Consider the following 144,179-nt stretch of genomic DNA (forward strand, 5'->3'; position numbering starts at 1 on the left):
CTTAAGAAAGTTCCATCTCTACTACATGTCCAAGCTTTCAGCATTTAAAAAACTTCCCCCCAGAAGTACAATTATTGCCATTTTACACATGAAGGAACTGAAGCTCAGGGAGATTTTAGCATTTGTCAAGACTGCCACCTACTAAGTGCCAGAGTGGGATTTGGCTTTTTTTTTTTTTTTTAAGATAGCCTTTTACTTTATTTATTTGTCTTCACTGGGTCTTAGTTGTAGCATCTTCCATCTTTGCTGTGGCATGCAGGATCTTTAGTTGTGGCATGAGAACTCTTCATCGCAGCGTGTGAGATCTAGTTCCCTGACCAGGCGGGGATTGAACCTGGACCCCTGTGTTAAGAGTGCAGAATCTTAGCCACTGGACCATTAGGCAAATCCTCTTGGCTGGTTTTAAAGTTTATTCTTTTATTTTTTCCTCTCCTGAAGGGTGGGTGGTGGTGGTTAGGAGGTGACTGTGGATCCAGATCTGGCCCTGGCTACCCCGCTTCTGGAAGCACTCACCGGCCACTGCTGCAGGGTGTGCGTGACCTGTGTCACACAGCCGTGGGGGCACTCTCACGCTTCAATCTGTGTCAGTGCAGTCCCCTCCAGCTGTGTAAGTTGGGTGCTGAGGCTGTTGTCAGGTGTTGGACAAGATGTTGGACGCAGAGAATTGGGCAAGGTGAAATCATTGCCCTTCAGGACCTTATGACTAAGTCTAACAACTCCAGCTTCATGTATAGGGCCTCCCTTCATCCTAAAGAACTCTCCAGGTCCCTTTCCCACAGAGATGTAGGCTATACCAGGGCATTCTTATAAGCACAGCAATTTTCAGCAAAAATCTATTCAGTTCAGTTCATTCTAGACTTTTGAGAGTCTATATTAAAGCAAGTGGCAAGGCCTAATGGTATATCTGGTATAGGCAGAAATTCCTTTTATCTTTACTTTTAAAAATTATTTAATTGGAGAATAATTGATTTACAATATTGTGTTGGTTTCTGCCATACATCAACGTGAATTAGCCATACATATACATATGTCCCCCTCCCTCCTGAACTCCCCCCCCACCTTCTTTTTATCTTTATATATATTTTACTTATAAGCATTACCAGGGCATTCTAAAGTATCATGTACCCAGTGCTTTCCAGAAGATCATATCCCTCAAGCAAGTTATCCATGGGTACAACTCAATAGCTTTCTTCTGTTCACTTCTCTGAGCCTCTGTTTCCTAATCTGTAAAATGGAGCCATGAAACTTTCCACATCTAGTTGTCACAGTTGGATGAAACAAAATATGTCAAGTTCTTGGCAAACAGTAGTTGCCCAATGCGTAATGAATGTCTGATCTAATATTCTAATTTTCCTCATTTGGCACTTTGGTAGCATGTGAAAGCCATGTTTGTTTGCTTTCTTCTTTGCTCGCAAAGGAGAAAAGGAAAGATATAGCCATTTGAATGCAGAGTTCCAAAGAATAGCAAGGAGAGATAAGAAAGCCTTCCTCAGTGATCAGTGCAAAGAAATAGAGGAAAACAGTAGAATGGGAAAGACTAGAGATCTCTTCAAGAAAATTAGAGATACCAAGGGAACATTTCATGCAAAGATGAGAAAAATAAAGGACAGAAATGGTATGGACCTAACAGAAGCAGAAGATATTAAGAAGAGGTGGCAAGAATACACAGAAGAACTACATAAAAAAGGTCTTCATGACCCAGATAACCATGATGATATGATCACTCACTTAGAGCCAGACATCCTGGAATGTAAAGTCAAGTGGTCCTTAGGAAGCATCGCTATGAACAAAACTAGTGGAGGTGATGGAATTCCAGTTACGCTATTTCAAATCCTAAAAGATGATGCTGTGAAAGTGCTGCACTCAATATGCCAGCAAATTTTGAAAACTCAGCAGTGGCCACAGGACTGGAAAAGGTCAGTTTTCATTGCAATCCCAAAGAAAGGCAATGCCAGAGAATGCTCAAATTACCACACAATTGCACTCATCTCATATGCTAGCAAAGTAATGCTCAAAATCCTCCAAGCCAGGCTTCAACAGTATGGGAATTCTGAACTTCCAGATGTTCAAGCTGGATTTAGAAAACATAGAGGAACCTGGTGGGCTGCCGTCTATGGGGCTGCACAGGGTCGGACACGACTGAAGCTATTTAGCAGCAGCAGCAAAGGAACCAGAGATCAAATTGCCAACCTCTGTTGGATAATCGAAAAAACATGAGAGTTCCAGAAAAAACATCTACTTCTGCTTTATTGACTATGCCAAAGCCTTTGACTGTGTGGATCACAATAAATTGTGGAAAATTCTTAAAGAGATGGGAATACCAGGTCACCTGACCTGCCTCCTGAGAAATCTGTATGCAGGTCAGGAAGCAACAGTTAGAACTGGACATGGAACAACAGACTGGTTCCAAATAGGGGAAGGAGTATGTCAAGGCTGTATATTGTCACCCTGCTTATTTAACTTATATGCAGAGTACATCATGTGAAATGCCAGACTGGATGAAGCACAAGCTAGAATCAAGATTGTCAGGAGAAATATCAATAACCTTAGATAGGTAGATGACACCAACCTTATGGCAGAAAGCAAAGAAGAACTAAAGAGTCTCTTGATGAAAGTGAAAGAGGAGAGTGAAAAAGTTGACTTAAAGCTCAACATTCAGAAAACTAAGACTATGGCATCTAGTCCCATCACTTCATGGCAAATAGATGGGGGAACAATGGAAACAGTGAGAGACTTTATTTTTGGGGGCTCCAAAATCACTGCAGATGGTGACTGCAGCTGTGAAATTAAAAGACTCTTGCTCCTTGGGAGAAAAGCTATGACCAACCTAGATAGCATGTTAAAAAGCAGAGACATTACTTTACCAACAAAGGTCTGTCTAGTCAAAGCTATGGTTTTTCCAGGAGTCATGTATGGATATGAGAGTTGGATTATAAAGAAAGCTGAGCACTGAAGAATTGATGCTTTTGAACTGTGGTGTTGGAGAAGACTCTTGAGAGTCCCTTGGACTGCAAGGAGATCCAACCAATCCGTCCTATAGAAAATCAGTCCTGAATATTCATTGGAAGGACTGATGCTGAAGCTGAAACTCCAATACTTTGGCCAACTGATGCGAAGAACCGACTCATTGGTAAAGACCCTGATGCTAGAAAAGATTGAAGGCGGGAGGAGAAAGGGACGAGAGAGAATGAGATGGTTGGATGGCATCACCGACGTGATGGACATTAGTTTGAGTAGGCTTCAGGAGTTGGTGATGGACAGGGAAGCCTGGTGTGCTGCAGTCCATGGAGTCACGAAGAGTTAGACGTGATTGAGTGACTGAACGGAACTGAACTTGCCCTAAAAGGCAGCCTGCAAGTCTCGAATGTTAGAGGAGTAGTTGGTCTGCCTCAAGAGGCATTTCTCTGGGCAACTCAAGGATTATAAGAACTAGAGCATGTTAGAATAGAAGGCCCTCATTTATGTTAGTGGATCTAAGTTATTTGGCTCTTCAGGTTTAATTCATAAGACTTTACAAGATGCCCCATAATATACAGTGTATTAAAGGGGATACTCAGAGACTTTCAGGGGCTTACCTCATGGCTTGGTGGTAAAGAATCTGCCTGCAAATGCATGAGATGTGGGTTTGATCCCTTGGTTGAGAAGATCCCTTAGAGAAGGAAGTGGCAACCCACACCAGTCTTCTTTCCTGGGAAATCCCATAGACAGAGGGGCCTGGTGGGCTACAGTCCATGGAGTCACAGAGTCAGACAGGACTTAGTGATGAAACAACAACAGAAGTCTTCGATTTATTTTTTCCCTTGACCTAACTCCTTCATCCTGTCTCCCATACACAGAGATTTGAAAATCAGGATCCAGGTCCTTCAGCATTAATAATAGTACTAGGAATACTTCTTTCTCCGAAGTCCTAGATTTCCCTCAATGAACTCATGCCACCTGTGTGTGCAATGTGACTGTAAATGTGTATTATGCAGGGGGTGCAAATTGGGGGAGGGGGAGAACTATGGGAATGAGTGGAAAGTTTTGCTTGATTTTGCTACCAGAGGAAACAAAGAAGAAGTTACCTATTTCCGGAATCCTTTGTCCCAGTGAAGTTGCTCAGTTGTGTCCGACTCTTTGCAACCCCATGGACTGTAGCCTACCGGGCTCCTCAGAAGTCCCTCCTAAAACCTGGTATCCACTACTCTGCAGAAACATCCCTGGAGACAGTGTAACGCTGTCTAGTTTTGTACTAGAGAAAATATTAGACTTGTTCGGAAAACCTCACTTGAAATTCTGCTTCTGCTGCTTAGTATTAAGATAATTCATTGTTAATACTTTTATTTTTTCTTATAGTGTGGAAATTCTAGAATAGTGACTAGAGGAAAGATTGACTTATTCATCCAAAAAAGATGTATTCAGGTCTCTTATGTGACAGGCATTTTTGGAAGTTGACAACATCTAGCATGTTTTTTACTATATGGAATTGCAGAGTTTGCAAAAACACTGTTTGATCAGCAATATAGAAAAGAAATCTTTGAATATTCATCATCAGTTTTATAAGATTAGAAGAGGATTTTAAGAAATTGGGCTTTTGCCACCTCAGAAGAGAAAAACCTGGTTTTCTCAGATCACTTGGAGCTGCTTATGAGCAAGCATCCTAGCCAGAAACCAAGTCCAAGTTCAAAGTGTCTACAATAGCTGCGCCGGCCTCAATTCTGACAGTGCCTCCACCACTGCACTCGGGCTGGGGAGAAACACGTGTCTGGGTAAAAAGGGAGATAAAGGGAACATCTGTTCTCACAATATGGGCTTGTTATCATAGCTCCTTTAAGTACCGAAGTGCTGGCTCCAAGAGCATATTTTCTCCAGCACAGAAACTCCGCAAGGCCTGGTCAATTTTCCGAGGGCTCAGGGACAGGTTGTAAATGAGATTGTAGTTGTGAATGAGGCGTCTGGCTTGTTCCTTCTCTAGGACTCCTATGATTAGGTCAGGTGAGTGAGAGGTTTTTAAAAGAAAATGGAGAAAACACAAAAGAGGAAAATGAATTAATTTGAATGACTTCTGAGCAAAAATTAAATGCTAATAGTTTGAAACTTTAAGCTTAAAAAAAAAATTACATCCTAAAAAGATATTTACAGTCCTGACCATGTGTCATAGATGCTGAGAGGAATTTGACAGTGATCTGGGGGAGAGGGGATGGGGTCCAATAAAATCCATAGGTAGACTCTAAAACAATTTTAGCTTGTTCTTTGTAGCCATAAAACTTTAAAAGACCAATATTTGAAAATGGTGGGGTGCCTGCTACAAACAATTCCTAATTGTTCTGGTTTTATGTTTATCTTATTGAAATATCCGAACACATTCCTAAACATGCAGGATTTAAATAGCTCACTTTTATGCATTTCTGGAAATGTATTTACTGTAACTCCCTCCAGCTTGCTGTATGATTACAGGTAAATCATCTAACTTCTTGTGGCTTAGAGTCTAAATCTGTGGAATAGAGATGGTGGTACTTATCATCACAGGATACACTCTAGTACCCACATATTATGTGTAGCAATGCTGATGTGCTTTTCATGCTAAGGGTAAGCAGATTTTGATAGTTGCAGAGAGGAGTGTAAGTGTAGAAACGATAACAGCAAAAATCAATAACTCATTGATAAGCCTTGATTTGTGAGTTTATAAATGTCAGATACTGTGCCTGGGGATAGAGAGGATATTGAGAAGGGGTTTGTTACCTTAGGAAGATCCCCAACCAGTCAGGATGATAAGAGAAGCAGAAAATTAACTAGAGTGCAACAACAACAATATTGATTGATACTCATATACAGCATTCAGCAATTTTCTGGCATCCCTACAAAGAACTTAACCAATATTGACTCACTTAATCCTCACAACAACTCATTTTGCAAAGAGAGGGAAACTGAGGCATGGAGATGAGAATTCTCTTGCCCAAGGTTGTGATTACTCCTTGCATTTAATCATCACACTGTATTATAGAATGAAGGGAAAGAGATTGTTTCAAGCAGGGCTCAGATCATTTTCTAAATATTTCCCATGAATTGTGAACATCTACACTACAGGTATCAAGCTTTTTAAATACCTTTTATAGGGGTAAAGGATATATCCCTTGCATATTGTTCTTCTAGTCTCCTGTATTTGCATAGGTTGTCATAATGATTGTGAATTTTTTTCTCAAAGAATCCAGAGGGAGTGGTCCCCTGGCCATTTTGTAGAAAGTCATGGCTAATCAGTTAGTGTTGGGCTCTAGTGACACCTGTCATCTCTGTTTAAGCTCTGTTTTTGTTCAAACGTGCAACGATAGTTAAGTGTAATGTTCTCCTCTGAACTACGTTCTAATGAGTGTTCCTAACAGTGGACTACAGACAGCTGGGGTCCTAATGTGATTTATTGCATCCAGTTTTATTCGATCCTATCCGGTCCCTTCCCATCCCATCCCATCCTATTCCATATCATCCTACCCCATCTCACCCCATCCCATCCCATCCTATTCCATACCATCCTACCCCATCTCACCCCATCCCACCCTGTCCAGTTTGCTATTTCTTTTCAGGTTTATTTGTGGTCTCTTTCTCCTATTAGAATGTTGGTCCTTTCCTCTGCAGAAATATCTTTCTTTGAGTTGGTCAGTTGCATCTTTGCAGTTTTCTGGATGGGGTGGCTGCTCTTGACCTGGTCTAGATTGGACCCCTCGAGACATTTCCTCATACCCTACCTCTGGAAATATAAGTCCTGAGCTTTGGAGTATGTCTGACTGAGAAAGATACTTTAACTTTTTGAGCCTCAGTTTCCTTGACTCTAAAATAGGAATAATTAAATTGGATGAAAATGAATAAAATAATAAGTGCTTATCACAGTGTTAGGACTATAAAGTACTCATTAGTGTAGATACTATGATAGGATGGTTATAATAGTTATATCGTCAACATTATTTAAAACACATGGGAATATATTTTAACTAGAAGAAATTATTTGTGTATAATTTATATTTTAATTAAAAATTAGAATTAATGTTAAGAAATACGTATAAGAATCACCAATGGTGGTATTGGGGGGCCTTTTCTTCTATCTTCTAAGCTTTACCATTAGTAGAAGATTTGTAGTATTAGACAAAAGTCCATTGGCTGAAATTTATTTCTGTCTGATTTGCTGTCATTAGGGAATGCCCAAAACAATTGTATAAAATAACCTTTACAATCCATCTTAGTGTTGTTAAAGCCTGTCCCTATCCTACCAGAACCAAAATGAAAGTAGTAAGAACCTCTTTACTATCCACTTCATTTTACAGTTTGTAAAGAACTTTAAAATCTCCCTGGATACTTTCTCAAATCTGGGAGGTACGTTTTATTTTTATCAGTTTTACTATTTTACAGATGAGGAAACAGACTTGGTGAATAAAAGTGACAGCAGTTCGCGAAGTCTGAACTTGAATCTGGTTAAAAACACACAAAGAAACAAACTAACAAAGCAACAAGCAAAATCTCATGCTGTTTCCACTAGGTCATGGGAGTCTGATATAGTGGGAAGTTCAGTAGAACTGGGGTTAGAATTTTGCCTCAACTTCTCACTGGCTGATATTTTATCACTTTGAGTTTGGCTTTCTTCTCTCTAAATAAGAACATTAATCCTTTCAGCAAGTGGTTGATGTGAGGAATTAGTGATGCCATGTATACAAAGTCCAGACCCATGCAGAGAATATCCTTGAGGGCTTTCTTTGCACTCTGCCTCTTTGAACTCTAAAATATTTTCTATTTAGCCTTCAGTTCACTGGGAAAATTCCAAATCCACCAGTCACTCAGACATTTATCCCAACCACCCATCTTTCTGTAGAAAGCACGACCAGCTATTCATAGTCATTCCTTATTCTTTCTCCTCCAGGATATTTTCTTGACAACCCCCATTAAAGAATAAGCACAGAGTAGGTTCCCAGAAATGCTAATTTAATGATGGATGTTCTGCCTTCACCCTGGATAAAGAACACCCTGCCCTACATATTTCCTTGCACATAATAAAGATCACTGATTCATCATTGGGCAGAGTAGGGATGATCTACTCAGTGTCTAGAGGAAGGCTGTGGTGGTCTTCTAAATACTGTGGCTAATAAACCAAGAAGATGACCTCAGTTAATCCTCTTTCCTCATTAAAGATAGTTGTAGATGTTTCCAGATCTGGCTGACACATTCCTTGGCTATTGAAGAACTAATGAATTTCATAGAAACAGAGAAAACAGGCATAAATAGTGAAAAGGCCATGAGAAAGTCATTTTAAATCTGCCAGAATCTGCCCCAAAGTCAACAAAAGTGCGTTTTTTCCCCCAGAACAGTTCAGAAGTATGAGAAAGGTCCCAGTCTTAGGGGAGTCTCTTAGCAACTAAGTTTATGATCTGTCATCCATCATCAAAACTCAGCATTTGTTTCTTTAGAAGCATCTTTTCTCTCAGCTTGAGTTTTGGTTTTGTTTTTAACCCCATTACCACTCTTGCAGTTTTGATATGTATACCTAGACTGATGATTATTTCAGTAACCTTTTTTCAGATACTTTTTTCCGGTATCTTCCCTAAATGATCCATTTCAGCTTTCACGGTGATCTCCTCTAGTTGAAACTTGGTGTATGCTGGGTAGAGAATTACGCTCATCCCAGTCCACAGGATTCACAACTTGGTATCAGCTTCACCATCTGGTTCAACATGAGCTTCAGTCCTGTCTGTCTTACTCTCTTCCCCATCATATTCATTCTCACCTTCTAACCTTTGCAGAAGATGGTTTCAAAGTCTTCTGTACCTCTCCTTCCAAGTTCAGCTCAAGTTCTTCTAGTGAGCCCTCTCTGAGTACCTGCCCACATTACACAGTGTGCTTTTTAAAAAAAAATCTCTTCTGTCTTTTCTTTGAATTCTTTAACTCTAGTTTTTGTCTTCAATTATAATTCTTTACTATAATCTGTCTTTAAAAGTTTTGTTTTATTGGCATTGAACTATTGCCAGCCTTTAGGTAAACCTTTACCTAAAATTTCCTTGATGAGACCATGTCTCATGCTTTCTGGTTTTCCTCTTGCTCTAGCCTCTAGCACAGTGCCAGGCTTATAACAGAAGTTTAATAAATGAGTTTCTAATTCAGCTAGATGAATTTTTCATCTAAAATTTTCATTTCCCCCTCTCTTTGGTATAGTTATTAGAAGTCCTTGGGTATTGTAGGATATTTATATTTTATGTGGTCTAGAATTCAAAGCAAGATAAAACAAAAACATTACAGAGAATGAAAAGGTATTAGTACTGTTATATGATCACTTCTAGAAAGTACTAATGTGCACATTAACTCTTTTTGAGATGTAATTGATATTAATATATCACATTGCATAAGTTTAAGGTGGACAATGTGATGATTGATACACATGTATATTATAAAATGTTTATTAAAACAAGGTTAGTTAGCAGTCCTTTACCTGCCATAATTACCATTCTCTTGTTGTTGTTATGGTGAGTCCATTAAAGCTCTACTCTAACCGTAGCTTTCAAGTACACAACACAATATCGTTAATGAGAGTCACCATGATGTATGTTAAATCCTTGAAATTTATCTTCTGGCTGAAAGTTTGTACCCTTTGACCAACATTTCTCTGTTTTTCCTGGCAATCACCATTGGTGGTATGGAACTACGTGTTCCATATTTTTAGACTCCACGTATAATGCTAACTCTTCATGAACACAGTATGTAATTAAGTACAATTCCAGTGCATATGTTTTTGTATATGCTCCCTCTTTTCCATTCCATGGGTCTCTGACCTAGTTCTGAATTTCATTCTCTCTCACTTAGACATTGCAATAACATCCTTTACTCTTTTTATGCTTTAAATTTCTCCTTCATTCTGCACATAGCCTTGAGGACCTTTATGAAATACAACTTCACCATATCAATCCCTGCTTAGAAACTCAACATGCTACTCACTATCTTTGAATTAAATCCAAATTCCTTGGTCTGTTATCTAACACCTTCCTAGATCTGATCCCATTCTATAGTTTCACCTTTTTCATTTAATAGTCTTCTTAATGGCACTTCTATTCTATTCAAACCAAATTCCTTGTATTGAGCTTCATACATAATGCTTTGCTTGGCTAACTCGCACCCGTGCCAGAAAGCGCCCTCCATTTCATTCCTTTGTATATAAACAGTACTTGATCTTTAATGAGCAATTTCAAACTAATATAACCTTTCCTGATCACCTCACTATGAAGGAAATCTCCTTTCTCTGAATGCCCACATAGCACCACCCTCTAATGGCATTTATTACCTTCTATTTTGGGTTTAGTTATTTATGAACATTCACTCATTTATTTGTTCCTTCAAAAAAAGGTCGAACAGAACTGTGCAATGTGCCAGGATAAAAAAGGAATGTAGTCTACTGGGTGGATAGTAGGAAGTCCCAAATAGAAAGATACAATATAGAAGTATGATAATGGGTGTTAAAGAACACTGAGAGGCCGATAAAGGTTGGCCCAGATCTGTCTGGGGAAATCATGAACGTCTCAGAGGAGTAGAGCTTGAGTTCCAACCTAAAAGATGTTTAGACACTAATTAGCCAGGTGGACAAGGTGAGGAGCTGGCAGGGGGTTGGGTAGTTACAGAGGCAGATAGCTCAGGTGGAGGGCGTAGGTTTAGAAAAGGCATAGCCACAGGCAAAAGCAAGGCACGTTTGAGGAAGGCAAATTAATCATTATAATGGGGAATACAAACTCCTGTTAAAGAGTTTAGAGGTCAGCCTGTTAGCAGGCACGCTGAAGATTTCAATTAGGGGAGTTACATGATTGGATTGTGGGTTAGACTCAGAGAAACTGTCAGCAACCTGGTAGGGGATTCATGTCTGATTCATCTTTTTTTTCCTAGTTGTGCTCAGCACAGTGCCAGGCACATGGTTTATGTACAAATTATATTTATTAAGAAGTGAAAGAAAGGGAGGTGTCCACTTACAGACTACAACACAAATAGAAAGGTATATGATTGCTTCTATGTCCTGGCTATTGTAAATAGTACTGCAATGAATACTGGGGTGCAGGTATCCTTTCAAATTATGGTTTTCTTTGGTATATGACTAGCAGAGGGATTGTAGGAACATATGGTAGCTCTACTTTTAGTTTTTTAAGGAACCTCCATACTGCTCTCCATAATGGCCAGTTTGCATTCCCGTCAGCTGTGTTGGGAGTTCCTTTTAATCCATACCGTCTCCAGCATTTATTATTTGTAGATTTTTTTGACAATGATGGCCATCCATTGTAGTTTTGGCTTACATATCTCTAATAATTAGTGATGCTGAGAATCTTTCCATGTGTTTTTTTGTCAATGTGTATGTCTTCTTTGGAGAAATGTCTGTTTAGATCTTCCAGTCATTTTTTGATTGGGTTGTTTTATTTCATATTGAGTTGCATTTGCTGTTTGTATATTCAGGAGATTAATGCCTTGTTAGTTGCTTTGTTTGCAAGTATTTTCTCCCATTCTGAGGGTTGTCTCGAATGGATAAAGAAAATGTAGTACATATATACAATGGGATATTATTCAACCATAAAAAGAAATGATGCCATTTGCAGTGATATGGATCAACCTATAGATTTCTATACAGCCAGAAGTAAGTCAGAAAGTGAAAGACAAATACTGTATAATATTGCTTATATGTGGAATCTAGAAAAATAATACAGATGAACTTATTTACAAAGCAAAAGTAGAGTTGCAGATATAGAAAACAAATTTATGACTACCAAGGGGAGAAGAAGGGGTGGGATAAATTGGGAGATTGGGATTAACGTACATGAAAGTGTGAAAGTGTTAGTTGCTCAGTTGTTTTTGTGACCCCGTGAACTGTAGGCTCTCTTTCAGTGGAATCCTCCAGGCAAGAATACTGGAGTGGGTAGCCATTCCCTTCTCCAGGGTGTCTTCCTAACCCAGGGATCGAACCCAGGTTTTCTACATTGCAGGCAGATTCTTTACAGTCTGAGCCACCAGGGAAGCCCTTGACATAAATATACAAGTATATATAAAATAGGTAACGAAAATCTGCTGTATAACGCAGGAAACTGTATTCAGTGTTCTGTGGTGACCTAAATGGGAAAGGAATCTAACAAAGAATGGATATATGTATGTGTTTAACTGATTTACTTTGCTATACAGCAAAAACTAATACAATGTTGTAAAGCAACTATACTCCAACAAAAATTAATAAAAAAAAAATGTGTGGATCCCAGTGTAAAATGAAAAAAAAAAAAAAAAGAAAGGTGTATGAGCTGTAAGCTGCACACTTCACCTGTATTACTCAGATCACACAGATAGAGGGCATTTTCTAGCTTCCTGAACCTGTCGATCCATGTCTCACATTCTTCAGCTGTGTTTTTCATCACAGGACTGACAGAAGGCTGTGAAACTGGCCTGATCTTCAAGGCATTCAGGAAATCTTTGGGGGCTGAAGTCTCAGCAGGTGGGTTTTCTGGTTTCAAATCTTTTTCTGGAGTTTTCTAACAAAACAACACAAACATCTCACTGGTAATGCATTCACCACCCAGAGATCCCCCAGCTTCTTGGCTAATGACAAGGCTACACAACTAGCAATATTTATTGTAGGTCTGTCTTGTAAATCTGGAGGATGGATTTCAGGTTCTCAGTGCTATAGGACCATATCTGCCAAGTCTTACTGGACACAGACTACTATGTTGCGTATTTTCTTTTTTCTCTAAAGGAAGGGTGAAATTGTGACTTTTATTCAGCTTGCATTTCTAGTTACACAGAGGTTTTGTAACTAGCTTTTTCATGATGTTCTACTCTGTTTTATACTATTGGGATGCATAGACAATGCTTTTAATTTCTTGGTGGGAAAACGTTTGAATCCTTGAGTGTGAGATTCTTGACAAAAAGTGATTTAAACAATAATGTGATGTGACTTGGATGTGTGGGTTCACTGTAATGAATCAAGGTGCCTCTAGTTTTGCCTGTCCTGTTCATTTAACAAAGGAAGCTGAGGCCCAGCATGGGGAACAGACTTACTGAGATTGTACAGTTAATGGTAGACAGAAAACTAGATCAAGGGTATAGAGATTATGTCAGGCTCATCTTTGTATCCTAAACTCATGTCCAGTACAGAATAGAGATGTTTTTAGAATAAATAGACAAATGAGTTTCGGTAGATCCATGAAAGACATTCTATCACCTGCCATGTAAAGAGAGTGGGCATTTATTGTTTGACCTGCCCAACCCCACTTTTCCAGGAATTACCCTTCCTGTTGAACCATATGGTTGTAGAGAGAAACATCATGTGTGTAAGCACATAGTGCAGGACTGGACATCTAATGCAAAATGGCCAATAAATACAATATCCAGTGATTTTGGGACCACTTGTGAGAGTTTAAGGCAGAGATAGGAAAACGGAGACTATTTTGGGTGAGAGGTGAGAAGAAAGAGAGAAGGGATATGAAACATGTCAGAGAAGAGTGAGCATATGAGAAGTCGTGATGATATTCAAAGTTCAAGTCTCTGATTTTAATTTTTTATTTTTCTATTGTTGGATATAATTATATATATATTATTATATATATGATTGTTTATATATTAAATAATTATAAATTATTTTATATACACAATTTGTTTTGTAAATAATGATATATGTAAAATATGCTCCTCTATCCATCTAATAAATTAGTTGGTTGAGTTGGTTATGTTGGTTGCAATCCAAATATTCTTAACTAATTTGTCACAGAATTAGGCTTCCCACTTTGTATTCCATCTTTGCTTCTCCCAACTTTCAAATACCTGAATTTCTCCGTCCTTGTCTCAAACTTCTCACATATAAGCTGTGGAGATCCCACTGCTCTAAAGAATAGTAATTTCAATAAGAGGCCAAGTTAACAACAAGCATGAATTCAGTAGATCCATGTAGATTCATGCTGGGGAATATGGAGAATCATCTTGTTTGAAATAATATAATGCTTTACAAAATTGTATCCATATGGATGACAAGTGACCAGTACATTTTAAGAGATTAATATATAAGAGTTCTACTTTTATAAAAACAATTTTGAGAGAAGATGAAAGTTTTTATAAAGTAAATACTGTAGGGATTCTTATACTTTTTGGAGCTTTGGACTATTTTAGAAATCCAATGAAAACTTCAGATAATCTACTCAGATAAATGCACATTTGCATAGGATTTGTATGATTTTAGAAAATTCAAAGAGGTCCTGAAATATGTAAATAATTACATATTTCAGATATTTCCACACTCTCTTTGACCACTAAAGACAGGGAATGGGGGAATGTGTATGGGTCTGAAATTACAGGCTCAACCTAGTAGGTAAGTAAGTAACTGACTGCTGCTGCTGCTGCTGCTGCAAAGTCTCTCCAGTCGTGTCCGACTCTGTAACACACCCTATATTGTTTTGGTCCCACTGTGTCAGGACGAAGTCCGAGTTCCTTTCTTGGCCCTTGAAATCATTTAAGTTCTTATTCTTGCTTCTCTTTTGATGTATGCATCTTTTTCTCCAGCCACATAAAACTGGGGAAAAAAAAATAAAGCTGCCTGATGCTCTTATGCCTTTCACATGCTGTTTCCTCTGCTGTAAAAGTCCGTCTTGCCATCTATGCCTCAAGGCGTTAGGCTCTTACTCTTCCTTCAAGGCCCAACTCATATTTCACTCCTTGTGTGAGGCCTTCCTTGACAGCCTCAGGCTAGGAGAGGGGCAATTCTTTGTAGCCCTTTTATCCATCATAACACTTATTACGTTATGCCGGAGAAGGCAATGGCAAGCCACTCCAGTACTCTTGCCTAGAAAATCCCATGGATGGAGGGGCCTGGTAGGCTGCAGTCCATGGCATCACTAAGGGTCGGACACGACTGAGCAACTTCACTTTCACTTTTCACTTTCACACATTGGAGAAGGAAATGGCAACCCCCTCCAGTGTTCTTGCCTGGAGAATCCCAGGGACGGGGGAGCCTGGTGGGCCTCCGTCTATGGGGTCACACAGAGTCGGACACGACTGAAGTGACTTAGCAGCAGCAACACTTATTATGGGATAGTGTCTGTTAGAGTATCTCTCCCCTCCCCCAGAGATCTGGAGGCTGGGCCTGTGAGTTAGTCATTTATGTATCTACAAGTTTTGGTTAGTGACTGTCACACAGTAGGTTCTCAGGATATGTTTACTGAATGAATAAGTGAATGCGTAAATGAACAGTTTTCTCTGGGACAATCAGGAAGCTGCTTTATCAAACCTCTGCTTCAGTTTCCCTTTCTAAAAAGTGAGACAACAAATGCTGCTTATATAGGAATGTGAGAAGAATTGATTATTGCAGAGATGCAGTAAAATCTTCAAACGAGGCAAGAAAAAGAGCAAACTATATATTTTTTATAATCTTACACACAACAGACTTAACACTCAAGGAGAAAAGCATTTGCTGTTGTTTCTTGCATGGCAGAGGCATGCCAAAATGGATACTATTTTCTAAAATATTTCAAAGTGTGAAGTGTATGAAGAGGCCTCCCGTCATTTGAAGATGAATTATGTTCTAATCCAGGCATTTAAAAAAACAACAACAACAGAGAAACTCAGGCTGTTTTTCAATTTTGTCTGCATCTTCTGGCTAAGTGCTGAGAATATTAAAAAGAATTTTAACTGCTTGCCAGATTTTCTTTTTTTAAATCAAAGAGCCCATTACATTTTAAAATGTGATGTTTGGGGAAAAGGTCACCCTGCTTCGGGAAGCTGGGTTTAAGATGTTAAAATAGGCCTCACAACAACCTTTTATCTTGATGGCGGTTGGTGACTGGTCACAGGCTTTGGAAGGACACCCATTCACATGCTACAGGTTCAATGTTTGGGGGCCAATGGTAAGTTGGTCACTGAGGGGTGATGAGAAGTTTCTGCAAGCACACAAGCTCAGACAGAAACCAACCACACTCCTGGAGTTCTTCTGTCTCCCTTCTCTGCTTGAGTAGAGTCTCAAGTCAGAGATAGTCTGATATTGAAGTACTGGATGGAAATCAAAAATTCAGAAGGGAAGGCCTAATCCAGCATCAGAGAATAGAAGGCAGAGGATTGGTGAAGCCCATCCCCAAGTTCTATACTAGGCTGCATACCATTTGTTCAGCTTTTCCTTGAGATATCTCAGGAACTTCAGGATGCCCTGGAGTAGCAGAAATTTCCTTTCCATTCTTTCCTGGACAAGAAAGAAAAAATAATTTTAACTTGGTCTCTTCTTTTTAACATATACACATATACACCCAGGCAAAGAAAATGCTGAGACTCTGCTATGTGGTTGGCATTGTATGGGGTGATGGGGATACACTGGTGGATAAGAAGGATCTAATTCATGCCCTGATGAAGCTCACAAAGGGGCTAAATAATCACTCAAGATTATTATTTAATTACAAACTACCATAGACACAACAAAAGAAAATGTGAAAATAAATTTCTTTTGGGATAGGGGTAGGAGTGGTGGAGGATCAGAGAAGGCTTCTTGGAGGAAGTGACACTTAAACTGGGGACCTGGGGGTGAATAGGAGTTTCCAGGCAAAAGTGATGGTGGTATTGCAACAAAAAGAATAAAGTGCTTAGGAATAAATTTACCTAAAGAAACAAAAGACCTATATATAGAAAACTATAAAACACTGATGAAAGAAGTCAAAGATGACACAAATAGATGGAGAAATATACCATGTTCATGGATTGGAAGAATCAATATAGTGAAAATGAGTATACTACCCAAAACAATCTATAGATTCAATGCACTCCCTATCAAGCTATCAACGGTATTTTTCACAGAATTAGAGCAAATAATTTCACAATTTTTATGGAGACACAAAAAACCTCAAATAGCCAAAGCAATCTTGGGAAAGAAGAAAAGAACTAGAAGAATCAACCTGCCTGATTTCAAACTATACTACAAAGCTACAGTCATCCAGAGAGTATGGTACTGGCACAAAGACAGAAATACAGATCAGTGGGACAAAATGGAAAGCCCAGAGATGAATCCACAGACCTATGTACACCTTATCTTTGACAAAGGAGGGAAAAATATACAATGGAGAAAAGACAATCTCTTTAACAAGTGGTGCTGGGAAAACTGGTCAACCATCTGTAAAAGAATGAAACTAGAACACTTTCTAACACCATACACAAAAATAAACTCAAAATGGATCAAATATCTAAATGTAAGACCAGAAACTGTAAAACTCATAGAGGAAAACATAGGCAGAACACTCTCTGATATAAATCACAGCAAGATCCTCTATGACCCACCTCCCAGAATAATGGAAATAAAAGCGAAAACAAACAAATGGAACCTAATTAAACTTAAAACCTTTTGCACAATGAAGGAAACTGTAAGCAAGGTGAAAAGACAGCCTTCAGAATGGGAGAAAATAATAGCAAACAAAACAACTGATGAATTATTAATCTCCAAAATTTACAAGCAGCTCATGCACCTCAATACCAGAAAAATAAATGACCCAATCAAAAAATGGGCCAAAGAACTAAACAGACATTTCTCCAAAGGAGACATACAGATCGCTAATAAACACATGAAAAGATGCTCAACATCACTCATTATCAGAGAAATGCAATTTGAGAAATGCAAATGCATTTGCAAATGCATTATTTGAGAAATGCAAATCAAAACCACAATGAGGTATGTCTCACACTGATCAGAATGGCTGCCGTCAAAATGTCTACAAACAATAAATGCTGGAGAGGGTGTGGAGAAAAGGGAACCCTCTTACACTATTGGTGGGAATGCAAACTAGTACAGCCACTATGGAGAACAGTGTGGATATTCCTTAAAAGCTGGAAATAGAACTGCCATATGACTCAGCAAACCCACCGTTGGGCATATACACTGAGGAAACCAGAATTGAAAGAGACACGTGTACCCCAATATTCATTGCAGCACTGTTTACAATAGCTAGGACATGGAAGCAACCTAGATGTCCATCGGCAGACAAATGGATAAGAAAGCTGTGGCACATATACACAATGGAATATTAAAAAGAACACATTTGAGTCAGATCTAATGAGTTGGATGAAACTGGAGCCTATTATACAGAGTGAAGTAAGTCAGAAAGAAAAATATCAACACAGTATATTAACGCATTTATATGGAATTTAGAAAGATGGTAACAATGACCTTATGTGCAAGACAGCAAAAGAGACACATATATAAAGAACAGACTTTTGGACTCTGTGGGAAAAGGCGAGGGTGGGATGATTTGAGAGAATAGCATTGAAATATGTATATTACTATATGTGAAACAGATGACCAGTCCAAGTTTGATGCTTGAAACAGGGCATTCAAAGCTGGTGCACTGGGACAACCCAGAGGGATGGGATGGGGAGGGAGGAGGGAGGGGGGGTTTGGGATGAGGGACACATGTATACCCGTGGCTGATTTCATGTCAATGTATGGCAAAAACCACCACAATATTGTAAAGCAGTTAGCCTCCAATTAAAATATATTAATTAAAGAAAATTAAAAACAAACAAACATAAAAAACCATGGTGGGCATGTACATAGAGCAGAGAGTTCCAGATAAACAGAGATATAAGCCTGTTGAACTTCCCTGAATGAAGAGGGCTTTTCCAGTTTGGGGAGTGGCAAGGGGCCTTTTCCTGTGGTCTTGCCTCTTAGAGAATGAAGCACTTCCATCTCCCTTTGCATTCAAGTTCACACTTGAAGGATTGGGTAAAACCTTTGTCTTCCCCTTTCTTGTTCCTTTCTATTTCAGAGGTCCTATATGGGAAGAGTATGGCATCCCTACCCCAGGGGATTTTACGGCTCATGTACTACTTGCTCTGGCTGCTGCCTTTATGAATAGAAGAAATTTCCTTAGGAAGCAGGAAAAAGACATAAAGACCTTCAGTTTAAGTCCACTAAGGCTTATTGTTGGCATCATTCATTCATCACTCAACATCTGTCATCAGACTTGGCAACTTATTTACTGTACAAATTCATATGACAGCTACACAGCACAGATTTCTGGGAGCCTCAGCTTTAATATTTAATGCATAATTCAAATATGCCATTGTGTGCATGCTTAGTCACTTCAGTTGTACCCGACTCTTTGCAACTCTATGGACTATAGCTCACCAGGCTTCTCCCTCCATGGGGCTCTCCAGTTACGAATACTGGAGTTGGTTGCCTCAATCTTCCCAATCCCAAGGGATCAAACCCACGTCTCCTGTGGCTCCTGCATTGCAGGTGGATTCCTTACTGCTGAGCCACCAGGGAAGCCCCAAATATGCCATTAACAAATACATATTGTTTCTGAGTTGGCTGTTGCTATTTTCAATAAAATGATTCAATCAATGAATTTTTAAAAAAGGTAGAAATCGACAGTATAACATAATGGTGGGGAAATAGAGGCTCTGAAGCCATATTCCTTGGGTTTGAGTCCTGGCTTGACTCTTTTCTCTGTTAGCTGCATGATCTAGGGCAAGGAACTTGTCCTCTTTGTGTCTGTTTCCACTTCTGTAAAATGGGGATATGCCATCTATAGGTTAATGTGAAGATTAAATGGATTAGAAAATGTAAAGCAAATACTTGGAGCATAGCAAGTACTCAATAAACATTAACTAGAAGCTATCTATTGGAGAAGGCAATGGCAAGCCACTCTAGTACTATTGCCTAGAAAATCCCATGGATGGAGGAGCCTGGTGGGCTGCAGTCCGTGGGGTCGCTAAGGGTCGGACACGACTGAGCGACTTCACTTTCACTCTTCACTTTCACACATTGGAGAAGGAAATGGCAACCCACTCCAGTGTTCTTGCCTGGAGAATCCCAGGGATGGGGAGCCTGGTGGGCTTCCATCTATGGGGTCACACAGAGTCGGACACGACTGAAGTGACTTAGCAGCAGCAGCAGCAGACGCTATCTATGTAAGGATGCTTATAAAATAAACATATTGGATTAAAAAACCTTTAGTTAGACTCATAACATTGCACTTACAAATCATTATGAATCTTCTCCCACAGTTTCTTGATGGAGAGGGCAATGTGATTTCATAACCTCTGAAGGCCCAGAACCCAGCATTAGAATAAGTACTCAATGCATGTAAAATGGATGATCATGTGCCCTTAATTTGAAGTTTGGAAAATAAAGCCACCGATTGTATATTTCTGTGACTCCCATTCCTTTTCAGGCCCTATAGGAGGAAGGATTTTTCTCTATCCTTCCATATCTAACCCAGATGCTATAGATGAACTTTGGTGTCAGGTATGAATGCTATTAATATAATCCAGATGTTTCCCTTTACCAGCTGCAAGCTTTCAGATCCTAATCTTGTCAGTTGTGAAAAGGGAATGATGATTGCATTTTGAAATTATGATTTGTGTAGGTAATTAAAAATTACCTACATAAAAATGCTTAACACAGGGAAGATGCCCAATGCAAAGTGGTATTGTTTGTCATTGTGTTACTATAATGTGATCTTAAGCAATCTAGTTTCTCCCGGAAAGAGAACTTTACATTATGTGCCAGGAATTTTTCACATGCATTATTCTTTTTAATATAAGATCTAGAACCTAGAGTTTGTCCCAGTCCAGTTTCTCCATTGTTGGCATTTCTAAAAGTCCCATAAGGAGAAAATGCAGGCTCGCCTCCTTGGTTTCTTTTAAGCTTTCCTTTCTCCTTCCTAATGCCTATAAGCATATTTTAAAAGGTAATGGTTTTCACATGTGGAAATTGAGAAATCCAAGGTAGGGATGGTTCTTTTTCTTTCTAACACAGCAGGAAGGACAAATAATAACCATCTGTCTAGTCTGCCTTGAAGATTTGCATTGGAGGAAACAGGCCAAGCTGGCTTCTAGAGATCTACAGGTATTGCAAGGGCCAGGTTTTACAGGGCTTCCAGTGGATTCTGAGAGTTACACAGCCAGCCCTACCATTTCTCCCCACACCCCCCACTAATAACTTGAAATCAGTCGTCTTCAGCACTGGCGCTAAAATGCTCCCACCTGGAGAGCTTTAAAAATTACCAGTGCCTAGGTGTCACACCTGGAGAAGGCAATGGCAAGCCACTCCAGTACTCTTGCCTAGAAAATCCCATGGACAGAGGATCCTGGTAGGCTGCAGTCCATGGGGTCGCTACAAGTCGGACACGACTGAGAGACTTCACTTTCACTTTTCACTTTCACGCATTGGAGAAGGAAATGGCAACCCACTCCAGTGTTCTTGCCTGGAGAATCCCAGGGATGGCAGAGCCTCCTGGGCTGCCATCTATGGGGTCGCACGGAGTTGGACATGACTGAAGTGACTTAGCAGCAGCAGCAGCAGCAGGTGTCACACCAGACCAATTATATCAGAATTTCTAGGGGGTAAGAACCCAGTCTGGGACTTCTAAAAAATTCCCAGGTAAACCTAAAATAAAGTCATAGATAAAAACTGATTTAAAAAATTAAATAATATCATTTGCAGCAATGTGAACAGACCCAGAGATTATCATACTAAGTGAAGTAAGTAAAAAAGAGAAAGACAAATATATGTGGAATCTAAAAAAAGTGATACAAATGAATTTATAAAACAGAAAGTGATACAAATGAACTTTTATAAAACAGAACTTATAAAACTTATAAAAACTCACAGACATAGAAAATAAATTTAAGGTTATCAAAGGAGAAAGGGTGGGGAGGAATAAATTGGTTATTTGAGATTGGTAGATAAACAGTAAGGACCTGCTGTGTAACACATGGAACTATATTGAATACCTTGTAATAGCTTAGAGTGTAAAGGCATCTGAAAAGCTGTAGTGGTGGTTCAGTTGCTAAGATGTGTCTGACTCTTTGTGACTCCATGGACTGTAGCCTGCCAGGCTCCTCTCTTTATGGGATTTCCCAGGCAAGAATACGGAAGTGAGTTGCCGTTTCTTTCTTGAGGGGATCTTCCCAACCCAGGGATCAAACCCATGTCTTCTGCATTGCAGGTGGATTCTTTACCACTGAGCTACTATGGAAGCCCCGTATGTGTGTGCGTGCACATGTATGAAATTAAAAGATGCTTGCTCCTTGTAAGGAAAGCTATGGCAAACCTAGACAGTGTATTCAAAAGCAAAGGCATCACTTTGCTGACAAAGGTCCATCTAGTCAAAGCTATGGTTTTTCCAGTAGTCATGTATGGATATGAGAGTTGGCCATAAAGAAGGTTGAGTGTCGAAGAATTGATGCTTTTAAATTGTGGTACTGGAGACGACTCTTGAGAGTCCCTTGGACTGCAAGAAGATCAAACTAGTCAATCCTAAAGGAAATCAACCCTGAATATTCATTAGAAGGACTGATGCTGAAGCTGAAGCTCCAATACTTTAGTCATCTGATGTGAAGAGCTGACTCACTGGATGCTGGGAAAGACTGAAGGTAAAAGGAGAAGAGGGACGCAGAAGATGAGATGGTTGGATGGTGTCACCAACTCAATGGACATGAATTTGAACAAACTCAGGGAGATAGTGAAGGACAGAGAAGCCTTGTGTTCTGCAGTCCATGGGTCTCTCAAAGAGTCAGACACAACTAAGCAACTGAACAACAACCTGCTATAGTTTCTTGGGTAGTAAAATTCTTTCCTTGGCAGGACCTCGCAAAAGAGAGTGCTATGGAGGGATGATAAGCCTAGCTCCCAGAGATATTTTGCTGTTACAGGAGTGCCCAGTGCAGCTGGACACCAACATTTAGAGCCCTAAGATGATGCCCATACCAGATAAAGGAAGCAGAGAGCCAGAGAGCATATTCTTGACCTGACACTTTAAGTGAAAGTCGCTCAGTTGTGTCTGATTCTTTGCAACACCATGGACTTAGTCCATGGAATTCTCCAGGCCAGAATACTGGAGTGGGTAGCTTTTCCCTTTTCCAGGGGATCTTCCCAACCCAGGGATTGAACCCAGGTCTCCCATATTGCAGGCAGATTCTTTACCAGCTGAGTCACAGGGAAGCCGAATGGCTAGATAAAACCATTATAGCTCTTGCTGCTGCCAGAGTTCTCAGTTACATAAACCAAAAATCTGGCTTTTCTGTTCCTTCAATATAAGCAGTTATAACTAGGAATGACTATGGATTTTTTTACCCTTAATAAAAGCGAGGTTAAACTCAGCCATTTTTCTATGTTATCTTGAGTGATGGGCCATTGATAAATGTTGGGGGGATCAGTGAGCCTCCGAGGCCACCATCATTCCCTTCTAATTTCCTCCCATCTGCAGTCATGCGATAGCCCTGTTCCTTGCTTCCTGCTTCCCCTCTTCTTCTGTCTCACTTCACCGGCTCCATTGTGAAGAGATTCAAAGTTGGATCGTACTTCTTTTTTTTTTTTTTTTTTATCTAAAAAAGAATTTTATTAAAAAAGCACAAATGCAAAGAAATGAACAGAGGAAAATCCATGCGTCGAACCTGGACTGGTCACTTATGATAATATACATGCTACAATTCCATTCTCTCCAATCATTCCACCTTCACCCTCTCCCACAAAGTCCCAAAGACTGTTCTATATGCCTATGTCTCTTTTGCAGTCTCTTATACAGAGTTCAGGTTACCATTTTTCTAAATTCGATATATATGCGTTAATATACGGTATTGATGTTCTTCTTTCTGGCTTACTTCACTCTGTATAATTGGCTCCAATTTCATCCACCTCATTAAAACTGATTCAAATGCATTCTTTTTGATGGCTGAGAAATACTCCATTGTGTATATGTACCAAAGCTTTCTTATCCATTCATCTGCAGATGGACATCTAGGTTGCTTCCATGTCCTGGCTATTATAAACAGTGCTGCAATGAACATTGGAGTACATGTGTCTCTTTCAATTCTGGTTTCCTCGGTGTGTATGCCCAGGAGTGCGATCGCTGGATCATATGGCAGTTCTATTTCCAGTTTTCTGAGGAATCTCCACACTGTTCTCCATAGTGGCTGTACTAGTTTGCATTCCCACCAACAGTGTAAGAGGGTTCCCTTCTCTCCACACCCTCTCCAGCACTTATTGCATGTAGACTTTTGGATAGCAGCCATTCTGACTGGTGTGAAATGGTATCTCATTGTGGTTTTGATTTGCATTTCTCTGATGATGAGGGATGTTGAGCATTTTTTCATGTGTTTATTAGCCATCTTTATGTCTTCTTTGGAGAAATGTCTGTTTAGTTCTTTGGCCCATTTTTTGATTGGGTCACTTAGTTTTCTGGAATTAAGCTGCAGGAGCTGCTTGTATAATTTGGAGATTAATCCTTTATCAGTTGCTTCATTTGCTATTATTGTCTCCCATTCTGAAGGTTGTCTTCTCACCTTGCTTAGAGTTTCCTTTGCTGTGCAGAAGCTTTTGATTTTAATTAGGTCCCATTTGTTTATTTTTGCTTTTATTTCCAATATTCTGGAAGGTGGGTCTTGGAGGATCCTGCTGTGATTTATGTCGGAGAGTGTTTTGCCTACGTTCTCCTCTAGGAGTTTTATAGTTTCTGGTCTTACATTTAGATCTTTAATCCATTTTGAGTTTATTTTGGTGTATGGTGTTAGGAAGTGTTCTAGTTTCATTCTTTTACAAGTGGCTGACCAGTTTTCCCAGCACCACTTGTTAAAGAGACTGTCTTTTCTCCATTTTATATTCTTGCCTCCTTTGTCGAAGATAAGGTGTCCATAGGAGCGTGGGTTTATCTCTGGGCTTTCTATTTTGTTCCATTGATCTATATTTCTGTCTTTATGCCAGTACCATACTGTCTTGATGACTGTGGCTTTGTAATAGAGCCTGAAGTCCGGCAGGTTAATTCCCCCAGTTCCATTCTTCTTCTTCAAGATTGCTTTGGCTATTCGAGGTTTTTTGTATTTCCATACAAATTGTGAGATTATTTGTTCTAGTTCTGTGAAAAATATTGTTGGTAGCTTGATAGGGATTGCATTGAATGTATAAATTACTTTGGGTAGTATACTCATTTTTACAATATTTATTCTTCCAATCCACGAACACGGTATATTTCTCCATCTATTCATGTCCTCTTTGATTACTTTCACTAGTGTTTTATAGTTTTCTATGTACAAGTCTTTTGTTTCCTTAGGTAGATATATTCCTAAGTATTTAATTGTTTTCATTGCAACAGTGAATGGAATAGTTTCCTTAATTTCTCTTTCTAGTTTCTCATTATTAGTGTATAGGAATGCAAGGGATTTCTGTGTGTTGATTTTATATCCTGCAACTTTGCTGTAATCATTGATTAGCTCTAGTAGTTTTCTGGTAGAGTCTTTAGGGTTTTCTGTGTAGAGGATCATGTCATCAGCGAACAGTGAAAGCTTTACTTCTTCTTTTCCAATTTGTATTCCTTTTATGTCTTTTTCTGCTCTGATTGCTGTGGCCAAAACTTCCAGAACTATGTTGAATAGTAGTGGTGAGAGTGGGCACCCTTGTCTTGTTCCTGACTTTAGGGGAAATGCTTTCAGTTTTTCACCATTGAGGATAATGTTTGCTGTGGGTTTGTGATATATAGCTTTTATTATGTTGAGGTATGTCCCTTCAATTCCCACTTTCTGGAGAGTTTTTATCAAAAATGGATGTTGAATTTTGTCGAAGGCTTTCTCTGCATCTATTGAGATAATCATATGATTTTTATTTTTCAGTTTGTTAATGTGGTGTATTACGTTGATTGATTTGCGTATATTGAAGAATCCTTGCATTCCTGGGATAAAGCCCACTTGGTCATGATGTATGATCTTCTTAATGTGTTGTTGGATTCTGATTGCTAGAATTTTGTTAAGGATTTTTGCATCTATGTTCATCAGTGATATTGGCCTATAGTTTTCTTTTTTTGTGGGGTCTTTACCAGGTTTTGGGATTAGGGTGATGGTGGCCTCATAGAATGAGTTTGGAAGTTTCCCTTCCTCAGCTATTTTCTGGAAGAGTTTGAGTAGAATAGGTGTTAGCTCTTCTCTAAATTTTTGGTAGAATTCAGCTGTGAAGCCGTCTGGACCTGGGCTTTTATTTGCTGGGAGATTTTTGATTACAGTTTCAATTTCCGTGCTTGTGATGGGTTTGTTCAGATTTTCTATTTCTTCCTGGTTCAGTTTTGGAAAGTTGTACTTTTCTAGGAATTTGTCCATTTCTTCCAGGTTATTCATTTTATTGCCATATAATTGCTGATAGTATTCTCTAATAATCCTTTGTATTTCTGTGTTGTCAGTTGTGATCTCTCCATTTTCATTTCTAATTTTATTGATTTGGTTCTTCTCCCTTTGTTTCTTGATGAGTCTGGCTAGTGGTTTGTCAATTTTATTCACCTTCTCAAAGAACCAGCTTTTGGCTTTGTTGATTTTTGCTATGGTCTCTTTTGTTTCTTTTGCATTTATCTCTGCCCTAATTTTTATGATTTCTTTCCTTCTACTGACCCTGGGGTTCTTCATTTCTTCCTTTTCTAGTTGCTTTAGATGTAGAGTTAGGTTATTTAGTTGACTTTTTTCTTGTTTCTTGAGGTATGCCTGTATTGTTATGAACTTCCCCCTTAGCACTGCTTTTACAGTGTCCCAGAGGTTTTGGGTTGTTGTGTTTTCATTTTCATTCATTTCTATGCATATTTTGATGTCTCTTTTGATTTCTTCTATGATTAGTTCATTATTCAGCAGCGTGTTGTTCAGTCTCCATATGTTGGCACTTATAACAGTTATTCTCCTGTAATTGAGATCTAATCTTACTGCATTGTGATCAGAAAAGATGCTTGGAATGATTTCAATTTTTTTGAATTTACCAAGGCTAGATTTATGTCCCAGGATGTGATCTATCCTGGAAAAGGTTCCGTGTGCGCTTGAGAAAAAGGTGAAATTCATTGTTTTGGGGTGAAATGTCCTATAGATATCTATTAGGTCTAACTCTTCTATTATATCATTTAAAGATTGTGTTTCCTTGTTAATTTTCTGTTTAGTTGATCTATCCATAGATGTAAGTGGGGTGTTAAAATCTCCAACTATTATTGTGTTATTGTTAATTTCCCCTTTCATACTTGTTAGTAATTGTCTTACATATTGCGGTGCTCCTATGTTAGGTGCATAAATATTTATAATTGTTATATCTTCTTCTTGGATTGATCCTTTGATCATTATGTAGTTTCCTTCTTTGTCTCGTTTCACAGCCTTTGTTTTAAAGTCTATTTTATCTGATATGAGTATTGCTACTCCTGCTTTCTTTTGGTCTCTATTTGCATGGACTATCTTTTTCCAGCCCTTCACTTTCAGTCTGTATGCGTCCCTCGTTTTGAGGTGGGTCTCTTGTAGACAACATATATGGGGGTTTTGTTTTTGTATCCATTCAGCCAGCCTTTGTCTTTTGGTTGGGGCATTCAACCCATTTACATTTAAGGTAATTATTGAAAAGTAGGATCCCGTAGCCATTTTCTTTATTGCTTTGGGTTCAAGTTTATACACTCTTTCTGTGATTCCTGTCTATAGAAGATCCTTTAGCATTTGTTGGAGAGCTGGTTTGGTGATGCTGAATTCCCTCAGCTTTTGCTTGTCTGTAAAGCTTTTGATTTCTCCTTCATATTTGAATGAGATCCTTGCTGGGTATAGTAATCTGGGCTGTAGGGTATTTTCTTTCATCACTTTAAGTATATCTTGCCACTCCCTTCTGGCCTGAAGAGTCTCTGTTGAAAGATCAGCTGTTATCCTTATGGGAATCCCCTTGAGTGTTATTTGCTGCTTTTCCCTTGCTGCTTTTAATATTTGTTCTTTGTGTTTGATCTTTGTTAATTTGATTAATATGTGTCTTGGAGTATTTCGCCTTGGGTTTATCCTGTTGGGGACTCTCTGGATTTCTTGGACTTGGGTGATTATTTCTTTCCCTATTTTAGGGAAGTTTTCAACTATTATCTCCTCAAGTATTCTCTCATGGTCTTTCTTTTTGTCTTCTTCTTCTGGGACTCCTATGATTCGAATGTTGGAGCGTTTAACATTGTCCCAGAGGTCTCTAATATTGTCCTCATTTCTTTTAATTCGTTTTTCTTTTTTCCTCTCTGTTTCATTTATTTCTACAATTCTATCTTCTAGTTCGCTTATCCTGTCTTCTGCTTCTGTTATTCTAGTGTTTGTTCCCTCCAGAGTGTTTCTGATCTCATCTATTGCATTATTCATTGTATATTGACTCTTTTTTATTTCCTCTAAGTCCTTATTAAATCTTTCTTCCATCTTCTCAATCCTTTTATCCAGGTTATTTATCTGTAACTCCATTTTACTTTCAAGATTTTGAATCATTTTCACCATCAAAATTCAAAATTCTTTATCAGGTAGATTCCCTATATCATCTTCTTTTGTTTGTGTTGGTGGGCAATTATCTTGTTCCTTTACTTGCTGGGTATTTCTCTGCCTCTTCATCTTGCTTATATTGCTTTGCTTGGGGTGTCCTTTCCCTCTTCTTGCAGTTTGTGGAGTTCTCTTTATTATGTAGTTTCTTCGCTGTGTGTGGGGTTGGACAGGTGACTTGTCCGGGTTCCCTGGTTAGGGAAGCATGTGTCAGTGTTCTGGTGGGTGGAGCTGGATTTCTTCTCTTTCCTTTAGAAGACAGTGGGCTACTTTTCTGGGAGCCTGATGTCCTCTGCCAGTATTCAGAAGTTGTTTTGTGGATTTTACTCCACGTTCAAATGTTCTTCTGATGAATTTGTGGGGAAGAAAGTGGTCTCGCCGTCTTGTTCCTTCCTCCCCAGAACACTGGATTCTTATATTCCACTTGGTCGTGGAGTATGTCTTCCCAGTTGCTCCAGCAAGGCGCAGCCGCTGCAGCTTACCCTGGACGAGGGGTATCTCCTCAAGGCCGCCCCTCCTGCTCTGAATGTGGATCAGCTCCTCCCGGCCCTCCGGTGCCCAAGCAGCCACCGCCTCCTGGACGTGGTACAGCTCCTCTCGGCCACCGCCCTAACTCTGGGCGCGGGGCAGCTCCTCTCAGCCACGATTCTGCACGTGGTCGGTTGCGCCGGGAGCCGGGCGTCTCTCGCGTCTGCGCCGCCGGGAGCCGGGCGTCTCTCGCGTCTGCGCCGCCGGGAGCCGGGCGTCTCTCGCGTCTGCGCCGCCGGGAGCCGGGCGTCTCTCCGGATCGTACTTCATTTTTGTAAAATACTACTTTAGATCTTAGAACATCTGTATCTGGAGGGGTCTAAGCTCTTTTGTATTTGTCTTGATGGGAGTTTGCAACACTTCTTGGATCTATGGCTTGAGATATTTTATCACTGTTGGCAATTTTCAGTCATAATTTTCTTCAGTATTGCTTCAGCACTACTCTCTTCCTCCTATCATTCTGTAACTTCATTACATGTGTGTTGGATATTGTCACCATTTCCTGTATATGTTTTATATTCTCTTTTTGCATATTTCATCATCTTGTCTCATTCATACTTCAATGTGAATATTTCCTACTGTGAATATTTCATATTCTAGTTCACTGATTCTCTCTTCAGATACGCCCAGTTTTTTGTTAAACCCATCTATTGAGTTTTAAAATTAATTATTAAAAAAATTTTTTTTGTTCTACATATTCTTTTTATAGATTCAAATTATTTGCTGAAAATTCTCCATCTTATTAATTTTCTCAAACATATTAATTACAGTTATTTGAAAATCCATGTCCTCTCTTATACCATTGCTGATGATTTCTAATTGAATGCTGGAAACATTTTGTATGGATAATTTTAGTGATTTTATGAGATGTTAACTTCTTATACAGAGGGGATTTTCCTCTTTTCTATCTGGTTGTTCAATTTGAATTCCAAATAATAGCCTTCAAAGAAATATTATTTTGTATTTTATCTTGTCTTCTGGTTGATCTTGCCAAGGTTCTAATCCTTAGTCTAAGTTACAGACATTAAGTATTTATGTGATATGCAAATATCATATGTACATTAAAAGCAAGTTCATAGAATTTTTGTGATTCCAGATGTGATCAAGTTTATAATATGAGGCAGTATATATTAAAATGAATCATTTAAATCAGGTTGTCATAGAATCTTCTAATGAAAATGGGAATGAGAAAATTCACAGTTCTACACACTCCAAATGCATAGCTATCTTTAGTTTCTTACAATATCCCTTCTTTCCTTTGATGACACTTACCTGTTGGGCTAAAGAACCAGCAAACAAAATGGCCCACTCTGTACCTAACAGCATTTAATAATCATAGCTCCAGCAATATAGGAATGGGAAGAGATCAAGACTTTAAGTTTCTCAGTAAGCCACAGGCTGTCAAAACAATGCAAAACAGTACCACTATGCTCCTGTTGCTCTGTAGAGTGTAATACTGCCTAACAATTTTTGTTTGTTAGACTTACAATCACCCTGTGAGATTCTAGGTTCTGCTAATAGTACACCTTTCTCTATGTTCCTTCAGCCCTGAGGATGATAGCTGCTTTCTATAGTTACTAATATCTGGGTTATCTCACGGTCATGGGTTGAAATATATCCTTTAAACAGGTACCACCGAAACCTGTTAATAAGGCCCCGTTTGAAAACAACTTAAGATGTAATCAAGTTAGGATGACATCATTATGGATTTGGGTGGGCCCAGACTTGAATGAACAGTAGTGTCTTTGTACAAAGAAAAGAGAGGGAGGGTTTAGACACAGGTACAAAAGAGAGGCAGAGAGGGAAGAAGGCCATAGGAAGACAGAGGCAGAGATTGTAGTTATGTAACCATAAGCCAAGAACAGCCTGGGGCCACCAGAAGCTGGGAGAGGCAAGGAAACACTCTTTCCTAGAGCTCTGAGAGGGAACATGGCCCTCCTGACACCTTGATTTCTGAGTTATAATGTCCAGAACCATGAGAGAAGAAATTTCTGTTATTTTAGGCCACTCGTTTTCTGACTTCATTATGACAAATGCCCTAGGAAATGAATACACTCATTATTCTCATTTTGTGCTTTCAGTCTTCTAATTATGGATAATAACAAATCCCTCAACCCCCTGCTATAAATACCTAGTGAGGTTTCTGTTTTTCACTGGAATCCAAACTGATACACTACACTTCCCACCAAACTCTCAGTACCTTGTATTTTGATTCAAAGGGTAACCAGTAAATGGTTGATGGATGTACTAAATAGAGAATTGCAACAACAGATTAGTATCAATGCATATTTTTTCACCTGTCATATTTAACACTTGTTAATTGCTAAATATTTTGCCCAATTCATCTTCATCATTTCACTTAATAATATATCTTGGAAATCTTCCTGTATTAGATCAGCCATGTGATTTTACAGCTGCATAGTTATATTAACTGGATATACTGTAATTTAATAAAATGGTCCTTGAAGGATCTTGGCTTCCCTGGTGGTTCAAATGGTAAAGAATCCTCCTTCAACATGGGAGACCTGGGTTTGATCCCTGGATTGGGAAGATTTCCTGGAGAAGGGAATGGCCCCCAGCTCCAGTATTCTTGCCTAGAGAATCCCCATGGACAGAGGAGCCTGACAGGTTATAGTCCATGGGGTTGCAGAATCGGACATGACTGAGTGACTAAGCACACAGCAGACACAAAAATTATACCATTGTATATAAATCTTGGAGAGCTTTTTGGTGAGATATTAGTAGGGAAAGTACCTAGCTATAGGATTCCCAGATCTAAGGGACTATGCAACTGAAATTCTACGAAGTAATATCAACTTCTTTTATAAATGAACTACATCCATCAGTTCAGTTCAGTCGCTCAGTCATGTCTGACTCTCCGCGACCCCATGAATCACAGCACGCCAGGCCCCCCTGTCCATCACCAACTCCCGGAGTTCATTCAAACTCATGTCCACAGAGTCGGTGATGCCATCCAGCCATCTCATTCTCGGTCGTCCCCTTCTCCTCCCGCCCCCAACCCTTCCCAGCATCAGAGTCTTTTCCAGTGAGTCAACTCGTCGCATGAGGTGGCCAAAGTATTGCAGTTTCAGCTTCAGCATCAGTCCTTCCAATGAACACCCAGGATCGATCTCCCTTAGAATGGACTGGTTGGATCTCCTTGTGGTACAAGGGACTCTCAAGAGTCTTCTCCAGCACCACAGTTCAAAAGCATCAATTCTTCAGCGATCAGCTTTCTTCACAGTCCAACTCTCACATCCATACATGACCACTGGAAAAACCATAGCCTTGACTAGATGGACCTTTGTTGGCAAAGTAATGTCTCTGCTTTTTAAAATATTATCAAGGTAGATCATAACTTTCCTTCCAAGGAGTAAGCATCTTTTAATTTCCTGGCTGCAGTCAGCATCTGCAGTGATTTTGGAGCCCCCCAAAATAAAGTCTGACACTGTTTCCACTGTTTTTCCATCTATTTCCCATGAAGTGATGGGACCAGATGCCATGATCTTTGTTTTCTGAATGTTGAGCTTCAAGCCAACCTTTTCATTCTCCTCTTTTACTTTCATCAAGAGGCTTTTGAGTTCCTCTTCACTTTCTGCCATAAGGGTTATGTCATCTGCATATCTGAGATTATTGATATTTCTTCCAGCAATCTTGATTCCAGCTTGTGCTTCTTCCAGCCCAGCTCAGACTGGAGTGCAGAGTACATTATGAGGAACTACATCCATATTAAAGGGCTATTTCTACATAATGCTTCGTGATATACTACATGAATGAATGGATAAAGAAGCTGTGGTACATGTATGTGATGGAATATTACTCAGCCATAAAAAGGAACACATTTGAGTCAGTCCTAATGAGGTGGGTGAACCTAGAGCCTATTATACAGAGTGAAGTAGTCAGAAAGAGAAAAACAAATATTGTATACTAATGCATATATATGGAATTTAGGAAGATGGTACTGGTGAACCTATTTGCAGAGCATCAGTGGAGACCCAGATGTCGAGAACAGACATATGGACACAGCTGGGGTGGGGGAGGAAGGAGAGAGTGTGATATATGGAGAGAGTAACATGGAAACATAAAAACAGCTATTTTAACTTGTGTAAACTGGATAGCCAATGGGAACTTGCTGTATGACTCAGGGAACTAAACCAGGGCCCAATAACAACCTAGAGAGGAGGGATGGGGAGGGAGGTGAGAGGGATGTTCAAGTGGGAGGGAACATGGGTAAACCTATGGCTGATTCATGTTGATGTTTGGTAGAAACCAACACAATATTGTAAAGCAATTAACCTTCAATTAAAAATAAATAAACTCTTTAACTTAAAAAAATCCTGGGAATTATGCCTTCTATGATCTAACTGACCTAAAAAAATAGCCATTAATGCAAACTTCACTATTAATTTTTCTTCACTGTTACTCCTTGGAAGGAAAGTTATGACCAACCTAGATAGCATATTAAAAAGAAGACATTACTTTGCCAACAAAGGTCCGTCTAGTCAAGGCTATGGTTTCTACCATGGTCATGTATGGATGTGAGAGTTGGACTATGAAGAAAGCTGATCGCCAAAGAATTGATGCTTTTGAACTGTGGTGCTGGAGAAGACTCTTGAGAGTCCCTTGTACCGCAAGGAGATCCAACCAGTCCATTCTAAAGGAGATCAATCCTGGGTGTTCATTGGAAGGACTGATGCTAAAGCTGAAACTCCAATACTTTGGCCACCTCATGGGAAGAGTTGACTCACTGGAAAAGACTCTGATGCTAGGAGGGATTGGGGGCAGGAGGAGAAGGGGATGACAGAGAATGAGATGGCTGGATGGCATCACCGACTCGATGGACATGAGTTTGAGTGAACTCCGGGAGTTGGCGATGGACAGGGAGGCATGGCATGTTGTGATTCATGGGGTCGCAAAGAGTCGGACACGATTGAGCAACTGAACTGAACTGAACTGAAGCCACTTACATTTCTGGGAGCAAGGAGGTGAAATCCAACAAACAGACCATTGGAGCTAAGTCACAGCATCAACAAGAGCTCTGAGAATGGGAGGTCTCTTAAGGAACAAAATAACCAGACTCACCTGGAGGGAAATCAGATGACAAATCAGAGGAAGCTGTGCCCAACCACTCAACAAAATTCTCCCATCTATGCAAGAAAAGGAAACATAGTATCTGTGATCAAAGTAGGAAACTCTGAAAGAATGTACAAAAAAGCTTAAAAGTTATATAGACTGTGATATCATAGGAATTTTTTGATGCCTCTATCATTAGGGGTGCAGTGAAGGAAATGGAAGCTACTTTATGTGTCTCAGGGATTCCCTGGTGGCTCAGACAGTAAAGAGTCTGCCTGCAATGCAGGAGACCCGAGTTTGATCCCTGGGTTGGGAAGATCCCCTGGAGAAAGAAATGGCAACCCACTCCAGTATTCTTACCTGGATAATCCTATGGACAGAGGAGCCTGGGGGGGCTACAATCCATGGGGTCAAAAAGAGTTGGACAACTGAGAAACTTCATTTTCTTTCTTTCTTTTCTTCTTAGGTGTTTCTACTAGAAATGGAAATTAAGTGCCCATAAAATTATTGCAGGGGCTAGTAGAATGGGGTTGGTGTCTGCCGATGGGCTAAGGGTTAGGTGTCAGAAGATGTAGTTCAGAATCCAGGGAACTGCAGGAAATTGTAGCTGATATCTCAGTTGCCCTTGACCATGAGTTTGGTGACTAGACAGTATCGATGGCATTCTGACCACTGCAAAAACTGAGGGTCTGGAGTTGCTACAACTGCAGGAAAGTAATATATACTTAAAATGTCCCTGCCCCTCTCGCCACTCTTTCTGCCTTTCAAATCTCATGCAGTGGCATCCCAGTGATGGAACTTAAATCAATTCCAGAACCTCAATGTCAAGGGAGCTTTGGAAATGTTCTTTATAGGCTTCTCAAGTATGGGAAGTATTACAACACAGGAAAGAACATAGAAGGGGATAGAAATGGGTGCTAAGTGCAAATAGACAATATTTAGTGAAATCCCCAAGCAGAAATTGCATGGAGCAATGTGTGGGCATGTGTTAATCAGGGAGTCATTTAAAACTTACAAGTAATTTAGGAACACTTTGGTAGGAAAAACAACTTACATTTGCTTGCCCAGCATCCATTCTCCATTTAAATAAAAATATGCTTCTCTAGGATACTGGGCCATAATCAATGTCCTATACCCTTCTCTAGCCAGTGTTGTGATCCACCCTGTCTAACTGATCTCAGTCTATCACTTTCCCATCCTTCTCTCCCTTCTTCCCTCTCTCCCACCCTCTGTGTTTCTCCTTATTTTTTGGTTTCAATGCTTCCCAAAGTTTCATTCTTCCCTAATTTTGCGTGTAACTTTGTATCTTTTTGAAATATTTCTTTTTGCTTATGCTAGCAAGACAGTTCTGTTGCTAGCAACCAAACTTTAAGTGAAAAGAATTTTTAGCACCTCTGTGCACATCAGAGAAGGAAATGGCAACCCACTCCAGTGTTCTTGCCTGGACAATCCCAGGGACGGGGGAACCTGGTGGGCTTCCATCTATGGGGCCACACAGAGTCGGACACGACTGAAATGACTTAGCAGCAGCAGCCCATCAGTAGCCAAGCAAATATAAACAGCCAGTTGCAAGAATATGTCCTAGGTTGTCTAGAAGAATTTTAATGTCGTGTGATTTTATTCTCTTTATTTTTAATTGAAGTATATTTGATTTATAAACACAGACACACACACACACATATATATGTGTGTATGCATATTTAGGATCCCTGGGTGGTGGTAGTGGTAAGGAACTCACATACCAGTGCAGGAGACAGAAGAGACATGGGTTTGATCCCTCAGTCGAGGAGATCCCCTGGAGGACATGGCATCCCATGCTAGTATTCTTGTCTGGGGAATCCCCATGGGCAGAGGAGCCTGGTGGGCTACAGTTCACAGCGTCACACAGAGCTGGGCACAACTGAAGCATCTTAGCAGGCATGCATGGATGTACATGTACAAACACGCTTTTTCCGATTTTTTTCCCTTATAGGTTCTTACTATCTAATTCCTGTATAGTATAGTATAGTTCCCTGTGCTATATAGTAGTCCCTGTTGGTTATTGATGTCATACACTGTTGTTGTTCAGTTGCTCAGTCATGTCTGACTCTTTGTGACCCTGTGGACGTCAGCACACCAGGTCTCCCTGTCCTTCACCATTTCCCAGAACTTGCTCAAGCTCATGTTCATCTAGTCAGTGATGCCATTCAACCATCTCATCCTTTGTCGTCCCCTTGTCCTCCTGCTTTCTTTCCCAGCATCAGGGTCTTTTCTAATGAGTCGGCTCTTCACATCACGTGGCCAAAGTATTGACTCTTCAGCTTCAGCATCAATCCTTCCAATGAATATTCAGGGTAGATTTCCTTTAGGATTGACTGGTTTGATCTCCTTGCAGTCCAAGGGAATCTCAAGAGCCTTCTCCAACATCACAGTTCAAAAGCATTCATTCTTTGGCGCTCAGCTTTCCTTATGGCCCAACTCTCACATCCATACATGACTAATGGAAAAACCATAGCTTTGACTATATGGACCTTTGTTGGCAAAGTAATGTCTCTGCTTTTTAATGTGCTTTCTAGGTTGGTCATAACTTTTCTTCCAAGGAGCAAGTGTCTTTTAATTTCATGGCTTCAGTCACCATTGCAGTGATTTCGGAGCCCAGGAATTTAAAGTCTGTTACTATTTCCATTGTTTCCCCTTCTATTTGCCATGAAGTGATGGAACCAGATGATATGATATTAGTTTTTGAATGTTGAGTTGTAAGCCAGCTTTTTCACTCTTCTTTTTCACCTTCATCAAGAGGATCTTTAGTTCTTCTTTGCTTCATATACAGCAGTGTGTATATATTAATCCCAAATTCCTAATTTATTCCTCCACTCCTTTCCCCTTTGGTAATCATAAATTTGTTTTCTGTATCTGTGGATCTACTTTTGTTTTGTATAAGTTCACTTGTATCATTTTTTTCCCCCTCAGATTCCACACATAAGCAATATCATATGCTATTTCTTTTTCTCTTTTTGCCATGGTTCACTTAGTATGATGATCTCTGGGTTCATGCATGTTGTTGCAAATGGCATTATTTCATTCTTTTTATAGCTGAGTAATATTACTTTGTAATATCTTCTTTATCCATTCATCTGTTGATGGACATTTAGGTTTCTTCCATTTTGTGGCTATTGTAAATAGTGCTGCAGTGAACACTGGGGTGCATGGATCTTTTCAAACTCAGATTTTCTCCAGATACATGCCCAGGAGTAGGATTGCTGGGTTGTATGGTAGTTTTTTAATATTTTTTAAGGAACCTCCATAAATTCATTAGATATGTAACTAGTTTGTTTTGCTTATACTTAATAAAACTTTTCTATACCTAGCATCACAAATCAGAAAAGTTCTTTGTCAGTGTAGAAAATATAACCTTCAGAACTTCATGTCACTTTGGGCACAAGAAGAGACAAGGCATAGGTAAGCAGAACCACCAGCCAGATAAGCTGATGATTATATCAGCTGCTACAAGGGCTAGGCCTGGAAAAGAAGGTTGGAAAAGTAGCACTCTCTAGGAATTTTAATTAACATACAAAGATCTGATATTAGCACAGATTTGGAAATAAACTTAAGGAGAAGCGTCTCCTGTCTGCTACACTTCTTGAAATTCCTTCCTCTTAGGAGGGCCAGGCTTAAGACTACAACATCTGACCTGCTGAACAACAACACAACAACAAAAACCCAGATCCATTGAAATTTCCACATTGCATAACATCTACTTTTTAGAGCTGTTAGAATTTAGCAAATATTTGGCAAGGTTTCTGGACAAAATGGCACCAGACACTCTCATGCCCCCTTCTTGAATATTTGCTGATAGAAGGGGAAGGAAATGCAGGACATTTTTCTAAGTACTGAACTTAGACATTGCCTGATTTAAGTGGTATGTGACCAATGAAGTCCTTAAGGTCCTCTAATAAAATATCTTCTTTATCCCATACTCTTTACATTACTCTAGAACCTCCAAAGAGCCCTTGACATCTTAAACATAACAATGGGGTTTTGCTGCCACAAAAGGCAATATAATTCTAATCACAGTAGCAGGTGCCAGATTCCCCATGTTGAGTCAGAGAGGTCAGGATTGAAGGACAAGGTCTGTGAACCTGATTCTAGATTCAGGCAGATCGGAGTTCAAATTCTAATGTCACCCAAACTTTTAAAATGGCCTTTCATGATCATTCTGAGTCTCTTGTGGGCATTCTCTCATTTAATTGAGACAACCATCTCATGAGACATGTAAATGACTTGCCCGTGGACATGCTTATTAATGGGGCAGCCAGGATTTAAACTCTGACTCCAAATCCTGCACCCTTAGCCACTGTACTCTATGGCCTTACACATGAAATGTAATATAACTTGGTTTCAGTTATATTTCCCCCTCTTTAGAATTCCATGAACATGGTTCCAGGGTCTTCTGATGTTTATTATTGTAGTTTTTTTTATTTAACTTTAAACTTTATTATGGTGTTTAAATGCCAGATTGAAAGAAGCAAACTACAGTTGACCCTGAAAAGTGTGATGAGGGGTAGGGTGTGTTAAGGGTACTAACTCTCTACCCAGTCAAAAATTCATGTATAATTTATAGTTGGTCCTCCATATTAGAGGTTCCCCCTTTCCACTGGTCCACTCTACAGAAGTATGAGGTCAGTCTTGTTTGGATATATTTATAATTAATTTTTTATTTATTTGCTTTTATTTAGTTTAATTTTGTTTTGGCTACATCCTTAAATAATTCACATTGTCTCAGTAGCACAAAAGTTTTGTCTGGAGAAACATGGATTTTTTCCCCTTAATTTAGTTTATATCTTAATGAATTCATTGTCTGCACACAAGGTTTTTCTTTTTTCTTACTTCTGCAAAGTTTCTTTAGCTGTGACCTTTTGTTTCACGTCTTGTCCAGTTCTTCTAGTTTCATTCCACAATATCAAAGCATCTTAGGTTCAATCTCTATTCTTATTCTTTTATCTCTACTATTCTTTTTCATTCTTTCCTCTAGATTTTGTGTAAACTTCTCAATTCTGATGTTCTGAATTAGATTTATTCTAGTGTTAATTTTGCTAATCATTAATTTCTGGTTATCATATTTTCTTTTGTAAGTAATATTTTATTAAAACACAGTCCTGGCTATTTGTTATGTATTGTTTTTGGCTGCTTTCAGGCTACAATGACATAGTTGAATAGTTACAACAGATTATACACCCACAAATCCTATAAAATTTACTATGTGACCCTATATAAAAAAGGTTTGTGGACATAAACATTTAAATAAGTGTCTTAATATCATTGAATATCTAGCAATATTCAGCTTTCCTTTATTGTGTTATACTGTTTAAATTGATATATAATTGACATATAAAATATTAGCTTTGAGTGTACAACATAATGATTCGATATATGTATGGATTGCAGAATGATCACAATAAGTCTAGTTAACATCCAGCACCAAACATAGTTATAATCCCAGTTACCTCTTCATTATGCTGTAGAAGTTTCCGTTTCCTTGAAACTATCCACATTTCACCAAGTTCATTTTAATTTCTTCTTTTCACTTTAGTGCTTTTTGCATTTCATTTTAATAGTATTTTAATCTCATTATGCTTACTACTTTCCAATTCATTTCAACAGAGACATGGCTCTTTATATCCTATCAGTTCAGTTCAGTCGCTCAGTCGTGTCTGACTCTTTGCGACCCCATGAATCACAGCGTGCCAGGCCTCCCTGTCCATCACCAACTCCTGGAGTTCACTCAAACTCATGTCCATCGAGTCAGTGATGCCATCCAGCCATCTCATTCTCTGTCGTCCCTGTCTCCTCCTGCCCCCAATCCCTCCCAGCATCAGACTCTTTTCCAGTAAGTCAACTCATCGCAAGAGGTGGCCAAAGTATTGGAGTTTCAGTTTCAGCATCAGTCCCTCCAATGAACACCCAGGATTGATCTCCTCTAGAATGGACTGGTTGGATCTCCTTGCAGTCCAAGGGACTCTCAAGAGTCTTCTCCAACACCACAGTTCAAAAGCATCAATTATATAGAGAACACCAATGGCTTTCTAAATGTTTTCTAGTATCTAGAGTAAATCATTTTCAGAAGTTTGCTGTTATTTGGAGTCTGCGGGATCATGGTTACTTTCCTTGTTCTATAGTGTTTTTAAAAATTAGGCCTTACATGTTGGGATTTTCTCTTTATTTAGTGTCAAATGAGAAACTGTTCACATTCAATTCAACACAGTAGATGATTTTAATAGGTTTCCTTTGGCCCTACTCACTGCTCATTCAGTCCCTCAGTCAAGGGGCGAGTGACAATGCCTACCAATTGGTGCTCCTTAGACATTTTCCTGGTTCCTCTCAGTTGGGACCACTTCAGAGGTGGGATCTTCCCATCACAACTGTTGGATATCAGACACTATATTGGTGTAGTGTGTCATAATGGGTACACTTGTTGACCTGAAACAGACTGCCAGATATTTCTCCAGCAAAGACAGGTTTATTCAGGATCAGTAGAGATTTGTAATTTGTGGTCTCCAATCATGGTGAGCCATGCTCAAGTGCCCCAGACAGCAAGGGGAAGAGAACACACTTTTTATAGAAAGGAAAGGGGGGTTGGGAGGGCTACAGAAAACAAAGTGTCCATGGCTTCTCATTGGCTGAGTTCTTACCAAGAAGGAGGAATCTTCCTCGCTATTGAGTTCTAGTATCGTGGGGCATGAGAGCGCCCCCTTCTGGTCTCTCAGCTCTGACATTTCTGTATATTCATTTGTTACACACTTTCCAACATACACAACTACCAGGGAGCATCTCTTTCCGCTCCAACCTACGTGACGTTACATTTCCAGGATTACATTTCACCAGATGCAAATACCACAGCCGAGTTTAGCCATTCCTGCCTTCCTCACACCAACTTTATGCTCTGTCATTCCTAGGAGTTGTGATCTCTGCATAGACACAGAAAAGCAGTATGAGGGTAAGTGTACTGGTATGTAAACTTGGACGACAGAAGGAGAGGAAGGAACTGTACTCAAGCAGATACAGAAAGTAGTACCTATGTAATTTTCTGGTTGTGTAAGACTTGGGGCCTCCGAATCAAGAAGACTGTGGTGAAGGGACAAAAATATCTTCTGTTCTTGGCACTTTCCATAAGTAGGCAGGACAAAGCATTGTTCATAGCCAGTGGAGATTCTTTCTAGATTCTGACATTAGAGTGCCTATTAGTTTTTGCTTCTGGTGTTTTGTTTTTTTTTTTCTTACCACTTCATATATGTTCATTGGAATTTTAATCTCTGAAGGAGATGACATTTTACACAAAAGTCCTATATATTAACACAAAAACCAAAAGTCTAACCATAGCAAAAACTCAAAATGGGGGCTATTTTATAGAAACACCCTCGTAATCTTGATGATGTTACTTACAGGTGACATGTTTGTGAGTTTCATACAGGATTCACTCAAACATGTGTGGTACTTCCTTCTGAAACTCATCAGCTTTCTTTACCTTGTGAAATGTATACTCTGGCCAAAATGGACAGTCTGTGGTTCTCCAAACGTGTTATGTTCTTGCTTGCTTTTTTATTTTGGCACATACTGCTCCTTCTATCTCTGACATACTCCTTTCCATCTCTCATCTGATTGGCTCTTACAAGTCCCACCAAGATCCGCTGAGTGTTTAGTAGTACCAGAGAGTCAGCTCTGTTCAGACTGCTAGAATTATAGGTTAAGTCCCATGATTTGAAAAGTTAAATCATTGAAGCCATTCCCTTGAGAATCCTGCAATCTACTATTCCAAATGAGGGGCACAAAATATTCTAGGAAAAGGAGATGGGTAGAAAGAAGACTGTGGAGGAGACTGTTGGCCCGCAGGGGGCTGTATAGTCTGCTAGGGTTGCTATTTAAAAAAAAAAAGTAAGGTGAGAGGGGGGCTTCCCTGGTGGCTCATTTGGTAAAGAATCCACCTGCAGTGTGGGAGACCTGGGTTTGATCCCCGGGTTGGGAAGATCCCCTGGAGGAGGGTATGGCAACCCACTCCAGTATTCATGCCTAGAGAATCCCCATGGACAGAGGAGCTTGGTAGGTTGCAGTGCATGTAGTCACAAAGAGTCAGGCACGACTGAGCAGCAAAACTGAACTGAACTGAAAAGTGAAAGTGAAGCCGCTCAGTCGTGTCTGACTCTTTGAGACCCCATGGACTGCAGCCCACCAGGCTCCTCCCTCCAACCCACTCCAGTATTCATGCCTAGAGAATCTGCATGGACAGAGGAGCTTGGTGGGTTGCAGTGCATGGAGTCGCAAAGAGTCAGACACGACTGAGCAGCCAAACTGAACTGAAAAGTGAAAGTGAAGCCGCTCAGTAGTGTCCGACTCTTTGCGACCACATGGACTGCAGACCACCAGGTTCCTCCCTCCATGGGATTCTCCAAGCAAGAATACTGGAGTGGGTTGCCATTTCCTTCTCCAGGACTGAACACAGGGTTATTTCTCTGTAAGAGCCCATCCTTGGAGTCTCTCTGTGTGTCTAAATGTTCTCCTTATACAGACACCAGTCAGATTGGATGGGGTCTTACTCTAATGACCTTATCTTCAGTCAGTCAGTCAGTTCAGTCAGTCGTGTCTGACGCTTTGCAACCCCATGAATCACAGCACGCCAGGCCTCCCTGTCCATCACCAACTCCCGGAGATCACTCAGACTCATGTCCGTCGAGTTGGTGATGCCATCCAGCCATCTCATTCTCTGTTGTCCCCGTCTCCTCCTGCCCCCAATCCCTCCCAGCATCAGAGTCTTTTCCAGTGAGTCAACTCATCGCATGAGGTGGCCAAAGTATTGGAGTTTCAGCTTTAGCATCAGTCCTTCCAATGAACACCCAGGATTGATCTCTAGAATGGACTGGTTGGATCTCCTTGCAGTCCAAGGGACTCTCAAGAGTCTTCTCCAACACCACAGTTCAAAAGCATCAATTCTTCGGCGATCAGCTTTCTTCACAGTCCAACTCTCATATCCATACGTGACCACGGGAAAAACCATAGCCTTGACTAGACGGACCTTTGTTGGCAAAGTAATGTCTCTGCTTTTTAATATATTATCTAGGTTGGTCATAACTTTCCTTCCAAGGAGTAAGCGTCTTTTAATTTCATGGCTGCAATCAGCATCCGCAGTGATTTTGGAGCCCAGAAAAATAAAGTCTGACACTGTTTCCACTGTTTCCCCATCTATTTCCCATGAAGTGATGGGACCAGATGCTGTGATCTTTGTTTGCTGAATGTTGAGCTTCAAGCCAACCTTTTCACTCTCTTCTTTCACTTTCATCAAGAGGCTTTTGAGTTCCTCTCACTTTCTGCCATAAGGGTGGTGTCATCTGCATATCTGAGGTTATTGATATTTTTCCCGGCAATCTTGATTCCAGCTTGTGCTTCTTCCAGCCCAGCGTTCCTCATGCTGTACTCTGCATACAAGGTGCATAGAGGGTGACAATATACAACCTTGACGTACTCTTTTTCCTATTTGGAACCAGTCTGTTGTTCCATGTCCAGTTCTGACTGTTGCTTCCTGACCTGCATACAGGTTTCTCAAGAGGCAGGTCAGGTGGTCTTGTACTCCCATCTCTTTCAGAATGTTCCACAGTTTCTTGTGATCCACACAGTCAAAGGCTTTGGCACAGTCAATGAAGCAGAAATAGATGTTTTTCTGGAACTCTCTTGCTTTCTCCATGATCCAGCGGATGTTGGCAATTTGATCTCAGGTGCCTCTGCCTTTTCTAAAACCTGCTTGAACATCTGGGAGTTCACGGTTCGCATATTGCTAAAGCCTGGCTTGGAGAATTTTGAGCATGACTTTATTAGCATGTGAGATGAGTGCAATTGTGCGGTAGTTTGAGCATTCTTTGGCATTCCCTTTCTTTGGGATTGGAATGAAGACTGATCTTTTCCAGGCCTGTGGCCACTGCTGAGTTTTCCAAATTTGCTGGCATATTGAGTGCAGCACTTTCACAACATCATCTTCAGGATTTGAAATAGCTCAACTGGAATTCCATCACCTCCACTAGCTTTGTTCGTAGTGATGCTTTCTAAGGCCCACTTGATTTCACATTCCAAGTTGTCTGGCTCTACGTGAGTGATCACGCCATTGTGATTATCTTGGTCATGAAGATCTTTTTTGTATAGTTCTTCTGTGTATTCTTGCCACCTCTTCTTAATATCTTCTGCTTCTGTTAGGTCCATACCACTTCTGTCCTTTATCGAGCCCATCTTTGCATGAAATGTTCCCTTGGTATCTCTAATTTTCTTGAAGAGATCTCTTCTCTTTCCTATTCTGTTGTTTTCCTCTATTTTTTTTTTTTTGCATTGATCGCGGAGGAAGGCTTTCTTATCCCTCCTTGCTATTCTTTGTAACTCTGGCATCAGAGGGCAGACACAAAGAAGAGAAGCGAAAAGCAAAGGAGGAAAGGGCCTTATTTTAGTCATCTCTTTAAAGATCTTACCTTCAAATACATGGTCTAAAGACTGGGAGTTAGGGATTCAACACATGAATTTAGGGGGATACAATTCAACCCATAATAGGAAGAAAGGTTTAAAGAGTCCCAACTGTGGGTACAATTTACTTAAGGACTCTGAAAGTGAAAGTTGCTCAGTCGTGTCTGACTTTGCGACCCCATGGACTATACAGTCCATGGAATTCTCCAGGCCAGAATACTGGAGTGGGTAGCGTTTCCCTAGACTCTGACCCTCATTTTATTCATCTGTGAGGTGGGTATGAAAACATTAATTCATAGGACTGTTTGAAACATAAAATGAGATAAGCCATGTACAGCATATAGCCCTTTTTGTGAACATAGTAGGTGGAGATGCATCAGTCCTTCTGAGTCATGGGGTTATCTTGGTTCTTATTTAACTCAGCTGCTGGAAAACTCATCCAGCTGCAGCATCTTTCTCTGCTTTCATCTTCCTAATCATGTAGCCTAAATTGTATTCTTCTCTCCTTCTATTTACTTGTGAGAAGCACAGTCTTTACTTGGTAGACAGGCAATAAACTCTCAAATCTAGACAAAAGGATTTGTCTTTTTTCATTGAACAGGTGGAAATATAATGTTCAGAGAAATCAGTGACTTGTTCATGTTCTCAAAGCCAGTGCATATGACTGTTGGGATTTCCATTTAGGCCTGTGTGATTACAGAGCTCATGTTGCCTTTCTGTATAGATGGGGGCTGAAGGGGCAATGGAAGGGCTCTACCAGTGAGGAGATGCTACCTGCAAGCTCTGAGGTTCCTTGGATCATACCTGATCCTAGAACTAAAGCCTCTTCACTTTTGTATTCATAACCTACACCTGTCCTGGGTCCTAGGGCAGGAAGATACTGAGTTCCTCAAAATCCAAACCTGTGCTCAGCACCAAGCCCAAGGTTAGAGCTGACTGAAATGCAGGCAGATTGCCTAAAGCCCCTGTGCCTGGGCACTATCCTGCTGCTGCTGCTGCTGCTAAGTCGCTTCAGTCGTGTCCGACTCTGTTCAACCCCATAGACGGCAGCCCACCAGGCTCCTCCATCCCCGGGATTCTCCAAGCAAGAACACTGGAGTGGGTTGCCATTTCCTTCTCCAATGCATGAAAGTGAAAAGTGAAAGTGAAGTCAGTCAGTCGTGTTTGACTCTTAGCGACCCCATGGACTGCAGCCTGCCGGGCTCCTCCATCCATGGGATTTTCCAGGCAAGAGTACTGGAGTGGGGTGCCGCTGCCTTAGGCCTTTGAATTTCATAGGAGTTGTAGGAGAGTTGTTACAGTGTATTAAAAGCCGAGAACCTGAAGCTAGAGAGCCTGTATTGACTTAGTCTTATTGATGAATTCATTTATCAGTTGCATACTAGTTTTAGCTTCCAAGTGCCCCAGCTTCCTCACTTGAAAAGTAATAGTACCTATCTCATGAGGTAGGTGCAAGGATTAAAAAAGTTTGTGTTTATAAAGCACTTAGAACATTGCCTGAGAATATAGTAAGCACTATATAAACGTTGGCTACTACTACTACTAACTTTATTAACAATATTACTATTAGAATTCTTACCCCATAGGAATTACAGGCTCTGGAAGAGAAGATTGTGATTGATGAACTCTTAACAGCCAGATCTGGTTTCCAACACCCAACCAATGGGCAGATTAATACCATACCTCTAATAGCTCACAATTTTCCTATTCCCTTACAATCTTCCCATTCCCATTAAAAAGTAATTGCTGAATTGGACACCTCATGTTTCCTTTATCTCTTAAAATCCTCTGGTTGTTCCTGGGATTATCAGACCAGTCCTTCTCAACCTAATTGCACTCCCAATAATGGGCCAGATGTGTACGATAAGGTCTACTTGGGGCTGTGTCAATTGTGCCACTCTATTTATGAAGCCACCCACAGCAGCTTCATTATTTATCCCCTCCCCCGACACAATTTGGCTTGAGTGCCTATGTTTTAAACTGGGTTTGAAGCATTTAATTTTGCCAATACAATTTTAGAGTATTAGTTTGCCTCCTGTTCTCTCTCTGCTCTCCTTAATTACCATTTATTGCAAAGTCACACAGAAACATTAAATGCTAATTCTGACTTACACGTTCCTGGCCAAGAACTGGGATAATAATTTTCATCCAACACAACCTGAATTCATTTTACATAAGGGTGATTCAGAGTAGTGATTTGAAATCGTAATCAAGTCTTTCTCAAAATCGCCTTACTTTGGCAGTCATTCACTAATGTCTTTGCTAATTGGTAGGCAAATGGCAAAAAACAAAATCTCAGTGTTAAAACACACACATACACACACACACTCTCAAACAGACATACAAAACAACAACTTTGCTGTAGCATGTTCGAAATTGTTCCTCTCATCAGCTCTTGCAATGTGACGGTTTAAGAAAAGAACACAACTCATTTTATTTGGTTAGATGGGGCTAATCCCACATCACCATAATCCCTCCTGATGTTTTATTGATTTTAAAGGACATTTAATCAGGAAGCAGCTCAGCACTAGAATCCTGCTAATTAGTAAGCAGCCACATTCCAAATGGGTTCCCAGTAGAACAGCAGATTAATGGACAATATGTACTAAAATAATGATTCATGCATTCAGCTTCTAAAATGTATGCCTAAATTGCATCTTTAATCTCTTAAGGATATAGGTTTGCATACAAAGCCCTTAACAGAATGGATTTAATTCAACAGAAGAGCTTTAGCCAATGACTATTTAAGGATGAAACAGGTTTATCAATTATAAATGCAATTCTTCATTGACCTCATGGTTTTGATGTCCTTGAACATTCAAAGGTCAAAGATAGGTGAATAAAAAATCAGTGTGCTTCTCTGATAATACACATAAAATGGTAGAAGTTGAGAATTTTGATATAATTATAAGTAGCCTAACCTCATTTGTTCTCTTTCACTCTTATACTTCTGATTCCTGGAATCTTGGTTCTGGACCCGAACTTCTATCAAGTATACTGAATATAACATGAACTTTGACACTTGTATTTTCACCTTTTATACCAGTGCCTTGTGGGAATCTCAGTTTTAGCTTATTGATTTTCTACTTAGCTCTTAGTCCACTTTTTTGCTTTTCCTGCTTAACCACCTCCCTCACCTTCACCCAACTACTTCCAACATTTTACAGAAGTAGAACTCCCATGTCCAAAACTGGTCTAGTAGAAATTCATTGGCTAGGCTCAACCTGCTGTTTACCACTTGATGTCCTCATAACCTTTATCACCATGTGATATGTCACATAGTCTACTTTATTTGTAGTTTCTCTTCCCTTTTAGAATAGAAGCTTCATAAGGGAAGGGACTTTGTTTTATTCATATCTATATTCCCAATGATTAGAATAGTAATTGGTACCCAGTAGGCACTCCATAAATATTTGTTAAATGAATGAATAAATGGACTAATCAAATATGTACCCTGTCTATCATGTACCAAATACTGGCCTACAAGATGATGGAATATAATGTGTTATGATCCTTGCCAGCATGGAGATCACTGTCTAGTCATTAAATTAACAAGTCACACAAATAAATACATAATTTCAAATAGTAATAAGTGATAGGAAAGAACATTGCTGAATGCTCAGAGAGAGTACAGCACAAAGAACATCATTTTGATGGGATGGTTAGGGAAGGCCTTCTACAATTTGACCATGAGCTAAGGATTAGGGAAAGTTTATGTATCTGCATTCCTCAGCATTTTGAAACTTTATTCTTCTCCTAGTTCAGTTCAATTCCATAAATATTTGTCAGATACCTACTAGGTGCCAGGCATTGCTCTGTATACTTGGGATACATCAATAAATAAAGTTTCTGCCTACCCTATGGCACTACAGTCTATCTTCTATCAGAGATTAATTTATAACAACAGTAAACATCATTCACCAATAAATTACCTAGTACATTAATCGTTTGTAAGTGTAGAGAAGGAAGCAAAAGGGATGCAGATTAAGGGGAAGAAAGGATGGGGGGACTACAACTTTAAATAGTGTTTAGTGTAAGCGTATAAACAAGGTGACATTGGGCAAAAACTTATAGAAGGTGAAGGAGTTAGCATGAAGATATTTGGGGAAAGAATATTCTAGGTTGAGGACTCATTCAGAAGACAGGTACTAAGGTGGATGTGTGCCTGGTGTGTTTGAGGAAGGAGAGGAGAACAGTGTGAGTGGAAGAGAATGAGCAAATGAGATTGTAGATGGAGCCAGAGAGGTTGAAGAGGGCAGATTATGTAGCCCTTTGTGAGGACTTCAATTTTCCTCTTCCTTTGAGTGAAATAAGGTGCTCTTGCAGTGCGATAAGCAGAGCAGTGACATTAAATGTTTTAGGCTTTAATAGACCACTGTAGCTTCTGTACTGAGGATAAACTAGGGACAAGGGAACAGCAGAATTCAGTTAGGAGGCCATTATGTAATCCAGGAGAAACATAACGGTAGCTTGGATGGGGTGTTTTTAAGTAATAATAGAGGTGGTGAGAAAAGAGCAGGATCTTGACATAGTCTCAAGATAGGATTGATTTATTCATGAATTACTGAAGGACTGGATATAAAATGCAAGGAAAAGAAAAAAAAGACAAAGGTTACTGGCATGTTGTGTTTTCATTTGAATTCAGTTTAAAATATTGTTAATTTCCCTTGTGATTTCTTCTTTGACCTTTGGTTATTTGTAAAGTGTATTGCTTAGTTTCATAATGTTTGGAGAATTCTGTGATTTTATTTTGTTTTACTTTTGATTTTTGATTTCTAATTTATTTCTTTTGTGGTCAGGAAACATATTTTATAAGATTTAATCCTTTTAAATTTACTAAGACTTGTTTTATCGCTCAGGATAGGGTTTATCTTTTAAATATTTTATGAACACTTAACAAGAATCTGTATTCTGCTGTTGTGTGGGGTGTAATTGCCACTTACATCAAGTTAGTTGATAATATAGTCCAAGTTTTCTGTAGTCTTACTGATTTTCCGTCTACTTGTTTTTATCAATTACTGACAGAAATATGTTCAATTCTCTAAATAAAATCGTGAATTTGTCTATTCCACCTTCAAGTTTTATGTTTTTAATTTATTAACTTGAAACTATGTTATTGAGGGCATGGACATTTAGGTCTGTATGTCCTTTTGATGAACTGAATTTCTTGCAATACCCCTTGATTTAGCATCTACTTTGACTATAGTGTAACCACACCAGCTTATTTTTCATTCATACCAATTAGTAAGGTATATCACTTTCCATCCTTTTACTTTTACTGGGTCTGCCTTTATATTGTGAAAGGGTTTATTTCAGACAGAATTTAGTTGGGTTTTGCTTCCCTGATGGCTCAGATGGTAAAGCGTCTGCCTGCAATGCAGGAGACCCGGGTTTGATCCCTGGGTTGGGAAGATCCCCTGCAGAAGGAAATGGCAACCCACTCCAGTACTCTTGCCTGGAAAATTCCATTAATGGAGGACCCTGGTGGGCTACAGTCCATGGTGTCACAAAGAGTCAGACATAACTAAGCTACTTCATTTTCTCTTTTTCTTTTTTTGCTTTGGAGAAATCTGAAAATTGCTGCCTGTTAATTGGTGCATTTGAACCATTAATACTGCAATTATTGATATGATCGTATTTAAATATATCATCATTATTTGCATTTATTTTCTATTTGTCCTATTTGTTTCTTATTTTCTTTTCCTTCTGTTTTCGGTCTGCTCTTAGTATTTACATGTGGTCATTCAATTCAGACATCTCTATTAGTATTTTTGGGCTTTCCAGGTGGCTTAGTGGTAAAGAACCCACTTCCCAATGCAGGAGATTACCTGCAATGCAGGAGACCTGGGTTGGATCCCTGGGCCAGGAATATCCCCTGGAGAAGGAAATGACAACCCACTTCAGTATTCTTGCCTGGAGAATCCCATGGACAAGGGAGCCTGGTGAGCTACAATCCAATGGGTCACAAAAGAGTTGAACATGACTTAATGACTAAACAACAACAATTAATATTTTTAACTGAATACACTCTTCCTTCAATCAAAATTATACTACTTAGCTGACAGTATACAGGTATTTTTACAGTACCTTTTTATTTCCCCTCCCAGTATTTTATGCTTTTGTCAAATGCTGTACTCTATTATGTTATAAACTCCACAGTACATTGTTATTATTGTTATCTTAAACAGTTGATTATTGTTTAAAGAGATTTTTTTTTAAAATAAGGAAATTGTATTTTTATTCATTGACATATTATGCCTGATACTTTTCATTTCTTTGTGCAGATTAAAAATGATTATTTTCCTTCTGCCCAAGGCCTTCTGTTACTATTTCTTGTAGTACTGCTCTGATGGTTATGAATTCTCTCATCTTTTGTATGTGTAGTCTCCTGCATTGGAGGTGGACTCTTTACCATTAGCACCACCTGGGAAGCCCTTGTATGTGTAAAAAACATCTTACTTCCCATTAGTTTTTGAAAGATAGTTTTGCTGGACGTAGGATTTCAGGATGATCATTTTTCCTTCAGGACTTTAAGGATGTTATTCTATGGTCTTATTATGTTTCTAATGATAAATCTGTCATAATTCTTATCTCTGTTGCTCTTTATGTAATTTGTCACTTTCCCTTGTGCATTTAAGGTTTTTAGTTTACTGCTAGTTTAAGCAATCTGATTATAATGGGCCTTGGTAAAGTTTACTTCAAATTCCTCATATTTGAAGTTCATTAAACCTCTTAGGTCCATGTCTTTATAGTTCTTTTTCAATTTTGGAAAATTACAGCCATTATTTTTTCAACATTCTTTTCTTTCCCTCTATTTATCTTATCTCCTTCCGAGACTCCAGCTTCTCATGCATTAGGCGTCACTATAGCATAATACCATTTTGAGGACTCTAATCCATCCCACATGTGTTCCTCTCTGACTGGTGGAAGTTTGAACTATTCCCAACTCTGGGTGAGATCTAGTGATTTATCCACTTTTTTCCCTTGATGTTTCTTTTGCTGGCCTTGGGTAGTTTCCTCAAATGCAGACATCACCCAAGTGAAGACTTAAGGGTAACTTTTTGGAAGTCTCCATAAAGGATTCTTAGAATATCTTGCCTCATCGCTACTTTGTACCAAGTATTCTAGACTTCTTGGCCTTCCTGAACTTCATCCTCTATATTCCTTTAGCTCAAGGAGAATGCTGGGCTAAGTTTGTAGTCCCCTTTCTTGTTCAGTAAACTGAGCTTACCTCATTTCCTTCACTCAGGAATCAGTGTTCTGTGTTTCCTGATGTCCAAAGTTGTCCAGAAAGTATCACTTCATGTATTTTGTCCTATATTTTAGTTGTTTAGAGTGAAGTGGTAAATCTGACTTGCCATTTATCAGCAAACTGGAAGTGGAAGTTTACTGCTTTAATTTTTCTATGGCCAAAATGATCCTGTGATCTTAATATAAACAGACATCTATTAACTCTGTCTTTAGATAATAAATTGATTGTTTCATGTATAAAACTTTAGCCTAGAGACAGACTTATGTATTTGGTATTCTAATAAAGGACTATATAAATTAAAAAATCAGCTTTATTTCATCTTGGTAACCCAAATCTTGATGGTTAAGCAATGTTTCCAAAAGACTCAAAGTCAGATATAATCCATGTTTCCCACATATAGCCCTGACCTGCAAATAAGAAAAAGATTTGAAATTTCAATATAATTAAATTGATTTGAATTTCTTTCCCATTATCAGAACTTACATAATTTGGACAAAGAATGAATAACCAGGAGTGGAGTATACCACTAGAATAATATTCAGGACAAGAATGTTCAATGGACTGCTCATCAACAGGAAATTTTTTAATGTTTGACAAAGTGGCATAGTTCATTACTCAGAAGCCACTGTACTTTCAAATGCTGATCTTACATTTTTGACAGCTATGGAATGAGTGGTCAAGGTCCAGAAATTATACACACTTATTATATAGGTGAATCACAAAGTACTTTTTAATACTGACTTTGATTTACAAAAGAATCTAGTTTTATTTTACATATGAGGAAACCAAGACTTAGATTGATTTTCTCTATGTCACATGGTTAATAAATGATGGAACTTTGTCTAGAAACCAGATATTCAATTAATATTTGTTGAATGGATGAAGGAAGGGTCACTGCAACTTCCCGAGTACTTAATATTTTCTGAGTCTCACCAACAAACCAGTTCAGTTCTCAAGTTGGTGGGTGTGCGATACTTAGATTCAAACACACCAAACTTTTAGGTTGTGATAGTCTTTGTCGTGTGTTTAGCACACTGTTTAAACGCAGAGTCTTGAGAATAACGCATGATTTATTTTGAACACTGGAAACGCTGTCTGTGATTTGTGTGACCTCAGGAAGTTCCTAAATCTTTTTATGTCCAATTACTTTACCTACTAAGTAAGATGAGTATTTTCTACTTCTCAGAAGAAAGTAAGCAGTTAGAAGAGTGCCTGGATTTTAGGAGGCATTTGACTAATATGTGTTGAAATGAAAAGAAGGAAAGGAGGGAAAAGGAAGGAAAGAGGAGATAGAGGAGAGAGAGAGGAGGGGAGAGGGAAGGAAAGAGCAGAAGGGGCGCAAGAGTACGAGAAAGAGACGGGGTGGAAGAGAGAGAGACGAGAGAAGGAGGGAAGGGGCAAAGAAAGAAGAAAAGAAAGGAAATGTTTTCTTTAGTGTTCAGACTAATTGTAGTACTGTTGTTATTTTGAGAAGAAGTTCCACATAGTGACTGTATTACGCATGTCTTTTAAATCTGATGCTTGGCCATCATGGGGCCCTGCTGACCCTGGAAAAAATGCCTCTTCCAGGGCTAGCCAATTCTTAGAGATACTAAGGGACTTACCTGAAAGTATGTCTTTCATCTGCAAACCAACTACCTCTTTTATTGAGGTTTTCACACTTGGCCACTATTTCCAGGTCCTGATTACTCCAGGGCCAAGTACTAGGCAACTAGGAATGGCCCCTGTGCCCCAGAGCCCACTGAAATTATTCAAACTAGCCAATCCTGAGCCTTCTTATCCTGCTTCGTCCACCCACAATAAATGCTCCTGCCCACACTTTCCCCTCATCCCGCTGCCTCCTGACCAACTCTGGTGGTTTACATGTGGCCCATGTGGTGTCTGTGCTCCTCCTCTTGGGAACCGTGAGTAACAAACTATCTTTTCAATGGCAATCACCTCCTGATCTGTTGGTCTGCCCATACTTGAATAATATAACGTATGTCATGATACAGTGACAAAAGCCTAATCTTCATTTATCTTTTTGAAAGGAAACAACCAATCTGGGTTAGAAACATGTTACTTACTAACTGTAGAGGAATATTTCAGGGAAGGAAAAAGACAGATATAAAACATGAAAAAAAGGAATAACAGTGTGCCAGAAAAATAAGGAGTTGAGGATAATTCCAGGAAGAATAAATGCATGTATAAATAATGGGTGAAAAAGAGCATTGTGCTTTTTAGAAACTACATGTTTTTTGGCATAATTCACTCTACTATAGTTTTATACCCCTTTTCACTGGGCAGTAAATATCTGTTCATTAGAGCATCTCTAAAAGACTGGTTTATTGAGGGTTGGATTGTGTTTCCTTCATTTTCCTATCACCATTGCCAAATACAGTGTTGAAAATTACTTATTGAATAAATGAATATATAGATGAATTAGGAATGAATGAATTAGTTAAAAATACTGAAGGTAAAGGCATAGGTTTGCAAAAATAGAGTGGTAGAAATTAGTTATGTTATGCCATTTTACTCAATAAATAAAAATCAATTTATCCTCATGATTAGAGCATATTAATGTATTTTTAAACATCAGTATTAACAGGTTATTCTAAAAACAGTTTATTTACTTCTGGCAACATTGAGTTTTGCTCTAGGCTAAATGAACAGCAGATTAGAAATAGTACATCAGGGTTCCTAGTAGTAGATTGATTGATAGATGCTACAAACTGACTGCTGACAGTTGTGGAAGAGCAATACAAACATCTACCAGAAAATCCTGGCAATTTAGTGTTATTTAGGATTATTTTTAAAATCCATGAATATTCATTATGAAGTCCTTATTCAACAAGAAAATTTTTGGTTGTATATAGTTTCTTTGGTTCAATTAGGGCATTTAAAAAATCAAATGTAAATAAAATACCTATGTTATTTAGAAAATGACAAGTAAAATAAATATTCATTTCCTCAAAATGCTCCTGGAAAGACTGATGTACAGATGCTCTCTCTACTTCCTTCCCATTTATGGCTTCATTTGCATTTTACCCCATCACTCTACTTAAATTGTGTTTACCAAGTCATTAGTAACCTCTGAAGTTTTGCATTTAATGAATACTTTTCAATTCCGATTACAGATGATCTTTGCAGCCTGTGACCTGGCTGATCTTGCCATCCTTTCGTAAGTCTCTTCTCTTGGCATTCTTGATCACTCCCATGTCTCTTTTGATTATTTTTGGTCTCCTTTCTTGGCTTGTCTTCATCTACCTGCTCTTGAACAACAGGTGTCCTCCTCAACCTTCCCTTCTTACCTCCTATTATGTCCTTGAGTAATCCTCAGTTCAGTTCAGTTCAGTTCAGTCGCTCGTCGTGTCCGACTCTCCGCGACCCCATGAATCACAGCACGCCAGGCCTCCCTGTCCATCACCAACTCCCGGAGTTCACTCAAACTCATGTCCACAGAGTCGGTGATGCCATCCAGCCATCTCATTCTCTGTCGTCCACTTCTCCTCCTGCCCCCAACCTTTCCCAGTATCAGAGTCTTTTCCAGTGAGTCAACTCATCGCATGAGGTGGCCAAAGTATTGCAGTTTCAGCTTTAACATCAGACCTTCCAATGAACACCCAGGATTGATCTCCTTTAGAATGGACTGGTTGGATCTCCTTCAGTACAAGGGACTCTCAAGAGTCTTCTCCAACACCACAGTTCAAAAGCATCAATTCTTCGGTGATCAGCTTTCTTCACAGTCCAACTCTCACATCCATACATGACCACTGGAAAAACCATAGCCTTGACTGGACAGACCTTTGTTGGCAAAGTAATGTCTCTGCTTTTTAATATACTATCAAGTTTGGTCATAACTTTCTTTCCAAGGAGTAAGCGTCTTTTACTTTCATGGCTGCAGTCAGCATCTGCAGTGATTTTGGAGCCCAAAAAAATTAAGTCTAACACTGTTTCCACTGTTTCCCCATCTATTTCCCATGAAGTGATGGGACCAGATGCCATGATCTTTGTTTTCTGAATGTTGAGCTTCAAGCCAACCTTTTCATTCTCCTCTTTCACTTTCATTAAGAGGCTTTTTAGTTCCTCTTCACTTTCTGCAATAAGGGTAGTGTCATCTGCATATCTGAGGTTATTGATATTTCTTCCAGCAATCTTGATTCCAGCTTGTGCTTCTTCCAGCCCAGTATTCCTCATGATGTACTCTGCATATAAGTTAAATAAGCAAGGTGACAATATACAGCCTTGACGTACTCCTTTTCCTATTTGGAACCAGCCTGTTGTTCCATGTCCAGTTCTGACTGTTGCTTCCTGATCTACATACAGGTTTCTCAAGAGGCAGGTCAGGTGGTCTGGTATTCCCATCTCTTTCAGAATTTTCCACAGTTTCTTGTGATCCACAGAATCAAAGGCTTTGGCATAGTCAATGAAGCAGAAATAGATATTTTTCTGGAACTCTCTTGCTTTCTCCATGATCCAGCGGATGTTGGCAATTTGATCTCTGGTGCCTCTGCCTTTTCTAAAACCTGCTTGAACATCTGGGAGTTCACGGTTCACATATTGGTGAAGGCTGGCTTGGAGAATTTTGAGCATGACTGTACTAGCGGGTGAGATAAGTGCAATTGTGCGGTAGTTTGAGCATTATTTGGCATTGCCTTACTTTGGGATTGGAATGAAGACTGACCTTTTCCAGTCCTGTGGCCCCTGCTGAGTTTTCCAAATTTGCTGGCATATTGAATGCAGCACTTTCACAGCATCATCTTTCAGGATTTTAAATGGCTCAACTGGAATTCCATCACTTCCACTAGCTTTGTTCGTAGTGATGCTTTCTAAGGCCCACTTGACTTCACATTCCAAGATGTCTGGCTCTAGGTCAGTGATCACATTATTGTGACTATCCTGGTCGTGAAGATCTTTTTTGTACAGTTCTTCTGTGTATTCTTGCCACCTCTTCTTAATATCTTCTTCTGTTAGGTCCATACCATTTCTGTCCTTTATCGAGCCCATCTTTGCATGAAATGTTCCCTTGGAATCTCTAATTTTCTTGAAGAGATCTCTTGTTTTTCCTATTCTGTTGTTTTCCTCTAATTCTTTGCATTGATCACTGAGGAAGGCTTTCTTATCTCTCCTTGCTATTCTTTGGAACTCTGCATTCAGATGCTTATATCTTTCCTTTTCTCCTTTGCTTTTCACTTCTCTTCTTTTCACAGTTATTTGTAAGGCCTCGTCAGACAGCCATTTTGCTTTTTTTCATTTCTTTTCCATGGGGATGGTCTTGGTCCCTGTCTCCTGTACAATGTCACGAACCTCCGTCCAGAGTTCATCTGGCACTCTATCTATCAGATCTAGTCCCTTAAATCTATTTCTCACTTCCACTGTATAGTCATAAGGGATTTGATTTAGGTCATATCTGAATGGTCTAGTGGTTTTCCCTACTTTCTTCAATTTAAGTCTGAATTTGCCAATAAGGAGTTCATGATCTGAGCCACAGTCAGCTTCAACTCCATATTGAAGACCCTTATGTCATTATTTAGCTTTACTCTCTCAAGCTACATCAACATGCTCAAAAGTGAACTCATCATTCTTTCCTTTGCCTCCCCAAACTCCTTTTCTGTTTCCTGTCTTAGAGAATGGAACCACCATCTAGTCAAAGTCAGAACCTTGGGAGTCATTTTTCATTCCTCCTAATTCAGGATCTTTGTCCAATTAAGTCACCAAGACCTACTTTTCTGCCTCCTTAATATCTCTATCCCTCCTGCTACTTTCCTGGTTTAAATTCTCATTTCTTGCTTGAATTACTGGAACACCCTTTTAAAGTTTCTCTCTGTCTCTAATTCTCCGTATCTATTAGAGTACTCTTTTCAAATTTCAAATTTGATCATATCATTCACTTGTTTATTATTCTTCAGTGATTCCACTGGAGCTTCAGATAGAGTCACATTCCTTAGAAAGACCCTTCAAAAACTGGTTCCTCCAACCATTCTAACATCAACTTGAGCAGCATCTCCCACCGTCCCCAGTCATCATACACTCACTGTGTTATGCCTATATGAGTAGTTTATCATTCCCTGAACTAGCCATGCTGTCTTTCATCTCAGTAACATTTCACATTGCAGCTTTTACCTAGAAAACCTTTCCTGTCCCTTCTTCTGCCCTACCAAAATTCTTTGCCAAATTCACATGTCCTCTAAGATTCAGTATTTGCTTTATCTCCTTTGGAGTTTTTGGGTGAGGCTAGGTTGTTATTCCTTCTCTGTGTTCAAAGTTACTGCCAGCAATGTATTTGTCATACAAAACTGTAACATGTTTAAAATGCTGCGTTTTCCCTGAACTCCTGGAGAACTCTGGAACTGAAATCATAACTGCGTGCTGTCCTCAGTGCCTTACCACGCTGCCCAGAATACACTGTGATTAGTATGTTGAATGCAAGAATAAACATGCCATATTGATCAGAAAGATGGCAATTGGTTTGGAAGTAGGGGACGATTGCAAACTAGTATAAATCATTTACATTTTAGGGCAGAGTGTACTGATGGAGAAGCAACTAAACACAAAAAAGGAGCCTGGCCAACTGCAGAAGAATGTCTTACAGTTTTGATCACTTGGTAAACTAGTGCCATAGCTGGAGTCTTGCCAAGGACAAATTTCACATTCACAAGCCCCTGTTCACTCAGTAATGGGATTCCCTCCTGATGATAGTGAGGAGGTTGCATGAACATCAGGCAAAGAGTAATTAGAGGTAGAGTAACCTGTGTTCTAGCAATTCCTCCTGGCAGGAAGGTCTGGGAGTAGTTTGGTAGGGCTTTGTGTTATAGAGCAGAAAGGAGTTCAGAAGGTAAAGAATATGGATTATGTATAAAAGTGTTAAACTGAACCTCTATGCTTGGAAACTTCTTAGGTTCCACAGCCTACTCAATCCATGGACAAGAAAGTGCAAGTGCTGATCATCCAACTCTTTCGTGACCCCATGGACTGTATTCCCCAGGCTCCTCTGTCCATGGAATTCTCCAGGCAAGAATACTGGAGGGGGTAGCCATTCCCTGCTCCAGGGAATCTTCCTGACCCGAAGATCAAATCTGGGTCTCCTGCATTGCAGGCAGATTCTTTACCATCATACCTGATATGAATGATGGTCAGGGAAGTTAATAAATAAATATATGTGGATCCACATTGCCCTCAGGAGTCCTTCCTGAGCCATCATTGAATGAAGGATGTGACAGAGGGACAGAATGAGTGAGTCCACAGAACGAGGATCGCAGATATCAGGTATGTTTTTATACTGTTCTTTGAGATTGGTGACAGTGCCATTGATTTGAATGACAGGACCCATAAGTCATCCTTCAGAACAGCTTTAAGTCATCTGAGGAGGTACAGGTGATCTGTGAACCCTCTGAAATACTGGCTGTGAGGATGTGCTCTTCTCCCCCTCTGAATACGGGGTGCATAGGTTTCATGAGAAACTTAAGGAGGTCTGAGATCCTCTCCCTTGTGCCCTTTAGAACTATTGATCAAAAAGAGAAACAATTCAGATGGCCTTTTCCAGTCACCTTTGAATCCTGTGTCCAGCAACAAGGATGTTGGGGTGCAACTGCTGCTGCATCTCACATTCTAGGGAAACACAGTTCTATTTGCCATGCCTCCCAGAACTGTAATATACTTTGAGTGAGTTCCAGATGTCTTAAGAGATGCCAGATGGCTCATGAGAGGCAGACCAGCTTCAAGGAAAATGTGCCCTATTTTCTTCAAAATGAACAACAAATTTAAGTTTTCAGGGCCAGCTGTGGGGGAAGGCATTCAGAACCTGCTCTGACAGCCAGCACTCCATGGGGCCATCACTTGACCCTGGGAAAGAGCCTCCTTCCTTAGACTATTTTGCAGTGATAATTTCACCAAACACTGATTTAAAAAAATATATACATATATATGGAAGGGAAACCTATTTCCTGAGTGCCTCACATATCAGACAGTATACTAAGTGCTTTCACATACTTATCTTACTTAATCCTCACAATAGACACAGGAGGTAGATATTTGGAGCCCACTTTTTTCCAGATGGTAAATCAGAGACTCAAAGAGCTTAAGCAAATTTATTTTGATTTTCAAGTCATTCATATTCCATTCTATGAGTGTCATCTGAGAACATTCAAGCTTCACTGATACTGTTATGTATTTTCTAATCTGACAAAAAGTGGTTCTTGCTTAGTCAGTTTCTGCTGATCTTCTCAAAAACATAATAAAGGCCATTTATGATGTGTGGAATCTCCTGTAATGTTCTCTCTTCCAGTGAAACATGCTTGCATGTTTAATATTCATGGATACAATACACATGCACACACACACACATACACACTATCATGTGACTTTGCCTTTGCATGGTTAGTTGACTGTATAAATGAAAAAGTACATAGAAAGTTATTTCTGTCATGGAATAAGGATCCACTTTCAATGTATTGTGTCCTTGGTTTCTTAGTAAACATCACTTGCTCTTTTGAATTTTCAGACTCTCAATTCTTAACCCCTGTTTACCTGGATGAAAGGCGTTTTCCAATCTTTGCTTCAGGAACTTTCTTTCCCCTATAAATTACAATCCTTTTTGCTTCTCTGGATTTTTAATTCCTGTATCCTAGACTCAGTGAAATCTTCCAGCTACCATCTGCCTATTGGAGTTCCAATTCTGTCTCTCAGTGTCCAATATTCTTCTGTATTTGAATCCTGGCTCTGCCTTTTGCTTGCTGTGGTCCTTGAGAGATTCAGTTGTCTTCTCTGGGAATCAGTTGTTATTTCATTTATTAAATGGGTATTATAACATCTACCTAGATTTTCCTCTTACCTGTAAATGTTAAATGAGTAAATATAAGTAAAGCATTTAACGCAGTGTTTGGCAGTTTAGGAAGAACTCAGCAAAGCCTCGTGGTGCAAGTTGTTATAAATGGAATTGCAGTCAATGTGGTCACTATTATTTTGCCTGTATCCAAGGTAATCTCATGACTGGAGTTTGTTTGGCTAAATACAACACATGGGTTAATATGGTTCTGGACTCTCTTTTATGAAACATATCTACCCAGTTAATTAATGCTCCAAAACTGCATTGCTAATCTCTGTCAGCAATAAACCACATCAGTCCCTACAATTTGGTGTCCCTAAAGAACAGAGTACCACCTGCTGACCTCACTGGAAACTGGTAGAGGGTGTGATAAATGAACACTTAGTTTTGGAAAAAATATTTGTTTTCCACTGTGAAATATTATTTGGATATTGTCATATTGTCTATTGTTAGCATAAAACATAGCCCAGTGTAAGTAATTCCTGGACCAATTCGGCATATTTCACAATTCTTTACTCTTGTTTTTCTCCTCTTGGTCACAGGAAATAGTTAATTGTGAAATGTAATCCACAGGCAGAACACAGATCAAAACTGGACTTTTTTTTTTTAATTTGAATTTTTATTTCAGTGTCTTTTAATCACCTTTAAATTTATTTTTAAATATAATGTTATTTATTTATTTTTGACTGTGCTTGGTCTTCATTGCTTTTGTTTGGGCTTTCTCTAGCTGTGGTGAGAACAGACCACTCTTCATTGCACTGTGTAGGCTTCTCATTGTGGTGGCTTCTCTTGTTGCAGGGCATGGGCTGTAGGACTTGGGGCTTCAGTAGTTGCTGGACGTGGGCTCAGTAGTTGCAGCTCTTGGGCTCTAAAGTACAGGCTCAGTAGTTGTTGTACATGGGCTTAGGGTTGTGGGATCCTCCTGGACCAGGGATCAAACTCATGTCTTCTGCATTGGTGGAAGGTGGATTCTTTACCACTGAGCCACCAGGGAAGCCCTCATTTTAAAGTTTCTATTAAATAAGAAATGGCTTGATTTCCAAAGAGATGGCCAATTTATTACATAAGGAATTAGAGGTAGAAACAGGAAAGGGAAATTCTACTGTAAACATTCTGTTTTCTTTAGCTCATTATTTTCCTCTTAGTTGATTAAAATTTGGGAAGTGACTATTAGACTTACATAATAAATACTAAACTTACATAGTTAAAATTTTCCTGCTGCTGCTGCTAAGTCACATCAGTCATGTCCAACTCTGTGCGACCCCATAGACGGCAGCCCACCAGGCTCCCCTGTCCCTGGGATTCTCCAAGCAAGAACACTGGAGTGGGTTGCCATTTCCTTCTCCAATGCATGAAAATGAAAAGTGAAAGTGAAGTCGGTCAGTCGTGTCCGACTCTTAATGACCCCATGGACTGCAGCCTACCAAGCTCCTCCATCCATGAGAGTTTCCAGGCAAGAATACTGGAGTGGGTTGCCAGTGCCTTCTCTGTAAAATTTTCCTAGGATGTACATAATTAGTATATATGCACTCCTACTTTCAAAGCTAGCCAGTTATGGATATCAGTATGTTTATTCTTAGTGAACTGTGCCTTGTTACTATAGACCCAGTGCCCCAAGATAGCCTTCTGTAGATGAATGAATCTGAAATCTAATTTAGGTTACCTTGGGTGGGGGCAGGCAGCCAGAGAATGAGTGATCTTCTTTTCAGAAACTTAGGTTGAGTTTCTCTATGTTGAGTTTGGCCTTGGTTGCCCTCAGTGCCATCTTCAGGGCTTCCAACAGTTCACTTCTGACTGTGAATTGTAGTCTTGAGGGGCGGTATTGCTTGGAGAAGCAGGAGAAAGGCTGTGAAAAGACGATTTACTCAAAGCTGCTGTATGTTTTCATACTCTCTTACCCCTGCTATACACCGTGGAACCATAGAACCCACCCAGGAAGGCCTTCTAAATCTGGGTAACCTCATCACAGGACTGCATGTGGAGACTGCATAGGTCAACTGAAGTTTGTTCTATTCTAGTGAGTTCCACAGTCTCTTCTCTCAGAGGTACTGATCCATTCAACTAGATCATAGACTAAAACTTGTAATCCACTAATTTTTTTCCAGGTGAGGAAAACTTAAAATTGATCGTAGCAGTTTACTTACCTATTTGATCTTTTTAATACTTTTTTAAGTCCTGATAAATATTGATGCTGCTGCTGCTAAGTTGCTTCAGTCGTGTCCGACTCTGTGCGACCCCATAGACGGCAGCCCACCAGGCTCCCCCGTCCCTGGGACTCTCCAGGCAAGAACACTGGAGTGGGTTGCCATTTCCTTCTCCAAAGATAAATATTGATAGCAAATATCAATAGCAATTTGATAGCAAATTCCCAAACTGTCCATTTCCACAAGCAAAGCAGATCCTACCAGATCCCTGTAGCCAGGGAAGCTATCTAGAAGGAAATCTTGAACCAGGTAAACGTCCTTCATTATCCTTGACTCTGCTCTTTGAATCTGGAAAACCCAGAAAAGTTTTGGGAACAATTATTTACTTACCGTCTGGCATGCAAATGTATGTAGTTACTAAGATGGTATATCTGTTTGTTGTTTCTTTAAATGATTGGTGAAAAACAGCAAGGTGATAAAGTGTTATAGTCATGTATTTTATGAAACTACTTTGAGGTATTTACTCACTTAACATTCCAGTGTATGTGTCCTTTCAGATCTAAGCTGTGCTATCTCCTTCAGATAGCTTTTCCTGTTTCCTCTGTTTTAACTTAAGTTCTACTTCTCTAGACAGACATTCTATGACATCCCCCAAACCCCATTCATGTAAATTATGGGAAATTTCATGAATTTCCATTCATAAATTCATGAAATTTCCTTTCAGTGGTATGCTGGTAAATCATTAATGACCAACTCTCCAAGATAAAGCCGTAATCTGTAGCCTTACAAATTTTCATGGTGCAAAAACTCCCACTGTGGTCAGTTTCCAGTTGCCAATATGATGTTCCTGAGTGAGGTACTGGGAACTGGGGTTCACAGTCAGCCCCTCTAGTGCTCCTGAACCCCCTGCTTGAGAAACTCTTTCAAATTTCTTTTCCTGTAATCAGTTTCCCTCAAGTTGCGATTGCTTCCTGATTCTTTTAGCTGTTGTTTTCTGTCTGACCTCCCTTTGCAAACTGTTCCATAAGATGTGGGCTGAGTCTGTTTTGCACCTATATCTGTGGATCTTGTACAGATTGGTTTTGCCAATCTGATGTATCTGTTCCAGATTTGAAGTAGAAGGTTTCTTTCCTTTTTCCTTTTTTTGTAACACCGGTTTCTGTAGGAAGGAATTCATAAGAAAGACTTTAGCCCTCGGCTCAGTACACAGAGTACTGAATGGGAGGTTTTGTATGGAGCCCATTTACTGCAGCTGGTGGATTTCATAGAAAACCCTTCTGCAGTTTACTTCATCTGGTCCAACTTAGGTGATGAAAGCTATTGCCACTGGTGATGCTGGAGGTATTTTAAACATCACAGAGCTGTCCCACATAAAGCTCTACCTGACAGAACATGGGAGGGACTTTTTCTGAGCTGTACATTAATTAATAAAGAGCCTGGATTCATTACAGGTCATCAGTCCTGCACTTCCACAAACACACTGTCTGGTTTATATAGAGCAGCACCTTCTCTGATGAATTCAAAATGTTATCTTTATGGACCTTTTTTATGTAGTAGATATCCAAATGTTCCTGCAAGTGAAATGATGCACGCTCTTTGGATAATTGGAGGTGCCGATGACATTCCACAGATATTTATTGAGCATCTCCCATGTGCCAGGAACTATGCTAGAACTATGCTGGACATTGAGCTGGCCAGGAAAGACACTATTCCTCACCTCAAATGTCAAAGAAGTAATTATAAGCACAATGACTACTATAAAAAGAAAGGGCTGTGAGGTTATACAGCACAGAGATATACCCTAGTCTAGGGCTCAGGAAAGGCTTCCTGTCTAGGATTCATGAGACCCATATCTGCCAGTAAGTGGCCATTTGTTCTGACGCATCACCTCCTGCTCCTCAGGTTGCAAATCTCACTATCTGTACTATAAGAAGTACGGCTGCTGATTATTAAATATTGCTGGAGATTTATGGCTCTCAGCAGGGAAGTTGCTCCAAGTGGTATTTGACTGGTGTACCCATATGGCAGCAGCACTTTCTTTGGACTGTGAGCCCTTGAGGGAGAGACTGAGCCTTGCCAATCTCTGAATTCACTGTGCTCAGCAAAGTGTGCCTGGCAAACAGCTGGCATTCAATGGTTGCATGTAGAATGAAGTAATGCAATCAAAAAGGGCACATTGCACATTGTAGAAAGGAATCAAGTCTATCACTTGGTCCAAGGGCATTTTTATAGGAAACCCTGCCTTTTTCCTAGAGTGAAGTGACATACTTCAGTGCCATGGCTCTTAACCACTATGTCACATTATTTGGAACTGGAAAGGATGTCTTCTGGTATTAATAGTAGTATTAAATACTCAGTTGTATTTGACTCTTTGCAACCCCATGGGCTGTAGCCTGCCAGGCTCCTCTGTCCATGGAATTCTCCCAGCAAGAATACTGGAGTGGGTAGCCACTCCCTTCTCCAGGGGATCTTCCTGACCCAGAGATCTAACCTAGGTCTCCAGCATTGTAGGCAGGTTCTTTACCATCTGAACCTCCAGGGATAGTTTCAAAATAGTAACAAACCCTATCAGGTACCATTTTTAAGAACTATGCATTGACTAACTTAGTTCCTCTTACAAATCTGTAAAGCAAAGGGAAATCTATCACTGTTTCCATTTAACAGCTGGAGAATGGAAGCACAGAGAGGGTAAGTGACCAGCCCAAGTTTACAGAGTCACTAATGGGCAGAAACAGGAATTGAGTCTAGGTTTCTGTCAGTATAAGCTATGCTTCTAACCACTGCATTTTGTCATTTTTCGTGGAGAACACAGCCTATCATGCTTTACTGTGTCTCATCTCTAATACTATTCCTCACAGCCTATATTTATGTTGGGTTAAAGAGCAGAGACATTACTTTGCCAACAAAGGTCCGTCTAGTCAAGGCTATGGTTTTTCCAGTGGTCATGTATGGATGTGAGAGTTGGACTGTGAAGAAAGCTGATCGCCGAAGAATTGATGCTTTTGAACTGTGGTGCTGGAGAAGACTCTTGAGAGTCCCTTGGACTGCAAGGAGATCCAACCAGTCCATTCTGAAGGAGATCGATCCTGGGTGTTCCTTGGAAGGACTGATGCTAAAGCTGAAACTGAAATACTTTGGCCACCTCATGCGACAAGTTGACTCACTGGAAAAGAGTCTGATGCTAGGAGGGATTGGGGGTGGGAGGAGACAGGGACGACAGAGAATGAGATGGCTGGATGGCATCACTGACTCTGTGGACATGAGTTTGAGTGAACTCCAGGAGTTGGTGATGGACAGGGAGGCCTGGCATGCTGTGATTCATGGGGTCGCAAAGAGCCGGTCACAACTGAGCGACTGAACTGAACTGAATTGATTTCTTTCCTTTGAGATTATATGAAGGAATTACTGATTTCTGTACCTCAGACCTTTTTCTGCTAGTGCCTGTAACTCAGGAGTTCACTGTCTGAACATATTTCTGGAATCACACCATGTGGACCGGAACTCTGCCTGGTACACACTCATTTATTATTTCGTAAGGAGGTTTTTCATTTTCACATGGCAGTCTCATAAAAATGATGCATTGTTGCAAATAAGTTTCTATGCATGCCTGTACAGGAGGGAGAAAAGAAAACTATAAGCAAAAGGCAAAGCATTGGTAAAGGCTAAAGTGATTTTGCACTGGGTGAAGTCTTCAAATGTATTACTTCAAGAGCCCTCCCAGCTCTTGAAGTCTATACACACTATGCCCATAAATAGGGAGAAAAGTACCTTTTATGGCTACTACTGTGAGTTGCTTTTACAGTTGCTGTCCTCAACTCCTTTGTTTTGCTCTGTATCTGCTGAAGCTGCAACTTTTAAAAACCAGAGTAGCTTTTCATAATTCACCTGAAAATTATATATCAAAGAGAACATCCTCATTTAATTTACACTTAGGGGAAAGAAGATACCTGCTGACATAAAATGTATTTGGAAAAATTTTTAGCATTGAAAATTTTAAAAACAGATTTTAAAATATTGTAATTACTAGTGCTTTTTTATTTTTTTGGATCAACAATTCTTTAATTTTCCCTTCTGGATATATGGTAAAATGATACTTCCTGGTTGTTTTGTGGTTGAGTAGGGTGATGATCAGTTCTGGCCAGTGAGTTGAGAGCAGAAGTGACATGCACTACTTCTGGGCTGAGGATTAAACTGCTGACATGAACCCCCTCCCAGATATCTCTTTTTCCCCTCTGACATCACATCCACTAATATTCCAGAGTGGATGCTCACCAGCCTGGATTTGGAGCTAAGATGATGATGGTACTGAGAAGAGCCTAGGCAGGACTCATTATGAAAAATAAGCTTTCGTTCTTTTAAGTCACTGAGACTTTGGGGCTCTTTGTTACAACAGCATGACCTAGCCTCTACCTTCTCTCTCTCTCTCACAAGTCTCATACATTTATTATATATATTATATACTTATATTTGCTTCTGCTGCTAAGTCACTTCAGTCGTGTCTGACTCTGTGTGACCCCATAGACGGAAGCCCACCAGGCTCCCCCATCCCTGGGATTCTCCAGGCAAGAACACTGGAGTGGGTTGCCATATACTTATATTTAGATATATTCAAAAGATAAAGTCAGATTACTTGGGGGCAAGGCTTTATTTACCTAAGTGAAAAACTTAAGACTTTCTTTTTTTACATAGGAAAAGACTAAAAGAATGTCATCCACTTCCATTGCTTGACTGGATGATTATTCTGGGGACTCTGATGGGCAGACAACTCCAGGGTAGTGGAGGTGGGTAGCAATGGGGAAGGGAAGTCAGATAAGGTTCTGATAGAAACTAGGACTCAGGCTGGAGAATTGACTTGAACTGAAGATTCATAAAGGTTATGTTAATAGGTTGACACTGTATTGCTAAATACAATTTTCATAAATATACAGTTAATTCTATTTTTGCAGGTTAGGAGTGGGCAGGAGATAGAACCTACTAAATGTTAAACATGAGGCCAGGTACTTTGCATTTATTATATTACTAAATCTTCACATTAGCCCTATGAGATTGGTTTTGACCTGATTTTCCATCAACACGTGCTCATTTATGATTTTTCCATTGCTATTGTTTCTTCCTATTTTAGGATATTGTCTTCTCGCTCCCAGAATTGTTACACTTGGACTATGCTGTGTATTCACTTACAGTGTGAACTTAGGAAGTGTAATGCTCAGAAAAAGAACCCTGGCCTTATCTTTGGGGAACCTTTATCTCTGCCCTGGGTCTGCCATTAATTCTCTGAGTTTCCTGAGCAAGTTCCTTGATCCTCTGGGTTTCAGTTTCCTAATTAGTAAAATGATGGTGATGAGCCATATTTCAAAGATGCCTCCCATCTCTAAATCTCTAGGAACTGTCAGGATACATCTTTATCAAGTTCTCCATTCTAACCTCAGAGCTTGTAGACTGGCAGACCTGTTATCTTGAATCTGTAACTATTCCAATGGTGTTAAGAGTTGACAATGAAAGTTGGGCTAGGAAACCTTTTAAAGAGAAATTAAACAGGGTTAAACCTCCTGGTAGTACATGGTGGTACTGTCTTGTATGCTAGGCTTCAGCATTATGTGAACCAAGAACTTCCAGATGTCCAAGCTGGGTTTAGAAAAGGAAGAGAAACTAGAGATCAAATTGCCAAAATTCACTGGAATATAGGGAAAGCAAGGGAATTTCAGGAAAACCATCTATCTCTCTTTCATCAACTGTGCTAAAGCCTTTGACTCTGTGGATCATGACAAACTGTGGAAAGCTCTTTGAGAGATGGGAATACCAGACCATCTTCCCTGTCTCCTGGGAAACCTGTATGGGGGTCAAGAAGTTAGAACCTTGTATGGAACAACTGGTTCAATATCAAGAAAGGAATATTACAGGGCTGTCTGCTGTCACCCTGTTTGTTTAACCTATATGCTGAACACATCATGAGAAATGCCGGACTGGATGAGTCACAAGATGAAATCAAGAGAGGTAGGAGAAACATCAGCAATCTCAGATATGCGGATGATACCACTCTTATGGCAGAAAGTGAAGAGGAACTAAAGAGCCTGTGATGAGGGCGAAGGAGAAGAGTGAAAGAGCTAGCTTAAGACTAAATCTTAGAAAAAAAAACAACACAAAAACTAAGATCATGGCATCCGGCCCCATTACTGCATGGCAAATAGAAGGGGAAAAAGTGGAAGCCGTGACAGATTTTCTCTTCTTGGGCTCCAAAATCACTGAGGACAGTGACTGAAGCCATGAAATCAGAAGATGATTGCTTTTTGACAGGAAAGCAATGACACACCTAGACAGTGTGTTGAAAAGCAGAGACACTACTCTGCCGACAAAGGTCCATATACTGAAGGCTATGGTCTTCCCAGTGGTCATATGCAGTTGTGAGAGCTGGACCATAAAGAAGGCAGAATGCCAAAGAACTGATGCCTTTGAACCGTGGTGTTGAATTCCTGAAAGTCCTTTGGACAGCAAGGAGATCAAACTAGTCAATCTTAAGGGAGTTCAACCCTGACTACTCGTTGGAAGGACTGATGTTGAAGCTGAAGCTCCAGTATCTTGGTCATCTGATGTGAACAGATGACTCATTGGAAAAGTCCCTGAAGCTGGACAAGATTGAGGGCAGAAGGAGAAGAGGGCATCAGAGGATGAGATGGCTGGACTGTATTACTGATGCAATGAACATGAACTTGGGCCAACTCTGGGAGATGGTGGGGGACAGGGAGGCCTGGTGTGCTGCAGTCCGTGGGGTCACAAAGAGTCGGACATGACTGGGAAACTGAGCAACAGCAACAACAAAGGACCTAAATCTATCTTCTATTTGGGTCTTATCTGACTAGAGATTTCTACATATGACTATAAACAGGCTTTGTGTCTTAAGGGTCAATGGCAAAGGTTATTTTCAGAAAGAAACTTACCTTTTGATTCTATTACTCTGGTGGGTACAAGTCAAATAAACAAAGGGAGCTCATACTTAAAGTAGCAAGATGGTCCTACCATTTCTGGAGAGCTCCCCCTAGAAAATCTCTGGCAAAGGATCTTGACTGTTGGCAACTGCAGAGGGACTTCAAGCCTTAAGAAGAGGTGGCTCAGCTGAAATTGGAGAAGAACTCCTGAAGAGACAGGATCCAATATCTTTAGCTCTTTCTGAAGTTTGTCTAATAAGCCAGAACTCAGAGGAAGAGACTTGAGTTCTCTTCTGACCAGGGCAAGAAGAAAAGTGTCTTCTTTTGTTGTTTCACTTGGTCTCTGGCCAATATCCTGAAAAAATAAACAATGACAACAACAACAAATTAACAGGGCTCTAAACCAAAGTGACTGAAGACCAATGCAAGGAAGCAGAAGAGTACTTGAGTTGGTATCAGAGCCTCCACATTCAGGCCTTGTCCTGAATAGGAAGAATAGTTATACTTGAAAGTAAGTATTCAATCTGGATGTATTCATTAGTTTATAATGTCTCAAGATCTTTTCCTTCAGGTGAGGAAAAGAGGCAAATCATTTCAGAGTACATACTCTGATAGAAGGCTCCTTAAGGTATATCATTTGTCTTTTACAAAATACATTTTTTTAAAATTATATGAGAATTTAGAATGCTAAATCTTAAAAACTAGGATCTGGGAGGAGGAAGAGGGAAGGAAGATGTGATGGTCAGGCGGGACATTTGCGGTTTGCCTGTGGGCTCCCAGGGAAGTTTCCTGGAAAGCTGATGAGACATACTGGGTATGGTATCCACCAGTCTATCTTAGACCATCTTATTATCTGTTCTACATCAAAATACACAGTTGACAAATAATATCCCTTCATCTACAATAGAAAAATGCTCAACAGCTCCTATGATACACACCTTTGGTTGGTCAGAGCTGCTCCTTGCCATCTGTTCTAAAGACCAGTCTCTAAAGTTTCTCTTGGGGAGGCCATGGGTATAGGACAGGGACTGGTCTCCAGTTGGTTGAGAGATGCAGTGGACATTTGCCTGGTTGGAAACCTTAAAGAAGCAAAGATAAATGGTAGTAAGGATCAGAAGGGATGGGGAAGAGAAGGAGAAAAAAAAAATGGAAAATATGAGTGAGACAACTAATTCTTAAAACATGTTCCCATTTCAAAAAACTTCAACCCCTGTGGTCATTGAGTCATTTAATCCCCAAAGAAGAAAGCTTATCTCAACATTAATTTCAGCATTATGCAGTTAGCACAAGTTTGATAAATAAATGGGCAGTTAGATGCATTTTCATTTGTGCACAATAAAAGGTGTCTGTGACAAAGAAAAAGTAAGCCTGCAAACACATCTTTATATGCAAACCAATCAACCCTAAATCCATGTCTCTAACCACATCCCTTATCTAATTCACATAGCAACTGAATATTTCCCCTGTCCCAAATGAACCTAGGTCCACATATCAGACTGGGGATAGCCCCTCTACCCAAAGTCCACTCACTGGAGTTGTTCAAACCAGCCAGTTCTAATCTGCTTACCCTGCCCTCATTACCTTTCCAGTGGAAGAAACACCAATAAAGGCTGTGGCCTGTGCTTTTCCCTTACTCTTCTGCCTCCTGATTGACCTTGGTGCTTCCACATGTGACCCTGCCCAGTGTGGCATACCCCCCTTTCCCTGGGAAATGTAAGTAATAAATTCTTTCAAAGGCAGTTGTCTCTTTATCTGTCACCTCACCATACCTGATTAAAAGGAAATCCTGGGTCAAATTGAACCACATGGCCACATTTAATATCAGGTCATAGAAAGGAGACATTATGAGAGGGATTCACTGAAAACTGAGTGTCCATACTCATTTGATAGTTTATATTGAATAACCTATCAGTATAAATAGCAACCTGAAGGGTTTATAATCATTAAACATTTTAAAGAAAAATCAAAAGGCTCTCTAGAGTGGGCTGAGTGAGCAGGAGTGGCAGAGTTCTAGAATAGGCAGTTGTGGAGGAAAAGCAAGATAAAACAATCAAAATGGCGTTGAAAGGAACATGCTACCAATCAACTGTGATAATTATTAAAATTAAAGCACTAACACTTTCATTCTCATGCTGCCAGATGCAAAAAGCACACTTTAATTTTATTTTTGAAACTGTGCTACTGAGTTTGCCGCTAGTCACAGATTCTTTTTTATTTTCTGAGAGAAAGCAGAGCTGATACTTCTGAGAAACAGTGTAAACAGCATATATGTATTTTTAAAAATGTATAAGAAGAGAATTAAAGAGACAAAAGATCCTAGGGCTGGCAGTGAGAAGAGCCAGACTCTGTGAGATCTTGAAACATCATATAAGCTCTCTGGGCCTCTTATTATTCATTTGTGAAATGACAGTTTGTATTTGCTGATTTCTAAGGTATCTTACTATTGCTTCTCTTAACATTTTTGGCTTTACTTACCTCCTCCTAATGTTTTCTTTAAGTTTACCTGTAATTTAGAGCAGAGTTTCACACTTGCCTGTCCTTAACCCACGATTACTTTTCTTTTAGAGCAAATTCAGCCGGTTCAGACTGCCTGCTACATCCCATACAGGAAAGCTTATTTTCATCTATATGTGAAGAATAGGAATCTAGAAGGAGCTCTGATTGGTTTACTTCTTTCACTGTGGCAGGATTCCACTTACCACTTAGTCAAGGTGGTAATGAGTGTCTCTGTACCAGGCAGCCATGGCTGCCATCTGGCCAGCCAGGATCCTACACTCGGCAGACAGAACCAATTAGTCAGGCCCCGCACTTCTCACGAGGTCTTGCTGTGACTGATGGGTGGGTGTTAGCCCTGCTGAGTCTCCCATAACAAACCTCTTGAATCCTGGGAGGGGAGGGACAAATTTTCTCCCTCTGGCACTGCAGAGCTAGTAAAGAATCCAGACCATGGGGATCCAAGAACAACTTACCCAGTGAACACTCTGCCTGTTACAGTGACTAATGCAGACATTGTATCCCAAATGGGTAGAGAGAGGGTCAAACAAATTTTCATTTATAAGAGAAAAACTAGAAACGACTTAAACGTCCATCAATAGGGGTTAAGTGAGACATGTTATATCCATATAAATGAATGAATATAGTTTGGGGATTAAGGCCCTAGAATCTGGACCTCAACTGTGGCTATGCCACTTCTCAACCTTATGACCTGGGTAAAGCACTTCTTTGTTTTTCAGTTCCTTCATCTATGATCTGAATGTATGTTAGTCACTCAGTCGTGTCTGACTCTTTGTGACCCCATGGACCGTAGCCCACCAGGCTCCTCTGTCCATGGAATTCTCCAAGCGAGAATCCTGGAATGGGTTGCCATTCCCTTCTCCAGGGGATCTTCACAACCCAGGAATTGAATCTGGATCTTCTGCATTGAGGGCAGACTCCTTACTGTCTGAGCCACCAGGAAAGCTAGAATAGTTCCTGGCATGTAGCAAATTCTATCTAAGTGTTACTTCTGAGTATGACTCTCACAGGGACATTAAAATGCTTAGGATGGATTTTTTGAAGCTGGGGGAGAATTCTTGATATGAAGTGAACAGACCAGGATGACAAAGAACATATATGTGATGATTTGTATTTGGTATCTATGCAAAAAAGAAGAGAAAGAAATAAACTATTATTTTTCTTTGTGTTTTATTTTTTCTTACTTATATTCTCCTTCCATTTTCCAAAATTTCTACATGAGTATATAATATGTTACAGTTAGAAGGATCAATAAAAATTTTAGGAGAAAAATGAGAAGTCCCCAGTGTTTGAGACCTTGCAGAACATGGTCTGAGGTCCATTGGTGAACTGGTAGCCACTCCATATTGTAATTTTTGCAGAGTTCTAATGAATAAAAGATCACAAATCCACAGGCTTTTATAGTCTCATGACTGAAAACTAGTGAGCATCTGAGTGATTTAGAAAGGGCTATTAAAATTATAAACTAAAGACAGTTATGTTAGAGTTTACTGCAGACTCTAATTCAGTATTCTACTAAAATATCTGACTGTCACTTCATTTTTGGCAGTGGTACAAAACTCCTCCTCTATATATTTGTATAAAAATTGCAATTTCATCAATTTTTGGAAATGGTACTTTGTTATCAATGAGTCATTAGTTGGTCTTAATTGGGTCCAGTTTTCTATTGCTGCTACTCTTGCTTTTTAATTACAAATTAATAATCATTTAGATCCATCATTATTAAGTTAATCTGTTGTGGATTGTTTGGTTGATTCTTAACAGAGGGCAGTGATAATGTATTAATATTTCTATCAAGATAGTTTAGGGCTGATAATTTTTTGACATCGAGACATGATTTCATCGGATTTTGAAAATAAATTATCTTTTCCTAAAATGTTAAAGCAGACAAACCCTCCTCCTCTAACAAACCCCAAATTTGCACAAGTGATGACGCACCACTGTATAACTATCATTTAGTCACAGGATAGGTGGACCAATTCAGTTAGCAGTCAGTGAAGGTGCTATATACAGAATGACCTCAAAATTCATTTTCAGATTTAAACAATGATTTTGATTGTATTTGATGCAAAATGTATTAATTACCATTAGGACAAGCATGTGTTGATGTGAGTCTATGTTTCCAACCCAACTGAATTTCCTAGCCAATTACCGAGGAAAGTTTAGGAATTTGTTACTCACTTTGCCATCCAGAAATCTACAACTGAGCGCTCCCGTCAGGAGTTTCCCGTTGTCCTCTGGTTTCTGGATGTTCTCTCGGCGCTTGCTCCCTTTCACCTCACCTGGGTCATGACTGACTTGATGATCTGTGGGATCAGTCGGAGCTGGGGGTCTGCACCGATCTGCTTCGCATCACCAGTCACTGATTTCTGGGGCACGGCACGAGTTTCTGCCTTCAAGTTCTGGTTCTCTTCACTGCAAAGAAACAAGTTCTGTACTTTGTTCCTCAGAGCACACTCCACCTGCACTAAGCTGGCATAAGAAACGGCAGGTGTTAGTCTGGTGGTGGGAATATTGATAATTTAGCATGACTGAATGAAGAAGTAAACGTTAGTTATTTGTCTAGGGATCATTTACCATAGAGAAACCATGTTATTTTCTCAGGCTTTACCTTCCTTATAATCTATCCATCTGCTCTAAAATCCTTACTGTAAGAAATGGCAGTTTCAAAGATGAACCCTAAAGGTTATTATTTATCTTTCTTCCTTAAAAGTCTAACAGGTATTTTCAGTGTTTACAACTAGAAAAAGAAGAAAATCAAGGCATTTTGCCAGCTCCAGTTCCGCTCTGTGTTTCTCCGTAATTATCTCGCCGTAAGGCTTCTTTTTCTCTCAGTAGTCCTCCATTTAATTTTAATATTAAATAGAGGGGAAAAAATTGTAGGAATGACTCAAATAAATTTATATAAAAACAAAAATCTGCAAATTATTCAACTTTGTTTAATAACTAAAAGACATAAAACAATTACATGGTACTATTTTAAATACAGAAAACTTCTTTGGAAATAAAGACTACAAATGCTCATGGTCACATAAATAAATAGAATTCTTATAGTGGGTGATCAGACTAAACATATTAAAGAGTCAGGAAGCTAAAATTTTTGACCTAGTAAATCAATTTTTAAGAATTTATATTAAGTAAAAAATGTGGAAAAAAAAATTTAAACTATTTATTAATAGATGGATGTGTTGAGTGTTTCATTCTATGTTCCTATGAGATAATGTATGGTGCTATTAAAATAGTTACAAATAATTTTAATGAAAAAATGTCTTGTTATACAAATAAATGAAAAATATAATTATCTCAACTATATAAATTCATGTATAAATACACGTGTCTTTGTGTGAGAGTGCATAATATATGCAGAAGGAAATATGTCAGAAGGAGGCCTGGCGTGCTGTGATTCATGGGGTCACAAAGAGTTGGACACGACTGAGAGACTAAACTGAACTGAACTGAAACAGTAAATACCTCCTAACAGAAGTCAGGATATTACATTATACTACGTGTAGTGTACCGTTGTTAGTCATTCAGTCATGGTCAACTCTCTGTGACCCCAGACTTTAGCCCACCAGGCTCCTCTGTCCATGGAGTTCTCCAGGCAAGAACACTGGAATAGGTATTCATTCCCTTCTTCAGGGGATTTTCTTGACTCAGGGATCGAACCAGCATCTCCTGCATTGGCAGGTGGATTCTTTACCACTGAGCTACTTGGGAAGCCCACATTATATTATATATTACACTATATACCATATTATACTATATAATAAAACTATTATTTTAAATTTCTGACATGAGGAAATATTATTTTATTATCAAGAAAAATAAATTTAAAAATAGCTATGCATTATGCCTAGAAGGTTGTATAAATTTTAGCTGTTATTATTGATGCAGTGGAAAGGACCCATTTTAAAGCGTGTCATGTAATCTGAGCATAAAACAATTGCTACAACACTTGTTGATTTGAATAAGGCCAAGATTGACATATGTATATTTTTTACATTAATTCTCTTAGTCATGGCATCATGAGAAGCAAAGAAGGCTTAGGAAAGAGCTGAGAGGAACACCTACATTTACAGAGAGAAGAACCCTAAAAGGAGACTTAGGAAAAATTCTAAGTAAGGTAGAGGAAAAACTAGAAGAGTGTGGTCTTAGCAACAAAGTGAAGAGAATGTTTCCAGAGAGATGGCATAATCAACATCTCACATGCTGTTGAGAAAAGTGAGTTCTAAAAAGTATCCATTGAGTTAAGCCTTAAGGACATCATCAGGAAACCTGACATAAGGAATTTCCTGAGGTAATGGAGGTAGATGCTAGACTGAAGTGGGTTGACAAAAGAGGAGGGATCTGAAACTAAAGGTAGGAAGTATAAAGACCTCCTTGAAGAATTTTGGCTTTGGGAGAGGAGAGAAATAGGGTGACTGGAGTACAATGTAAATGCAAATCAAAACTACAATGAGATACCACCTCACACCTGTGAGAATGGTCATCATTAAAAAATCTCAAATAACAAATGCTGGAGCGGGTGTGTAGAAAAGGGAAATCTCTTACACTGCTTGTGGGGATGCAAATTGGTACAGTCACTATGGAAAACATTGTGGAGGCTTCTTAAAAAACTAAAAATAGAGTTACCATATGACTGAGCAATTCTACTCCCAGGCATGTACCTGGAGAGAACTGTAATTTAAGAATATACATGCACCCCTATGTTTATAGCAGCACTATTCATAATAGCCTAAACATGGAAACAAACTAGATGTCCATTATCAGAGGAATGGATAAAGATGTGGTATATATACATATACTATGGAATACTACTCAGACTTAAGAAAGAGTAAAATAATGCCATTTGCAACACATGGATACAAGTAGAAATTATCATAAGTGAAGTAAGTCAGGCAGAGAAAAACAAATACCACATGATATCACTTATATGTGGAATCTAAAATGTGGCACAAATGAGCTTATCTACAAAACAGGAATAGATACAGAAGTCAGATTTATGGCTCATGGTGGGGAGGGGGGTAAAGGAGGGAAGGACTGGGAGTTTGGGATTAGCAGATGTAAACTATTATATACAGAAAGAATAAGCAAGATCCTACAATATAGCACAGTGAACTGTATTTAACATCCTGTGATAAACCATTATGGAAAAGAACAGAAAAGAATGGAAAAGACATTAAAAACATGTCTATATTATATAGCTGAATCATTTCTCTAGACAGCAGAGACTGGCACAACATTATAAATCAACTATACATCAGTAAAAAATAAAATTAAAGAAACTTGCGATGAGTTGACTCACTGGAAAAGAGTCTGATGCTGGGAGGGATTGGGGGTGGGAGGAGACGGGGACGACAGAGAATGAGATGGCTGGATGGCATCACCGACTCGATGGACGTGAGTTTGAGTGAACTCCGGGGGTTGGTGATGGACAGGGAGGCCTGGAGTGCTGTGATTCTTGGGGTCGCAGAGTCGGACACGACTGAGCGACTGAAATGAACTGAACTGAACTGAAAAGACAGTAGGGACTTTGACACATTTAAACGAAGAGACAACTGACCAAAGAAAAGGAGAGGATATCATTGATGACGTAAGATGAACCCTGACAAAATGAGATGGAATGTCACTGAGAAGACAGAGGTAGAAATGAAACCTCAGGTCAGGTAGCAGGAAGATTGGTGAGGATGTAGGCAAATTTTAACATTTGGTGACAGGAGACTGACCAAATTGCTGACAGCTTAACTTTTCTCTTTGACATACAAAGAGAACCAACGTACGTTGAGACCCAACGTACCTGTTGGGTCTCAAGAAAGGAAATGTTGGGGTAGGAGGTCTGAATTTAAGGGCATATGGCTTGAAATAGCTGCTATAAAGATAGCTGACCAGACAAAGAAGGAAGGTTGGCTGGACACAACCGAGCGGTTACTTGAAGGCTGGAGACCGCGGATTTTGTAGCACCAGTTGGAGAGGATACATGTTCTGCAGTCCTCGTGGAGATGCAAGGAAGGCAGTCAGTGAGCTTCATCCAGGGCTGTAGATTTGTCACATAGGTGTAGTGGGATGACAGTAGAGTAAAATGGGAATGTTGGGGGAGTGTATATTTAATACATAGTTCTTCAATGAGAGAAGACATAATATACAGTCCCTGATCTTAAGAAAGTTAATTTCATTTGGCTATCCAAAAATACAGGAAAAATAGAGTTACCAATTGATATAAACGTGTTTCTAGAAGTCAGGATAGTGGTTACCTTTGCAGGGAGCTATAAAGTCCAGAAGGGAACAAAAGGGGTGTTTCTAGGAATGTGGTACCAATTCGTTTCTTGATCTGGATGTCTGTTGCAAGGGTATATCATGTTTGTGAAAATTCAGTGAGTGGTATACTTATGATGTGTACTTTATGTATTATATAGGTATATTTCTACAAAGTGTTAAAGGAAATTGGCTTAAGATTTACATAAATAATATGAAATATACCTAAGTGAAGTGAAGTGAAAGTCATTCAGTTGCGCCCAACTCTTTGCGAGCCCATGAACTATACAGTCCATGGAATTCTCTAGGCTAGAATCCTGGAGTGGGTAGCCTTTCCCTTCTCCAGGGGATCTTCCCAACCCAGGGATCGAACCCAGGTCTCCTGTGTTGCAGGAGGATTCTTTACCAGCTGAGCCACAAGGGAAGACCACAAGAAATATACCTAATTGGTATATAAATAAATGTCAATAGAACGTTACAAAGAATCAGTGCTATTTGAAGTTCTTAAGAAAAATAAGTAATTATACTTTGCAGGGGTTTCAAAAATAATAGTATTATTGAGTAAGTATATGACAGCCACATTATAGTCATTTACAAACATTCATTTATTTAATTTAGATCAAACATTCATTTAGATCAGCCCTATAGGTTGGTTCTCATGTTATTCTCATTTTAGGATGAAAAATTTATGTCCAGAGGGTTTATATCATTGTCTAATTCTACCTGGCTTTGCAAAGGTACAGCCAGGATTTAAATCTAAATCTTCCTGGTTTCACCTTGACTGTTCCAGGTGCCAGTAGAGTCAGGAAAAAAAGTGTGGAAGTTAGGGAATATATGAGAAACAGAAATTAGAGGAGGCACCAAGCAGGAAGTGCAGGATTTAAGAGTAAAAATGGTAATGGGGCAAACATTAAATCTTCTGGATGAAGGCAAGGAGGGTTGAATCATTTTTGCTTTTATGAACTTTAAAATCCTTTTGTGGGCAGTCTTAGGATAAAATTGCCTGAGAACTATGAAATGTAACTGCCTGTCTGTTAAAAGAGCCATAGTGTATATAAAATTAAAAATAATCTGTTAAATCTGTTTAAAGTAAAAGCTGCTTTAAAAACAACAACAACATGCATAACACTTTAAATTTATCATGAGAAAGACTCCCCAGCTGAGAAATGGCATGTGTCTGCTGTTAGCACAATTTGTCAACACGTGTTGGTTGTTATGTTGTTCACAAACCCACGGTTCTTCTAGGCTTGTGTGCTATCTACCTGCACTATTGAAAATAGAAATTTGTCATTTCAGAAAAAGGAAAAAAAAATGCCATCAATACTATTTTGGAAATAAGACACAGCTAGCTTCCTCATATGTACTTCTAACCTCAGCTGCTGCTCTCAGGGGTGCTGTGAAGAGTTTAGTGTCATCTGGGAACTACAGCAATTAGGGAGAATGACAGTATGGCTGGATGATAAATAAATGAGGAGAAAATTGTCCAATTGTTCCCTTTCACGTTGGGCTCTTCCTGCAAACCAGCCTTTTATTAGAGCTCAGAGTCTCAGGATTAGACTTTAGTGCTACCCTCTATTAGAGCTCAGACTCTCAGGATTAGAAAGAAACATGGCAAGGGTATCTAGTAGCATCCTCTGCCCAAAGCAATGTACAGATCCTACACTGGCCCCACCTCCCCTGCAACTCCATCTCACCAGATCTCACATTTGATTTGGATTACACCCCTGCTGAGAACATCAAATCGCAAATGGAGGACCCATGGGGCTCAGCAAAAAGGTCACCAGATGCCATGTTAAAGGTCTGCCAGCCTTGGCAGAGACTTGGTGCTGCCAGTTTCCAACTGAGTACCATCTAACAGGCCTCCAGCCCTCTGGAGGAGACAGCCCAGAGTGTGCCAACATAGTGAATGGGGATCTAATTTCAGTAAATGAAAGCATGTTCTTATTTGGAAGTAATAACAGCTAATCGTCACAACCAGACTTTTCTCTTTTAAAAAGACAACAACAAAATAAAAAATAAAATGCGACTGGGGAGGGGAGTGCTGAAAATCTCACTAAACTCCATGGGGAAGCTGAAATGTAAAACTAGTGCTAACTTAGAAGATGTTGTTGTAATGGAGTGTGAGGGTGTCTTTGCTCTTTAATGCCATAGAACCATCCATATATTATCATCATTGATGTTTAGTCTTCAGAAAGATTTTTAAAGTACATTAATTCCCGACTTATGCCCAAACCCTTTCCTCATCATTTAATTATGCTAGCTAACATGCCCTAAATTCTTCCTTCTATGCCTCAGCCACTGTGTATAAATTCACATACATTTTTCATGTTTTACTAATAATCCTGAAAGGTAGGTGTTATGATCATCATTGTACATATGTGAAAGCAAATCACCAGAAAAGTTAAATAAATTGCTCATTGATAAACTGATAATAGGTAGTGATCTAGAATTCAGACCCAGGTCTGCCTGCCTCCAAAGCATGTACTCTTTCCTTTACATCTCTCCTCAATTTCACACCCATAGTAAATAAACTGTCTACTGCTAAACAACAGAATGTTGATTCTCTTTTAAAGTGTTATTAAAAAATGACACATATAAAAGTACCTAGTCCATCCTCCAACGTAAGCATCAAGTCCCTTTCTGAGCACCTAAGTAGCCATCCTTCAGCGTTGATTTGTACCTTTCCAGGGACAAGGGGGTTCATCACTCCTAAAGTTATTTCTAAAGTATCCCATTTCTCTCATCATAGCCCTGAGCCACATTCTGACATCAATGAATATAACTGAACTGTATTTTTAATGGCATTTACTCTATACTGCTTTACGGAATAAAAATAATGTCTCAAATTGGGGTCATTTTGGATGCAAAATTAGTAACCAGTTCAATCACCAATTATTCTTTGGTATGATTTACTTTTTTACCTCTTTTTATTTTCTTTTTTAAATTGAAGTATACTTGACTTACAATGTGATATTAGTTTCTGACATTTGGCATGCTCAGTTGATTAGTTGTGTCTGACTCTTTGCGACCCCATGGACTGTAGCCACCAGACTCCTCTGTCCATGGAATTTTCCAGGCAAGGATACTGGAGTGGTTGCCATTTCCTCCTTCAGGGCATCTTCCTGACCCAGGAATAAAGCCAATGTCTCTTGCATCTCCTGCATTGGACTCTTTACCACTGTGGTAATTTATTACCATTATAAAACTTACTCCATTTAAAACTATTATAAAATGCTGGCTATATTCCCTGTGCTGTACATTTTATACGTATTTTATACCTATCAGTTTGTACCTCTTAGTGCCCTTTGCCTATTAGCTCCTCCTCCAACCCTTCTGCCCTATGGCAACCACTAGTATGTTCTCTGTACCTGTGAGTCCCTTCTGTCTTGCTATATTTGTTCATTTGTTTTAGTCTTTAGATTCCACATATAAGTGAAGACATACAGTATTTGTTTTTCTCTGTCTGACTTATATCACTAAGCATAATATCCTCCAGTTCTATCCATGTTGTCACAAATGGTAAAATTTCATTCTTTTTCTACAGCTAAGTAATATTCCATTGCCTATATTCCACATCTTTATCCATTCATCTGTTGATGGACACTTAAGTTGCTTTCATTTCTCAGTTAATGTAAACAATGCTACTACAAACATTGGAATACACATATCTTTTCAAATTGTGTTTTCATTTTCTTTGGATAAATTAACTCATAGAGATGATATCCGAATATACCGACTCTTCTGAAACCTTCTTTTTACACTTAATCCAGTTCTACAGCATTAGACATATTTATTCCATGGAGGTTTTCTTCTATTTTACTTGGTTTTTAGCTCTACATTACTACATTCTATGGGTTGCAGTGAGAATCTAAGCCACTCACTGTCTTTAGACTGTGTTGTCTTCAAAGATATCATAGTTATGTGTAGAGCGCAGACATTTAAACAGAAAATTGTGATATAAAATGTAACTGAAAATATAGAGTATGTAAAAGAGATAATCACTGAAGGCTGTCAAACTGACTTTGCTTAAGAAGAATGGGAATGAATCCATGAAGGAAGTTATTTCTATGAGAGAAGCTGAAAGAAGGACTTGTTCTTAGAAAAAAAAGACAGTGAACTTCAGACCAACTGCAGGGTGCTGGATACTAAGATAGAAACTTGGGTCACTCTGAACTTATTAAATCATAATTTCTGAGAGCTTGACAAGAAAATGTATATTCTTATCAAATGTCACTGATGATTCTTATGTACACTAAAGTTTGATAAATGATGGCATAGAACATGAAAAAGGAAAATCTTTTCCATAGTTGTGCAAAATATACACGTAATTTCAGGCTATAGTTAGGGATGTGAGCTATATGTCCAAGAGACCTGGTTTTGATCCTAGCCCCTGACGTCAGGGCATACAAAATGAGGCAGGACAAAGGCTAGCAGAGTTTTGCCAAGAGAACGCACTGGTCATAGCAAACACCCTCTTCCAACAACACAAGAGAAGACTCTACACGTGGACATCACCAGATGGTCAACACCAAAATTAGACTGATTATATTCTTTGCAGCCAAAGATGGAGAAGCTCTATACAGTCAGCAAAAACAAGACCGGAAGCTAACAGTGGCTCAGATCATGAACTCCTTATTGCCAAATTCAGACTGAAATTGAAGAAAGTAGGGAAAACCACTAGACCATTCAGATATGACCTAAATCAAATCCCTTATGATTATACAGTGGAAGTGAGAAATAGATTTAAGGGATTAGATCTGATAGAGAGAGTGCCTGCTGAACTATGAACGGAGCTTCATGATACTGTACAGGAGATAGGGATCGAGACCATCTCCATGGAAAATAAATGCAAAAAAGGCAAATGACTGTCTGAGGGGGTCTTACAAATAGCTGTGAAAAGAAGAGAAGCGAAAAGCAAAGGAGAAAAGGAAAGATATAAGCATCTGAATGCAGAGTTCGAAAGAATAGCAAGGAGAGATAAGAAAGACTTCCTCAGGATCAATGCAAAGAAATAGAGGAAATAGAGGAAAACAACAGAATAGGAAAAACAAGAGATCTCTTCAAGAAAATTAGAGATTCCAAGGGAACATTTAATGCAAAGATGGGCTCGAAAAAGGACAGAAGTGGTATGGACCTAACAGAAGAAGAAGATATTAAGAAGAGGTGGCAAGAATACACAGAAGAACTGTACAAAAAAGATCTTCATGACCAAGATAGTCACGATAACGTGATCACTGACCTAGAGCCAGACATCCTGGAATGTGAAGTGAAGTGGGCCGTAGAAAGCATCACTATGAACAAAGCTAGTGGAGGTGATGGAATTCCAGTTGAGCTATTTCAAATCCTGAAAGATGATGCTGTGAAAGTGCTGCAGTCAACATGCCAGCAAATTTGGAAAACTCAGCAGGGGCCACAGGACTGGAAAAGGTCAGTCTTCATTCCAATTCCAAAGAAAGGCAATGCCAAAGAATGCTCAAATTACTGCACAATTGCACTTATCTCACATGCCAGTAATGCTCAAAATTCTCCAAGCCAGGCTTCAGCAATTCATGAACCACGACCTTCCAGATGTTCAAGCTGCTTTTAGAAAAGGCAGAGGAACCAGAGATCAATTCTCAACATCCGTTGGATCATCAAAAAAGCAAGAGAGTTCCAGAAAAACATCTATTTCTGCTTTATTGACTATGCCAAAGCCTTTGACTGTGTGGATCACAAAAAATTTGGAAAATTCTGAAAGAGATGGGAATACCAGACCACCCGACCTGCCTCTTAAGAAATCTATATGCAGGTCAGGAAGCAACAGTTAGAACTGGACATGGAACAACAGACTTTTTCCAAATAGGAAAAGGAGTACGTCAAGGCTGTATATTGTCACCCTGCTTATTTAAATTATATGCAGAGTACATCATGAGGAATGTTGGGCTGGAAGAAGCTCAAGCTGGAATCAAGATTGCTGTAAGAAATATCAATAACCTCAGATATGCAGATGACACCACCCTTATGGCAGAAAGTGAAGAGGAACTAAAGAGCCTCCTGATGAAAGTGAAACAGGAGAGTGAAAAATTTGGCTTAAAGCTCAACATTCAGAAAACAAAGATCATGGCATCTGGTACCATCAGTTCAGTTCAGTTCAGTTCAGTTGCTCAGTTGTGTCCGACTCTCCCCGACCCCATGAATCACAGCACGCCAGGCCTCCCTGTCCATCACCAACACCCGGAGTTCACTCAAATTCATGTGCACAGAGTCGGTGATGCCATCCAGCCATCTCATTCTCTGTCATCCACTTCTCCTCCCGCCCCCAAACTTTCCCATCACTTCATGGCAAATAGATGGGGAAATAGTGGAAACAGTGTCAGACTTAATTTTTTTGGTCTCCAAAATCACTGCACATGGTGATTGTAGCCATGAAATTAAAAGACGCTTACTCCTTGGAACGGAAGTTATGACCAACCTAGACAGCATATTAAAAAGCAGAGACATTAATTTGCCAACAAAGGTCCATCAAGTCAAGGCTATGGTTTTTCCAGTATTTGTGTATGGATGTGAGAGTTGGACTGTGAAGAAAGCTGAGTGCCGAAGAACTGATGCTTTTGAACTGTGGTGCTGGAGAAGACTCCTAAGAGCTCCTTGGACTGCAAGGAGTTCCAACCAGTCCATTCTAAAGGAGATCAGTCCTGGGTGTTCATTGGAAGGACTGATGCTAAAGCTGAAACTGCAATACTTTGGCCACCTCATGCAACGAGTTGACTCACTGGAAAACACCATGATGCTGGGAGGGATTGGGGGCAGGAAGAGAAGGTTCAGACAGAGGGTGAAATGTCTGGATGGCATCACCAACTCGATGGCCATGAGTTTGGGTAAACTCTGGGAGTTCATGATGGACAGGGAGCCCTGGCACGCTGCAATTCATGGGGTCGCAAAGAGTCGGACACGACTGAGCGACTGAACTGAACTGAACTGAGTGTAGGTTCATGAATTGTAAGAAACACCCCATTCTGCTAAGGGATGTTGATAATAGGGAAAGCTACATGTGTGTGAGGACAGGAGGTATGTAGGATATCTCTGCATCTTCCTTTCAATTTTGCCATGAACTTTAGACTGCTCTGGAAAATAAAGTTCAAAAAGAAGTACTCAGTTCAGTTCAGTTCAGTCGCTCAGTCGTGTCTGACTCCTAGCGACCCCATGAACCACAGCACGCCAGGCCTCCCTGTCCATCACCAACTCCCGGAGTTCACTCAAACTCATGTCCATCGAGACAGTGATGCCATCCAGCCACCTCATTCTCTGTCATCTCCGTCTCCTCCTACCCCCAATCGCTCCCAGCATCAGAGTCTTTTCCAGTGAGTCAACTCGTCGCATGAGGTGGCCAAAGTATTGGAGTTTCAGCTTTAGCATAAGCCCTTCCAATGAACACCCAGGATTGATCTCCTCTAAAATGGACTGGTTGGATCTCCTTGCAGTCCAAGGGACTCTCAAGAGTCTTCTCCAGCACCACAGTTCAAAAGCATCAATTCTTCGGCGATCAGCTTTCTTCACAGTCCAACTCTCACATCCATACATGACCACGGGAAAAACCATAGCCTTGACTAGACGGACCTTGGTTGGCAAAGTAATGTCTCTGCTTTTCAATATGCTATCTAGGCTGGTCATAACTTTCCTTCCAAGGAGTAAGCGTCTTTTAATTTCATGGCTTCAATCACCATCCGCAGTGATTTTGGAGCCCCAAAAAATAAAGTCTGACACAGTTTCCACTGTTTCCCCATCTATTTCCCAAGAAGTGATGGGACCAGATGCCATGATCTTCGTTTTCTGAATGTTGAGCTTCAAGCCAACCTTTTCACTCTCCTCTTTCACTTTCATCAAGAGGCCTTTGAGTTCCTCTTCACTTTCTGCCATGAGGGTAGTGTCATCTGCATATCTGAGGTTATTGATATTTCTCCCGGCAATCTTGATTCCAGCTTGTGCTTCTTCCAGCCCAGCGTTCCTCATGATGTACTCTGCATATAAGTTAAATAAGCAGGGTGACAATATACAACCTTGACACACTCCTTTTCCTATTTGGAACCAGTCTGTTGTTCCATGTCCAGTTCTGACTGTTGCTTCCTGACCTGCATACAGGTTTCTCAAGAGGCAGGTCAGGTGGTCTGGGATTCCCATCTCTTTCAGAATTTTCCACGGTTTATTGTGATCCACACAGTCAAAGACCTTGGCATAGTTAATGAAACAGAAATAGATGTTTTTCTGGAACTCTCTTGCTTTCTCCATAATCCAGCGGATGTTGGCAATTTGATCTCTGATGCCGCTGCCTTTTTTAAAACCTGCTTGAACATCTGGAAGTTCATGATTCACATATTGCTGAAGCCTAGCTTGGAGAATTTTGAGCATGACTTTACTAGCGTGTGAGATGAGTGCAATTGTGCAATAGTTTGAGCATTCTTTGGCATTGCCTTTCTTTGGGATTGGAATGAAGACTGACCTTTTCCAGTCCTGTGGCCACTGCTGAGTTTTCCAAATTTGCTGGCATATTGAGTGCAGCACTTTCACAGCATCATCTTTCAGGATTTGAAATAGCTCAATTGGAATTCCATCACCTCCACTAGCTTTGTTCATCGTGATGCTCTCTAAGGCCCACTTGACTTCACATTCCAAGATGTCTGGTTCCAGGTGAGTGATCACGCTATCGTGATTATCTTCTTCGTGAAGATCTTTTTTGTACAGTTCTTCTGTGTATTCTTGCCACCTCTTCTTAATATCTTCTTCTTCTGTTAGGTCCATACCATTTCTGTCCTTTATCTAGTCCATCTTTGCATGAAATGTTCCCTTGATATCTCTAATTTTCTTGAAAAGATCTCTTGTTTTTCCTATTCTGTTGTTTTCCTCTATTTCTTTGCATTGATCGCTGAGGAAGCCTTTCTTATCTCTCCTTGCTATTCTTTGGAACTCTGCATTCAGATGCTTATATCTTTCCTTTTCTCCTTTACTTTTCGCTTCTCTTCTCTTCACAGCTATTTTTAAGGCCTCCTCAGACAGCCATTTTGCTTTTTTGCATTTCTTTTCCATGGGGATGGTCTTGGTCCCTGTCTCCTGTACAATGTCACGAACCTCCGTCCAGAGTTCATCAGGCACGCTATCTATCAGATCTAGACCCTTAAATCTATTTGTTACTTCCACTGTATAATCATAAGGGATTTGATTTAGGTCATATCTGAATGGTCTAGTGGTTTTCCCTACTTTCTTCAATTTAAGTCTGAATTTGCCAATAAGGAGTTCATGATCTGAGCCACAGTCAGCTCCTGGTCTTGTTTTTGCTAACTGTATACAGCTTCTCCATCTTTGGCTACAAAGAATATAATCAGTCTGATTTTGGTGTTGACCATCTAGTGATGTCCATGTGTAGAGTCTTCTCTTGTGTTGCTGTAAGAGGGTTTTTGCTATGATCAGTGCATACTCTTGGCAATACTCTATTAGCCTTTGCCCTGCTTCATTTCGTGCTCCAAGGCCAAATTTGCCTGTTACTCCAGGTGTTTCTTGACTTCCTACTTTTGCATGACAGTCCCCACATCTTTTTTGGGTTTTAGTTCTAAAAGGTCTTCTAGGTCTTCATAGAACTGTTCAACTTCGGCTTATATATATTGTTATATAAGCGGAAGGAATGTAGAGGGAAAAATAAGCTTGTCCTTTCTTCCTCCTTGAGAATTCCAGACCCCTCTCTCCTTGGGGACCCCTAGACTTCTTATCAACCTGCCTAGGAAATGACTCTCTCCGTTACACTATATGTAGTAAGACCCCCCCTCCCCCCACACACACAAACAAGAGCTTAAATTTTGTTTTACTCTTAAACCAAAATGGTTATACAATTTTGTGATCTTTTAAAATCTGCCTCAGTTGACAATATCATATGGATACCTTATCCATCAATGTTTATATCTCCATGAGAATATTTAAAGTATCCAGATAGTTTTTCATTGTATGGATATACATGAATTTATTTCACTCATCCTATATTATTTGAGAATGTTTACTGTTCCCAGGTTTTTACTTGTTTAAATATTGCTTCTCTGCTGGATGTTTTCGTCTGCTCCTACTTCCTTGCCTCCTCTTCAACTTTGAGAAGCTGACTGCTATGGACTGATTAGCTGGTCAGCTCTCATGTCCTGTGATTCTGGCTGGTTTGGCCCTGTCTCTCCTGGAAGAGATGGCTCTCCCTATAAGAGTGCTTCAAACTACTTGCGTCTCTTTCCTGAAGGTCACTATTTTTCTCTAGCTCAAGAATATTGTTCCCTCCTCATTAACATTCCCCTCTTTCCATCTTGGCTCCCTGGTGGCTCAGTGGCAAAGAATCTGCCTGCCAATGCAAGAGACGTGGGTTCCATCCTTGGGTCAGGAAGATACCCTGAAGAGGAAATGGCAGCCTACCCCAGTATTCTTGCCTGGAAAATTCCACGGACACGGGAGCCTGGTGGGTACAGTCAATGGGGCTGCAAAAGTCTGACATAACTGAGCACACTTGCTTCCCATCTCTGCAAACCCATGCTTGTAACAACCTTGCAACTACTAGCCCATGATTCCTGTACTGTGTCTTGCAACTCTCTTACTCGTGTAACCAAATCCTCTTTGAATTATCTTAATTTATATAATATGTTTCCTACTGGACCCAGACTATTATATTCTTGTGTAAACTTTTGAAATCAAATCGTTACATCCACCAATAATTGTTTCCACAGAATTGATTCTTAGAAGAAGATTTTATGCCAAAGTAATACATTTTTAAAACTTTTGATAAGTATACTTAAAAACCAGTAGCATATGAGTAGCATCTTTTTCCAGTAGCATCGTTTTCCTAAACCCTTGTCAACCCTGGATATTTCTGTTATAAAAATATTTTCATTTTGATTGGTAGAAAATAATATTTCATTGTTGTTTAAATTTCTTTTATTACCACTCAAGTTAATTCCCCACCCCAGTCCCTCAACCATATATATATATCTAATGTTCTTTTTCTTTTTTCTTCTTTCGTGACTTGCCTGTTTAGACCTTTTGTCAATTTTTTAACTGGGCAGCTCAAATTTTTCCTATTGATTTGTAAGAGCTCTTTATACATAAGAGGAATAATTTTTTCCTGTCATATACATTTTAAATAGTATTTTGTTTTTGCCTCTTACTACTTATCATATTTTTGGAAATGTAGAATTTCAAATGGTAAAGTAACAACCTTTACTGCACAGTCTCAAGATTTAAGATCAATGGCCACCTATTTTTTATAACATTGATATGACATTCACTCATACAAAGCCATATACTCTTATTTAAAGCTTTATGCCTATGTTTTGGGCTAGAAGCATATATCCAAAACAATATCTCATGCTTCATTTTACTTCTCACAGTGCTAGAATAATGAAAATAACTTAAAACATATTGTAGGAGATTAATTAAAAAAAGGACAGTGGAAAGGTCATAGGAGAAGTATGATTTTAGCATATTATTTTATTTCTTTGAACTTGTGAAAATAAAGACAGTGGTTTGTTCTCTGATATTGTTCTGTTTTAGGGAGAGACTGAGTTCTTGGAGAGTAAGGTAATATGTAGATTATATAGAATGAAATGCAATAAACAAGATATTCCGTTCCGTTGCTCAGTCGTGTCTGACTCTATGTGACCCTGTGGACTGTAGCCTACCAGGCTTCTCCATCCACGGGATTCTCCAGGCAAGAATACTGGAGTGGGTTACCGTTTCCTTCTCCAGGGGATCTTCCCGACCCAGGGATCGAACCCGGGTCTCCCGCATTGGAGGCAGACGCTTTAACCTCTGAGCCACCAGGGAAGACCAAACAAGATATTATAATTAGTTATTACTTTAAAAAAAAAAAAGGATGAGTAGGTATGTGAATTAATTTTAAATTAAATTTTAAATCACAAAGTTTACCCAGGTTTTATATAGGGAATATAATTGATTATTGCTACTGTTAGGTAGTTAGAATAGGAAACAGGAGTCCAAAATGGTGGTGGCTAAAAGACAAGGAAGGGAAAAGCCCGTGAAAATAGAACAAAGGAAGGTCAAAGGTAGGTCCGAGGACTGGAGTGAGGACCTCAGGTAGAACAAACAGCACTCCTGGCTAGCCCAATTTACATAGGGCAGGCCCAAGGGGGAGGGAAAAACATATAAAAAGAGGAGCCAAAGGGCCGGGTTTCTCTCTCTCTCCCGCATGCTCCCCCACTCTATTCTCTTTGCGCCTTTGGGTCGGCATGCCCTCACACCTTGAGGATGGATTTTCCTGATATTTTCTAAATAAAATAGAGCTGTAACATGGAGCTATAACACTGATCTAAGAGCTATAACATGGTCTGTTCTATACCTGAGAGCTATAACGGTCTGTCCAAGACCCAAGAGCTGTGACGTGCTGAGGCCTTTAATGTCCATCACTTCAAATCTTTGTTGTGATGAGAATACACTTGCCTGACACTACCATTTCCTGCCTGGATTACCATAATGACTCCCTAAGTGGTCTCTCTCATTTTAATATTCCTGTCTCTTCTAGTTTATCCTCCACATAGCAGCCAGAACCATTATTCAGAAAGTGTAAATTTGATTGTGTCCTCCACTGCTCTCAATTTTCCGTCTTCCCATTGTACATAGAACAAATCCAAAGTTTCTAACATGGACCACATGGCCCATGATCTGAGTCCTGCAGGCCTCCCTGACCTCATTTCCTCCCCTTGTTCACTAACTCCACCCACACTGACTTCCTTGCTCCTCCTTAAGCATGCCAAAAGGCTTCTATCACCTGTCCCTGCTGTCCAGAATGATTTCTTCACCTATTTGCATAGTTCACACTGTGTTGAACTGTGGAGGCTAGCAGATAACGATGAACACCTGTGGTGTTGCTAGGTACAGACTGGATCTCATGGGTGAAAACTCAGCAGCTATATGATTGCCCTGATCTCTGAGAGCTGTGTTCCTGGAAAGTGATGTGGTACTTTTTTTAGGAGTCAGGCAAAAAGCGGCTGTGTACCAAAAAAGATCTACTTGGGTTCCAGGTGCTCATCTTAGGTGCTATTTGTAGCAGTTGTTGGGAAAGTGAAATATCTGGAGAACCTGGGGCCCATGGGAAGCTGCAGCCTCTTTTTCTAGGGCAGGAGAAGGAGGAAGAAACTATGAGTTTTATGGAAGATTGAAATATGGAAAGCCTCATCCACTGGGACAAAGCTGTGCTAGTCTTAGCCAACTCACTGCTAGCTAACCATGGATAAATCTCATTGGATAATTTCGACTCATCTTTACATAGTCTCAGTTAAGTATCAGTTGCTTAGAGAGGCCTGCTGAGAGCACCCCTGTGACCTCATATACCCTCTGGGCCTACTGTATTTTTCCTCATTGCACAATCTTCTCTTGAACGCTTACTGTTATATGTTTGTTGTGTGTCTTCTCTCACTAGAACTTTAGGTACTCTGCTGGGTCCCCAAGGCTTGGCACTCAGCAGGTACTCAATTAATATTTGTTAATTGAAAAGATGCTGATTCCTTACATGCATTACTTTCTAAAACTATTAACACTTTATAAAAATTTCAAGAAACTCAAAAATATTGGCCTTCCCCAGTGATCCAGTGGTTAGGAATCTATCTGCCAATTTAGGGGTCACAGGTTAGATCCCTGGTCCTGGAAGATTCCATATGCCCTGGGGCAACTAAACCCATGTGCCACAACTACCGAAGTCCGCACACCCTAGAGCATGTGCTCTTCAACAGAAGAAGTCACCACAATGAGAAAACCATGAATCACAGCCAGGGAATAGCTCCCGCTCACCTCAACTAGAAAGCCCATGCACAGCAGCAAAGAGCAGCCAAAAATAAATGACTAATTAAAAAAAAAGAAACTCAAAATATTGTATTATTATGAAGGACTTTGAGGGATTAAAAAATGACAGAATATGGGCTCCAGGAGAGTCATGTGGGAAAACAACAGAATTTTTGTATTTATTGACTCTAAATATCAATATCCGTGATACACAGTTACAAGTATTTGTTGCTTCCCTCAGAGCTCAGTCAGTAAAGATTCTGCCTGCAATGCAGGGGACCAGGTTCAATTCCTGGGTCAGGAAGATCCCATGGAGAGGAAATGGCAACCCACTCTAGTATTCTTGCCTAGAGAATTCCATGGACAGAGGAGCCTTGCAGGCTACAGTCCATGGGGTTGCAACAGTCAAATACAACTTAGTTACTAAACCACCCATAAAGGAGTCAGCTTCCCCTCTGTTTAACAATTCTATACCAACAGTAGTGTAACTATGGGATAAATACTCTGGGTCACTGATTCTTGGCACTGGAAGGAACTACAGAAGCCAACTGCATTCATTGGAAGCATCTCTACTCACAGGAGTTTCTTGAAAGGAAACCAATTCCTCTTTTATTTAACAACTCAATTCCCAGATTCTATAAATGTTCCCTTAGGCCAAACCTCACACCCTGGAGCTTCCATAATGCCACTCTTTTAGTGCCTGCACCTTTAGTGTGCCGGGATGAAGCACAGTACTCCCTGGTGACAGGTCTAGTCACCATCCCCACATTCCTCTATCTTGACACCTTTGGTTCTTGCTGAGCTTATTAAACACAAGTGTACTGGGGGAACCTTCCATTTCATCTTCCACTCTACTTCTGGTCATCAAATATATGTGGGTTTTCCCCAAACCAAGCAATTCTTTGACATCAGTTGAGTGTCCTGCATTCCAATTCCATTCTGACACTATCTACCTGGAGTTGACAAAGACTCCACAGGTTAAAGTCTCAGTCACACAAGACTGCCCTACTTCCTTTGGGTGTCAAGCACAAGTCCAGGCTGTTACCTGTATCTCTGACAGGTTAGCTATAAATCAGAGTTCCCACAATTTCCTCCTCAGGCTTGATTAATTTATAAGACTGTCTCACAGAACTTCGGTAAACCATTTACTCATTAGACGATGTTGTTGTTGTTCAGCTGCCAAGTTGTGTCCAACTCTGCGATTTCATGGACTGCAACAGCCAGGGTTCCCTGTCTTTCACTATTTCCTGGATAGTTTGCTCAAACTCATGTCCATTGAGTCAGTGATGCCATCCTCTGTTGTCCCCTTCTCCTCCTGTTCTCAATCTTTCCCAGCATTGGTTTTTTTTGTTTTTTTTTTTTTCACTGAGTTTGCTCTTCGCATCAGGTGGCCAAAGTATTGGAGCTTCAGCATCAGCATCAGTTCTTCCAATGAATATTTAGGGTTGAATTCCTTTAGGACTGATTGGTTTGATCGCCTTGCTATCCAAGGGATTCTCAAGAGTCTTCTCCAGTACCACAATTTGAAACTATTAATTCTTCAGCTTTCAATCTTCTTTATGGTCCAATTCTCATATTCACATATGACTACTGGATAAACCATAGGTTAGACTATATGGACCTCTGTTGGCTAAGTGATGTCTCTGCTTTTTAATACACTGTCTAGGTTTGTTACAACTTTTCTTCCAAGGAGTAAGCATCTTTTAATTATGTGGCTGGAGTCACTAGTTTACTGTTAAAGAATACAACTAAGTGACAGCCAGATAGAAGAGATGCAGAGCACAAAGTATGTGGGGAAAAGAATGGAGCTCCCATGGCTTCTGCAGACATAACACTCTCCCAGCACATAGGTGTGTTTAGCAGCCTAGAAGCTCTCTGAACCCCATACTTTTGGGATTTTTAGGAAGTTTCAACATGTAGTTAAGATAAATCTTTCACTCAGTATCCAGCTTCTCTTCCCTCTGGGAGTATAGGGAGCAAGTTTAGGCTGAAAGTTTCCAAGCTTTTAGTCAATGTGTGGTCTTTCTGATCACAACCTCCATCCTGAAGCCATCCAGGAGCCCACTGAGAGTATACTCATTAGAACAAAAGACACCTCATCACTCAGGAAATTCTAAGGACTTAACAAGTTTTATGTCAGGAACCAGAATCAAAGACTAAATAGTAAAACAAATTATACTCCTAGTGTTCTTATCTCTTAGGAAATTGAAAGAGTTTTAGGAGCTTTCATGCCAGGAACTGGATGGGATCAGAGACCAATATGTATTCTTTCTTTAAGACAATTATCATTATTATTTTTGATCATGCCACAAGGCTTGCAGCATCTTAGTTTCCCAACCACAGATTGAACCCAGGCCCTTGGCATGAAGTTGAAAGCATGGAGTCCTGACCACTGGACCACCAGGGAATTCCCAGAGACCAGTATATATTCTATTACTTCATAGCAAGTAAACCCCAAGCATTTATTCTATATAATCACTTACATGTGCCCTCATCTAAAGAGACTTTGCATATATTTCTGTAGATTTCATCTTGTTAGTTTTAGCTCATTTTCCTGCCATATCTTCTAAGCATTCTACTATTCACCTGTCTACTGAAGTGATTTGTCTGTCTTCCTTTAGTTGAGGATTAAAAAATATTGACCAAGAACTGAGTCACACACAAACCCTCCCAACCTCTCCACCTCCAGCACATTGTGTTTAAATCCATTGTTCAATCACTACCAGGTTGGTTTGTCATCTATCTTAATACTATACAGTCTTGAAGTCTCTACCTATTTTACAAGTTTGTGAGAAAAATATTCCTAATAACTTACTGAAATCAACAAAGACTATGTTTTATGACTCCCTTCATTTGCACCACAGTAACTTCATCAATAAGGAGAATGGGGCTGGTTTGGCATGCTCTGTACTTGGTCAAAATGGACTAACCCTCAGTGGTGAAGGTCTTTGTTTTGTACTCGCATCTAATTAATTTTTTGGCCTGGGATTTTGCCAGGGATTGTCTACAAGCTTTAAGTTCCATGATTTCACTACCAACGTTTATCTCTTTTAAGAAAATGAGAATATTTGTCTCCTATCATCTGGCATATTTTCTCCTGGATCAGTTATCCCATTAATCATCAGGGTTCCATAGTGACAACTTTATGCTATTTTAGCAACATGCGCCTTTAGACATGGTTTTAAAGCACTTAGTACTGTCTTTCTGAGTTCCCCAGTTGGTGCTAGTGGTAAAGAATCCTCCTGCATTGCAGGAGCTACAAGAGACTCAGGTTAGATCTCTGGGTTGGGAAGATACCCAGTAGTAGGAAATGGCAACCTACTCCAGTATTCTTGCCTGGAGAATCCCACGGCAGGCTACAGTACATGGGGTCACAAGAGTTGGACACGACTTAGCAACTAAACCACCATTGTATTCTAACTCATTTATTAGGCTTTCAATATGTACAAGATTTTACACTCAGTACTGAGGGTAAAGTTGTGCACACAGAATTTACAGTTAAATGGGGAACACAGAAATGCATAGAAAATTGTCATTGAGCACGACAAACCCTGAGGATGCTATGGGGGTCATGGGGGAGGGAAGCAGGCAAATCCAGGGCTGGTGGTGGCGACACCTGATTAGATTTGCATTTTAAAAAGATTGTTGTTCAGTTGCTAAATCTTGTCCAACTCTATGGAAGTCCATGGACTACAGCATGCCAGACTTCCCAGTCCTTCACTGTCTCCTGGAATTTGCTCAAACTCATGTCCATTGAGTCGGTGATGCTATCCAACCATCTCATCCTTTGTCACCCCCTTCTCCTCCTGCCCTCAGTCTTTTGTAGCATCAGGATCTTTTCCAATGAGTTGGCTCTTCGCCATCAGGTGGCTAAAGTTTTGGTGCTTCAGCTTCAGCATCAGTCCTTCTGACGAATATTCAGGATTGATTTCCTTTAGGATTGGTTGGTTTGATCTCCTTTCAATCCAAGGGACTCTGTGTGGTTGCTAGCCATACTTAAGAACTGGTCTTCTCAATCTGTAATTCAATCTGTAATGTTGCATAGGCCTCACCTGGGAATTAAAAACAAGGCAGATTCTGACTCAATATGTCTGGAAAGGGGCCTGTGAGTCTGCATTTCTAGCAAGGTCTCAGGTGAGGTTGATGCTGCTGGTCCATAGACTACACTTTGAAGAGCATGGATCCAGAGTGAATCAGAGAATGAGATGAGAGGCAGGGATCAGGATTGGAAGGCTGGTGTACGGGTCTATGAGGAAAATAATGATGCCACAAACTGAGGGACACTTAAACCTATAGATTGATCTCCTTGATGAAAAATATGTGTTCTAAGTAGACACTGATCATTTTCTGTTCATCTTCTGTTAATCACTGTACAGGCTAAACTAAAAAATGAGAGAAGAAGTAAATTCCAGGCTTAGTTCTTAATAAGTGGCCTCACTTTAAGTTCACTGAAATCTCAGTTGTCTCACCTCATCTGTAAAATGGGAGACTGGTTGTTATGGCTTAAGTTCTATCCCCTTACCCCAGTTCGTATTTTTAAGTCCTAATCCCCAGTCTCTCAGAATGTGATCTTATTTGGAAATAGGGTAACTGCAGAAGTAATTAGTTTAGATGAGGCCATGCTAGAATAGTAGAGTTGTCAGCCAATTGACTGGTGTCCTTATGAAAGGAAGAAACCTGTACACAGACACATATTATTTCTCTAATAAGGAGAGAGACTTGGAACAGAAGGATTCTTCCTGGGCACGTCAGAATGAGCAAGGCTCTGCAGACACCTTGGCTTCAGCTGTATAGTCTCCAGAACTGAGAGGCAATACATTTCTGTTGGTCCAAGCCACTCAGTTTTGGTATGGTCACACAGCAGTCCTATAAAACTAACAGACTGATTTTGGTTTGTACTTTGAAGATCACATTTATGTCTGACACACTATCCATCTTTCCACACAACGTGTAAGACATCTGAACTAAATGTGGTTCAGTTCAGTTCAGTTCAGTCGCTCAGTTGTGTCTGACTCATTGTGACCCCATGAATCACAGCACGCCAGGTCTCCCTGTCCAACACAAACTCCCGAGTTCATTCAAACTCATGTCCATCGAGTCGGTGATGCCATCCAGCCATCTCATTCTCTGTTGTCCCAGTCTCCTCCCACCCCCAATCCCTCCCAGAATCAGTCTTTTCCAGTGAGTCAACTCTTCCCATGAGGTGGCTAAAGTGTTGGAGTTTCAGCTTTAGCAGCAGTCCTTCCAATGAACACCCAGGACTGATCTCCTTTAGAATGGACTGGTTGGATCTCCTTGCAGTCCAAGGGACTCTCAAGAGTCTTCTCCAGCACCACAGTTCAAAAGCATCAATTCTTCGGTGATCAGCTTTCTTCACAGTCCAACTCTCACATCCATACATGATCACTGGAAAAACCATAGCCTTGACTAGACGGACCTTGGTTGGCAAAGTAATGTCTCTGCTTTTTAATATACTGTCTAGGTTGGTCATAACTTTCCTTCCAAGAAGTTAGTGTCTTTTAATTTCATGGCTGCAATCACCATCTGCAGTGATTTTGGAGCCCAAAAAATAAAGTCTGACACTGTTTCCACTGTTTCCCCATCTATTTCCCATGAAGTGATGGGACCAGATGCCATGATCTTTCTTTTCTGAATGTTGAGCTTCAAGCCAACCTTTTCACTCTCCTCTTTCACTTTCATCAAGAAGCTTTTGAGTTCCTCTTCACTTTCTGCCATAAGGGTGGTATCATCTGAATATCTGAGGTTATTGATATTTCTCCCGGCAGTCTTAATTCCAGCTTGTGCTTCTTCCAGCCCAGTGTTCCTCATGATGTACTCTGCATATAAGTTACACATTTGTAAAGCAACTATACTCCAATAAAATTAATTCAAATAAATAAGTAAATGTCATTACACAAGAATATATTTGTTTTTCCATCCAATATTAATTTGTAATTTTTCTTTTTAATCCAGACTTTTCTTTTAGAGATTTCTTTCTCTTTTGGCTTTTATTTATTTTTCTATGTAGATTTTTTTACTAATAGGTTCAGTTGATTCAACTCAAAGAAAACACCATCTTGAGACCCTGGCTGAAGGGTGTAGATGTAGCATGATTTAAATGTTTTTTAGAGACAGACTCTGGAACATGTAAAGCATGCTTGTGGTGGGTCTGTCCTTACCTCAGCAATGTGAAGCCTCTTGAGAGTTATTTACTTTTGAACCATACAAGAATTTTTTAGGAAAGCTTGTTAACTGTCCTATGTCATTCCAGCAACAGTAATATCAAGTCCATAAAAATAAACAACAAAACTTATCTTAATATTAAACAATAACAATTATCTTATTGTCTGTCACAGAAGAAACAGAACTGTCTTTTATTTCCCAATTAATGTAACTGATGTTCAGTTCAGTTCAGTCGCTCAGCCGTGTCCGACTCTCCGCGACCCCATGAATCACAGTATGCCAGGCCTCCCTGTCCATCACCAACTCCCGGAGTTCACTCAAACTCACGTCCATCGAGTCGGTGATGCCATCCAGCCATCTCATTCTCTGTCATCCCCTTCTCCTCCTGCCCCCAATCCCTCCCGGCATCCGAGTCTTTTCCAGTGAGTCAACTCGTCACATGAGGTGGCCAAAGTTTTTCAGTTTCAGCTTTAGCATCAGTCCCTCCAATGAACACCCAGGACTGATCTCCTTTAGAATGGACTGGTTGGATCTCCTTTCAGTCCAAGGGACTCTCAAAAGTCTTCTCCAGCACCACAGTTCAAAAACATCAATTCTTCGGCGATCAGCTTTCTTCACAGTCCAACTCTCACATCCATACATGACCACGGAAAAAAACCATAGCCTTGACTAGACAGACCTTTGTTGGCAAAGTAATGTCTCTGCTTTTTAATATACTATCAAGGTTGGTCATAACTTTCCTTCCAAGGAGTAAGCGTCTTTTAATTTCATGGCTGCAATCACCATCTGCAGTGATTTTCGAGCCCCCAAAAATAAAGTCTGACACTGTTTCCACTGTTTTTCCATCTATTTCCCATGAAGTAACTGATGTAGTATACTCTTATTTCCAGAATCTAAAATTTAAAGAATAAAGAGAAACAAAGTCACCTTCTTATAAGAAAGATGGAATTTTTCTCTAATATAAAAGGAAAAGGACCCTTCCTCTATCTCCGCCACTCTCCCCCTCCCTGCTAGGAACATATTAGACTCTGATATCACTGGAAAAAGGAAAGAGTTGGGGATGTTGGGGTTAAACAAACAACCTCAAAGAGGAATGGAATTAGTAGATTAGCAATGTCTTCCGGGTAGAAGGAATATTGAGCAAAGCATTCCTAGTGATCTTATTTACTTTTCTGGATAATGAGTGGAATTTGTCAAGATCTTGAAATAATCACTTACTCATCAGTGTCTCAGTTTCTTCATCTACAAAACAGAGATAAACTGGCATAGAATATAAAAGGGATGGCAAGTGTTTCATAGAAAGATATTTGATTTTTCACTTAATGTCATATCTATGGAAAGATTTCTTCAATGAACCCTGGGTTGGGAAGTTCCTCTGGAGAAGGGAATGGCAATCCACTCCAATATTCTTGCCTGGAGAATTCCATGGACCGAGAAGCATGATGGCTACAGTCCACGGGGTCACAAATAGTTGGACATGACTGAGCAAGTAACATACACAGTATATATAATTCTAGGCATTGGAAAGATATTTTGCATACTTTTCTCATTTTTTTTTTCTCATAACAACCCTACTAGGTAGATGGACTTTATCTTCACTTGATAGCTGTAGAATCTGAGGTTAGAGATGTTAATTCACTTTTTCAATGTCAAAAGGCTAGAAAGGTGCTGAGCCAGGATTCAAACTCACATCTCTCAAATCTGTAAGGATTCCAAATACATGACTCCTGCTGCAAAGCTCACTTCCTGTGCCATGGCAGACATTACTAGTTGACTACAGTACTGACTTTGGAATCTCCTGGGGCACTCACTTTACAATCTCTTAGTACTGATGGTAGGGAGGTAAAACCCATTTCCCCTCTAAAGCCCATACTCCATAACAGTAGTCCTAATGGTCTCATCTTCAGGGATTCTGACTTAATAGGTCTTGAACCCCACATCTTTATTTTTAAGGATTTTCCGGGTGACTTTGATAATAGCCAGGTTTGGTGTCCACTGCTTTCTGAACCTATGTTCAGCGAGGCTAGATCTTTTAGTTTGCCTATTTGTTTGTTCTGTGGGTTTCTGAAAGAGAAGAAAGAGCTAAAGAAATGATTTTAGGAGGGAAAGGCACTTACTGAGACTGACTGCTATTTATGGAATGTCTACTAGAAGAACGGCAGGTCTAGTATCTTCTTTTTCTTATGTGAATTATCAAAACTCTACAAGGAAGAATTGGTTAAAAAAAAAAAAGTGAATTTTAGAGATATGTGAGTGTCCCCCTTCAAATGTGGCTGTGATGAGTTTGCAAGAAGAAAGCCCTCTTAGTTATGTTCTTAGAAGCCCCTGCTTAGAGAAGTATGGAATACAAGCAAAAGTAAGTGAAATTTTTAAAATTTATGATTCATTACTAATCCCACTCCTTTAATTCATAACAAATTGACTAACAACTTTCCTCCCTCCCTCTCCCCCCACAAAAATACTACATGTGGTAGATTACAAACCTGATAAGGAGAAGCAGCAATGTTCCATTAATATTTATAAATGGCTCAATGCTTATATTTCCCATCTATCTGGAAAATCAGCTCAAGTAATTAAAGAGCATGGGGAAAGAGCATCTTTGCAAGATGAAAAATTCAGGAAGACACTGTGCATAGAAGTTAACAACACTATTTTACTTTTACGGTTGCATCTTAATGACTTAATTTTCCATGGAGAGCATTTTTAAAATGTAAATTTCTAGATTAAAAAAAGCCTAAACTTCATTATCACCCAAGCAAAACATATTTTTCAAAGAGTAAACTTACATTTTTGGCTTCTCCACAAGGTATCAAAGTGTTTACTTCCAATGATTTTCACCATCATCTCAGGCATTGCATTTGATCTATGGGGAGACTTCCAAACTGAAGACATAATTCTCCAAACCTCTTCAAATCCTTGGGGGTGGAAAAGAAATAAAACTATTCCTCTGGGTTTTCCACTAGGCAACTGTAATATCCTTGTCAATAATAACAAAAATAGTAATAGTGAGGCTAAGTGTATTACCTATATTATAATCTCACTTAATAGTTCCAAAAAAAGCATGCAAAAGATATTCTTAATTACTATTATCATTCTTGTCTCATAGTTGAGGGAACAGGCATAATGTAGCTAAGTAATTTTTCCAATATCAGTTCAGTTCAGTTCAGTCGTGTCTGACTCTTTGCGACCCCATGAATCGCAGCACGCCAGGCTTCCCTGTCCATCACCAACTCCCGGAGTTCACTCAACCTCATGTCCATTGAGTCGGTGATGCCATCAGCCATCTCATTCTCTGTCGTCCCCTTCTCCTCCTGCCCCCAACCCCTCCCAGCATCAGAGTCTTTTCCAATGAGTCAACTATTCACATGAGGTGGCCAAAGTATTGGAGCTTCAGCTTTAGCATCAGTCCTTCCAATGAACACCCAGGACTGATCTCCTTTAGGATGGACTGGTTGGATCTCCTTGCAGTCCAAGGGACTCTCAAGAGTCTTCTCCAACACCACAGTTCAAAAGCATCAATTCTTCGGCGCTCAGCTTTCTTCACAGTCCAACTCTCACATCCATACATGACCGCTGTTAAAACCATAGCCTTGCATAACAGTAATTAGCAGAATTGGAAATCCCATCTAAGAGGTTTGCAAAACTGGTTGACTGAGCCATTCGGTGATTGTCTTCCTGTTCTTCAAGTCACCAGATGGGATTCTAATGAGGTCAGAGAGGAAAGTAAGGCTTTAGAAGGACATGTGAGGAACTCAAATTCAGTTCTGATGCTCAGTATCTCCATTTATGAAACCAGAATAATTCCAGTGCTGCCCTCTCAATTTAGTAACAATCCAATGACATCATGCATCTGAAGAAGCAATGTGCATAGAAAAGAGGGATTTTTCTTGCTATTGCTAATCTGATTTTTCTACAATGCAGTGAATCTAAAATTGAAACCCTCCACTAATATTCACTGGGTGTTTAATCGGGTCTCCTGCCAGGGGAAACTGAGAAGTTCTATAAACCTGGTCCCAGACTAACCATTCCCTGTTAGAGCCTCTTAGAAATTGAAAGTCCTTTAGAAATCATTTCTTTTTTTTAATGAAGGTTTTTAAACATTTAATTTTGTATTGGGGTATAGATAATTAACAATGTGATAGTTTCAGGTGAACAGCTGAGGGACTCAACCTTACATACACATGTATTCATTCTCCCCCAAATTCCCCTCCCATCCAGGCTGCCACATAACACTGAATAGTCTCCAAAGACTCTCTTTACAGATTGGGAAACCAAGGCCCAGAGAGGATGTTAATTGACCAAGGTCACACAGTGATTGACAGCAGGCCTGGTTCCAGTACTTCGGTCAGATAACTAGAGCAGGGTTCTTCCCAAGTCCCCAGTTTCACTTAAGTGTGTGGTCAGCAATTGGATCTGCTCTGCGAGGTTAGCCCCCCAGATAGATTCTTTGAATCTATCTGGAAGCTTCAAGGACCAGAATTTGTGATTGTAGAGTCCCCTCTACCCAGCAGCTGCGTGTCACTCCCGAGTCCTTTCCCCAGGGAGCTCAGAGCCGGTTATCTTACCGCTCCAGAGGCTCAGGGGTGCGCCTTCAGTGCTTCTCCCAGGGTTAAGATCTGCGGAGGCCTGTGGGGACCAAGGTGGGGCGGGGGAGCCAGCTCAGGAGTCGGGCCAGCCACAGGGCCTCGCTCTTGGGCAGAGGCGGCTCCCCGCCCCAGGTAGTTAAGGACGCAGAGGGCTGTTGCTGGGCGGGGACCAGATTGCCCACCTGCCTGAGGCTCTGTGTGACCAGGGTGTGGCTGTTGACTGCTGAATATTCTTTTCAAATCTGAGCTTCCTTCTTGAAGTCCATCTCTTTCACCTGTGCGGTCACGTCTATCCTGCTCTTTCCCTTAAGCTTCATTTCCCTTTATGAAGTGTGCATACAGCCGAAAATCTTCCTCTTGTCTCTTTAAATCCAAGCTCTTTCATTGTCTGGCTAAACCCCTTCTTTTCCCTGAGGTTCAGTGTCAAACAACTGCAAAATGGGGGGAAGGTACTAAAAGGGACATAAAGGTAAGTTGGTGATTCAATTAAATACAAATATTTTAAAAAACTAATTTGTAGTCATAATTTGACACATTCCTCATTTGAAACAGAAGACTATTACCTTATATGTTTTTTTGTTCAGCCACCTCGTCATGTCCGACTCTTCGAGACCCCATGGACTGCAGCACACCAGACCTCCGTGTCCCTCACTATCTTCTGGAGTTTGCCCAAGTTCATGTTCATTACATCGGTGATGCTGTCCCACCATCTCATCCTGTGTTGCCCTCTTCTCCATCTGCCTTGAATCTGCTTTGAATCAGGGTCTTTTCCAGTGAGTCAGCTGTTCACATCAAGTGACCAAATTCTTGGAGCTTCAGCTTCAGCATCAGTACTTTTAATGAGTAGTCAGGGTTGATTTCCTTTAAGACTGACTGGTTTGATCTCCTTGCTGTCCAAGGGACTCTCAAGAATCTTCTCCAGCACCACAATTTAAAAATGTCAATTCTTCTGGTCCTCTGCCTTCTTTATGGTTCAGCTCTCACAACAGTACATGACCACTGGAAAGACCAAGTACTGTGCTTAGTCGCTCAGTCCTGTCTGACTCTTTGCAACCCCATGACTGCAACCCACTAGGCTCCTCTGTTCATGGGGATTCTCCAGGCAAGAATACTGGAGTGGGTTGCCATGCCCTCCTACAGGGGATCTTCCCAACCCAAGGGTAGAACCTAGGTCTCCTGCTTTGCGGGAGGATTCTTTACCGTCTGAGCCACATGGAAAGCTCAATAGCCTTGACTATATGGATCTTTGTTGGCAAAGTGATGTCTTTGTTTTTTAACACACTGTCTTGGTTTGTCATAGCTTTCCTGCCAAGAAATAATCATCTTCTAATTTCATGGCTGCAGTTACCATCCGCAGTGATTTTAAAACCCAAGAATAGGAAATCTATCACTGCTTCTACCTTTTCCTCTTCTACATGCCATGAAGTGATGGGACCAGATGCCATGATACTAATTTTTTTTTTTAATATTAGTTTCAAGCCAGCTTTTTCACTCTCCTCCTTCACCCTCATCAAGAGGTTCTTTAGTTCCTTTTAGTAATATTATAAATTAACAATTACCAATAAAGTATTTTTTTTGTTGTTTTAAAGATTAAGACTACAAGGCTTGGGATATCTAGAAATTACCAAGACCCCACAGAGGCAATTGATGGAGGCAAGATTTGAATATAAACCTACATATTCCAAGATTTCTATGCATTTTTAATTATGTTAAAAGCCTTTAACAAATGTGGATAAAGGCTCTTCAAATTGGCTACAGAATGATGTTATTTTCATCAGAAGCAGCAGCAACCCCAGTGTGCACACCCCCTTCCCCCTCCCCTCTAGCTGTATTGTGTTTTGTGCTTTACTCCATCAGCTATTGGCACATGCTGTCAGAGATGGATGATACACTAGTCTCCCTTTGAGGGCTCACTCTCTAGTGTGCAAGACATATAGGCATGTTCTATTATGTACAAAGTGCCAGGGGAGTAGCTGAGAAGAAGAAGCTCCCTTCCCACTTCTCCAATCCAGCCTTCACATGGTCACTAGATCAGTCTTCCCAAGGCACAACTCTAGTCCAGTGTCTCAAAGGGCTCCCATCAGCCATGGAGAGGGCCCATGGTTTCAAAGTCTTCTAAGCCCTGGAAGTCTTCTAGCTGTGGCTTGCTGTCCCACTACTTCTCTCAGATTCTCTAACCTCCATCCTACCTTGTGTACTCACTGGCCTGAATCTGCCTTTCATTTCTCTGCCTCTGTGCCTTTGTTCATTCTCTTCCCTCTGTCTCAGGTCAGTTCAGTTGCTCAGTTGTGTCCAACTCTTTGTGACCCCATGGACTGCAGCACACCAGGCTTCCCTGTCCATCACCAACTACTTGAGCTTGCTCAAACTCATGTCCATCAAGTCAGTGATGCCATGAAACCATCTCATCCTCTGTCATCCCCTTCTCCTCCTGTCTTCAATCTTTCCCAGCACCAGGGTCTTCTTCAATGAGTCGGTTCTTTGCACCAGGTGGCCAAAGTGTTGGAGCTTCAGCTTCAGAATCAGTCCTTCCAATGAATATTCAGGACTTATTTCCTTTAGCTCAACTAGCTCAACTGGAATTCCATCACCTCCACTAGCTTTGTTCGTAGTGATGCTTTCTAAGGCCCACTTGACTTCACATTCCAAGATGTCTGGCTTAGGTCAGTGATCACGTTATTGTGAATATCTTGGTTGTGAAGATCTTTTTTGTACAGTTCTTCTGTGTATTCTTGCTACCTATTCTTAATATCTTCTGCTTCTGTTAGGTCCATACAATTTCTGTCCTTTATCGAGCCCATCTTTGCATGAAATGTTCCCTTGGTAGCTCTAATTTTCTTGAAAAGATCTCTTGTTTTTCCTATTCTGTTGTTTTCCTCTATTTCTTTGCATTGATCACTGAGGAAGGCTTTCTTATCTCTCCTTGCTATTCTTTGGAACTCTGCATTCAGATGCTTATATCTTTCCTTTTCTCCTTTGCTTTTTGCTTCTCTTCTTTTCACAGCTATTTATAAGGCCTCCTCAGACAGCCATTTTGCTTTTTTGCATTTCTTTTCCATGGGGATGGTCTTGGTCCCTGTCTCCTGTACAATGTCACGAACCTCCGTCCAGAGTTCATCAGGCACTCTATCTATCAGATCTAGTCCCTTAAATCTATTTCTCACTTCCACTGTATATCATAAGGGATTTGATTTAGGTCATATCTGAATGGTCTAGTGGTTTTCCCTACTTTCTTCAATTTCAGTCTGAATTTGGCAATAAGGAGTTCATGATCTGAGCCACAGTCAGCTCCTGGTCTTGTTTTTGCTAACTGTATACAGCTTCTCCATCTTTGGGTGCAAAGAATATTATCAATCTGATTTTGGTGTTGACCATCTGGTGATGTCCATGTGTAGAGTCTTCTCTTGCGTTGTTGGAAGAGGGTGTTTGCTATGACCAGTGCGTTCTTTTGACAAAACTCTATTAGCCTTTGCCCTGCTCCATTTCATGCTCCAAGGCCAAATTTGCCTGTAACTCCAGGTGTTTCTTGACTTCCTACTTTTGCATTCTAGACTCAATTCCAGTTGAGCTATTTAAAATCTTGAAAGATGATACTGTGAAAGGGCTGCACTCAATATGCCAGCAAAGTTGGAAAACTGAGCAGTGGCCACAGGACTGGAAAAGGTCAGTCTTCATTCCAATCCCAAAGAAAGGGAATGCCAAAGAATGCTCAAACTACCGCACAACTGCACTCATCTCACACGCTAGTAAAGTCATGCTCAAAATTCTCCAAGCCAGGCTTCAGCAATATGTGAACCGTGAACTCCCAGATGTACAAGCAGGTTTTAGAAAAGGCAGAGGAACCAGAGATCAAATTGCCAACATCCGCTGGATCATGGAGAAAGCAAGAGAGTTCCAGAAAAACATCTATTTCTGTTTCATTGACTATGCCAAAGCCTTTGACTGTGTGGATAACAATAAACTGTGGAAAATTCTGAAAGAGATGGGAATCCCAGACCACCTGACCTGCCTCTTGAGAAACGTGTATGCAAGTTAGGAAGCAACAGTCAGAACTGTACATGGAACAACAGACTGGTTCCAAATAGGAAAAGGAGTATGTCAAGGTTGTATATTGTCACCCTGCTTATTTACCTTATATGCAGAGTACATCATGAGGAACGCTGGGCTGGAAGAAGCACAAGCTGGAATCAAGATTGCTGGGAGAAATATCAATAACCTCAGATATGCAGATGACACCACCCTTATGGCAGAAAGTGAAGAGGAACTCAAAAGCCTCTTGATGAAAGTGAAAGAGGAGAGTGAAAAGGTTGGCTTGAAGCTCAACATTCAGAAAAAGAAGATCATGGCATCTGGTCCCATCACTTCATGGGAAATAGATGGAAAAACAGTGGAAACAATGTCAGACTTTATTTTTTTGGGCTCCAAAATCACTGCGGATGCTGATTGCAGCCATGAAATTAAAAGACACTTACTCCTTGGAAGGAAAGTTATGGCCAACCTAGATAATATATTTAAAAGCAGAGACATTACTTTGCCAACAAAGGTCTGTCTAGTCAAGGCTCTGGTTTTTCCAGTGGTCATGTATGGATGTGAGAGTTGGACTGTGAAGAAAGCTGATCGCTGAAGAATTGACGCTTTTGAACTGTGGTGTTGGAGAAGACTCTTGAGAGTCCCTTGGACTGCAAGGAGATCCAACTAGTCCATTCTGAAGGAGATCAATCCTGGGTGTTCATTGGAAGGACTGATGCTAAAGCTGAAACTGCAGTAGTTTGGCCACCTCATGTGACGAGTTGACTCACTGGAAAAGACTCTGATGCTGGGAAAGGTTGGGGGCGGCAGGAGAAGGGGACAACAGAGAATGAGATGACTGGATGGGATCACCGACTCTGTGGACATGAGTTTGAGTGAACTCCGGGAGTTGGTGATGGACAGGGAGGCCCGGCGTGCTGTGATTCATGGGGTCGCAGAGAGTCGGACACGCCTGAACGACTGAACTGACTGAACTGAACTGATTTCCTTTAGAATTGACTGCTTGGATCTCCTTGCTGTCCAAGGAACTCTCAAGAATCTCCAACACCACAGTTCAAAAGCATACATTTTTGGCGCTCAGCTTTCTCTACAGTCTAACTCTCACATTCATACATGACTAATGGAAAAACCATAGCTTTGACTAGACAGACCTTTGTCAGCAAAGTAATGTCTCTGCTTTTTAATACGCTGTCTAGGTTGGTCATAGCTTTTCTTCCAAGGAGTATCTTTTTAAATTTCTTGGCTTCAGTCACCATCTGCAGTGATTTTGGAGCTCAAAAAAATAATGTCTGTCACTGTTTCAATTGTTTCCCCATCCTTTTGCCATGAAGTAATGGGAATGGATGCTATGATCTTCATTTTTTGAATGTTGAATTATAAGCCTCCTTTTTTACTCTCCTCTTTCACTTTCATCAAGAGGCTCCCTAGTTCCTCTTCCATTTCTGCCATAAGGGTGGTATCATCTGCATATCTGAGGTCATCGATATTTCTCCTGGCAATCTTGATTCCAGCTTGTGCTTCTTCCAGCCCAGCATTCCTCATGATGTACTCTGCATGTAAGTTAAATAAGCAGGGTGACAATATACAACCTTCACGTACCCCTTTCCCGATTTGGAACCAGTCTATTTTTCCATGTCCAGTTCTAACTGTTACTACTTGACCTGCATAAAGATTTCTAAAGAGGTCGGTAAGGTGGTCTGGTATTCCCATCTCTTTAAGAATTTTCCACAGTTTTTTGTGACCCACATAGTCAAAGACTTTGACGTAATCAGTAAAGCAGAAATAGATGTTTTTCTGGAACTCTCTTGCTTTTTCTATGATCCAACGGATGTTGGGAATTTGATCTCTGGTTCCTCTGCTTTTTCTAAATCCAGCTTGAACATCTGGAAGTTCTCAATCCACAAACTGTGGAAGCCTGACTTGAAGAATTTTGAACATTACTTTGCTAGTGTGCGAGATGAGTGTTATTGTGCGGTAGCTTAAACGTTCTTTGGCATTGCCTTTCTTTGGGATTGCAATGAAAACTGACCTTTTCCAGTCCTGTGGCCACTGCTGAGTTTTCCAAATTTGCTGGCATATTGAGTGCAGCACTTTCACACCATCATCTTTCAGGATTTCAAATAGCTCAACTGGAATTCCATCACCTCACTAGCTTTGTTCATAGTGATGCTTCCTAAGGCCCATTTGACTTTTCATTCCAGGGTGTCAGGTTCTAGGTGAGTGATCATACCATCATGGTTATCTGGGTCATGATGATCTTTTTTGTATAGTTCTTCTGTGTATTCTTGCCACCTCTTCTTAATATATTCTTCTGTTAGGTCCATACCATTTCTGTCCTTTATCGAGCCCATCTTTGCATGAAATGTTCCCTTGGTATCTCTCATTTTCTTGAAGTGATCTCTTGTTTTTCCCATTCTATTGTTTTCCTCTTTTCTTTGCATTGATTACTGAGGAAGGGTTTCTTAGCTCTCCTTGCTATTCTTGGGAACTCTCCATTCAAATGGGTATATCTTTCCTTTTCTCCTTTGCTTTAGCTTCTCTTCTTTTCTCAGGTATTTGTAAGACCTCTTCAGACAACCATTTTGCCTTTTGAATTTTTTCCCCCCTTGGGGCTGGTCTTGTACAGCCTCTTGTACAATGTCATGAACCTCTGACCATAGTTGTTTAGGCACTTGTCTATCACATCTAATCCCCTGAATCTGTTTGTCACTTCTACTGTATAAGGGATCTGATAGGTCATACCTGAATGGTCTACTGGTTTTCCTTCCTTTCTTCAATTTAAGTCTGAATTTTGCAATAATGAGTTCATGATCTGAGCTGTCTACAGTACTCATGTTTTTTCATTGTGTCAGCCTGCTCTCCATTCTTCCATCTCAAATTGTCAAAAGTATGTTTCTGGAATCAGATACCTTGGGTTCAAATTCTATCTCTGATAGTTCAGTGTGATCTGGGGTGAGTCATTTAGTGTCTTTGTTCTTTGGTTTCATCTTCTATAAAATGAGTACAATGTTTTATAAAGATTAATTGAGTAGTATAAATAAGTCATTTAGAACAATGCCTGACACATAAGGAGCAATATAAATGTTGGCTTGCATCATTATTATAATTATCTGTCAAGAAGCCAAACCAAATCCCAGAAGCTGAAAAGGATTTCTCCATTCTCTGAATAATTTGATTTATCTGTTATAAAATGTGTCTTTCTTTGCCTGTTTGCATAGTTATCATACCTTCCTGGTCTATGCTTCCTGGCCCCCCAGATGTTCACATTCTAATCTCTGGAACCTATTAGTGTTGCCTTCTCTGGCAAAAGGGACTTTGCAGATGTGATTAAGTTAAGGATCTTGAGATGGAGAGATTATCCTGGATTAACCAAGTGGGTTCAAATATAATCACAAATGTCCTTTAAAGAGGGAGGCAGTGGGAGATTTTTACTGTAAAAGAGGAAGTATGAGATATAACCATGAAAGCAAGAGATTAGAATCATTTGAAGAAGATGTCCTGAGCCAAAGAATGAAGGTGGCCTCCAGAAGCTAGGATAGACAAGGAATTGGATTCTCCTTTAGGGACTCCTAAAAGAGGACTTCCTTGGTGGCTCAGTCAGTGAAGCATCTGCCTACAATGCGGGAGACTCAGGTTCAATCTCCCTGGGTCGGGAAGATCCCCTGGAGAAGGCAATGGCAACCCACTCCAGTACTCTTGCCTGGAAAATCCCCTGGATGGAGGAGCCTGGTAGGCTATAGTCCATGGGTTCTCAAATAGTTGGACACGACTGAGTGACTTCACTCACTTAGGGACTCCAGAAGGAACCATACCCTGCTGATCCTTTGACTTTAGACCAGTAAAAATGCTTTTGGGTATCTGGGCTCCAATTTGTGCTGCTATAAGCCATCAAGTTTGTGATAATGTATTATAACAGCCATAAGAAAATAATGCAATGCCAGATCAGTCCTCCCAAGGCACAACTCTGTGCCTTTATAGATCTGATCATACTCTGTGGCTTAAGTAGGCCAAACAGTTCTTATCAATGACTGGTACACAGATATCAGAGGATAAACAAGTCTTCTATCTGCTCACAGTTTAGTAGCCTGTGAGGATAAGGTTCGTAGGGATGCTTCCTAAGGCCCACTTGACTTCACATTCCAGGATGTCTGGCTCTAGGTGAGTGATTGCACCATCATGATTATCTGGGTTATGATCTTTTCTGTATAGCTCTTCTGCATATTCTTGCCACCTCTTCTTAATATCTTCTGCTTCTGTTAGGTCCATACCATTTCTGTCCCTTATTGAGCCCATCTGTGCATGAAATGTTCCCTTGGTATCTCTAATTTTCTTGAAGAGAACTCTAGTCTTTCCCACTCTACTGTTTTCCTCTATTTCTTTGCACTGATCACTGAGGAAGGTTTTCTTAGCTCTCCTTGCTATTCTTGGGAACTATGCATTCAAATGGGTATATCTTTCCTTTTCTCCTTTGCTTTTGACTTCTGTTCTTTTCACAGCTATTTGTAAGGCCTCCTCAGACAGCCATTTTGCTTTTTTTGCATTTCTTTTTCTTGGGGATGGTCTTGATCCCTGTCTCCTGTACGATGTCATGAACCTCTGTCCATAGTTCATCAGGCACAGATCTAGTCCCTCAAATCCATTTGTCACTTCCACTGCATAATCGTTCAGTTCAGTCGCTCAGTCGTGTCTGACTCTTTGCGACCCCATGAATCACAGCATGCCAGGCCTCCCTGTCCATCACCAACTCCCGGAGTTCACTCAAACTCATGTCCATCGAGTCGGTGATGCCATCCACCCATCTCATTCTCTGTCATCCCCTTCTCCTTACGCCCCCAATCCCTCCCAGCATCAGAGTCTTTTCCAGTGAGTCAACTCGTCAGGGATTTGATTTAGGTCATACCTAAATGGCCTAGTGGTTTTCCCTACTTTCTTCAATTTAAGTCTGAATTTGGCAATAAGGAGTTCACGATCTGAGGGCCTTAGAAAGTATCACTACGAACAAAGCTAGTGGAGGTGATGGAATTCCAGTTGAACTATTTAAAATCCTCAAAGATGATGCTGTGAAAGTGCTGCACTCAATATGCCAGCAAATTTGGAAAACTCCATAGTGACCACAGGACTGGAAAAGGTCAGTTTTCATTGCAATCCCAAATAAAGGCAATGCCAAAGAATGTTCAAACTACCACACAATTGCACTCATCTCACATACTAGCAAAGTAATGCTCAAAATTCTTCAAGCCAGGCTTCAACAATACATGAACCATGAAATTCTAGGTGTTCAAGCTGGTTTTAGAGAAAGCAGAGGAACCAGAGATCAATTTGCCAACATCCACTGGATCATCAAAAAGGTGAGAGTTCCAGGAAAATATCTATTTCTACTTTATTGAGTATGCCAAGCCTTTGACTGTGTAGATCACAATAAACTGTGGACAATTCTGAAAGAGATGGGAATACAAGATCACCTGATCTGCCTCTTGAGAAATCTGTATGCAGTTCAGGAAGCAACAGTTCAAACTGGACATGAAACAACAGACTGGTTCCAAATATGTAAAGGAGTACATCAAGGCTGTATATTGTCACCCTGCTTATTTAACTTCTATGCAGAATGCATCATGAGAAATGCTGGGCTTGATGAAGCAAAGCTGGAAGCAAGATTGCTGGGAGAAATATCAATAACCTCAGATATGTAGATGACACCACCCTTATGGCAGAAAATGAAGAAGAACTAAAGAGCCTCTTGTTGAAAGTGAAAGAGGAGAGTGAAAAAGCTGGCTTAAAGCTCAGCATTCAGAAAACTAAGATCACTGCATCTAGTCCCATCACTTCATGGCAAATAGATGGAGAAACAGTGGAAACAGTGTCAGAATTTAGTTTTGGGGGCTCTAAAATCACTGCAGATGCTGATTGCAGCCATGAAATTAAAAGACTCTTACTCCTTGGAATAAAAGTTATGACCAAACTAGACAGCATATTAGAAAGCAGAGATATTACTTTGCCAACAAAGGTCCATCTAGTCAAAGCTATGGTTTTTCCAGGAGTCATGTATCGATGTGCGAGTTGGACTATAAAGAAAGCTGAGCGCTGAAGAATTGATGCTTTTGAAGTGTTGTGTTGGAGAAGACTCTTGAGAGTCCCTTGGACTGCAAGGAGATCCAACCAGTCCATCCTAAAGGAGATCAGTCCTGGGTGTTCATTTTAAGGACGGATGTTGAAGCTGAAACTCCAAATCTTTGGTCACCTGATGCGAAGAGCTAACACTTTGGAAAAGACCCTGATGCTGGGAAAGATTGAGGGCAGGAGAAGGGGACAACAGAGGATGAGATGGCTGAATGGCATCACCAACCCAATGGACATGAGTTTGAGTAAAATCTGGGTTTTGGTGATGGATAGGGAGGCCTAGCTTGCTGCAGTCCATGGGATTGCAAAGAATCAGACATGACTGAGCGACTGAACTGAACTTTACTGAGTAGAAGGTGTTGAGGCTGCTGGCAGAGGTCTGTATCAATATATACAAAGTTTTTTCAGTAGACGAGGAGGAAACCAGATCAGAACTTAAAATGGAGTTAGTGTTTGAAAGGTGACAAGACAAAGAGCCTAGATCCAGCTATACCTGAAGCTAGAGTCTAGACTTCCCAAACAGAGGAGTGATAAATTTCCCTTTGGACTTTTTGAGATGGACCTCATTAATCTTTACCCAGCGAGTTCTGACTAATGTAAAGGCTTAAACTTTATGCTGCTAAGATTTATGTAGGGTGCAGTTAAAAAATTGAATGGTAGTTAAAGTTTCACTATAAATTGTGTGATAAAGCTTGATGGAATAAACTGATCTTGATCAAATGCAATATTCTACTAAAGAGTATCCTTTGACCTTATCTTGGCTTATAGGTTTTATATATGCTAACTAGAAACATATAACACTGGAAAGAGGCTTTCCATAATGCAGCTCTTTTATAATTTTGGAGGTATTAAGATGAAATTTGATATTTTTTTTTCAGATCCCAGGAAACCTTTGATTTGCCATTTCCTAGCCAAGTGACCTGGAACAAGCAATTTAACTCTTTTATCTTTAAAGTAGAGACAAACAATATTTAACCTGAAGATTGCTATCAGGATTAGAGATAACATCCCAAGAGACCTAATATGCAATTTGTTGCTGTTGTTTGGTTGCTCAGTCATGTACATCTCTTTGCAACCCCATGGACTACAGCTTGCCAGGCGTACCTAGCCTTTAAAATGAAATAGGCTTCCAATAAATTGTATTCTTGTTTATAACAACAGCAGCTAATGTTTAATGAATATTTATTATATGCTAGTCATTGTGGTAAGAGCTTTTCATTCAATACCCATTCAGTCTTCCCCCAAACTTTATGAAATAAGGACGTTATTATCCCCATTTTAGAGATGAGGAACCTGAGGAAGAAAAAAGAAGATTAAAAAACTTAGGGAACATAGGTAGGAAGAGTCAGAGCTGCAGTGAAAATCTAAGTGTGTCTGACTCTAGAAGTAGCCTTTATAACCACAAGTCTATATCTCCTCTGTGGATGTTAGTTAGCCATATTATTGTTACCATTAACGCTAATATTCTTATTGGCATTGCTTTAAGGCTCTAAGTCCCTTAGAGAAGCAGATTCTATGACAGAATTCTTAAGAAGCAATGGCCTTTTCTTATCTGGGAATTTTTTTACTTCACACCCTGGTTTATGAAATGACATAACCAGGAAACATCTCTCCAGTGGTTTATACTAAACAAGACAAACCAAAAAACTTGCAATAAATGTCTCCATAAGATTAAACACTTCAGTTGAAACTGCCTTCCTTGAATTCAACAGCTTTAGATTATGAGTCACCAGAGAAAGATTCCAGAGAAACATCTCCATCCAAGAGAGTCAGCTCTCCACTCCAACCAAAAAAGATGAATAGCTGTAATAAGTGGACCAAAAAATGCCCCCTCCTAAAACTTCATGATTTTATGTTTACCATCAAACAGAGTAAAGATGAGGAAAAATTGTCTCCAATGTTTTGCTTTTGCCCATACAAGTCAGAATAGAATGAGTTTATAAATAGGAAGCAAAAAATACTGTTCTTTTGAACAGTTTAATCAAAGATTTATAAAACTGAGGCATTTTGCATCGAAGTCCCTGTCCAAAAAGAGAAGGGACAAATACTGATGTAAACCGTGCTGTGCTGCAAAGAATATGGGCATTATATAATACTTTTTTTGGCTAAAGAAACATACAGGACACAAGCCAATGATCTTTATGACTAATGGGGGCTGTCAGGTAAAAAGATGAGTGAGGGCAGGCTGATTTTAGAACACAATGCAAATATGGCCAAGTTTTTTTTCTCTTTAAAATGCTCTCATGCTCTGGAAAAATAAGGTCATGCATCGTACTGCTTAGATGGGTTGACTTTGGGCCCTATATTAGTTTACTTAGGTTGCCATAACAAGTACTACACAGTGGGTGAATTAAAAACAGAAATTTATTGTTTTGCAATTCTAGAGGCCAGAAGTCCAAGAAGGTGTGTCAGCAGGGTTGGTGGCTTCTGAGGGTGATGAGGCAACATCTCTTCCAGGATGCATCCTTACATCTACTGGTTTATTGACAGTATTTGGTGTTCTCTTGGCTTGTAATTTCTGACTTCACGTTCACATGATATTTCACTGTGTGCGCATTTGTGCCCAGTCTACTCCAGTACAAGCTCATCTTAACTAATTGCTCTGCAGTCATTCTATTTCCATATAAGCTTGTATTCTGAGATACTGGCGGTTAGGATTTCAGCATGTGAATTTGTGGGACTTAAAATTTGCTGTTGGCTGAATGTCTGTGTTCCTCTTCCATTTTTATGTTGAATCCTTAACCCTCATATGATGATATTTGAGTTGAGGTCTTTGGGAGGTAATTAGGCTTAGATGAGGTCATGGGATTGGCACTCTTATAAGGAAAGAAGAGTTCTTCTTTCTCTCCAGAGCTCTTTCTCTCCATCTTGTGAGGATACAGCAAGAGAGTGTACCTCTGCAAACCAGTATGAGGGTTTTTTCTGGAAACTGAGTTGGCTGGCACCTTGATTTTTGATTTCTGTGCCTTCAAAACTTTGAGAAATAAATGGTTATTATTTAAACTACTCAATCTATGGTATTTTTGTTATTGTAACTTCACCTAACTTAGCCGTAATTCAATCTGTAAGTCCTAACTACTTGGACCCAAACTTTAGAGAAGATACTTTGTGATTTTTTTTTTTTAAACTTAATTTCCCTGTGGATAGTACCAATGCCTACAATCATGTAAGGCTGAAAGGAATTAACAAATGCTTAGGATGGTGTTTGGTGTATGGTGAGGGTTTGTCATTAGCCTTCCTTCTCAGGATGATATACATGGTCTTTATTATGCATTCTCAGATTTGGCTATTACTCACTTCTCCAATCTCATCTCCCTCTACTCCACCCCACCTAACTGAAGCTGCACCAAATTGCCCGCAGTTCCTTAAAAACCTCCCATGGAGTTTTATCCCTTATGCCTTTGCAGAAATTGTTGTTTTTGCTTGAGATGTTTTCCTCATGACACTGTTTCTAACTTTTAAGGTAAGATCAAATGTTACCAGTTCTGTGAAGCTATCAGTTCTCAATGTCTTTAGGCAGGTAGGTCTGCTCTCTTTAGTAAACTAATACTATTAATGAACCCATGGGGGTTAAATCCTGTTCACCTGGTTTCACTAATCAAGGTTGTTTTAAGAGTTGCTTGTCCTTCAGGCAGCTAAATAAGATGTTTGCCTGAGTTATTTTCTAGGAAGTTGGAGTCAGCTGGTGTCTAGTTTGAGCCGAGCCAGTCAAGACTGGATAGGACCGACCACTGGCCTTTCAATTGGGCATACGTGGGCATACACTCAGTGACCTTTTGAACTGGAAAAATGACCTAACGCCTGTGCAGAATGACCAGTTCAGTTCAGTTGCTCAGTCGTGTCCGACTCTTTGCGACCCCATGAATCACAGCACGCCAGGCCTCCCTGTCCATCACCAACTCCCGGAGTTCACTCAAACTCATGTCCATCAAGTCGGTGATGCCATCCAGCCATCTCATTCTCTCCCCTTCTCCTCCTGCCCCCAATCCCTCCCAGCATCAGAGTCTTTTCCAGTGAGTCAACTCGTCGCATGAGGTGGCCTAAGTATTGGAGTTTCAGCTTTAGCATCAGTCCTTCCAATGAACACCCAGGACTGATCTCCTTTAGGATGACCAGTACTGCACCTTATTCCAATAACCTTTCCCTATTCCCCATGCCTCAGACCTGCCACTTCATGATTCGTATCCCATAAATATCCCAAACCCTTTGCCTTCTGGGAAAAGTCAAGCCTTCTGGAAAAAAGTCACCCACCACAAAATTCATGAGTTTATATTATTTCCATTTAAGAGATAGGTATACCTAGAATTTCCTACTTCTATTTACTAGTTTGGATTATGTCAATTCATCTGAACCAATGAATTATTTTACTGGGGAAAAATAACAGCAGAAGCATGAACGAAATTGTTGAAGGAGTCCTTAGCTATGAGGAAGAAACAGTATCCAGAAAGTTACAAGGTTCAGGAACCTGGTAGACAATAGTCTGATAGGAGGTTGAATAATTTCCCCAAGGCCTTGCAACAAATTAGTGGAAGAACAATGATTCAAGTTCACATCTGTCTGTAGAATGACTTCTGACTAGGAATTCTAAATCACAGAAAGACCATTCTGGTCACCTCTGCCCTGGATTGTTAGGAGCCTTACCTGATTTTCAAGTTTTCACAAGTGTAAATCACAGAATCTCAAGGTTGAAAGGTGGTCTCAGACGTTGACTTATGTAATTATCCCTCCACCCATGCATGGATATTCTTTGTAACATTCTTGTCCAATTATTCTTAAGGCCTCAAAGAGGCTATATGGTGGAATTGAGAACATTGTCTCTGAGACTGGAAGATTGAGTTCAAATATCAACTCCAACACTACTGTTGCTTGTTCTTGGGCAATGGGTTTAGCATTTATGCCTTGGTTTCCTAATCTGTTAAAGGATCATAATAACATCATTTTTTTTTCAAAGCAATGTTTGTTTTGCATTTATGTCCTGGCCCTATTGTAAGTTTTTCTCTATTTACCAACACATTTATTTTATTAATAATTCTGTGAGGTAGGAAGTATTGTTTTCAGTTAAGGAAACTGAGGCAGAGGAAAATTCAATACCTTGTCCTGGATTATATAATTCATAGTGATAGGGCTGGGATTCAAACACTCGCAGTCTGACTTTAGGGTTTATACACCATCCACCATGTTCTACACCTCCTTGCTGCTCTTGTGTGTTTGTGAAAGTCGCTCAGTCAGGTCTAACTCTTTGCGATCCTATGGACTGTCCCTGGAATTCTCCAGGCCAGAATACTAGAGTGGGTAGCCTTTCCCTTCTCCAGGGGATCTTTCCAACCCAGGGATCGAACCCAGGTCTCCCACATTGCAGACAGATTCTTTACCAGCTGTCTTGGGAAGAGCAAATGATAAAGTATACATAAAGCAGTTATCACAGGTCCCGGCACACCCTGATTCTTAGTAAATATCAGTGCTGCTGCCATGACTCTCCTCCCACTTCCAGTCTTCTTCCTAGTAGCCATAAAGCCCAAGAGCCATAAACTCCTCAATTTATGAATGCTGTGAGAAAAGAGGGAAGCCTGCTCCACTTGCTAATACTGTTTCATGGGCTAGGAGAGGGACCTTGTATACATGCAGGACTTTTCAATGCCCAACATTCCACTCATGCCCCCTACCCCCCACTACTAAAGTGGCTTGATTGGGATAAGACTCCCTCTTTTTGGTGGGAAGTAAGAAAGTGATTGAGAGAAAGAATACTTCTTGATAGAACAAGTTGAATTTATGATAAAAGTTACCGTATTAGTATCACTGATATCTGTATCTTTTAAACATTGGGCATAAATAATGATGAAAGATTAATATTGTTAAGAGGTACATACAACATAAAGCAATATACAGATCCAGTGAAATCCCTATCAAAACCCAATGGCATCTTTCACAAAAACAGAACAAATGATTCTAAAATTTGTATGGAACAGCCATAGCAAAAATCTGAGTAACTAAAGCAATCTTAAGAACAAAGCTGAAAGTTTCATGTTTCCTGATTTAAAACTGTGTTACAAAGCTGTAGTAATAAAACCAGTATGGCCTCAGCTGTTTTGAACAGACACATCAATGTCTATATCAATGGAATAGTATACAGAACCCAGATACAAAATAATGCATAGATCGTCAATTAATTTATAACAGAAGAGCCAAAATATACAATGAGGAAAAGCAGACTCTTCAGTAAATGGTGATGTGATAATTTTTTTGAACTTGATGCTGAAAGTAAAGGCAACAAAAGCAAAGATAAACAATTGGAACTACATTGAACTAAAAAGCTCTGAGGAGCAAAGAAAACCAACAAAAATGAAAAGGACACATATTAAGTGAGAGGAAATATTTGAAAATTATATATTGGTAAGTAGTTGGTGCAGTCACTAGGGAAAATAGTATGGAGATTATTCAAAAACTTAAAAACAGAACTCATGTATGTTCCCAAGAATTCCACTTCTGGATATTTATCTGAAAAAAATGAAAACTCTGACTTGAAAAGATATCTGAACCCCATGTTCATTGCAGCATTATTTGCAATAGCCAAGACATGGAAACAAACTAAGTGTCCATTGATGGATGGATAAAGAAAATGTAATTAATGTACCTCTCTATAGATATGGGAATATTATTCAATCATATAAAAGGATATCTGGTCATTTGTGACAAAATGGATGAGGAATTATGCTAAATGGAAAAAATCAGATAGAGAAAAATAGTGTATTATATCATATGTGGTATCTAAACAAGAAATAAGCACACAAACAAAAAGCAAAAGCAAACTAAACTCATAAGTAGAGAGAACAGATTAGTGGCTGCCAGAGGTAGGGGGTGTGTAGTGGGTAAAATGAGTTAAGGGGGTCAAAAGTTACAAACTTACAGTTATAAACAAGTCATGGATATATACGGTATGGTGACTATAGTTTATAACACCATATTGCATATTTGAAAGTTACTCAGAAAGTAGATTTTAATAAAAGTTATCATACCAAGGGAAAAAACATTGTATTATGTGTGGTGATAGATGTTGACTAGACTTGTGATGCGGAGAAGGCAATGGCACCCCACTCCAGTACTCTTGCCTGGAAAATCCCATGGACAGAGGAGCCTGGTAGGCTGCAGTCCTACCAGGTTGCTAAGAGTCAGACACGACTGAGCGACTTCACTTTCGCTTTTCACTTTCATGCATTGGAGAAGGAAATGGCAACCCATTCCAGTGTTCTTGCCAGGAGAATCCCAGGGACAGGGGAGCCTGGTGGGCTGCCATCTGTGAGGTCGCACAGAGTCAGATACGACTGAAGTGACTTAGCAGCAGCAGACTTTCGATGATCATTTATCAATGCATACAAGCATCAAATCATTATATTGGACACTTGAAACTAATGTTATGTGTCAATTATACCCCAATTAAAAAATGATTGTACAAATGTTTAAAGATGTAGGTGCAGTATGGCGATTTTTTTTCTTTTAAATAAATCCTGTATTTAAAGTATTAGATTTCAGATCATAGAAGATTCATGTAACAAACCACAAACCACTTCTACACCATTAGAAGTGGTGTAATTAGATATACACATGGAAAGATAATCACAATATATTAAATTTAAAAAGCAAGTTACAAAATTGTATGTCATAGATCTCACTTAAAAACATACAGTAAAAATAACATACTCTAGTAATAGAAAAAAGTTCTGGCAAGACAAATTAAAACTTTATGGTTATAACTCAACAATAAAAATATAATTAATACAATTAAAAAATAGGCACAGGTTTTGACATATATATGAATATTACTCAGCCATAAAAAGGAAGAAAATCTTATTCACTATAGCATGGTTGAACCTTGAGGATGTTAAGTGCAAAGAAAGACAAGTACTGTATGATCTCACTTATTTGTGGAATCTAAAAATACAAATAAAAATTTAAAAAACCCAAACCCTGAACTCATAGATATGGAAAACAGGTTGGTGGTTGCCAGAGGTTGGGGGTTAGGGGGTGGTAAAATTGGTGTAGAGGGTCAAAGGGTACAAACTTCCAGTTATAAATTAAGTCATGGGGATATGATGTACAGAATGGTGACTGTAGTTAATAATACTATTAACTAGTTGTATATTTGAAAGTTGCTAAGAGAGTAGATCTTAAAAGTTCTCATCACAAGAAAAAAATTTCACTGTGTGTGGTGATGGGCATTGAGTAAACTGGGGTAATCATTTCACTATACATAAATATTTCAAATCTTTATGTTGTTCACCTGAAACTAACATAGTTATATGTAAAATAATCATAATACAATATATGCAGTTGGAGCAACAAGAAATATGAACATCTAAGGGAAAGAGATATTACTTCAGAATAGTGGGATTAGGGGAGATTTCATTGAAAGAGTTGGCATATGAGTTGGGTCTTTTTAAAGATAGGTATTAATTTGGTATGTGGAAAGAGAATATGCTATGCCAGGGAATAACAGATTTTTTAAAAGAGCAAGAAATTGTGTGCGTTTGTGTGCCAAGTCGCTTCAGTGGTGTCTGACTCTGCGTGACCCTATGGACTATAGCCCGCCAGGCTCCTCTGTCCATTGGATTGTCCAGGCAAGAATACTGGACATGCCCTCTTCAAGGGGATCTTCCCAACCCAGGAACTGAACCTGCATCTCTTTATGTCTCCTGCATTGCCAGGCAGGTTCTTTATTACTAGCATCACCTGGGAAGCTGTAAGAAATTTTGAGACATGGTGAAAAAGAAATGGTGTCTAGTTTCATTTGGAGGTGGTAGAAGATAATTTTGGAAGGTAGGTTTGGGCCAGTTTGTAGAAGACCTTGAGTATGAGATTAAAATACATCTATTCTTCTGGTTTAGGCCAGAAAGATGTGTATGCTATTTTATGGTGTGAAATTGACCTCACCCACAGGGTTAGTCAAGCAAGGCTAAGTCATGCCTTTTCTGTTGTTAAGGGACAACACTTAAGTCTCAGAGGCTTAAGAAAACAAAAGCCAAAAGTTTATTTTTATTTATCTAAATTCTGCCATGGACTTGGGCAATTCTCCAGGAAAATTATCCTGTGTGTTTGTTGGCTCAGTAATCTGGTCTCTGTGAACCCTATGGCAGCTCCATTTCAACACATGTTTCCGCGATGGCCATTGCAAGAGGAAAGTTCTGAAAGGTTACCCACCTGGAGCTAAGGTACTCTGTTCTGGAAACCACATGTACACTGCTTCTGCTTACAACCTATTGGCCAAATGAGTACCATGGCTCTTCCTAATGCAAACAGGGCCTGGGAAGTATGGTCTCTGTGTATCTGGAAATGAGGAGGACATGGATACTGAGGAGCCCAAGTCATGTCTACCACACCCACACTTGCAGAAAATCACTGTGATTCAGAGCAAGATTGTATTTACAATCAAAATAGAGATATGTAAGGTTTCTAATACACTATTAACAGAAATTTCCCCATCTGTTGCGTTTATCACTTTCAAATGAAGGAAATGTTGTTTATGGTTTATCCACCCACCACACATAATGAAAGAAAGATACCTACTTATTTCCATAACCTTTATTATCTCTAGAGCAGCATAAATTGATGTACATTGTGTGGGACATAAGTTGGCTTCAGCTGCAAGTTTCAATGTAACCAGCTTCCGAAGGATGTCTCCTCATCAGAACGAGAAAGCCACATTTAAGGGAAGAAGAACACTAACATAATGTGTATATATGCAGTTGCCTGAATGTGATATTAACATGTTGCTTCAGTTGTGTCTGACTTTGTGTGACCCCATAGACGGAAGCCCACCAGGCTCCCCCGTCCCTGGGATTCTCCAGGCAAGAACACTGGAGTGGGTTTTAACATGTTACATGCTCTTAAAACATCTTTCTCTTATGTAGAACGGAATGTAGAGCTAATATGGTTTTGTCAAAAGTGTCTGAGTCAGAGAGCAGTAAGCCAGAATCCTAACTTTATGAACTAATTGCTCTTTGAGCCTCAGTTTCTCATCTTTAAAATGGCATTGATAATAGTAGAATTGTGCAAAAATGTTTTAAGGGTAACAGTTCAGTTCAGTTCAGTCACTCAGTCCTGTCCGACTCTTTGCAACCCCATGAATCACAGCACGCCAGGCCTCCCTGTCCATCACCAACTCCTGGAGTCCACTCAACCTCATGTCCATCGAGTTGGTGATGCCATCCAGCCATCTCATTCTCTGTCATCCCCTTCTCCTCCTGCCCCTAATCCCTCCCAGCATCAGAGTCTTTTCCAGTGAGTAACTCTTCGCATGGGGTGGCCAAAGTATTGGAGTTTCAGCATTAGCATCAGTCCTTCCAATGAACACCAGGATTGATCTCCTTTAGAATGGACTGGTTGGATCTCCTTGCAGTCCAAGGGATTCTCAAGAATCTTCTCCAGCACCACAGTTCAAAAGCATCAATTCTTCGGTGCTCAGCTTTCTTCACAGTCCAACTCTCACGGGAAAAAACCACAGGAAAAACCATAGCCTTGACTAGACGAACCTTTGTTGGCAAAATAATGTCTCTGCTTTTTAATATACTATCTAGGTTGGTCATAACTTTCCTTCCAAGGAGTAAGCATCTTTTAATTTCATGCCTGAGATTACCATCTGCAGTGATTTTGGAGCCCCCCAAAATAAAGTCTGACACTGTTCCCGCTGTTTCCCCATCTATTTTCCATTAAGGGATGGGACCAGATGCCATGATCTTAGTTTTCTGAATGTTGAGCCTTAAGCCAACTTTTTCATTCTCCTCTTTCACTTTCATCAAGAGGCTTTTGAGTTCCTCTTCACTTTCTGACATAAGAGTGGTGTCATCTGCATATCTGAGGTTATTGATATCTCTCCCGGCAATCTTGATTCCAGCTTGTGCTTCTTCCAGCCCAGCGTTCCTCATGATGTACTCTGCATATAGGTTAAATAAGCAGGGTGACAATATACAGCCTTGACGAACTCCTTTTCCTATTTGCAACCAGTCTGTTGTTCCTTGTCCCATTCTAACTGTTGCTTCCTGACCTGCATACAGGTTTCTCAAGAGGCAGTCAGGTGGTCTGGTATTCCCATCTCTTTCAGAATTTTCCACAGTTTATTGTGATCCACATGGTCAAAGGCTTTGGCATAGTCAATAAAGCAGAAATAGATGCTTTTCTGGATAACAGCTACATTTAATTAAGAGCCTAGTCTGTGTCAAGCGTTTTACACGTGGTATTTTATCACATCATATCTATCCTCTAACCATCGCTCTCTTTCTCATCAACATAAGGACATTGATTCAGCTCTTATGCGATGGGAGGGGGTCTTCCAGATTGAGTCTAAACTGGGATTTAATGTATCCAATGAACTGACCTGGTGAATACAACCTCAGGTGGGTTTGTATGAGGGATTTTTTTCCAGAGGTTGCTGAATGAAAATAATAAAGTGTTTCCATGTGGATATCTAAGAATTAGCCTGAAATAGGATGGACATCATGCTGTTTGAAAATTAGGTGCCCCATCCATGTACTGAAGTCTATACATAGCTAGAAGTAGATGGTAAAGGAGATGACATGGGGAGACTCTGAGACACAGAGACTGAAGCAGCACTTGTTTGGTAAGCAAGTGACAGAGTAATACGATAGAAAAAAGAAGAGTATTCTGTTCCACACTAGTATGAACTCGATGTGAATCAGAATGCAGCACTGCTAGAGTCTCTTAGGGGTTGTGATATTTAGAGTGTGCTGGACCACAACATGTTTGAAACATAATCAACATCTTCCTGGTAAGCCTCCTCATCTGTGACTGTGACAAGGCTGCGCTATCTTCACTTGGCTTCCTGGCTAGTTGCCATATCCCCAAGGGAGGAAATGAAACATCAACAAAAGTACAGTGCGGGTGAGAATGAATGGAATACTCACTGGCGTCCTTTGAAATTTATGGAAGTTGTGTCTTTAGTATCAGATCCACAGATTCTAACCCAAGACCTGACATGAAGGAGCTCAGAAAAGTCTTTATTAAAGAATAAAACAAGGGAAGAATCAACCCCATCCTTGAGTGAATGCTGTTTCTCTGTGGGAGATAGTATGGGCATTCTGGACAGAACATTATTCATTGTGCAGGACTGTCTAGACCATTGAAGGACATTTAGAATCACCCCCTGTCCCCCCAGTGGCTAGTGGTAAAGAATCCACCTGATAATGCGGGAACTGCAGGAGACAAAGGTTCCATCCCTGGATTGAGAAGATCCCCTGGAGGAGGGCATGGCAACCCACTCCAGTATTCTTGCCTGGAGAATCCCATGGACAGAGAAGACTGGCAGGCTACAGTCCATGGGGTTACAAAGAGTCAGATACTACTGAAGAAACAGCCTGCATCTGCGCAACTCATGAGCACTAGTTCCCAGGGACACACTCCGTTCATTGTGGCAATCAAAATATAGGCCAACCCTACTTCAAATGTTTATTGTGGGGGTTCTGCTTCCTCAGGTTCAAAATCACTGGTCTGATGGGGCTCAACATTGCTATGCAGGCGTAGAACCAATATTTCAGTGGGAAGCCTTGCAGCTTCTGTAACGCGGGGCCCTTCTTTTCTCTGTATGCTTAGTATACATTGTGATTGGGATTCTTTTGCTTCCTTTGGCTGGTGCCCTAGGAATCTCTTAGAAAAGAACTCTGCTTGACATCCTAATGGGGATGTTCTGGTCCTGAGCAATGAGTCTGCCATGGCCAGCCTGGTATCCCACTGAGAAACTAATTCTGGCCCTTCAACACCACCACCTTTTTTGGTGTCTGTTGTCAGAAGTCGGGAGACATATTTGAAAGAGGAGCCAAGTGGGAGTAAAAATATCAGCTTTGTTTATGGTTTCAGTTCAGTTCAGTTCAGTCGCTCAGTCGTGTCCGACTCTTTGCGACCCCATGAATCACAGCACGCCAGGCCTCCCTGTCCATCACCAACTCCCGGAGTTCACTCAAACTCATGTCCATCGAGTCGGTGATGCCATCCAGCCATCTCATCCTCTGTCGTCCCCTTCTCCTCCCTCCCCCAATCCCTCCCAGCATCAGAGTCTTTTCCAGTGAGTCAGCTCTTCACATGAGGTGGCCAAAGTATTGGAGTTTCAGCTTTAGCATCAGTCCTTCCAATGAACACCCAGGACTGATCTCCTTTAGAATGGACTGGTTGGATCTCCTTGCAGTCCAAGGGACCCTCAAGCATCTTCTCCAACACCATAGTTCAAAAGCATCAATTCTTCAGCGCTCAGCTTTCTTCACAGTCCAACTTTCACATCCATACATGACCACTGTGGTAGATATTAAAGATCAGAAAGGTCAGGGCTCTTTGGAAAAGACAGATTTGGGGCTTTTTCTACCTCCTAGGTCATAATCCATACTAAAGCCAAATACATATTGCCTGGAATATTGTGGTTACATGTGTAAGTGGAGGGGATTATTGGATGGAGAAGGTGGGATGAGTGAGACAGGAGAGAAAGATGCCTGTTAGGATCATTTGTGTCTTTTTTTTTTTTTAACAGCCTGCCTTCTAAAATTCTACCAGGAAGACGGCTGGATCTAATACACACCACTAGGTGGCAGTAAAACAGAAATGTCTGCAAAGAAAGCAGAAATCCCTTCAGAATTATAAGTTTTATAGACCAAGACAACTGCAGTTGTAAAACATTATGGTGTATCAATTGGCATATTTGAGGATCAGATCTTTACAAGGTTCGAATAGGCTCATAAATACTGGGTTCTCTAGTTTGGCCTGTTCATGCTTCATGCTTCTGTTTAAGACATTTTGGAGGTTGGAAATCCAGCAAATGGTTGAAATATCAAAGCAATATGCCACTGACAATTTGTTTTCCTGTGATTGAGGGAAAATATATATGTCTCTATCAGAAGCACTACCCAAACAAGCAGAATTTGCTACATTCAAAGATGAGCTCATTTTTCATGCAAAGCACAGACTAGGCTGGAATGAACCAACAGCTAAAACATTTTGCTATGTGATTTTTATAAGTGAGTTCCAATTCCATTACCATTCCCACAAGAGTCTTATTATATAGGGATGTTTCCATTTTTTTTAATAAGCAGTAACCAGCTGATGATAAAATCAGGCTTTAGGATAAATGCATAAAATCATAGGGCAGGGGTGACATCAAAATATACTTTCTCATTAAAGTGCTGGTTTCTTGTGAGTGAAAAGAAGAATGAATTGATTGAGGACTGTCAACATTGGGTAATGGGGAAACTGAGGCTTTGGTGTTAAATGACTTGCCCAAAGACATGTGACTGGTGAATGATTTAATCAGACTGTGAAACTAGATTTCCCATAAGGCATTGGATGGGCTGAGACCTGTTCAAGAATTTTTGGATACCAAAAAGCAAGCTGAGCTCAGCTTCTTTCTGTTTTTGCAGATGTGTACACCGACCATTTTAGAGAAAAAGATAAAATTTCTTGAAAATGTAGACCTTCATCATATGTTGACTGCTTATTTTATATTTTCAGATAAGGATCTTGTCTCTGGCCAATCATTTACCATGGATTCTGCCTTAGAGAACATATCTTGGCTTCCTCCACAGAGTTAAGGCAAACATGCCCTTTGCTCTATCTAGAATCCTCTGCTTTTGCTTTCACCTGGTTAAATGCTGTTGAGGATGAATTTGATGGCCCTTTAATGTGTTCCCCAGATATCCTTCCTAAGTACTTTCTCCAGGGAGGAACAATTCTTTGTCCTCATTGCCTAAACTTTTAGATGGAGGGTGGAGAACTGATCTGTTTTGCTAGTCATTATATGGATGGAGAGCTTCCCAGGTGGTGCAGGTGGTAAAGAACCCGCCTGAAAATGCAGGAGACACAAGAGACATGGGTTCGATCCCTGGGTCATGAAGATCTCCTGCAGGAGGGCATGGCAACCCACTCCAGTATTCTTGTATGGAGAATTTCATGGACAGAGTAGCCTGGCAGGCTATAGTCCATAGGGTCACAAAAAGTCAAAACTAACTTATCACGCACACATGTATATGCATGGAGCATTAGGAGGTCCTTAAATAATTACTATATGAGAGAAAATAGTGATCCTAATCCTGGCTTGTACACAATTATATTCTTTTTGAAGACGGAATATTTGAGAATTTGAAATAATACAGAGTATAAAATGTTTAGCGTATATTCCTTTTTAATTGTATTGGTAATGATTTAAAATAACTGAAAGTTTTAATTTTATCACAGTAATTATATATGAATATAATTAAAGTATCTATCTACCTATGCATATATAGCTATTTATCATATATATGCATAGACTTAATTGTTTGTTTTGTTCTAGGGAAAGAGAAACTAATAATTATTGACCCCTACTATGCGCAAACACTGTATTAGGTCTTTGTATATATTGATGCTATTTAATCTTCAAATAGAAGCAGTTTATGTGATGAAATTAGAGCTCAGATAATTATATAGCATGTCGTGCACTCAGAATGTAGGAAAGCTAGATTTACATTCAGACCTTCCTTCCTCAGAGGTTCCTGATATTTTCACTCTTCAGAAGCGAATGGGGCTCTTGTGTCCCTTTCTTAAAAGGCAGTCAGTGGCAGAGTTGAGTGTTAGGATCTGGGACTCCCGAACTTTTCCTGGATAAACCTCTTTTCTGCATCAGACTTTCTACTCTGTATAATGAGAAAAGAAGGTAAGAACTCATTTTCATGCAGCTGGAGTAATCCGACAGATTTCAAGATTTCACAAGGCCCAGACTTTCTATCGGCTCTGTTTACATTGAGAAATGCATTCATTTGGCAATTGTCAGGGCCCCATGTGAACAGCTGCTAACTTGTGGTGTTAGCTAGTTCACAGATCCCTTGGTCCTCCTGACTCGAGCTTCTACAGAAGTTCAGGATTGGAAAACACAGTTTTTGTCATTTGTTTGTATGTAAAAATTCATTTTCCAGCTCTCCTACTCCTTACTCTCATCCTAAACCATCTTGCGGTGCATTTGTCAAGGAAACTTGCCATTTTCAATTTGGAGACAACAATTCAAGCCAGAGAAAGCCAAGCACCAGAATTCATGAAACAATATATTAGAAACAGTTTTAAAATGGGAAAGACTGTATTTGCTCTATAACAAGCAGAGCATTAAAAAAAATCAATAATAAGAACAACAACTAATGGTGATAATGTCTTCCTTGACTCATAGGGATATTTAAGAGTAAAATGATGTAATTGATGGGAAACACTTTGAAAAAGAAAAGCACCATGCAGTGCAAGACATTACGATGATCATACGATTGTCCTTAAGCACAGCTAAAAGTGAGCCTTATCTCCCTCAGGACCAGATGTCATCATTGAGAAATCATTTGTACAATTCCCAGAGTGCAGAGGATGTCTGCAAGGCTCCAGGCTCTCGTGCTTGTTGTTCTGTTTCTCCATGGGGGTGTTCAATGGACATGGCCAAGGGCAAATTAGGACCTCTCTTAGCCTTTGTTCCCAGGTCTTTGAGATGGGAATTAATCTTGTTAGTAATGGCTGCCTTCTACAGAGTGATTCTATGTACAAGGTCCCAAGCATCTGGGGTTTATTATTTCGTTTAATCCTTACAAAGGAAATGCCTTATTTTTTAGATGGGGAAAATGAAGCACAGAGCAGAGAAATATGTGGGCCTAGATCACATAGCTAAAGTATCATGAAGTATATGTAGAAATCCACAGATCTTAAATACATTATGTGTAGTGGATTGTGCAGATCTGACTCTCCAACAAGCTTTTCTGTATCCCCTCTTCTTCCTTGGGGAGTCACCCCTCCTTCAGAACAAAGTACACAGTATTCTGATAGAACTGCTAATCCCATGTGCCCTTCTGTGTCACCACAGGGTAAGAGTGTGACCAGGCCTACCCATTCACAATAATACTCTCACTCTGGTCCTATTAACTCAGCAATCCCCAATGTTTTGGGCATTAGGGCCCAGATTCCTAGAAGACAATTCTACCATGGATGGGAATGGGATGAGTGGTGGTTTGGGATGATTCAAGCACATTACATTTATTGTGTACTTTATTTCTGTTATGATTATTACATCAGCTGTACCTCAGATCATCAGGCATTAGGTCCTGCAGGTTGGGGACCCCTGTATTTACTAACTTAAGGGATGGCTACAAGAGAAAAGCCTGGCCACCTAGGATCCCTAAGATTTATGTGAGAGTGGAAGGAGAGACGGTCTCTCCTGCAGGATTGCCAACCAGGATGGTAAACAGAGGTAAGAAGACTGCTTACAATAGGAGAGAATGAAGTTAATGGAATAACAAAGGCAAGAGATGGACAGCATTCTGGTTGCATCCTTTAAGACCCTAGTCCCAGCAGTGTTGGAGGGGAGATCCACCATAGTAGATCTGCTTTCCAGTCCTCAGAGTCAGTCAGTACCACTAAAAAAAAGGACTTTTTTTTTTTTTTTAGAACAGGTTTAGGTTCATCACATGGTTGAGAGGAAGGTACAGAGATTTCCCATGTCCTCCTTCCCTGACACGTGGTTAGCCTCACCCCATCATCCCCAACAGGGCTGAACATTTGTGACAACTGATAAACCTACATTGACCCATTAAAATCACCCAAAGTCCATAATTCACATTATGGTTCACTCTTGATGTTGTACATTCTGTGGGTGTGGACAAATTTATAATATGCTTCTACCATTGTAACGGGTTGGCCAATAAGTTTGTTCAGGTTTTTCCCATAAGCTGTAATGGAAAAATCTGAATAGATTTTTGGCCAACCCAATAGTATCATGCAGAGTCGTTTCATTGCCCTACGTCCTCTCTGCTCTATTTACCCAATCCTCTCTCCTCCTCCCTGGCAACAACTGATTCTTTCACTGTCTTATAGGTTTGCCTTTTTCAGGTGTCATATAGTTGGAATCATATAGTATGTAGCCCTTTCAGGTTGGTTTCTTACACATGTTAATACGTTTTTAAGTTTCCTCCATGTTTTTTCATAGCTTTGATAGCTCATTTCTTTTTAAAGCTGAGTAATAATACTCCACTGTCTGGATACAGCACAGTTTATCAAACCAATCACCTACTGAAGGACATCTTGGTTGCTCCAAGGTTTTGACATTTATACTAAAGTTCCTATAAGCATCTATGTGACGGTTTTTTGTGTAGATCAAAGTTTTTAACAAGTATAATTTTAAAGCTATTAGAATTAGACTTTTGGCATTTGCAACCGAAAAATTTCTGAGTAACACTTTTTGTTTATATACATTATTTTCCTTGATTCTTATAACTCTGGGCCTAATATTCTTAGGAATGAAATGACTTTTTACATAGAAATAAAAAGGACCAGAAAAAATTAATGACATATATGCTCAGTGTATGTGCCTCCAAAGACCTTGCTCTAGACACAGAAGGTAAAACTGGACATGTTAATGAGCTTTGATTTTACTGTAAAACAAGGGCAGATTATCCATTGTATTAGAAAAATCTCTTATTTATTCTGATTATCCCCCCAAAGTTAACATTTTTCTAGTTATTAAGGCAAGTACATATAAATGCTCCAAACTTATTTTAATAATATTTTGTTTTATATTCGTTTACACCTTTGTGCCTTCTGGACAACAAAACTCTAATCATGATTGCACTTTGTACTTGATCTGGGTCATAATTTCCACTGTCATAAGAGACAACACACTTTATCATGTTGCTAATGTAATTGTTTAACTTTCTAGTTAGATGGTGAGGTCAGCGAGGGTAGGTAGTTTTCTCTCATTGTCACCATCATCATCATTCCATTTTTAGCCTAGTACCTGGTATCTACTGTTAACTAAAGGCCTGACTAATGAATGCGTGTATAAGTGGACCTGATTAATTGTAAACTGAAGCTGAATAATTCTAGTGCAATTCAATTATGAACGTTTTAGAGGCTACTGAAATAGGCAAAATTGGCCTTTCATTTAGCCTTAGGTCGCTAAGGGCTTTTTGTGTTTGTCTGATTTTTTGTTTCTCACACTCCTTCTTTTTCAAGACATTTTGCTATTCATATGGATCTCCAACTGCAGACATTTCCTAGGCACATGTAGAAAAAAAAGTCTGGTCTCTAGTATCTGAGAGATCCTAGCTATGTCCCTTAATATTTGAGTGGTCTTGAACACACCCCTGTACATCTTCTGACCTTCACTCTCCTCCAATTTGAAATGGGAATCCAATAAGCAACCCCAGAGATGTGCGATAAGGATTAATTGTGACGAGGCCATCAGATCACTGCTTAGGCGAACCACAAACATGTTTTAATTAGATTTCCAGAAGATTAGGACACTGAATGCCAAGGTATTGAAACAAGTCAAGGGAAAGTGCTGTCAGGATGGACGAAGTGCACAGGGGAATGATGACATCATTCTGAGGGTTTTCAGTGTGGTCTTGACATTGCAGGTGCCACACCAGCTTGAGACCAATGTTAGCTTGTGAGTAAGGCGGACTTTCTGAGTGATGGAAGGAACATATTTGTTTCCAGAGCAAAGGACTGCTTTTCTTTAGTGAGTGATGCAGTCAGTGTACTTGAGTCACATCGTTTGAGAGTCCCATTGCCTTCACCTGCATGTGCAAACCGCAAACACGTCCAGAGATCCATCTCCAGAGAGCTTTGGAGGATGTCAGGTGGTTGCTGCGTCATCATTTTTCCTTTCCTGAGGAACATCTTTTCTGTTCATCAAAGATAAAGGAGGATAAATAATTAGGAACACAGTTTGGGATATGGGAGATCTTTAGACCTTGCTATTTACTTAGCCTTTCAAAATCTGTATCTAGAGAACTATTTTTCAAAAGTATCTAATTGGAGGAAAATTGCTTTCCAGTGTTGGGTTGGTTTCTGCCATACAACAATGTAAATCAATTATAATTATATATATCCCCTCCCTCTTGGGCTTCTCTCCCTTTCCCCCATTCCACAATAGATAACTATTGACTTCTGGGTTAGCAGGAGAGGGTGGCAGTTGAGAATATAGTCTGAAAATCACATCGACAGGGATTCATATCCTTGCTTCTGTCTTTACTAGTTTTGTAACTTTTCATAGGTATCTAATCTCTCGAAACCTCATTATACTCACCCATAAAATAGGTATAAAATACCTACTTGGTGTGATTGAAGAATAGCACAGGGTTTGGTACTTAGCAGTTAAATGACTGCTGCAGTTGCACAGATTTTTGTACAAATTACTTCAGTAAATCTGTTTTATTTTTCACATTTAGATCTACATTTCATTGGGAATTAGTTTTTGTTGGTTGCTAAGTTGGACTGTGAAGAAAGCTGATCACTGAAGAATTGATGCTTTTGAACTGTGTTGTTGGAGAAGACTCTTGAGAGTCCCTTGGACTGCAGGGAGATCCAACCAGTCCATTCTAAAGGATATCAGTCCTGGGTGTTCATTGGAAGGACTGATGCGAAAGCTGAAACTCCAATACTTTGGCCACCTCATGTGAAGAGTTGACTCATTGGAAAAGACTCTGATGCTGGGAGGGATTGGGGTCAGGAGGAGAAGGGGACGACAGAGAATGAGATGGCTGGATGGCATCACCGACTTGATGGACATGAGTTTGAGTGAACTCCAGGAGTTGGTGATAGACAGGGAGGCCTGGCGTGCTGATTCATGGGGTAGCAAAGCGTCGGACACAACTGAGCGACTGAAATGAACTGAACTAAACTAAAGAAGGAATCAGGGTTCACTTTTCCATAATAATTTCCAGTTGACCCGGAAGCATTTATTGCAAAGTCCATTATTTCCTGACTACAGTGCTAAGACTATCCAAACCAAGTGACCACATACATATAAGCTTAGTTTTTAATACTCCTTTGTTTTCTATTGGTATATTTGTCTATCTGTATACCAGTGCTACAATGTCTTAATCAATATGCATTTAAACAAGTTTTGATATTTGGTAAATGGCAACCCACTCCAGTGTTCTTGCCTGGAGAATCCCAGGGACGGGGAAGCCTGGTGGGCTTCCGTCTATGGGGTCGCACAGAGTCGGACAGAGTGAAGTGACTTAGCAGCAGCAGGTAAATCTTACAGCATTACCTTTATTTATTTAGTTATTTATTTTTTAAATGAGACTTTTAATTAATGTTTGACAGAGCTGATTCAAGTTGAACAGACTAAATTTCTTTAAACAAACTTACTTATACTCCAGAGTTCTTTAAAAACTTAATAGCATTTATACATTGAAGGTATTTGATTTTCTTGTAACTAGCACTTCAAATGCAACAAGCATTTGAAGCAACAAGCATTTGACCCAACAAGTAAAACTTTCTACAGTTCATAACTTTTATAAATAAAATAAATTAAATGTACAGTGAATAAGTTCTCTGAAATATTTCAATATTTCTGCAGGTTTAGTAACATCATAAAATACATTTCAACTAAAATTCACAAATCTAAAAACCTGTTAGGCATTTTTAGGCATTTTAAGTTGGAAATGAAGACCAATGTTACATAGTAATATGCCAATTACAAATAGTACTTCAAATAGCAAATACTACAGTTTGTCCCAAACTTTAAAAACTATTCATGAACTCAACACTGAACTATTGATGACTATGAGAATTGTTTCCTAGCCTTTTTGAAAATTTCAACCCATTTACATTTAAGGTAATTATTGATAAGTACGATCCCGTAGCCATTTTCTTTATTGCTTTGGGTTCAAGTTTATACACTCTTTCTGTGTTTCCTGTCTATAGAAGATCCTTTAGCATTTGTTGGAGAGCTGGTTTGGTGATGCTGAATTCCCTCAGCTTTTGCTTATCTGTAAAGCTTTTGATTTCTCCTTCATATTTGAATGAGATCCTTGCTGGGTATAGTAATCTGGGCTGTAGGGTGTTTTCTTTCATCACTTTAAGTAGGTCTTGCCACTCCCTTCTGGCCTGAAGAGTTTCTGTTGAAAGATCAGCTGTTATCCTTATGGGAATCCCCTTGAGTGTTATTTGCTGCTTTTCCCTTGCTGCTTTTAATATTTGTTCTTTGTGTTTGATCTTTGTTAATTTGATTAATATGTGTCTTGGAGTATTTTGCCTTGGGTTTATCCTGTTGGGGACTCTCTGGGTTTCTTGGACTTGGGTGATTGTTTCTTTCCCTATTTTAGGGAAGTTTTCAACTATTATCTCCTCAAGTATTCTCTCATGGTCTTTCTTTTTGTCTTCTTCTTCTGGGACTCCTATGATTCGAATGTTGGAGTGTTTAACATTGTCCCAGAGGTCTCTAATATTGTCCTCATTTCTTTTAATTCGCTTTTCTTTTTTCCTCTCTGTTTCATTTATTTCTACAATTCTATCTTCTAGTTCTCTTATCCTGTCTTCTGCCTCTGTTATTCTAGTGTTTGTTCCCTCCAGAGTGTTTCTGATCTCATCTATTGCATTATTCATTGTATATTGACTCTTTTTTATTTCTTCTAAGTCCTTATTAAATCTTTCTTCCATCTTCTCAATCCTTTTCTCCAGGTTATTTATCTGTAACTCCATTTTTCTTTCAAGATTTTGAAGCATTTTCACCATCAAAATTTGAAATTCTTTATCAGGTAAATTCCCTATATCTTCTTCTTTTGTTTGTGTTGGTGGGCAATTATCTTGTTCCTTTACTTGCTGGGTATTTCTCTGCCTCTTCATCTTGCTTATATTGCTTTGCTTGGGGTGGCCTTTCCCTCTTCTTGCAGTTTGTGGAGTTCTCTTTATTATGTAGTTTCTTCGCTGTGTGTGGAGTTGGACGGGTGACTTGTCTGGGTTCCCTGGTTAGGGAAGCATGTGTCGGTGTTCTGGTGGGTGGAGCTGGATTTCTTCTCTCTCCTTTAGAAGACAATGGGCTGCTTTTCTGGGAGCCTGATGTCCTCTGCCAGTATTCAGAAGTTGTTTTGTGGACTTTACTCCGCGTTCAAATGTTCTTTTGATGAATTCGTTGGGGAGAAAGTGGTCTCGCCGTCTTATCCCTCCGCCATCTTGTTCCTTCCTCCCCAGAACACTGGATTCCTATATTCTACTTGGTCGTGGAGTATCTCTTCCCAGTTGCTCCAGCAAGGTGCAGCCGCTGTACCTTACCTTGCACGAGGGGTATCTCCTCAAGGCCGCCCCTCCTGCTTTGAATGTGGATCAGCTCCTCTCGGCCCTCCGGTGCCCAAGCAGCCACCGCCTCCTGGACATGGTACAGCTCCTCTCGGCCACCGCCCTAACCCTGGGCGCGGGGTAGCTCCTCTCAGCCACGATTCTGCACGTGGTCGGTTGCGCCGGAGCTGGGCATCTCTCGCGTCTGCGCCGCCAGAGCTGGGTGTCTCTCCCAGTTAGATAACTTAAGTGAGAATTCTTTTGATCCTTGTGTGGAACAAAGTCACAGCATTACCTTTTTCAAGATTTTCTTGAATATTAGCCTTTTGTAATTCTTTATAAAATTTAGAATTGATTGGTCATTTTTGTTTACAGTAATAACTAGTCCAAAATCACTGCAGATGCTGATTGCAGCCATGAAATTGAAAGATGCTTGCTCCTTGGAAGGAAAGTTATGACCAACCTTGATAGTATATTAAAAAGCAGAGACATTACTTTGCCAACCAAGGTCCGTCTAGTCAAGGCAATGGTTTTTTCCGTGGTCATGTATGGATGTGAGAGTTGGACTGTGAAGAAGGCTGATCGCCGAAGAATCGATGCTTTTGAACTGTGGTGTTGGAGAAGACTCTTGAGAGTCCCTTATACTGCAAGGAGATCCAACCAGTCCATTCTAAAGGAGATCAACCCTGGATGTTCATTGGAGGGACTGATGCTAAAGCTGAAACTGCAATACTTTGGCCACCTCATGCGACGAGTTGACTCACTGGAAAAGACTCTGATGCTGGGAAAGGTTGGGGGCGGGAGGAGAAGGGGACGACCGAGAATGAGATGGCTGGATGGCATCACCGACTCTGTGGACATGAATTTGAGTGTACTCCGGGGGTTGGTGATGGACAGGGAGGCCTGGCGTGCTGTGATTCATGGGGTCGCGGAGAGTCGGACACGACTGAGCGACTGAACTGAACTGAACTGAATAACTAGTCCTGCTGCAGATGTTGAATGGGGTATTATCGTACCAATAGTGTGTTTTCCAATAAATAAGCATGGTCTATCACTTCATTTAATTGGTCTCCTTTTATTCTCAGTAATGTCTCATAGTTGTGAGATCTGAAGTCTTACACATCTTTTTTTATATTTTTGAAGTATTTCATGTCTTTGCTAATATAAATGGTATTATTTTTAAACATTTTCTATTGGTTATGGTTATATATAAACACTTTAATATTAACATTGCTACTTTCACTTATTCTAACTGTATATTCTTTCCGATTGTCTATTGCATATAATCATGTCATCTGTAAATAAGGAATTTTTAATTTCTTCCATACCAGTTCTTATTGTTTTAATTTTTTTCTCTTATTGTTCTAGCCCAGTGCTCAGTACAATGTAGAACAGAAATGGTAGTGTCAAGCATTCTTTTCACATTCTCAATTTTAGGGAAAAAGTTTTCAATATTTCACTAAGTATGATATTTGATATGGCTTCCCAGGTGGTGCTAGTGGTAGGAGATGCAAGAGATGTGGGTCCTATCCGTGGGTCTGGAAGATCTCTTGGAGGAGGGCATGGCACCCCACTCCAGTATTCTTGCTTTGAAAATTTCATGGGCAGAGGAGCCTGGTGGGCCACAGTTTATGGGAATGCAAAGAATATTTGATGTGAAGTTTTAAATGATAATGATAGCATTTATCCAATTAAGAAAGTTCAGTCCATTCCAAGTTTGCTAGGGATTTTTAGAAGGAAATGTATTGGATTTTACCAAATGCTTTCATGTATTTATCATATTTTTTAATTTTTTTTCTTTTAATGTGCTAAATTACATGGATTGAACTTTGCTAAACCAACCAGGAATTTTTGTTTCTGAAGTAAACCCTAGTTGCTTTGGGTGCTATCATTTTTATATAGTGTTGAATTGGACTTGTTGATATTTCATTTAGAATTTTTACATGTTCTTGAGAGAGATTTCTCTGACATTTTCCTTTTTTCCAAAATCCTTGCCAGGTTGTTGAATAAAGGTTATGCTGATCTCATAAAGTTAGCTACTCTTTTCTCTTATGTGGGAAAATTTGTGCAAGATTGATATTTTCTCCTTAAATATATGGAAGAATTAACTAATGAGGCTGTTTGAGTCTAGGGACTTCTCCATTTGGTGGAATGTTTTAACTGGAAATATAACTTTTTAAATAGCTATAGATCATTCAAGCTTTCTATTCTTGTGTCAGCTTAGGCAAGTTTTCTTCCTTTAGGAATTTGGCAATTTCACTTAACTTTTAAAATTTCCTAGCATGAAGTTATTTATAATATCCTCATATTATTCTTCCTTCTTTTTAAAAAATATTTTTGCAAGATAAGTTGTGATATGTTCTTTTTCATACCTGGTTATCAAACCTCTCTCTACACTCCCCTCCTCTCTCCTCCTGTCTGTCTCTCTCTTCTTGATCAGTTTTGTCAAGGATTTATTCCTTCTGTTATTCTAATTGTCACTTTGTTTATTTCCTCTATTGTATTTTTTCCATTTTCTTATTTCTTCTCTTTATTTCCCTCTTTCTACTCTTTCAGTTAACTACTTAAAACATTGGATTTGGGCTTTTTAAACTTTCTTTTCTGAAATATGTGCATTTAAGACTACACATTTTCCTTTCAGCCTGTATTTCAGCAGCATTCTGCAAGTCTTGATATTTTTTTAATAATCTAGTATAAAATATTTTCTAATTTTCATTGTGATTTATTCTTTAACCCAAGATTCATTTGGAATTATTTTGCATAATCATTAGTTTCAGAAATTTCCTACTTAGATTTTTGTTATTGTTTTCTAGCTATAAACCACTGTGTTCAGAGAACATATTATGTATGAATTAAATTATTTGCAAGTCATTTAGACTTGCTTTATAGTCTAGCATGTAGTCAATTTTGATATAAATTCTATATACAATGGAAGATAATGTGTATACTATTATTAATGCTTTCAGCTGCAATGTTCTAGGGCTATAGTCCATGGAGTCGCAAGAGTCAAACATGACTTAGCAACCGAGTACACATAGCTGTCGATTAGTTCCAGAGTATTATTTGTGCTATTCAGATCTTTTTTTGTTTGTTTTTATTGATCTTTTTGTCAGTGAGTATATTGGTTATTGAGAGAGACATACTAATATTTCTGACTATGTTTATAGATTTTTTTTCTTTTTTCTTATGCCAGTTTATATTTCAAATATATTGTGAAGCTAAACAATTGAGTTCATATTAATTAATAAGTTCTAAATCATCTTTTTATCCTATGAAATATTTTTTAATTTCTAAAAATGTCTTGCCTACATTGTTGGATATAGCTGTACTAAATTTTTCAAAAATTAGTGTTTTCATGGTATATATTTTTTCCATTTATGGCTGAAGCTATGGATTTGCTTGTATCTCCTTCAGCACTCACTCTTCCAGGAATTGCCAAAGCATTCTGCTGATTTCTTCTGAAAGCGCCTTCAACTCTCTGCCTGACATTCTTATCTTAATTGACTCCTGTGATAGGCAGGAAGCAGGGGGGAGTTAATAGTTTTCCAGTCAGAGTCCTTTACCAATAAAGTGTGGAAATTTCAAGATAAACACCTCAGTTTTCTCACACCTTACTTGAGACAACTGTGATATATGTTTTATACCATCTCGCAGCAGCCCATAACAGAATTCAGTTATAGCTGCCACAAGAATTAAACTGTTCATTAATGCATCCAGTATCCTTCCTTTGGCTGTGTTATTTTATCATTTCTTTACATAGGATCTTGCCATCACCTAATGGTAGTAAACTATTTACACTCAAATTCTTCCAAGGAAAGCTAGCCTAGGAAGCTTTCTTTAATTACAGTTTGTTTATACATTTAAATATGCTTTCTACAAGGAGCATGTTGTTGTGTTTTGTTTTATTCAGTCTGCTAATTTTTGTTTTTAGTTGAAATATTTAGTTCATTTATATTTAATATGTATCCTGGTATTTGTGTGTTCTGTTTTTTCTCATGTCTATCTTTATTATTTCTCCTCTGTTAACCTGTTATACATCCTTTTACTGTACTTTCAGTGAGGATCCTAGAAATTACAAGTACCCTTAACTAATTAGCGCTAATATAAATTAGATCTTTTACTACTTCTTAGATATTGCTGATTTAGAACATCTATGCTCTATTCCCTTATGGCAGAAAGTGAAGAGGAACTCAAAAGCCTCTTGATGAAAGTGAAAGAGGAGAGTGAAAAGGTTGGCTTGAAGCTCAACATTCAGAAAACAAAGATCATGGCATCTGGTCCCATCACTTCATGGGAAATAAATGGGAAAACAGTGGAAACAGAGTCAGACTTTATTCTTTTGGGCTCCAAAATCACTGCGGATGCTGATTGCAGCCAGGAAATTAAAAGACGCTTACTCCATGGAAGGAAAGTTATGACCAACCTACATAGTATATTGAAAAGCAGAGACATTACTTTGCAAACCAAGGTCTGTCTAGTCAAGGCTCTGGTTTTTCCAGTGGTCATGTATGGATGTGAGAGTTGGACTGTGAAGAAAGCTGATCGCCGAAGAATTGATGCTTTTGAACTGTGGTGCTGGAGAAGACTCTTGAGAGTCCCTTGGACTGCAAGGAGATCCAACCAGTCCATTCTAAAGGAGATCAATCCTGGGTGTTCATTAGAAGGACTGATGCTAAAGCTGAAACCCCAATACTTTGGCCACCTCATGCGATGAGTTGACTCACTGGAAAAGACTGATGCTCAGAAGGATTGGGGACGGGAGGAGAAGGGGAAGACAGAGAATGAGATGGCTGGATGGCATCACCAACTCGATGGACATGAGTTTGAGTGAACTTCGGGAGTTGGTGATGGACAGGGAGGCCTGGCATGCTGTGATTCATGGGGTCACAAACAGTTGGACATGACTGAGTGACTGAACTGAACTGAACTGAACTGATGCTCTATTTATTCTTTTCCTGATTTTTTTGTTATTAATATTAAGCAAAGTTACATGTACATTTTAAAGTTCACATTATTATCACTGTTTGCATAGACAATATTCATTTAGGTTTATGTACTTAATGTACCTGTACCAATTGCCCTTAATTCTTTCCTGAATTTTGATTTTATGGTTTAGAATCATTTTCCTACTGTCTAAATAACTCTTTTTAGTGTTTTTTTAGTGTGATTTTGTTGACAAATTTTTTTCTCAGGGTTTTTTGTTTGCTTATATAGAGATATTTGTATTTACTCTTTGCTTTTTTCCTTATATAAGTAACATTTTTTATTGAAGAATAACTTACATACATACAAAAGCACAAAACTTCTGTGTTCAGCTTGATGAATTTTTATGTGTACCACCGAATTAAGGTTTTGAACATACAGAGCCCTCCAGAAATATCTCCCCTTCTCCCTCACAGACATCACCTTTCCTATAGAAATGATTACAATTCTATGTTCTCAAACCATGAGTTAGTTTTGGGATCATAGAATATGTACTTTTGTTTCTGGCTTCTTTCACTCAGTGTTAGGTCTGTGGAATCGTCTTTTATGTGTAATAGTAGTTTTGTTTTCTTAACTGTCATGTAGTATATCATTGACTATATCACAATTCATTTATGTGTTTTATTTTCGATGAACACTAGGGTTGCTTTTCATTTTGGGCTATTAATAATAAGGCTGTGATGAACACTATTGTACAGGTTTTCTCTTTGTAGGACATAAGCACTTATTTCTATTGGGTATAATACCATTTTTAATTGGTTTCAGCCTGAGGAGTTAATGGTTATTTCTTTAAGCACTTTAAAAAGCATTTTTATAGTTTTATAGCTTCTAAAGTTTCTATTGAAAAGTCAGGCATTAAATCTTACTATTGCTCCTTTGAAGGTAAATATGTTTTTCCGTCTGGTTACTTTTAAAATGATTTTGTTTTTGGTTCTTAGTAGTCTTACTATGATATATCTAGGTGTGGTTTTATTTTTATGTGTCCTGCTTTAATCTGTGACTTAATGTCTACTGTCAATTTTTGATAATTTTTAGCTATTGACTTTCAAATATTTCTTGACCCTTTCTCTTACACAATTCCACTGTATACAGGGTAGACCTTTGTATCCTCTCTTATGTGTCTTTCATGATACTTTCTAAAATTTTTGTCTTTTCTTGCTCTCCTTGTGTTAGCTTGAATAGTTTCTATCAACTTAACTCCTGGGTCACTGTTATGTCCATATTGAATTCTTAATTTAGATGATTATATTTTTTAGTTCTAAAATTTTTATTTGTTTTTTTTTAATAAGTGCCAGTTAATCTATTTTAAAAATATTTTACTGACAGTTATTTTAAAGTTCACGTTTGATGGGTTCCCAAACCAGATCTTTTTCTACTGTCTGTGTTTTTCCTCTTGGTGTTGCCTGTTGATATGTTCAGAATGTTTAATTTGAATGTAAGACATTGCTTGTGGGAATTTGTGGAAGCTCTTGGTGATGTCGTTTCCCTCTGGAGTGAGTTTTCCATGTGGTCAGTAGAGGACAGATCACATGAATACATTCTGAGACTGGGTTGCATTGAAGCTGGGTTTGTGTATATCTGGGCTTCCCTGATGGCTCAGGCAGTAAAGAATCCACCTGCAATGCAGGAGACTTAGTTTCGATCCATGGATTTGGAAGATCTTCTGGAGAAGGGAATGGCTACCCACTTCAGTATTCTTGGAGACTCCCATGGACAGAGGAGCCTGGTGGCTACAGTTCACTGGCTCACAAAGAGCTCGACATGACTGAGTAAGTAAGCACGCATAATGCATCCCATATCTGGAGGGTAGCCCTCCATGCATGTGTGCTCAGTCATGTCTGACTCTTTGTGACCCTATGGGCTGTAGCCCGCCAGGCTCCTCTGTCCATGGAATTCTCAAGGCAAGAATACTGGAGTGGGTTGCCATGCCCTCCTCCAGGGGATCTTCTGGACCCAGGGATCAAACCTGCATCTCTTGCATTGACAGGTGGGTTCTTTACCACTAGCACCACCTGGGAAGCCTATAGCCCTCCATAGACATTATTTATTTGATTCTTAAATTCTATCAGATAGGATTCCCCGGGATGCTGCAAATAAAAAAAAAAGTAGCTTAAACAGAATAAATTTAGCATTTTACATAATGAGAAGTTCAGAGATAGGATGGCTCTTTGCTAACTCATAAATGTATCTTGGATCTAGCTTAGATGTTTAAAATTCTCTTAGCTTTAGTCTCATGATTTATATGGCTACTGTGGTTATGAGTATCTTATGTAGCTGACACTGTCTTGAGATAGGAAAGTGAAGTTGTCTTTATAGGGCTCTGTGTAAGGGTAAATAATCCATTTCTATTATTTGGGAGAGACCCCCTTCTCCCAAAGCCTTGCCTTCGTGTGTCTTTGGCAAGAACTTTGTCGCCTGCCTATGCCTAAACCAGATTTTGTTAGGGGCAATAGGATGATCAGGTTTGATTTAAGATTAGTCAAGCCCCACTTAGGCCTGGGGAGGGGTCCTTTCTCTGAGCCTAGAGACAGGGAGAGTGAACACCTAAGCAAAACTGTGACCTGATTAACAAGGAAGAAGGAAATAATAGATCACTTGGAGCGATAGCTGTGTCTCATATAGCAGTCCTATGGGAAGCGTGGGCTTCCCAGGTGGCACTAGTGGTAAAGAACCTGCCTGCCAATGCAGGAGACTTAAGAGACGCAGATTTGATCCTTGGTTTGGGAAGATGCCATAGAGGAGGGCATGGCCACTCTAGTATTCTTGCCTGGAAAGTCCCATGGACAGAGGAGCCTGGTGGGCTACAGCCCGTAGTGTTGCAGCGTCGGACATGACTAATGTGACTTAGTATGCATACATGAGAAGCATATTATTGTTATTGATCTAGTTTTAATTATGAAAATTCTGTGATTTACAGAGTTCCAACTACCTAGCACCAGGTCAATTATTTAGTGGTGGAGTCTATCAAAATAAATACCTTCTCATTTCAGATTCTTTGCTCTATTCAATGCCCTGCAGTCTTCTGACAAAGATTGAAGTTTCCTTTTTTTATAATCACCCTTATAAGATGTTCACATATACAGATTGAGGGAGATATCATCATTTTCTTCACCCTGCCTTTTCAGATCTTAGCAGAAACATCACAAATGTTCAATTAGAACAAGAATGCTGTGGGGAGAGTGTTAATCCCCTATAGATCTAAGTGTGCCTAAAACT

At 39.8% G+C, this 144,179-nt stretch overlaps 1 protein-coding gene across 1 annotated transcript; it reads right to left on the reverse strand.

Annotated features, from left to right (window-relative positions):
• Nucleotides 1–4,798: 4,798 nt before the first annotated feature.
• On the reverse strand, nucleotides 4,799–101,109 carry C4H1orf87 (chromosome 4 C1orf87 homolog). Its single transcript, XM_088834855.1, is given in 14 exon segments — nucleotides 4,799–4,959; nucleotides 12,290–12,497; nucleotides 16,107–16,186; nucleotides 33,874–33,938; nucleotides 51,896–51,993; nucleotides 62,053–62,171; nucleotides 62,174–62,214; nucleotides 66,315–66,418; nucleotides 69,548–69,811; nucleotides 70,395–70,535; nucleotides 74,152–74,303; nucleotides 74,306–74,385; nucleotides 100,983–101,007; nucleotides 101,010–101,109. Coding segments are annotated over 14 exon segments (1,617 nt in total). The 5' UTR covers nucleotides 101,089–101,109.
• Between the last annotated feature and the right edge of the window lie 43,070 nt (nucleotides 101,110–144,179).

Source organism: Moschus berezovskii, chromosome 4 (assembly GCF_049115385.1).
Source record: "Moschus berezovskii isolate FMDL1 chromosome 4, NW_MosBer_1.0, whole genome shotgun sequence".
In the NCBI taxonomy this organism is placed as follows: Eukaryota; Metazoa; Chordata; class Mammalia; order Artiodactyla; family Moschidae; genus Moschus; species Moschus berezovskii.